The following is a 144,179-nucleotide window of genomic DNA, read 5'->3' as shown; positions in this document are numbered from 1 at the left end:
TTTGATGATATCCTGAACGAAGATCCAACTTGGTGAAGTAAATTGATCCATGCAATTCATCCAGTAATTCATCAATGACAGGAATGGGGAACTTATCTTTAATAGTGAGCTTGTTGAGCTCCCTATAATTCGGACACATGCGCCATGATCCATCCTTCTTGTGCACCAATACTACTCGAGCAGAGAAAGAACTTTGACTCGGTTGAATTATACCAGCCTCTAGCATTTCTGAAACCATACGTTCAATTTCACTCTTTTGGACATAGGGATATCTGTACGGCCTGATGTTTGGAGGAACACTTCCTGGAATCAAATGAATAGCATGATCATGATCACACATAGGTGGGAGACCTTTGGGAGTCTCAAATACCTTGGAATGATTGTCCAGGACTTTTTGGAGATCTGGAGAAATAGATGATTCCGATGTGGAAACATCTAGCGAACATAATTGTGCAATTACACCTCTTTGCTCCTTTTTTAGAAGCTTTGTCATACCATTAGAGCTGATTATCTTTCCTAGTTTCCCTGCAATACCCCTTAATTCAACTTCCTTTCCTTCCATAGAAAATTTGATGAAAATTTCTTGAAAATTAAAAGCTATTGTACCCAAAGATTGTAGCCATTGGACTCCTAGTACAACATCAACACCTCCCATTGGAATGGAAAGAATTGGGCTAGTCAATACATATTCTCCCATGGATAACCTTATATTATGGCACTTTCCAGAGCAATTTATTGTTCCTCCATTTGCAATCATCACTTGACACTCTGGTGCTGGATATAGGAAGAAATTCAATTCTTTTGCTACCTTACAATGAATAAAATTGTGGGTGCTTCCTGAATCAATCAACACTATTACCTTTTTCTTCTTGATTTGTCCTCCTATCTTAATGGTTTGAGGAGTGGTAATTCCCGCCAATGTATTACAAGACATGGTAGGATTTATTTGTTCTTCATCTAGGCTTTGTTCTTGGAGTATATCCTCTTCTTTTGACCTTTCTTGCTCCTTTTCTTCTTCCTCTTCACAATCTATGTAGAATAATTTCTTCTCAACACACTTATGACCTTTAGTGTATTTTCTATCACAACTGTAACAAAGCCCTTTTTCTCTTTTTTCTTCCAATTGTTGTGGTGTCAACCTTATAGGTTGTGGAAGACTAGGGGCAACAACACTTTCGTCTTTATAGTTGTGAGTGGTATGCTTCCTGGTTGCCATAATTTTTCTTTCCATTTTTCTTGCTAACCCGAATGCCTTCTCTAATGAATCAGGTTCCCAAAGGCGAACATCATGTTGGATATTATCCTTTAAAGACCCTATGAACACATCAATCCTATGCTCCTTTGGAATATCTTTTACCCTTATGTTCAATTTTTGGAACTCCTCAATGTGCTCCATTATTGAACCCTTTTGTTTGAGACTTATCAATTGGCTAAAAAAAGTGTTGCTTATTGTATCCTCATAATGTGCTATCAATTCTTCCGTAAAAATTGCCCAAGTGATAAATTGTTTACGAGAGCAAAGCCATTGATACCATACAAACTGATTTGGTTCCAAATATAAAGTTTCCATACGTACCTTTTGTGCGTTTTTCACATTATTGAGATCGAAGAATTGCTCCATCTGTAATATCCATGTGGTGGGATCCTTGCCATCAAACTTCCTCATATCGATTTTTGGAATATGGTGAGTCTTCGATCCAACATTAGAGTCTATGGAATCATGATTAACATTTCTTTTGTTCTCATCATGAGTTTACTTTAGTACCCTTTCACCATTAGTGACCATTTCTTGTAGCAACTTATTCATATTTATCTTCAATTCTTCCATCTTATCATCCATGCCATCAATTTTAGCATCCATGCCATTCACCTTAGCTTCCATGCCATCCATCTTAGCTTCTACGCCTTTCTTTAAACAATCTATCTTAGCTTCTACACCTTTCTTTAAACCATCCATCTTAGCTTCTACATCTTTCCTTAAACCATCCATCTTAGATTCTGTTGCTTTTTGTGCAAGTGACACTTGTTGCACTTGTTCTTGTAATTTTGATATATCATATAGCATTTCTTCTTCTTCTTCATGAGTCATGCTAGAGATTTCAGGTTCCTTACTAGGTGTTTTCATTTTCTTTCCTCGGGGCATCAGTTACCGATAATAATTCTCTACTAGCCCTTTGAATTCTTTCAAAATAAAATTTCAAACCACTCTTAAGCAAAAAATTTAAAAGAATCTACACACCTTTTTTTCACTTTGTAGGAGCTCGATATTGCCTCTGATGTATCTCTGTATTTTCAGATCATCTAGTTCTGAAATTTAAACCTGTGGTAGCCCTCTGTGTCCTCTTTCCAATGCCACCAGTTTGATCCAATTTGGATTCTCCAAGGAAGAGTTATGCAAAATCTCCCACAGTGACCTGATTATAGACTAGTTCAGTAGAGCGAACTTCTACGACGTGCCACGAGTCACTGTTTCGTCCTTTGGCTCTAAAAAATATATACAAGAAACTATAGTTCGTCCTCTTTCTACACCTTCTTACAAAAGTTCAATCCAATGCTCAGGGAAAAATTTATGATGATTTTTCCCAAGTCACCTGTTTGGAATGTAATTCAGGAGTCTGCAAAAAGACCAACTTCCTCAAATCATATCTCTGCAAATATAGTGCAAAAAGCTCTGAAATTCAGACCCAAGATTCTGTTGGATGTCGTCTCAAATGGGTGTTTTTTTTAGCTTCTGAAACGTCGCAGGAAAAACGTTATAGCGAAAATGCCACGATGGCCTGTTTGGAGCAGCGAAACCCTAGAATCCAAAGCTCTGATACCAAATGTTATGAAACCAGCTCAAGAAAAGATAGAAAAGATAGATCAACACCTTAGAATTCATCCTCTTCGAGGGGGCAACCTCATTTACATTACATAAATGAACAATTCTTGGATGATTCAAATGACAAAGCCTCCTTTCTATATATAGGAGTCTAAGGAGTCACAATATAACCCAGCCGACCTAACAATAATAATATAAAGCCACAAAAATAACAATAGAGGGATTTTATGGGGCACAGTAATAACAATATGGGGGCAATAGGGGCACAACAATATTGATAAGGGGTATAACTACAATAGTAATGGGGTAATCACTAGTATTATAGGGACCCAACAGCCACCCCCCTTGTGATCCCCCCACTGCCCAATCGGCACAATGAAGGGGTGCTCCGCCCCCCCTCTAACCCCCCAGTTCATTACATAGGTTAGTCGTGGAAAGAATATAACACAACCCAACAGGTTCGTGTGCACCTGAGAGCTCAACAACTCAATTATCAAAATGCCAAGTGTTTTTCACTAGGCAGCTACTCATAAAGTTCATCTTAATTGTCGGCTGCCCACTCCATTTGGCTACATTTCTACTATTAAATCATGAACAGTGACTTAGCGGTTACTTTCCGGCTGACCTGCGCGATTTCCCCTTGGGTAGTGCAGCTCCCTTCACGCTGAAGCGAACCCTATGACACTTCCTTGTTTCACACAATCCTCCAGTCACGCAGTTCCCCAACCTGGGCAGTGTAGTTTAAAGTCTCGTGCCTCCTTTCAGCTGCCTGGAGTGTTAAGACTATGCTTCCTGCATATAGTCACCTGGCCAGATCACCAGTGTATGGCTTCATTCGGTTTCCATTCACCTATCCTGGGAAGGGATCTCCATTCAATTTAACCAATTAGACTGCTCCACTGTTAGTAATATCCTTATTGACATAGGGCCATAACTAGTGCATTCTGAACTTCCCTGGAAATTTATCAAACTTACTATCATATAAAAAAACTGGATCATTTACCTTAAAGGTGCGCAACTTAATGTGTCGATCATGCCATGATTTTTCGCGTTGCTTTTCGACCTATTCGTGACATCCAGCAAGAAATCTCTCTTCCTCAAGCTCAGCCAGCTACATGAGCCTCTCTTCCAGGGCTCTGTGATCCGTCATACTCGTTAGTGCCGCTATGCACAGACTAGACACAATGTATTCCATGGGAATCACTAATTTAATGCCATATACAAGTATTGGATTGAGGGGGCCTGACCCAGCTTCAATGTTAATTAGCCAAACAAATCCCTACACTACTAGCCCTTTCAGCATCAGCCTGCGGAGCGTGGACCGAAGTCTCACCCGAAGCAGTGTGGGGGGATGCTGGAACCAATTTTATGCACCTTGAGATGGTTGTGATGTCATTTGATTCCATCTATCCCTGCCTTCGCACAAGTTTCTTCTTTCTAGGGCTTGCAAGACAAACCCTCTATTCCGACCTTCTATACCTCCACAAAAGTATATGATCGACCTTCACATAACACTAACCTGCCGCTCAGGCACTTTCGTAGCTTGCCATACAAGTTCCCCAATTAATCTAAGTGACATTCTTATCTTATCAAACAGTTATGGTTAACACCGCGTAACCAGATATTCGTAAATGCGTTCAATTATTCAATGTAATTGTGGTTATTTGTGCATCATATAAGCACAATAAAGGAAATTCATACATTAAATATCCAGATGCATCAACAGAACAAAGATAAAGAAATTGCAGAATATCTCTCTTTATTACTATCTTCCAAATGTTTACAGACTCTTACCACCTTGCGCACACAGCTGCAGGGGTCTGCGCACTCAGCTGCGGACTTCTACCCTAGGCCTCTATGACTCAGTTGCAGAGCCTCTACCTATGTTACAACCCAAGACTTGGACTTCTTACTTCAGAGCTACAACTCTCTTACATGGTCTGCCATTCCATGTCTCTAAAACTACTTAGAGCTTAGCTCTTTTTATACAATCCCATGGTCTGCGGACCATGGGTAGATCTCTTAAAACTGACTTTACTTTACAAAACTAAGGGTTGACTACCCTTTATGATGCATAACACCTTCACGCTCTATGACCACAAAATGCGGAGTCTTTCCATTTTTATTCCAAAATTTGACTCAAACATGGGCTTTGAGCCCCAAAACTACCCTTGGGGGACTTCGCTCCCAACAGGCCCCCAACACAAACATCATGACTCGCCCTCGAGTCACTTGGTGGGCACAGAGATCTTTACGTGAAGCCCATCCAGCTTAATCCATATGACCACTACCTCGGTCGTGCACTGAGCTACCACCTGCTTCACATCTTCCACTGTTTGCTCGATCACTGCTCCTGCGTTGTCAACCTGAAGCTTTTGTTGCATCACTTGCAGAATTGCAAGCTTTCCTTCAATATTTCCTGTGACTGTGTAAGCTTCCTCCAACTAGGGCTTTAGTTGCCCCTTCAACATTGCTTCCTTGTGCAGCACTGTGTCCACCTGTTCCTTCAGCTACTTGGCCTCCTACAGCTTGGCTAGCCGCTGTGTCAGCGCGACAGTTTGCGCTGTGCCCTTAACTTCATCATAGCGTTGTTGGAGTTTGCGCGCTTCTGTTTCTAGCCTCTATACATTTGGGTCCTCCTGCAAGATTTTCAGGACCTCAAATGATTGCTCGAACAACTGTGTGTAGTCTACTACTACACTTTCCACCGCCACGACTACCTCTGTGACAGTAGTCACCCTCTGTTCCTTTACTTTTGGCGGTGTGGAGAGTTGGACCCTCAACTGTAGCTTAGTAATTTGCTGGTTCAACTCTAGCTGAACCCGCGCCATCTCTGTAAGAGTGTCGCGCACCCTTGTGGCCAATTTGTAGATGCGGACCTCGATTGGTTCCTCCTCCGGAATGGCCAACTCTGGGACCATTCTGCATGCCTCATCAACGACCGTCATAATCTTCTTGCTCTGGTTGGTCACCTCGATCTCAGCAGTGATGGTAGCATTTCTCTATAGGGCCATCTATTCATTATGAATCCAATCCTCGCTGATCCCTTGGAGGGTGCGGTGCTCTCAGGTTCTCAATTCTGCAATTACTCCATCCTACAAGAGGTGTAGTGCTTCACGTGGAAGCGCTACCAGGTTCAGCCCAACTCCCTCCAAGGCGCTGACAATGGGCCTGTCAGCCTCATTTTCTATGGTCAATGCTCCATCCAGCAACACTATCGCACTGGAAGTCTTTGTGCGTAGCATATTGGCAACCTCTGAAGTGCCGATAGACAAGCTAGTAGACATCATACCAGCCTGCAATGCACAGGTCTGCAACTCCTGCAACCCAGTCTGGATGGAACCTAGGACTGCTCCAGTTGAAATTATTGCAGGGCCTCTGTAGTGACATCTCTGACTGTGTCACTGATATCATGTAAGTCACCCTCCGTCAATGTTATAGGGTCCAGCAAGGTCTTGGTCACCTTGGATTTCTTTCTGGGCACTCCCTTCTCCAGCTCTCTTGCGCGCTTAATGCGGGCGGATGTCTCTTGAGGGTCCACGCCATGTTGCTCTGTGTCTTCCTCTTTGGTCTCAGGTGAAGGTGACTTTGCACCTTTGTCAAAGCACTGCTCTATGCCACCTATCTATTTTCTTGCGTGCTTTTCTGCCTGTTCTACCTGGGCCTTCTCAACGACCTCCTTTTTCCTCATTTCGACCAGTTGTGCCATCTTTAGCTTGGCCTCCTCCCTCTTCTTCTATGCAATGAACTTACTTCCACCCAATGCCAAGTCCATGGTAGTGTTCCACTCCTTCGACCAGTGATCGAGCACCGCATCGATGGCATCATTTGTGGCCAGATACGGCAAGTCGTACCACTTCTGCGTAGGGTCCTTTCGCGCCCTGATGGAGACTCGATGGAAATTGGCTTTGAAATTGGCATATATCTACAACTAAGTGTACACCATAGGAAACAATCGTGACTTGTGATTGATAGCCATCCTGAAATTCATTTCCATCAAGATCCAGAAGATCTTGTTGTCCTGAACTTGCTGCGCATCCTTGGTCGCCCCCAGCGAAGTGTACTTCGCTGCTTCATGGAGGTTTGGCAACCAAAGGGAATTGGCTCTACTCTTGTAGCTCCCATGCTACCAGCACAATCGATAGCAAGAGGCATGCATAGTGGAATGGATTGCTTTGCTCTTGCACTTCGTGAGAGTTCGACAGGAACTCTTCGCAAAGGTAGTCGGACTAGTTAAATTGGACTCCTTCCGCGCACTGCTGTGCAAGCATGATGACATGCGCTAACACCTCATCGATGTGGCACTTCCACGTCACCTTCCCTGCAAGGATTTGCATTTCTACCTTCACAACGGGGTCACAGATGCTGGAGATAGCATACCCACGCAGCTTCTTCCCAGCTTGAATTTCTCCTTCATTGACTCTGCGAGTGCTTGCTCACCACTCTTGCTACCAAAGATCATTGCTAGATTCTCACTTGTATATGATAGGCATGTTATTCGGTGGATTAACATATTTGTGATGGGTATCGGCTCCTCCAGCCACAGACACCCATCATGCACCAAGAACAACAATTGCTTGATGACCAAAACTATCACTGGGGTGCAGTTATAGTGCGACACCCAGAGCAGGTTGAGCAACCATGCATTCTCTATTCCTTTAAGCCACCTCTATGGCTCCAATGCATTCATTCCCGTATTTGTGTCTATGATGCGGCACATCAGCTGCTCAGTCGCCAAGTGCAGCAGCTTCTCGTGGTCCGCCAAGTCCCAATCTTCAAGCTTCGATATCGGCACCCGTGCCAAACACGAACCATCAAAAGCAATTTCATCTGGTAGCAGAGGAGTTTGCAAGGGAGTCTTACTCTCATCAATGTCCTTTGGGACCTTAGAATTACGCTTGTGCGAAGGGATATACTCTGGCAACAGTGTAATAGGGTTCGCACCCTGGGCTTCAATCTCCTCTAATTCCACTCCCACATCCTCATCGTCCATCAGGATGTCTTTGATATCCTCCTCCTCTGCCTCTAAGTTTATGGCCTTGCCCTTCTCCTGTGTAGTGGGTTTTGCCTTGGCAAGGCATGCACCAGTATGGCAGGCTACTTTCCCTTCTTGTCCTTCACAATCCCCTTGGTTGGGGTTGGCTTCAATCTCGACGTTCTTGGTGACTTAAGGGCCTTTTCCAATACTTCAGAAACCTTTGGGGAAACTTCCTCAGCCTCCATATCAATTTCCTACACATTCTCCTCGGCTGCCACTTCTTCAGTGTCCATAGCTTATGCGCATGTCGTTATGATGATATTCACTAGTTCCTATGTCTCCTTTGAAAATTGTTCAAACGTTGGACTCATTATCAGAACTTGAAAGAATTCATGGTTCATGTGCACCTGAGAGCACGACAACTGAAGTCTCAAAATGCCACGTGTTTTTCGCTAGGTAGCCACTTGTAATTTATAGGGCATTTCGAATTCAAATCCGACTATTCCCCCCAAAATCGGTTCATTAACGCTGGATTGGAAAGAAATTTTCAAGGATCTAAGCCATAAATTTCATCTTAAATACTAGCTTCCTACTCCATTTGGCCTCACTTCTGCTATCTTTTCATGAAAAATGACTGTAACATCATTTTCTAGCCAGCCTGCGTGATTTCTCCCTGGGTAGTGCAGCTCCCTCCGCACTGCCGCAGACCCAGTGACACTTCCTTGCTTCGCACCATCTTCCCATAATGCAACTTCCCAACCCGAGCAATGTATTTTATAGTCTCGCACCTCCTTTCAGCTGCCTGGAGTGCTAAGACTATGCTACCTTCATTTAGTCATATGGCTGGACTGCTAGTGTATTGCTTCACGCGATTGCCATTCACCTTTCCTGGAAAGGATTCTCCATTTAATTTGACCAGCTATACGCTCTTCCGTCGGTAATCTCCTTAATAACTTAGGGCCCTAACCAGTGCATCCTAAACTTCCCTGGAAATTTATCAAACTTACTATCATATAACAAAACGAGGTCATTTACCTTAAATGTACGCAACTTGATGTGTTGATCATGCCATGCCTTTTCGTGTTGCTTTTGGACCTACTCGTGAAATCTTGCTAAAAATATTTCTTCCTCCAGTTCATCTAGTTGTGTGAGCCTCTCCTCTAGGGGTCCGCGATCCATCATACCTGTGAGAGCTACTATGTGTAGACTAGACACAATGTATTCCATAAGCATTACTGCTTCAACCCCATAGATAAGCCTAAAAGGGGTTTGTCCACTCAACTTCTTGCATTTCATTCGATAAGCCTATAGTACTGCAGGTATGCGTAGGTCCCAATCACTTTGCTGAGCATTACAAACCTTTGTCAGCACGTTTTTGAGTATTTTGTTGAACACTTCCACCATCCCATTAGCTTGAGGCTGTTAAGGCATGCACTTCTGGTGATATACCTGAAATTCCTCCGTTAGTGTGTTGATTGTCTCATTCAGGAAGTGTGTACTGTGATCACTCATCAAGATCTTTGGATAACCAAATCACGTTAATACATGATCAAAGAGGAATTTTGCAGTGGTCACACCTATGCAATCCTTCACATACTGTGCCTCCACCCAACGAGTCATATACTCCATCGCGGTGATAATGTACCTTGCTCCCGTCTTTCCTTGAGGTTGAATGGGTCCTACGAAGTCTATCGCCCATTTCTCAAAGGGTTGCAACGTCATCTATGGATTCAAAGGCATCTCATTCCTCCGCGATGGCCTACCAGTCCTTTGACACACATCACATGCCTTGCAATATGATTTCGAGTCTTGATGGAGGGTTGGCTACCACAAACCTGTGCATAGAATATTCTACGCAATTGCTCTTCCTGCTTAATGTCCTCTTGCAGTGCCCCCATGAGTGTCTGCGAGGATGCTGCTTCTTTCAAACTTAGGTACATACCATCACAATATCTCATCAATCCCCATCTTGTATAGATGCCCAGCAATGATAGGGAAATCTATCGTGCACACCATTAATTCCCTCTTTTGTTGGACAGTGTATCCTTCTGATGCAGTTCATGTTGTTAGGAAGTGTATTATATCTTCGAAATGACCATCCACAATGTGCACTACAAATAGCTGCATGTCAGGCAATCCCTCTTCCAAGTTAGTGGGTTCCTCCCCTGTTTCGATGCGGGACAGATGGTTTGGTCCTGCATTCAGTCATCCAGGATTCACAACAACTTCAAAATCATACTCCTAGAACAATAATAACCACGTGGAGATTCTCCCCCCAACACAGGCTTATTGACTGGGTACTTCCATTCAAGTTGGGGCTTTTCTCCATAAGCCTAGGCCCATTTGGCCAAATGCACATGTGGATCATCCTGCCCATCATTCTTGTTTGTCATTTGCATATTAGGATTTATAAATTGTTTTCTCATCATCCTTCTACATTCACGCCAATCATCAAATCTTCCTTTATGCGTACCCCACCATCTTGTGGGCATAGAGTGCAGTGCCTAGTCCAACGCTTGGAAGCGTTGATTTTCTGGTAACTCCCTTTCAAATGCATCCAAAAAGATATCTACCTCATTCAGACCATCATAAGTAGGCAGATCTCTTACCTATGACGACACACAGCGCAACGATCGGGTCATCATGTTGCAATTTAGCGTAGTTACTTCATGTAATTGATTCTGCTAGCATTTTATTTCTTCATCGGAGTCTGAAGTGTAGGAACTATCATGTTCCCATGTAATCCATCCATCCGCGGTGGGTTTCACCCAATCTTGGTCTTGTGCTGTTATCTTATAGATACAATCCAGATCGTCATCACTCCCATAATTGCGGACTGGTTCAATATAGTGCAATCCTTCAGCATGATGGAGGGGTACTATTATGCGCATCGATTTCTTCTCAAAGATCATCTTTCACTTCTTTATATTGGTTACCCCATTCATATCAGTAGCCCAGTCCATTCCTAGGAGCGCAAGATAGGGATTGTTGTCATCCACTATCTTTATTACTTCAAAGTTAGCTAGTGCGCTCGCTCCCTCAATATCCATAGTCACCCCCTGCAGCTGCCCCATGGGGATGATCTTCTGCTGATTTTCCATTCTTAGTTGAATCAGAGACCATTGCAGTGCAGGTCACCCCATCTATTCCCAAGTCTACTTCGGTAGGACATTTGAATCTGACCCCAGGTCCAAAATAACCTAATCCATCTCATACTCTCCTATCTACGCAATCAGTCTCATCTCTCATCCCGTCCTTGTTTTATGCTTACCAATCTTTCATACTACACACGACTCACCAAGCATAGTTCCAGTGCATCTATTAATGAGATCTTGCAATCCTTTCACAGCCTTACTATCGTGCAGTAACTTCATACAAGTTTCGAGGAAAGTTGTGAGCATGGAGGGCTCCATCTCCTGCTCAAGCTTATCCTTGCTTCCTGAGGTGGAGGCCTCAACGAATATCTTCTTAGCTTCCATGAAGGTTTCACACGCATGCTCCAAATCGAACTCAGCCTCCTTCACTGGAGCTTTGTGGACCCATGCACTATCTTCTGGCTGTTTCCCCTTGTCATCTCCCATCATGATTCCACTTCTGAGCACTATATTTACATTTGGATCCTCTTTGCGTGACTCAGACCACATCATCTGCAGGTTCTGAGTTGGTAGAGATGGTAGCGCCCTTTTGTCATGTATCCTAGCTATCAGTGTAGGACAGTCTTTCATTCCATGATGAAACAACATGCAATACTTGCATGACAGACGTGTTGGGTTAGTGCAATCACGAGCATAATGTCCTGGTCCTCCGCAATTGTATCAAATCAACTATCCTCGACATCTACCAGGTCCTCCCCCACCTCAGCCTCATTCACGCCCTTGAAATCCTGTTCGCTCCATCCCTGTGCTCTGGTCAAGGGGCCGCGTTTTAGCCTGAACCCTATAGGCAGCAGTTCTATCCATCATCAATTCATAGTTCTTGCAAGTACGCTCATCATGTCCTATCGACCTACAAAAGTTGAAGAACAGTTGTTATAGTGTCTGTACAAACTTTTGTATCAAGTGACATTTATCTATGGCATGTTTTCCAGCTACCTAATAGATAGTGCACCATAGTGTAGGCCCCATACTAGGTCATGCTTGAGCTTCTGGCCTTAAAGGCATCGGTCCTCCTTATGAAATATAGTTCGCAAAGACCAGGCAATGGTCTTTGTCATGACCCTGACTCTTGCATTTCAATCACCATACCTCCTTGCGCACCTCTGGTCGAACTGTCATGTCTTGCTTCAGACTTTGCATCTCAAGGCATAGATTATTCAATTGTGCATGGATCTGCTGAAGTCCTAGATTTGGATCTTGCATCAGAGTTTCATGTAGTCTCATGGAAATCTCCAAGGCCTCTGCTTGAGTTGTTATCTTCTGTTGTGATAATGCAACCCTTAAATGTGGCAATAGCGAAGCCACAAACCACTCGCGATGTTTTCTGTCTATCAAATTTATGTTGGCTTCGCATATTGTACACTTCAACCTCTTATCTAGTTCCCAAGGCATCTCGCTTGGTTGCATCACGATTTCTTTGAATCCCACAATCGACTGCACCTCAAATTTAGGCCTACTGAATTCTCTATTCAGTGTTGCCTAGATGTCTACCACTCCAACATTCGGGTTATCATTAGAGTACTTAATATACCAGGTTAGTGTGTGATCTTGCAGAGCACTAACCAATGTCTCCTTCTTTATATGATCATCTGTAACACCTGGAGCTTCCCATACAACCCTCACAAAGAACCAGAATTGGTCTAGGTATTCATTTCCCAAGCCTTTTAACAAAGGCAACTTGTTGAGGGAAATGTTCCCCTAGGGATTTTTGGGTTGAAACCCTAGTAGACTGAAAGTTTTATATACAGAGAAACACACATTCACACAGCCATTATGCTATTATAAGCAAATTCTAGGATAAGGGAACATACCTTAGGTCCTACGTTTGAGAAGGTCCTCAAGGGTCCAAACCCTTCTTCAAGTTCCTCTTGCTCCTTTGTCCTGTAAAAAAACCAATTCCAAAGAACACAGCAGTATATGGACAAAAACTTATAAAGAAACCATCTTCATGTTATAAAGAAAGGTAGTTAGTTATGAAATATAAACAACCATTCACATATGTATTCTAACATGAATATCATAAACATAAAGAAGATTCATATCAGGAACCAAGACATGTGTTTCTTTTATTATAGACAAATAAAGTACATAAAAGGAATAATTTCACCTGAGTCACCTTTAGCAGGCTCCAAGCAAAGCTTCCTTCCGGATCCGTTCCAGCCTCAAGCCTTTAACAAACTCCTTCCATGACTTACTCCATGATGTCATAAGTAGTGGATGAACATCAACACACAAGGAAACAAGGGTTTCCTGTACAAATGGGGGAAGTACAGAAGGCACAAGGGACTTCAGACTTGGTCAGGGGAAAAATCTTAGCATAATAACCTTTCTCTCTCTTCTCTCCTCCTTTAGGCCTTCCCATTGAGGTCTTTTTATACCTCTCCCAAAGTAGTTTTTTAGTTGGGAGTTGGTTGGGAACAGTTGGGCCACGGGCACTAACAGGTGATCAGCAGGTAAAACCCGCGATCTCCACCCGAAATTAAGGAGTTTTATATTTTTTTAAGTGTTTTAATACATACACGCGGGTTGGGTATATACCTACCCACGTATACACGTGTTTAACTTAGGGCAATGTCGCGTATAAGGGATAAAACACTGTTTTTTAAATTTTAGGACCAGGTCTAGAAGGAGGGGTTGCCCTAGGCCATGAGTGCAGCATCACAAACCATAAGAGTGAGATTTGGAGCTATAACAGATGCCCCCTAATATATGAGGTCAGAAGGGGTACATGATGGCCGAAATGTATTATGCAAGTACATGGAAAGGAAATCTGTCAAAAACTGAGGAGGACTTCACCCGAACTCAGCCTGCCAAGCCACAAAAGGAGATCAGAAAGAAACACTGTCTGAGGTGGGCATACCCATGCTCAGAAAAAGTAAAGCATGTCTGCATATCAAATACAAGCGGATCCACTAAGTATACAAGTATAAATGACTGGAAAATACATAATGGATCATCTGATCATGATGAAAAAGTACATGTCTGAATATCACATATAATACTGTCAATGATGTTGAAAGATGCAACGAATCACTGATATCAAAGACTGATCCCAAAGGGTACCAACTGAACATGATGGAATAGGATGGTACTACATTGAAAACTTAGGTGCCAGCATATAGAATGTCGCCATGATTGACTGCAACATATAAGGTGGAGTGGTATCAACTAGTAGCAACAAGAGCAACTGTCAAGTGAACCAATGAATGCTGATACAACCTGAGGTCTTCACCGACCGCCGTGGTACATTTCTACACCATGAGAATAAATGATCTAAAGTCGACCATGTGAGAAATCATTTGATTACCGGTCATTGATGTATACCGTTAACAAACGCAAGACCACTCACCGATAATGATAATGAGCGTCAAGGTACCCAGTACAATCTAACAAGTGTGAATAGATGAGCTGGAGTCGAACAACTGTAAGAATCTATCGATCAGGAGACAACGATGGTTTCCCACTGTCGATAGCGAAGGATCTGCCACTAATGACTGCAAACCCCAAGGTACTGCCAAATGGACTCTAGATCTTTGCCCCAGAGCAATGAGTCGAAGTCGATAGGGAAAGATCCGCTAGAAGGAAGGCATTAAGGCATCCTCCATCAATCTAGCACGAGTGTAACTCGTAGGCCAATAATGTGGAAGGAATCGGACGAAAGAGATGTAGTAACCCAACCGAAGTACATTTCCGGTGTACAAAAGATGTGGCTAGCGCACGACAAAAACCCTCTGAACCAACCAATAATGAAAGCTGACACAGAGGCGAGGTATCCACCAATAGGGTCAAATGGAAACCAAGGTATTGCATGAATCCCAATGTGTGATAATGTAAGCTAATGTCCAACACAAGGGAAACCACTCAGTCAAAGACCCATGATACTGATCGATGCTGAGCACAAGGTGACCTATCAATAATGAAAATAGGGCCAGGGTGCAGCTCTAGGCCTATCCTCAGAGCAAGGTGTCATCGTCGATAAGAACAAGACCCGCTAGCAAGAAGTCAATGGGGACCTTCTCAAACCGGCACAAGTAAAGGACCAATATAGCTGATGTGATGATAGACATGACACTAACAACCAGGGATGGCTGACTGAAAAATGAGTCAAGAGACACCGCAGAGAGGCTGACTCAGGCTAACTTCCCTTGAACAAAAGCACGACTCAATGTGACTATGTGGCAGCATATGATGACTTTGTATAAGTTCGTCATGCAGGAGGCACGAACGAACCCTCCATATGATTGGAAGAGATAACCAATCGGGGGAGAACTGACTCAATAACAAGGTTAAGGCGTACCTAAGTCAAACTAAATCCTGCCCAAATGGAGGAGACTTTGCTTTGAGTGCTTTGTTCAAGGGCGACACGACTGACTCTAGCTGCCAACAATAAATGGAAATATTGTCCCGTTCCCACTCTTTTTTGGAATATTTAATTTTTTTTGTATTTTTCTGTTAAGATGGAAAAAGAATAAAAGAATGCTATGGTACAATAGAAAGAATGAGTGTCGGTGAAACAAATGATCTAGTTCCTAGGAATGGAACGTTCCTATGCTCAATGCAGGGAGGTGAAAAGTGGTCAGTGACACTCAAAGGTGTGTTCCTTCCACGGGTCAAGGTGTGTCAAGCTGCAGAAGTCAAAGGTATGCAAGGTTGATTTTGCAGTCGTCATGTTCAAACGTTGGCTTAAACACAAGTCCAAGTGAAGTCGAATCTAGGCCAAAAGGTGCAAATGGTCAACATGCAATGCAGTAGTACAACTCAACACAAAGGAGCCTCTAGGGTATAAAGCCGAAACAAAGCGAAGAAGCTAAGAGGAATGAGTCTTCAATGCATAAGTCATGGCGGGACTATAGAGGGCTCCCGAGCCTACTCAAATCGGAGCAGCATGGGCAACGAATGTCAGTGAGGTGCTAACTATGATGCCCATGTAAAGGATGGCTCTACCATCGTGTCATGATTTAAAGAATCAGCAAGTGAAGATGGCTTGCGAATCATAACACGATGGGGTCGACCCTATGGCAGATGTATCGGCAAATGGAGTCTAGTATGCATAATGCAATGGAAAAATGGTGTCCCTAACCTATATGCCACTGAGAAAACGATACCTGCCATGACGGGTCAGCAGTCATGGAACCGTCTCGAAACTGTCGAAAAAACGTCCAAAATGTCCTGGAAAACAAACCATTCTCAACATTCCAAGCTCCCAAGTTAAAAGTCACATGAGGCCAAACAAAATAAAATTTTGAAAAAATGTTCATTTTCAAAACTTATAAAAGGGATTTTGGACTCACCATTTTCACCATTTGAGTTTGAGAGCAAAGGATTTGGAGCAAAAGGAGCAAACTTCCCATAGCCAGATTCAACCGTTCAAATTCTTCAAAAATCTCCAGGTAACTCTTATACTTAGCTTGCAATTGATTGTGACTGGTTTTAAGATTTTTAATTAATGTTTCACCGTTGAATTTTTGCCCAAAATTTCACCGCGGCATATACGCGGGTTGGTAATATGAAACCCATGTACACGTGGGCCCTATACGTGACTGTGTGCACAGGGACCCGCGTATACACCGCGAACAATTTTTAAACAAAAACTAACGGTTGCAAATCATTTTTTTCTCAGAATGCCAATCACCTGGCGAGAAAGAGAGCACGTAGTGGTGGATAATGAAGTCATGAATGATCCTGAAGCTTTGGATGCCCTACGGGGATGCGGTTTGCTTAAATTCTTCAAACTGCCGAATATGAAGGCAAACACACGTCTGCTTGAGATGCTCATTGATTATTGGGACGTCGAGGAGGAAGCCTTTATGATTGACCAGATGCCACTCAGGGTAGAAGTGGAGGATATCTATTTTATCACGGGCCTTTCCCGAAGGGGAGAGGTAGTACATTCCCGGGGCAGGACATGGAGTAGTCTCACGATAGAGGACTACGTACAAATATGTTGCCTGAGACATCCCAAGAAGGTTGGGAGCCAGATTTCCATCACACATGTGGCGTGTTTATCACTAAGGATAATCCTATTCACCATAGCTCGAGTGAACAGATCGTCCTCTCTGCATCAGGCATCACGGCTAACCATGAGCGTGGCAGTTGACTGTCTCACTACTATGTTCGACTGGTGTACTCCTCTCCTGGCCAACATGAAGAGCCAGCTCACTTCTATCAAGAGGGGACAGACCAAAAAATTTGGATATGGGGCTATCCTGTGTACTTTCTTTTTCGAGAAGGTTCTCGCGCTCCGCCCTAGGGTAGCAGTTTCCATCAGCACCCCACGAGATCCACGCATGGGCCGGTGGGCTGATCTGATGAAACGTCTAGGGGGTGGGGAGGTCCCAAGGATTGCCTTCGACGATGACTTCTTCACCTGGTGGGGTCAACAAATCATCACCGTAGATGACTACCCCTATGCTGGGCTGGATTTCCGAGGAGATCCTGATCTAGCATTACCACCAAACGCAGCATGGGGCGAGATTGGTAAGAATTTTTTGATTTTATGATTTTTTTGGATTTTTCAAATATAATGATGAATCTTGAAAAATATTTTTGATGAGATTCAAATGACTGATATGATGATCATGTTCCAAACATTGGGCCAGTACGACCAGATGGGTTCCCGCGGCATGGACGGCGCCACTGAGGAGCCGAAGAGGTGGCTGCTGATACAGAACGGACTCTACACAACGTCCAACAACACTTAGCGAGACTGAGCTGCCGAGTACCGATTGCTGCCATAGAGGACCTTCCTGAGGATATGCAGTGTCATGTGGTTGGCATGCCACGTGACTGGGTTTGCACTTTTCGGCGTGTGGCCAATGCGATAGTTACCTACTTAGCTGCTCATCCAGAGCCGGGGCATTAGATATGCCGGACATGATTATGGGCATTTGATTCCCAATTTTGTATATTTGTGGACAAACATATGTACACTCGAGACGCTTTATGATATATATATATATATATATATATATAGTTCGACTTTTTGATGCTTGATTTTATTGTGATGAATGATTGATGTGCTAGTCTAATGCTTGATTAGCGATAGAATCAGCTAACCAATTATGAGATCTTGGAATGTGCAAATAATTAATATAAGTAAATGATCTTTGCAACAACCTCACCCTTAAATACTGGTGATATAAACATGGATCCCTTACCCGATAAATGTTGATTAATTGTGACACTACCAATTGAGAATCAAGATACACTACCAACGAGTCGATCCCATGAGAGATTGCCTCGGATAATAAATTAATAACGGCAGTATACTCAGCCATATTGTTTGAAGCAGGACCGATGCATACACCTCTTGATACCATCAATTGACCATTTGGATAATAGAGTACCCAAGCTGCGGAAGCGAGATTCCGAGTGTGCCGACTATCACCATCGGCGAACCCAAAATAGACTAAGTCATCCATCAACACCTGCCACAGCAGACCAAAAAGAGTTGATATCAAAAAACTCTCGATGATATATGTACAAATATACATAAAGTACAAAGAAGCCATTGCCTAATTCCTACTTAAGCAAAGTGCTTCTTTAGGTAGAGCCCGTTAGGGGGCTTCGCCAACTCGCTCCTAGGGATTTTTATAGGTACAGTTATCGAACCAATCAATATACTTCCTTCGGCGAATGACTGTGTTGGAGCCAAAGGGACCGTACAAACATCGCTAGTCGGACTGGAGGACCTAGATTCGACTTCATGTGAAGGGGAATGAAAACATGACCAACGATGTAGATCTTCCAAAGGTTGATCTACAGCCGTCATTGCTTCGAATATCGCTTTGTCAGATGGAAAAACAATATCCGAGCAATCCAACGCAGAAGTGGAATCAAGGGTCCGAGCATGAGCCACATCACCATCTATCTCTTTCCCAAAGGAAGGAGTAGAATGGTTATCTGCAGAGTTATCGATAGATTCACATCTAGGTTCTACTACAGACATAAGAGATTCTATTCCACCCACCTTGCCATCATGTGATGTGGTCACAGATTAAGATAAGGTTCCAGGATTCGAAGAATAAGGAGTTTGAAAAAACTCTCTCCGTAAAGGGTCCCTGGAGGATGAAATTGTATCTATTCCAGCTGTAGGAGGGGGAAGATTAAACGTACCCATCAATGAAGAGTACATCCCGACTCCTAGATTCTCAGTAGGCAGACGGGGGTTACCCACTAAAGGAACAGTAGAGTCAGAGCTTGCTTGAGGATCAACTGGACAATAATCCAATTGATCAACCTTAACGATTTTCCCCTCATGAGGAAAGCAAATGACATGAAACAGAGTCGAAACAACGACGTCCATTTCGTATACCCAGTTCCTTCCTAAGAGGAGATTGTAGTCTAGGTTAGCATCTATGACTTCTACTTCAATATTAACGACCTTCCCTCCAACACATATAGGAAAGGCCGGGATAATCCCATATGGCCTATGAGAATGACCATCAAATGCTGTCAAGAGGGTAGGTGAAGGAACAACCAACGGTGATCCAGTGGCTTTCTAGCATGAAATAGACATGTCACACGTGGAAGCTCCCTCATCTATAACCATCCGAAAAATATTTGTTTTCTGGTAGGTAGACTTTATCTGGAAAGCCATGTGATGAGGAAGTCTCTTTTTGACATTATTTATATCAAAAGTGAGAGCTAAGTAATTACTTGGATCCACTGCCCCCATTGCCAATAGCAAGGCACTTCTTTGAGCAGGACATGACTAGAGAACCTCTAAAGTGGACATAGCACATGGACTCTGAGCCAGATCCGCAACAATGGAGTAATTCTGGGCTGCCCTAATATTAGGGTTGATAGTCGCGCATTTAGCGGGACCTTTCGGTACCCGTGGTATAGTCTCAACAGAAGGTCGCTCAATATGAAGTGGGTTGTTAGTTTCAGGAACTGATTTACCCTTGGAATTTTCTCCTTCACCATAATCGCATGACCGTGTGGAAACATTAGCGTGAGAACCCATCATGAAAACATTTGATGACTTGTCCCCTTCCTAGTTGCCCCCTATGGAGGTACCAGGGTTTGAACTTGCACCAGCAAGAAGTTGTTGCCCTTGGGGAAAAGGGTTGGTTAACACAGCTTGAGAACTAGAAGTCCCTTGCTGCCCTAACAAGCACTGAGCGTCTTGAATCTTGGGGCAGAGATGAGTTAAATGGTCTCCAGTGCATAACTTGCATGGAAACTTGACTTTCTTTCTAGACTCATTTCTACCACCACCAGCATTATTGCCAGATTTATTTGCGTCAGCCTTTCCATCCTGATTCTTTTTCTTACCTCATCCTTTCTTTTTCCCATTGGAATTTTGATTTCCTTTGGGGTTATCAGATTGGACGGCGTTAATCGAAGAGGTTTGGGAAGCCGGAGGGTTAGACGATGTGACTTGGTTGTTAGAAGCAGTTTGTAAAGACAACTGCTGCAATTGGTTCAACAAGTTCACCGCATTCGTGTCTACCGACCCAACGATACCATCCGCGTGGGGACCTGGCTTCGACTTAGCTATGTCAACCTTAGACCCAGGAGCATCTGGCAAGTATTTTTGTAGGATCCCAGACTGAGAGTAGATCAATTCTAATTGCTGGGGCCTAAAAATGGCTTGCTCCTCATAATAGACTCCAGACATGGAGACATCCTTGGAGAACTCGGGTCGTAAAGATTTCAAAACCATTCGAGATGGTACTCCAGAGGGATTTCGGCTTTAATGAGCCTCTTTCTCCGTCTCCATTCCTGAATATGGTCAGAAATGTGAGTTGCCTTATCCTGACGAAAAGTGGCCAGAAGTTCAGTTCCGGCATCGTAACGGACAGGCAACTAGAAATGATTTAAGAAAATATTGGCTAAGTCAGCGAAAGATGTAAAGCTGCCCCTTGGAAACTCTATATATCATTTGGCCGCATTACCAGTCAAGGTGCATTGAAAAAGTCTCAACCTAATCGAGTCATCGATCAGGGAGTTAGATGAGCACCACAAATGGAATGTGGTTACATGGTTGCCTGGGTCCTCACCGCTCTTCCCTTCGAATTTTGGAATGTCCGAAGGGAGTTTGGTTGGGATCAGAGGCCAGGCCGGATTGTACATGATTGGATCGTTTGTTAACTTAGTGAGATCTGGCAAGTTCAACGTTGCCAGAAACGGAAGCCTAGGAGGACCTTGGGGATTCCACCCAGATTGGGCGGAACTCCCAAAGTTCTGAAAAGATTGGCCTGGATTTTGGAAGGCACCAGGCTACCCGAAGTAACCAGTAGAACAGGCTAAACCAAAAGGCAAGCCTTGTGATCCAACAAAATTTGGAGTTTGACCAACTCCGGCCGTAAAGCCTCCATAACCAGCAAAGTTTCCTCCTAAAGGATTATAAGGAGTTGATAACCCCTGATACGGATTCCAAGCCGAAGCTAAGGGAGGAATACTTTGAAACGAACTAACTGTGGAGTACGGCCTATTCCCTTGTTGGCCAAAAGACGGATTCCCAGTTCCCGCGCCACTAACCCCAGGGTTAGTCCAACCTTGGAAAGGATTGCTGCTTTGTCCTATAGAAGAAAAAGGCATGGATCCTATCATCGGGTTGGAATGTGGTATATGACCACTTCCGAAAGGAAAACCTTGGAATGAAGCCGATCCGCCCATCATGGACGTAGCGGCACTAAATGGAACTGATGGAATACCCTGTGAGTGGGTGCCAAATGGGAAGAATCTAGAACCAAAAGCATTGGTTTGGGAATTTCCACTTGTGGACAGAATGGAGGTAGACCCAACTAAAGATGTGCTAGAAAAAGATCTAAACAAAGAAGCAGAGGAGATGGAAATCGTTCCTCCTCCTTGTACCAATGTTGGAGTCTGTGTAGTTGTAACACTTGTAATAGAAGCCATGCTTCCAGTAGTGGTCATCGATGGTAAGCGCGTAGCGTAACCTGGACTTGACGGTCTATGCGTCGGAGTCCCAACATATTGTAATACGTCTGGATGACTAGATGGTAGGGGAGAATTCAGAGCCGCTAACGACTCTGAGAGTTCTTCTACCTCTATGTTATTCTCCGCTTGAAAGAGAACTCGAGAAAGAACTGGAGTGTCCCTCTCTTGTTCTACGGAAGTGTCAGGCCTTGCTTGAACACTAATGCCCCCGAGAGGAGGATCAATCCCCGATGCGTCAACTGCCATGGGACAAAACCCACCAGTAGTATTACCTCTGCGCCTTCTAGGAGAAGGCTCTAAACTTGGTGGTGAAAGACCACGAAGTCTTCAAGACTGTCTAGGAGATCGGTCAGCCACTTTGAATTTTTGTTATGATCTAACTAAAGACTCAAAAAATTGAAAGCTAGGCCAACTAAGAGCACAGAGCACACACTATAAAGTCCCTAAAGATAACAGCCAGTCAAACAACTTCCAAGTATTTCCGCTCCGAGTGATTAGGACCGGACACCAAAATACAAGAAAGTGAATTAAGGGGCCTTCCGAAGATAGTCTGGGATGATGAGGGCCCAGTCTTATCAGCGAAGGTATCAGAGGAAGTTACGCTGACCTCCTAACAACAGCCTGCGCCGGTGCAAGCCCCCAAGCTTCGCAAGGGTGCCCTCCAGCAGTACTATCGAGAGTGATGCAACGCCGACCTCAGGTGCCACGGGATTCCCCTCTGCAGCCACCGATGTAGATCCCTAGGAGTAGCAACTATGGATACCAACTCATCGCAGAAGCTAGGCGGAACAGTCGTGAGGTAATTTCGGACAAGTAGGAGAGGAGGTATCTCTCTTCCCTGTCTTCACAGATCCTCGTGCTTAACTCCCAGATCCGGAGCTTTCCTGGTCTTCCTAACGCTATTGGATTTTCACTCGTTATTCAGACTCCTACGTTTGATGTTTAAATGGCCTTGGAGAGTTAACTCTCCACTCACCTAATCCAAGGCCCTAAAATCCTAAAACTTGTTGGTGTATCTGACTTAAAAAAAAGTTTTAGTGAATTTTAATTTGCGCTTGATTTTAAAATAGGCTGTTCTTTAAGTCACGGGATAACAAAAGTGAAACTAGTGGTGTTTTTGATGCAAAATAAATTAATAAAACCTAACTACATGCAAATGCACTTGTTTTCGTTTTTCGATGAAAAGCAATTTCTATAGGGTTCAGAGGAACTTCAAATAAAACAAATTTTCCTTTTCTTTTCGTTAATTCACGCTTCACACTCACAAAAGTTAACAAAGCTATGTATGCCTAAAAAGATATGAAAATCTATCCTAATGCAACAAATATATGCTGATGCAAGATTCAAAACTACTCTAAAGACAAGAAATGAAAGTTGCTTGCTTATCAATTTCTATTTTGCCACTTAAAATGTCTAGATGGAATATGAGATGTTACCATTCATTTCGTCTAAACACTAAAAACAAGTTTCAAGACAAACATAAAGCACTTTCATTCACTAAAAGGAAACCAAATGAAAACCAAGTTCAAGAAAGCAAAACGAAGTTTTTCAAAAAGTTTTCTTCAAAGCAACAACAAAAAAAAGTCTTTTCAAAAATGCTCTCAATAAAACTGAAACGTTGTGATTGAAGAATAGGCAACAAACACTTTTGCAAGTTGACACCACGCAATGGACGAAAACTCAACAAAAAGAAATGTGTTTAAGGATGCTCTTAACAATCAAAAGCAGCGATGAAATCTTTGGCAACAAAAACCAAAAAGATCAAAAAGACAAATTTGAAGAAAGTATGAATCGACAACTTTCATGAAACAGAGAAGTGGATGGTCACAAAAAGTGGTTTTGTCAAGCAAACAAAAAGTCACCAAAAGCAAGATTAACACAAAGATTGAGACCAATCTTTCTACCCTGATGAATCAGAGCAGCCAAGATTCCAACAAGAAATCTTGTGTGCTTAAACAAGAAAGGATGACGCTTGCAACAACAAAAACAAGACCAATACCCCTTACAATCAGAGAGAATTTGGAACAAGATGCTTGCTGTAAAACAAACAACTGATACTAGAAAGTGACTGTTTCAGACTGACTCAAACCATCAGACAGACCTTCAGCAGTAGAAAGATTTACAAATCTTGAAAATTGCAAGATATACGCGACTGTACTGGTGTACAGATTGCGTGTATACGCGACTGTAACTAAGGAAACCTGCGTATACGCGGGTTCACTTAAAGAAACATGCGTATATACGCCTCTGTAACTAAGAAAAACAGCGTATATAAAAGGTTTCAAGAAAAATAAAAAAAAAAACTGAAGAAACTGGCAAAACTTAAAGTTCAAAAACAGACCAGACAGCAACAGCAAGCAAACAGGCAGCTGAGCCCTGATTGGCTTGAAAACACCCAAACTAGGAACAACAAGAGTGTTGTCCCCAGTGGAGTCGCCAATTCTGTTGAGGGAAATGTTCCCCTAGGGCTTTTTGGGTTGAAACCCTAGCAGACTGAAAGTTGTCTATACAGAGAAACACACATTCACATAGCCATTATGCTATTATAAGCAAATTCTAGGATAAGGGAATGTACCTTAGGTCCTACGTTTGAGAAGGTCCTCAAGGGTACAAACCCTTCTTCAAATTATTCTTGCTCCTTTGTCCTGCAAAACAACCAATTCCGAAGAACACAACAGTATATGGACAAAAACTTATAAAGAAACCATCTTCATCTTATAAAGAAAGGTAGTTAGTTATGAAATATAAACAACCATTCACATATGTATTCTAACATGAATATCATAAACATAAAGAAGATTCATATCAGGAACCAAGACATGTGTTTCTTTTATTATAGAAAAATAAAGTACAGAAAAGGAATAATTTCACCTGAGTCACCTTTAGCAGGCTCCAAGCAAAGCTTCCTTCCGGATCCGTTCCAGCCTCAAGCCTTTAACAAACTCCTTCCATGACTTACTCCATGATGTCATAAGTAGTGGATGAACATCAACACACAAGGAAACAAGGGTTTCCTGTACAAACGGGGGAAGTGCAGAAGGTACAAGGGACTTCAGACCTGGTCAGGGGAAAAATCTCAGCATAATAACCTTTCTCTCTCTTCTCTCCTCCTTTAGGCCTTCCCATTGAGGTCTTTTTATACCTCTCCCAAAGTAGTTTTTTAGTTCGGAGTTGGTTGGGAACAGTTGGGCCACGGGCACTAAAAGGTGATCAGCAGGTAAAACCCACGATCTCCACCTGAAATTAAGGAGTTTTATATTTTTTTAAGTGTTTTAATACATACACGCGGGTTGGGTATATACCTACCCGTGTATACACGCGTTTAACTCCGGGCAATGTCGCGTATAAGGGATAAAACACTGTTTTTTAAATTTTAGGACCAGGTCTGGAAGGTGGGGTTGCCCTAGGCCATGAGTGCTACATCACAAACCATAAGAGTGAGATTTGGAGCTATAACACAACTTCACTGTATTTTCCATACTGAACTGTGGTAGAGGTGGAGGTGGTACGAGTGAAGTTGGAGGTGGTGTGAGCGGAGATGGTATTCGTGGGAATCCTTGTTTTATTAACTGAATAACACTTCACGGAGAAACCTTTGCTATCTCTTCCTCATCACCTCGTGGAGGTGAAATCAATGGACTATACTCCGAACCCTTTTTTCCTTTGTTCTTGTAAGCCTTTTTGCTTTGCGTAGTTCCAAACATCAAGGTAGTTGCATAATGCATTTTTCACACAATAGAATTTTAATCTAGGTATTCAAATATTTTATGTACTTACCTCGCGGTCCTTTGAAAAAGCGTCACTCTGCATCACTGTAGCTGACTGAGGTGTTGACCACGAATTTAGTCACAAATCCTCGTATGATGTGATCGAGCCAATGATCGACAGTGCGAGTGATCTTGTCCTCGGATGCTTCTAACTTCTATATTAGCTCCAGGGTCCACACAATAGGACCATCAAGTTTCCACCTTCCTTGGCTATCTTCTAGCTCCATGATCCACTCGTATAGCCCAATTGGGAAGGAGCAGAAAAAGATCTCGTGGATCTCTGTATACAGGTATCTGTCCAACCAATGTGCCTTTATCAGTCATGGGTTTCTGTTCTCCTGCGTCGTTAATGTGTGGATCTTCCTGTCCAACTAGTCTCTAATCTCTTTCTCAGTTGGATTCCAGTGGTATGACATCACACATCTCTTATGCAGATTCTAGTTCCGACATCTGAACCATTTGTTGGCTTGAGGGTGCTTGACCCAGGTTCAACATTAATTAGCCACACAAATCCCTACACTACTGGCCCTTTTGGCATCAGCCCGCAATGCGCGGACCGAAGTCTCACCCAAAGCAGTATGGGGAGATGCTAGAACTAAGTTTCCGCACCCTGAGATGGTTGTGATGTCATTTGATTCCCTCTATCCCTACCTTCGTGCAGGTTCTTCTTTCTAGGGCTTACAAGACAAACCCTCTATTCCGACCTTCAATACCTCCGTGAAAGTATATGATCGACCTTTGTGAAACCCTAACCTAGTGTTGAGGTACTTTCATGCTGCTAGAGAAGCGTTTTGTACAAGTTTTCCAATTAATCTAAGTGACTTGCTTATCTTATCAAACAGTTATAGTTAACACTATGTAGCCAGATATTCGTAAATGTGTTCAATTATTCAATGTAATTGCGGTTATTCATGCATCATATAAGCACAATAAAGGAAATTCATACATAAAATATCCAGATGCATCAATAGAACAAAGACAAAGAAAATTTAGAATATCTCTCTTTATTAATATCTTCCAAGTGTTTATAGACTCTGACCACCATCCACACATAGCTACAGGGGTCCACGCACTTAGCTGCAGACTTCTACCCTAGGCCTCTACGCACTCAGCTGCAGAGCCTCTACCTACACTACAACCCAAGACTTGGACTTCTTACTTCAGAGCTAAAACTCTCTTACATGGTATTCCATTCCATGTCTCTAAAACTACTTAGAGCTTAGCTCTTTTTATACAATCCCATGATCCGCGGACCATGGGTAGATCTCTTATAGCCAACTTTACTTTACAAAACTAAGGGCGGACTACCCTTAATGAAACATAACACCTTCGTGCTCCGTGACCACAAAATGTGAAGTATTTACATTTTTATTATAGAATTTGACTCAAACATGGGCTTTTAGCCCCAAAACTGCCCTTGGGGGGTCCCGCTCCCAACAACAAGCCTAAAGGGTGTCTGTCCAGTCAAATTTTTGCATGTCGTCTGATAGGCCCATAGTATTGCGGGTATGCGTAGGTCCCAATCACTTCGCTGAGCGTTGCAAACCTTGGTCAGTACATTCTCCATCACCTTATTAAATGCTTCCACCATCCCATTAACCTATGGGTGATAAGATGTGATTTTCTGGTGATATACTTGAAATTCCTCCGTTAGTGCACTGATTGTTTCATTTAGAAAGCACGTAATGTGATCACTCATCAAAATCTTTGGACACCCAAATCACATCAGTACATACTCAAAGAGAAACTTCGCAGCGGTCACGCCCATGCAGTGCTTCACAAGCTTTGTGTCCACCCATCGAGTCAAATACTCAGTTGCGGTGATAATGTACCACACTCCCGTCTTCTTTCCTTGGGGCTGAATAGGTCCCACAAAATCTATCACCCATTTCTCAAAGGGTTGTAACATCATCTGTGTATTCAGAGCCAGCTCATCCCTTCGTGAAGGCCTGCCAGTCCTTTGACACACATCACACACCTTGCAGTAAGCTTTTGAATCCTAATGGAGGGTTGGCCACCACAACATTACACGTAGAATCTTTTGCACGGTCACTCTTCCAGCATAGTGGCCTCCTGCGGTGCCCCCATGAGCATCCATGAGGATACTTCTCGTCTCAAACTCCAGTACATATTGTTGTAATACTTCATCAGACCCCATTTTGTACAGATGTCCAACAATGATAGAAGAGTCTGTTGTGCGTACCACTAACTCCTTCTTCTGGATAGTGTAGCCTTCTGGGGTAGTTCCTGTCATTAGGAAGTGTATGATGTCTTCAAAGTGACCATCTGTGACGCGCACTGCAAATAGCTATGCGTCAGGCAATCCCTCCTCCAAATTAGTGGGCTCTTCCCATATTTCGATGTGCGACAGATGGTCTAGTCCTGCGTTCAGTTGTCCAGGCTTCACAATAACCTCAAAATCATACTCTTGGAACAATAATAGCCACCTATATATTCTCCCCCCCAACACAGGCTTATTGACCAAGTATTTCAATGCAGAATGATCCGTTTACATCTTAAAATTTCCACCTAGCAAATAGTGTATAAACTTTTGGAGCACGTATACCATGGCTAACACTTCGTGCTTGGTGGTGGAATAGTTCTTCTTAGCCTTGGATAACCTTCTGCTTGTGAACGCTATAGGATGGTCCAATTGTCCTGCACCAGCCTATGTCAATACTACTCCTAGTGCTATACATGATGCATCTACATGTACATGAAACTCCTTCTTCCAATCCGGGAAGACTACAATCGACATGGTGACCATCTTTCCTTTCAATACATCCAAGCTCTTTTGACAATCCTCGTTCTAATAGAATGTGACATCCTTTTTCAACAACTTCTCCATAGGCGTGGTGATCTGGGCATAGCCCTTGATAAACTTCCTGTAATACCCTGTATGCCCTAAGGTTGCGCGCAACTGTTTCGCACTCCTCGGCACCTCCAAGTTAAGTATCACTACGATCTTCGCAAGATCTACCATCAGTCCCTGTCTACGAACCAAATGACCTAGCAGAGTCCCAAAAGGAACACAAAATAGGCATTTCTTCAAATTGAGCACAATTTGGTACCTTCAACTAGTATCTAGCATCAGGCACAAACTTGCTACATGGCACTTTACCAACCCAAACACAGTCTAGTCATAAGAGTATACCTCAAGAAAGTTATAAATAAATTCCTTGAATGCAGCAATGACTACGCGCGAAAAAATCACAGGCGCATTCTTCAATCTGAAGGGCATCACGGTGTACTAAAAACATCCCCACTCAGTCACAAAGGTTGTCTTGCTTCTATCCTCCAGTGCAATTTTGATCTGATGGTACCCAGAGAACCCATTAGTGAAGGAGTATGCTTCCTAGCCACCTACATTATCCAATACCTCATCAGTGAGTGGAGTCAGGAAGGGATCATGTACACAAACATCATTCAGCTTCCTGAGATATACGCATGTTCTTATTTCATCCTTCTGCTTCTTTTCCTGTACCACCATTGGGCTCACCCAATCAGATTCTTCTACGGGCTCAATGATGCCTGCCGTGAGCATCTTGTCTAGCTCTAAGCGGACCTTCTCCTTATACTTCAGATTGAGATGGTAAGGTCTTTGCTTAACCGGCTTCGCGTTGGGTTTGAACGTGATCATCATAACACCTAGGTCTCTTATTATCCCCTTTAGCTCTGTAAACCTAGTAGGGAACAAATCCTGGTATTCACGGAGCAATTCGGCGACCTTACCTACCGTCGCATCATCCTAGTAATCTCTAATCTTTGTGAATTTGGGCTTCGTCTCTATACCAATATTTACCTATTTTGTTTTCAGTGGCGCGGTTATATCAGGATTCTCAATCTGCGGTTCCTTGACCTCGCGATGACCCTCTATTTCAGGGATATTAATCTTTCGGGGATACTCATCTTCTTCTTCAACAGTCACGTTATAGCATTCTAGCACATGGCTCAACTGAGTAGTATAATCGGGTTGAATCAGATCTAAAGGATCTTACGATATCCTAAATATTGTTGGTTTAACTTCTTGTAGCGCTTCATCAATATAGTCAAACTCATCTTCGAAGTTGAACGTCATTATGAATCCTTCACGCAGAATATCCCATTCACCTGTACCATGGAGAAGTTCTGTCTCCAAGTACCAGCTCATCGGGATGACATCTAAGGAGTGATAGCACAAGTGCACCCATTCAGGTTGGGGCTCCGCTCCATAAGCCTTAATCCATTTGGCCAAGTGTGTGCGTGGATCATCTTTCCCATCATATTTTTCTGTCATTTGTACCTTCGGCTCCCCAAAGTGTGTTCTCATCATCCTCCTACACTCGCGCCAATCATCAAAGCTACCCTTGTGCGTACCCCACCAACCTGTGGGCATAGCACGTAGGGCCTAGTCCAAAGCCTAGAAGCGCTACTTCTCTGGTACTTCTCTCTCAAATGCATCCAAAAACACATCTACATCCCTCAGGCCATCGTAAGTGGGCATATTTCTTACCTCCGATGATACACAACGTAGCGACCGGGTCATCATGTTACATCTCAGTGTGGTTACTTCATGTAACTGATTCTTCTAGCACTCTAATTCTTGATCAGAGTCTGAGGTGAAGGAACTCTCATGATCCCATGTAATTCATCCATTCACTATCAAATTCAACCAATCTTGGTCTCGCATTGTTATCTTATATATATAGTCCAAATCGTCATCGCTCTTGCAATTGCAGACTGGTTCAGTATAACACGATCCTTCAGCGGGATCTAGGGGTACTATTACGTGGAGCAATTTCTTTTCAAATATCATCTTTCGATTCTTTAGGTTGATTACCCCATTCATGTCAGTAGCCCAATCAATGCCAAGGAGCGCAGGGTAGGGGTTGTTGTCATCCACAATTTCTATCACTTCAAAACCAACCAATGTGCTCGCGCCTTCAATATCTACAGTTACTCCTTGCAGCCATCCCATGGGGATGATCTTCTGCTGATTTGTCATTCTTAACTAAATCGGATACCACTACAGCATGAGTCTTCCCATCCACTCCCATGTCTCCTTTGGTAAAACATTCATGTCGGACCCCAGATCCAAAATAACCTAATCCATTTCATATTCCCCTATCTGCGCGGTTAGTCTCATTTCACACCCTGTCCTTGCTTTATTCTCACCAATATTTTGTACCATACGCGGTTCACCCGAAGTGTTTCCAACACATCTATTTATAAGTTCTTATAACCCTTTCACAACCTTGCTATCATGCAACAACTTCATGTAGGTCTCTATAAAGGTCGTAAGCATAGAAGGGTCCATCTCCTGATCAGTCTTATCCTTTCTCCCTAAGGTAGAGGCCTCAGCGAAGCTATTCTTTGCTTCCATGAACGTTTCACGTGCACGCTCCAAATAAAATTTAGCTTCCTTCACCAGAGCTTTGCGAACCCATGCACTCTCTTCAGCCTGTTTCCCCTTATCATTGCCCATTGCAATTCCACTTCGGAGCACTATATTCACATTTGGATCCTCTTCGTGAGGCTCAAACCTCATCATATGCACATTCTGAGTTGGCTACAGTGGCAACGCCCCTTTTTCGCGTATTCTTGCTATCAGTGTAGGACAGTCCTCTGTCTCATGATCAAACAAAGCACAATATTTGCATGATGGTCATGTTGGGTTACTACATTCGTGGGCATAGTGCCCTGGTCCTCTACAATTGTAGCAGATTAGTTGTCCCTGACCTCTGCCAGGTCCTCCTCCACCTTGGCCTCGTCCACGCCCCTGAAAGCCTGTTCGCGCCATCCTAGAGCTTTGGTCAGGAGGCCGCGTTTCTGCCTGGACTCTATAGGTGGGTGTTCTGTCCATCATCAATTCATAACTTCAAAAGTTGTGCTCATCATTCCCTACCAACCTATAGAAGTTGCAGAACAGTTGTTGTGGTGTTTGTACAAACTTCTATAGCAAATGACAGTTATCCGTCGTATGTTTCCCTGCTACCTGACATATAGCGCACCACAGCGCAGACCCCACATTCGGTCTTGCTTGGGATTCCGGCCTCAAAGGCATCGGTCCTCCTCTTACAATATAGTTGACAAAGACTGAGCAATGGTCTTCATCATGCCCCTAACCTTTACATTTCAGGCACCATACCACTTCACACACCTTTAGTCGAACTATTATGTCTTGCTTCAAACTTTTCATTTTAAGGCAAAGATTTTGTAGCTGCACATGGATTTGCTAAACCCCCAGATTTGGGTCTTGAATTGGCATTTCATGCAGTCTCGTGGCAATCTCCAAGGCCTCTGCCTCAATCATAATCTTCTGTTGTGACAGGGTAACCCTTAGGTGTGGCAGGAGCGAAGCCACAAACCACTCGATGTTGTCCACCTGTTAAGTTCATATTAGCTTCGCGGATTTTACACTTCAACCTCTAATCCAATTCCCAAGGTGTTTTGCCTAGTTTCATCGCGATTTCCTTGAAACCCACAATCGACTGTGCCTCGGATTTAGGCCTACTGAACTCTTTATTCAGCGTGGTCTGGATGTCTGCCACCCCAGCGTTTGGGTTATCATTAGAGTACTTGATGTACCAAGTTAGTGTGTGATCCTATAAAGCACTAACCAATGTTGCCTTCTTCATGTGTTCATCTGTGATGCCCTGAACTTCCCATACAGCTTTCACAATGAACCAAAACTGGTCCAGGTCCTCATTTCCCAAGTCTTTAAACAAAGGTAACTTCACTGAATTTGCCATGTTGAACTGTGGTGGAGGTAGTGGTGGTATGGGTGAAGTCACAGGTGATGGTGGTGAAGTTGGAGGTGGTGTGGGTGGAGGTGGCAGTCACAAGAATCCCTGTCTTATTAACTGAATTTCACTTCGCAGAGAAGCTTGCGCTACTCCTTATTTGTCACCCAATGGAGGTGAAATCAGTGGGCCATAATCAAGACCCTTTCTTCCTTCGTTTCTGTAAGTCTTTCCACTTCACGTAGCTCTAAACATCAAGGTAGCTGCATAACCCGTTTTTTGCACAATAACATCTTAATCCAGGTATTTAAGGATTTAAAGTACTTACCTCACGAACCTTTGAAAAAGCATCGCTCTGCCACACTGTAACTAACTGAGGTATCGACCACGAATTCAGTCACAAATCCTCCTATGATGCGATCGAGCCAATGATCGATAGCACGAGCGATCTTATCCTCAAAGGCTTCTAGTCTATGTACTAACTCTGAGGTCTAGAGAATAGGATCGTCAAGTCTCCACCTTCCTAGGCTATCCACTAGCTTCACGATCCACTCGTATAGCTCAACCAGAAAGGAGCGGAAAATGATCTCATAGATTTAGGTATACAGGTACCTGTCCAGCCACTATTCCTTTGTTAGTTGCGGATTTTTGTTCTCCTACACCATGAATTCATGGATCTTCCTGTCCAACCAGTCCTCGATCTCTTTCTTAGTTGGATTCCAGTGATACGACGTCACACATCTCTCATGCAGATTCCAGTCTCGGTAATAGAACCATTTGCTGGTTGTGTGGGGATTGACATATGTTTAGCATTGGTTAGCCAAACAAATCCCCGCACTACTGGCCCTTTCGGCATCAGCCCGCAGAGCGTGGACTGAAGTCTCACCCGAAGCAATATGGGGGGATGCTGGAACCAAGTTTCCACACCCTGAGATGGTCATGATGTCGATTTATACCCTTTGTTCCTACTTTCATGCAGGTCACTAAGATTTAGGTCTTTGTCAGTCTAGCCCTTTATTCTGCCCTTTAGTACCTCCACGAAGGTGTACGATTGACCTTCACGCAACCTTAACCCGCGGTCCAAGTACTTTCACGATGCTATGACAACATATTGTATAGGTTCCCAATTTATCTTAAGTGTTTTACTTATCTTACTAAACAATACCAGTTAGCACCGTGTAAACTGATATTCTTACTTGCGTTCAATTAACCAATATAATCACATATATTTTTCACATAAACATTATAAATTAAAGCCAAATCGCAATATAGCCAGATGCATAAACAGGAAATAAATACACAGAATTTGCAAAATACTTCTCTTTATTGATATCTTCAGATTATTACAGACTCTATCCATCCTGCGCACACAGCTGCAGGGGTCCACGCACTCAGCTATGGACTTCCACCCTATGCCTCTACGTACTCAGCTGCAGAGCCTCTACCTATGCTAAGACCCAAAAATCTTAGACTTCTTTACCAAGATTCTTCACTCATTCTTCCTTAAAGACTTAAGACTACTTATAGCTTACTTACTTATCTCCTTTTTATACAATCCCATGGTTCGTGGATCATGGGTGGATCTCTGCAGCCAACTTTGCACTTTACAAAATAAGGGCAGATAACCCTTCGTGACTCATGACACCTTTGCGCTCTGTGACCACAAAATGCGGACACTTTATAACTTTATTATAAAATTTGTCCCAAAACATGGGCTTTTAGCCCCAAAAATATCCTTGGGGGATCCCGTTCCCAACAGTTACATTATTCTCAAATTTTATATGTTAGCTTATCTAATGGATATTGTAGTAGCACCTATTCATTTTCCATGGATAAAATGGAATTAGTCTTTCGAAGATCAACCCATTCATTAGTTTTGTTCTATTCTCGATGAAATCCAATATAAAAATAGTTTTTATGATATTTTGTGAAAATATCATGCTATATTTCTGTTAAATTCCTTTTGGAAGTCCATACTAGAATTAACAAAGAAGTTCAATCAGGACTAGAGGGTATTGGAGGCTAGTTTGTGGAAGGTACACATTTTTATCGTAGAATTTATGAATGTGAAGCTAGTCCTCATGTCATTCTTAAAAATATTCCTATTAGGATTGTAGTAAGAGAAATAACTTATCAAACAACAATCCATGGTATCAAAAAGTTAATGTATAGAAATTCGAAGAAACTGTGACCAACTTTTCCCATTAAAATTGGCCACTAGACTCTCAATGACAAAGGGCAGCTAGTAATTGAAGAAAATGGAATTCCAGTAGTTTGGTTACATTCACTTCCTTTGTATAGATATGATCCATGTTATATTATTAACGTGAATATAAACTTAGTAATGTGCTCAAAAAATTATATTCATCAAGATCCACTATATGATTTCATTTTTAGAAAAGTTTATTCTTTTGATCAAGTTGTTTTCAATTTTTTTATTGTTTTTTTTTTCCAGATGAACTATAAGGAAAGAAAAAAGCTACAGATTTTCAAAGAGAATAAATACTTTTTTACTTGTATAAAAGGATTAAGTTCTCTTGTGTTCCTATATATGAGTTACAAATAAGAGAAGGCATCAATATTTATTTTACATAAAACAATAATGAGCCTAAAGAGATTGAGAAATTTCAAGGTCAACAATGAAGCGAGGAAATGGGAATTTATTAGCTTGGCCAAACAAAATCAATTCAACAAGAATATTTTTTAGTACATCAATAACAAAAGGAACAAGGAAAATAGGTGCAACATCAACATAAAGAACATAAAGCTAACGAGCAAAAATAAAAGTTAGAGAAAAAGGTTGAAACTTCATATCAACATAACAAAAAGAAAAACATATCACTTTCTAGGGGAGAAAATAGAAAAAGAAATTAAAGTATCACAGAGTCAAAGTCCTATTTATAAGATAGTGAAAATACCAGGAGAAATGGATTAGTCAAGCATTCAATAGATGGAGAAAGTTAAGGAAATAGCTCAAAGCCTAGTTCCCTCTTCACAAATAAATAAGGTAATATCTCTAGGAATTGTTATGTCTCCTTTCCAAAAAAATATTACAAATTTATCTTCTCTTTCCATAAATTTGGATGAAATAGATCTTGTGAAAGAGACAACAATGTCCCTTGGAGATTACTTTTTCAGTCCTCAATCAAAAGCAATTGTCAAAAGATCAAGGAAAATAAAATTGGATCCTTCCATAATAGAAACACCATCAACAATGGCTTGGAAAATAACAAGTGATCTTAAATGAATAGCCATAGAAAAAGATTCAACCCTTGGGCTTTTTCTTCATCTAATAAATGGTCAGTTCATGAACTATCAGGATAATTAGATAAGCACTAGAATAAAACCAATGAATTGGAATTGAATTGGTAAAAAAAAGGATTAATCAAGATAAGGAATGCCAATTCCATTCTACCATGTTACGAGAAGGTTTTTCCATAGCTATGGTAGATATTAAAGAGAAGCACCAAATTAAAAACAAAAATAAATAAAGGAGAAGTACAAGAAACAACTTTCTCAAACTAAGAATAGAAATGCTAAACAATTAGAATATCTGAGGCAAATTCATACCAGATAAATTGAAATACTAAAAGAAGAATTTGAGATTAATTCTTAAATAATTTCTACAAGATTTCAAGCTCATATTACTTCTCTGGAAGAATAAATAATACAATTCAAGAAATAAACTCTGGAAATAAAGGTTTTCAAGTATCAAGTTGTTACTACTAATGATCAACTCAAGCAAGTCATATTGAAATTCCTTAGTCAAATGAATAAAATTTATAATCTTTATCATGACTTGCTATCATTTTAAATATCAGGTTGATGTTCAAATGTAGGATGATAGTATGATATTAGACCAATTTGAAAAAATTATCATGTGGGAAAGTAAAGAAAAATATGAAGTTTTTGGCAAAATCTCTAAGGAAGAAAAAAAAATAATGATGCAAATATCATCAGATTAGAGGAAATCTAACTTTTTCACAATTAAATAATGTTGCAAAGGATCTTATGATTGGTGTGATTCAATTTGGGATAGTGCGTTAGATATTATTGAAGAATTCAATAGGCCTTATCCTAGAGAAATCAAAGAAGTGTTGCCTTTGACTATTTGTCCTCAGTGAGTTAATGATAATAAATAAGCTAGCAATAATGAAAATCAACAAATCATTTAATGGAGTAGCATGGAGATGCATAAATTCTTCTAGTTACCATACAAGTGTATGAAGTTAATTTCTAAATTTTCTTCTAAGCATAGGTGGAAAAAGAGTATATCTTAAAACATATGGGTCAATGCCAATTTGGTCTAAAAAAGGCCATTCCCATCTATTTACCTCAGATAACTGATAAGTACAACTTGTGGGCCAAATACATTAAGGAGAAGGAAAGGGAATCACATCCCTTAAAACCAACAGAAGTTACAATGTAGTTAGCACAAGAAATGGAAGAAGATTAGTGAAAGTCAAAGTGAAGATCGTCTCTTTTCAGAAACAAAAAGACAATCAATTTCTTATAATTTACAAGAAAATCCTCTCGAAAAAATCAAGGGATTTTCTATTTTTGTTTTTATTTTTTTATTTATATGAGCCTCTTCATGGGAGAGAGGGTCAAAAATTATTATACTACATGATAAAGTGGTATTTCTAATTAGAGATGATTGTTAAATTTCTGAAGAGCTAGAAGTTAGTTTGGTGAATTATTCTACATATGGAAGTATCATATGTTTAAATAATTATTTTTTTGTTTTGTTTGTCATGCTGTCTGTGATCCTCCAGGATTGACCTGTGGCTTGAGGAGAAACGACCCAGGGGCATCTAAGCCATCAAATTCACCTAGGGATTGCAACAGGCCTCAGCCACACCAACCCATAGCTGACTGGATTTTTTAGCATGTCTCATCTCCCTAGCACCTGGCACAACCACCCCCCATGAGGTTTGATCCTGGGTCTCCTTACTGACGAGGACCATCCTCAACCAGTTGTGCTAGTGCAAATTGACATGTTTAAATAATTCTTTTATTTACATCTCATATTTACATTTCTACATAATTGTATTCATTAAGTTGCTCTCTCATTTTGAATATTAAAATGTTTCTTTCTATTCTTTTGAATTGAAATACAAAAATGTGTTATTGAGTAATTCAAAGTATTTGATATTATTTTTGAGTCTTTGAATTTATAAATTACGATAATTTGATATTCACCTATTAGTCGTGAAACGTGTTCTCACTCTTGAGATAGTTTTAGTTTACTACAAAGTATATTAAACATTTCATTCACTAAACATTTGAAAAAACAAAAAATATAGTCTTTTTGAAAATATTTCACTAGGAGCAAACATTTCTTAGGTGGTTGACTAAGCCCACATATCAGCCTAAAAGGTTGCTATCCCAAACATCTGTAGAACTCTGAAAGGTCTGCATTTGGTTAGTCTTTCCCTATTGATTGAACAACACAAGCTCATCTAAAACACTAGCAAGTTGGATAAATCAGGTAATATTTACTCGTAAATATTTTATGTCATATATTTTCTCTAGCTTAAATTAGTTTTTATCAATTTAGATTAGATTAGTATAGGTCATCGGGCCTATATTCTAGTGAGTATCCCCACACCAAATGAATAGTGGTCTAATTGGGACAATGATCATGTGACATCTCCCCTACCCTAGGCGGAATTTTCCTTCCTATAAATAGGTAGGAAACACCCACTCTAATACCATGTAAGAGTATTCAATTACTCATAATGTTTGTATAAGTACATAGAAGACCTCCATTATATAGCAATGAAAGAGATACAGTGTCAATTGAAAATGAATATAAAAACTAAATAGATACAAGTCCCTATATAACTTACAACTCATTATAACTAGCTTTATTTGGATAAGAAGCATTAAGAAAATCTAATACAACTCATTATAACTAGCTTTATTTGGATAAGAAGCATTAAGAAAATCTAATTCTAACAAATATGTAATTGTTTTATCAAATAAGTTTAATATTAAAACATTCATTTTATCTCAAATGGGAAGAGGACTTAATTAGAAGTAGAAATTAAAATTATATAAGCTACTTCTCTCTATTCATTTTACTTATTTATTAATATAAATTTATATTATACTTTATCAATATAAATTTATATTATACTTGACATTATTAAGCATTATTAAGGTAAAAATATAGAAGATATTTCATCACATAAGTTTGATATTAAAACCTTCATTTTATCGTAAATGGGAAGAGAAATTTATTAAAAGTAGAGATTAAAATTATATAAGCTCCTTCTCAAAATTCATATTAATTATTTATTAATTCATATAACTTATCTATTAATATACAATTATATTATACTTGGCATTATTAAACATTATTAAGATAAAATAGAAAAGATAGAGCATATTTTTTAATTTATTTTATTTTTTGGGGTAAGGTAATTATTCTATTAACATGGTTAAGTATAGTTTGAATGAGCTTAACAATTAAGAACATGTTTTCTTTTATAAGAGGTCACAAGTTCTAATTCAAAGGGGTTAGAATATGTACACCTAAGGGGGTCCCTTATCCCACAAATAGGGGGGTCTCATAATAAACCAATTTGGTGTCTAGATGAATAAAGTTTGTCATTGTTAGGGCTTGCACATGCAAAGAAATCTGAAAGACAAAGTTTCCAAAATGGAAATGAAAAGCACCATAAGATATTAAGATTTCTATATTAAAGGACTCTAGTATGTAAAACGAAATGAGAAAGATAATGCTTATAAGTCCAAGCAAGAAAAGATTAAAACTAAGAACCTAGAGGAGCCAATTTGGATGAGTCAACAATTGAGATATAAATGGGATACTCTTGTATGGTCAAAATCCCTTCTATAGCTAGAACATCACTATGTTTCTTTGCAAGCCATGAATAGAGGGCGATGAAAATCCTACCCTATGTTTCCATCCTATCAAAATGAGCTTATATATCCATATTCTCATCTTTATGCCCGAAGAGTGCATGAGCCGCAAATGAATTGGTATTCCGGTATAATTCTAATGTTTTGAGAAAATTCATGCCACGAGTGCAACTAGTCCCAAAATCAAGATTAAATTCTACCATTTGAGTCTTAATTCCCTCTATGACATGGAGAGAAAACTCTCTCATCTATCACTTTTTCCTTCAACAACTTGAGTTTCTTTTGACATGCCAAAGAAATGAGTTGATTAAAGAATCTAGTCATCTCCATGGTTGTTGGTTATGCAACTAGTGTGATTAATTAGTAGGAGGCCTCTACAAATTAGGCATGGGGCCATTAAGAGGAAGGAAAATAAAAAAACTAAAGGCATAGAGATGGAGGAAGGGACAGATTAATAAGGGGAGTACTAGGTAGGACAAAAGAGTGGGCAAGGATTTAATAATGAAATCCATAATCACTAGAGAAGACCAAGTAAACTAAACAACCCACATGCTCAAGTCATCGATGTTGTTGGATCTAAACATCAGTGTCACTAGTATGAGTGACATGATTTGAAGGATTGTGCACCATTAGAGTCGGAGGGTCATCTTTCATTAATATTATGAGAAAGATTGCATGTGGAAGAAATGACAAGAGGTGGAATGTGTCCAACGGCTAATGTGTGCAATCTCGTACTCCCACACTTGAACTATCTGCACCATCATTCACCTAATCTTAGAGTTCAAATAATATATTTTTTATAATTAATTTATTATTTATTTATTTTTACATAATACTAATAAAGAAATAATTAATTTTTATTTCTCTTCTTATATTAAATGTGCAGAATTGAACTTTATTTTTTCCTTTTCAATTTTTTTAATATTAATAAAATTGATATAAATACTACATTAGTGTACCTGTCGCAGACATGGTATTAAGCATTTAATTTTTCCTTTGACTTCGTATTAGTTTGTATTTGACCAAAAATTTATGTCACTTATCTTTAGTTTAACATTGTGAATTTGATTTTTGTTATTTTTTATTATTATTTAAGTTTATTTATTTGTAAGGTGGTTTTGAGGTCTTATTATGCCTCTTTAGTAACTTCCATTTCTTTTAGTTACTATTTTTTGTTTTTGTTTTTTTGTTTTTTGTTTTATATATTTAATTTTTTAATTTTGACTTTTTTTCTTCTTTTTTCTATTATTTCCATTTTCATGAATTATAGTTTTCTCCCCATATTTTCATTTTAAGTTGACAAAATTGAAAGAGGAGAAAATAATTAAGAAAACATTCCAATTTTTTATTTTTTATTTTCAATTCTAATTAACATTGCCGATTTAGTTTTGTTATTATACCTGTTGCAGGCATGGTATAACACATTCAGTTTTGCCTTTGACTAGGTATTAGTTTGTCCTTGACCAAAAACTTATGACGCTTATTCATAGTCAGGGTATAACACATTCAATTTTTCTTTGACTGGGTATTAGTTTGTCTCGGACCAAAAATTTATGATGCTTATCCATAGTTTAATATTAGGAATTCAAATTTTATTATTTAAATTTATTTATTTGTAAGGTGATTGGTCGATGTCTTATTATGGGTTTTTTTAGTAACTTCCATTTCTATTAATTACTAATTTTTTGTTTTTAGTTTTATTTCCTTTTTATTTAACTTTTTGATTTTTCTTTTTCTTTTTATATTATTTATATTTTCATGAATTATAAATTTTTCACAATATTTTCAATTTAAGGTGACTTATTATTATATTAAAAACATATTTTAATAAATTTAATCATAAACAATTGTATGTAATAATAAAAATAAAACACAAACATATATAGATATATGTATGTTAACATACAAATATTAGTTAATCACATTTCTTAATTTTTTGTAATGGCATTCAATAATACAATATTTTATTAGTTTTTTATTTTTATGATGAAATCTTTGTCTTTGTTATTTTTTTTTTTAATTAAACTATACTTAAGCTAAGCAGCAGGTACTAGCTACTATCTAGCCCTTGTTTTTTATTATTATTAAATTTATTTACATGTAACTAGATTAGTTGAGGTTTTATTCTCTCATTTTAAGTTACTTCCTTTACTGGCCAAACCCAATTCCACCTGCCATGTGAGTGGAAGTCCTACTGCTACACAAGTGGAAGATTTGAAGTCCATATTTCTATATGTAATTCTCATTTTGACTTTCCTTTTCCATATCGGAACCAAAATTATTGTTGGCATGCTCTCTTTTTTTTTGCATTATTTCCTCCTATTCCATTTGCATTACATTAAAGTAGTTTTATTATTGGACTGTCGTTTTCATTTGTGAATCCTGGCGATTGACTCTCGCTTCAACTTTACTAACATTACTACTTGGTATGACAATACTTATGGTTCGAAGTATAAGCAGGTGGGGGGAATTCCCCCATTCGAGGAAAAAAATTATATTAAATCTCCTTGATATGATTTTCTATGGAGTGGAATGTCCTCCTCTATGATCATTGGTATAGTCCAAAATATTATGCCAAACAATCTCAAAAGTGTCCTGTCTCCAAGACATATAAAGAATTCAAGAATTTGATCTTATTACAAGAAGCTAAAATCAAGAATTCAATAAATTGATCATCTTAAATTGAAGAATTCAAGACGGTTTTTTTTTCTACTTTTGTGTGTCTATGATTAATGTCTACATGTGTCTGTTCTTGCAGGTCAAAGGATTTGAAGCTCCAGTCGAGGTGGACACTTGGCTGGCGGAAAATCCAATGCAATACACTATAAATATTCATTTCATTTTAGGGAATTCACATTCTATGATGTAGAGTTTACAATATGGGATCCAAACTAATTCTACCAGTGCGCAGCATGGAGATATTACTGGGTAAAAGCATGTTAATGTGTCTCATTATATGGCAAAAGCAAAAAAGTACTCAAATGAAAAAAGCTAAAAAAAAATAATATAAAAATATCAATTAAATGAGTTGAGTTTCATACTTGTTAATTATAGAAAATAAATGCTAAATTTGTAACAAAGCTAACTCACAATAAATTTTGGTAAAATCCATAGTGAACCTATTTAATGGGTTTAGAAAATATAAATAATGTTATAAAAAGTAAATACTAAATTTGCAAATAAGTCAACTGATAGTAAATATTGGTAAATATTATGGTTAATCACTCACAAAATATAAATAACTTTATGTAAAGTTAAATGAAATGCTAAAACTCTTTAAAAATATATATAAAAATAGAAGTAGAATTTCTAAACAAATAATTTTATATATTATATTTTGAATAATATAAAATACGTTATTATAATCATAATTAAAAATTTTATTATAAAAAACATAAAATATATTTTAAAAATTTTCAAAAAATAATTTTAACATTTTGTTATATGTTATTTTCAAATTTCTATTAAAAAAAATTGATTTTATAAACTTGAAAGGGTAGTTTCTTGGGTCGCGGTTTTATATATACGAAAATATGAACATTTTTACTAGTATTTTAATAATAATTAAAAAATATGCTTACTTTTTATTTTTAAGTTTGTTTAGCAATCTTTAGAATGTTTACAACACATCTTTTAAAGAAATTGGATTTAAAAAACATAAATCAATAGAGAAATGGGGGGTCGCGGTTTTGTCACTACTTAAAAATTTATGTAAAATATTAATGATATCTTTTAAAGAAAATGAATAAATTAGATAAAAATTATATATTAAATTTTAGAAAAAATATGACATGAAGTTGAATTTAAATTGACATGTTTTGTCTTCTTTTGCCACCACCTAATTTTTTATGATTTTGTAAATTTAAGAGTAAACATTCCAACTCCATTTATTTTTATAAAACTTCTTTGCCACAAAAAGGGAAAAAGTGATACACATTAACATGCTTTTACCCTACTAGGATCCCACTTTGAAGTTCTAGATTCCGCTTTAAGTTGCTCCAGAACAAGAGATTTTTCGACATTTATTGGGAGGTTGGTCTTCAATTTCTCATATATTTCAATTGGTTTGTTAAATTTGTTTTACCTTATTTCCTTAAACGAAACACATAAGATTAGTCTCAATTACCATGCAAAAAGTTAATGTGTGAATTTTGTTAAATTGTTATAATCTACTATATTTGGTTTTATTCAAAGTGAATGTGTCAAATTCAACCAATTTAATACTAAATCACAAATCATAGACAAACATATAATATTTGGAAAATATTTGAAAAAGGGTGATATATTTTATTTATTTTAATATTTAAATTTTTTTAATGATTTTTTTTTGACGATATAAAATGTTTTAGTATTTAAGTATTTTGATTAGAAACTAAGTGTTTTGATGTCTATCTATAGTTACTAGTGATTTAATTTATATAACTGTGCTAGTTATACTTTAGTTATTAAATAAATATTAAAATAATTGTTATTGCTTATTATTCATAAATATTAATTAACTTGTCTTTACAATTTGATTTAAAATTAATTTAATACTAAATCACTAATTAAAAATCATCCCAACTCCATTTTGATCTACAAAAGAAAGTAGTTTGTTTAAAAAAGGATGCCATTTGAGAGATAATAAATAAAGTTTTATTCTATATTCCCTTGCCTTCACAGCCACAAACACAATTGCATTCATCGCTATATCCATCATGTACAATGTCCATGAATTTTGTAGGAGACAAACGGTTGTGCAAAACAAGTTTCCTGGAATTGACATCGCATTCAGTTGAAACTAAGTTTTTTCATGTCAATTTGAACGAAACACTACCAAAGAAATAAAGTTGTAAGGCTTCATTACAGCCAATGAGGTAGGATGCTCACCAAAAAGCACCATTTTAATACAACATTTTCACTTTTATTTCTAAATCTTTTATAAAAGCTTTAATTGATTAACTCATAACCTTATCAACCTCTAATTAGATACATTTAAACTAAATAACAAATACTAACTACATAATTTAATTTTCCTAAAACTATATATGTTATTCAAATATCAAAATCTTACAATTTTTAAAGAATGTTGGGTATTTTGCATTTGAATAATCATTTTTGTAATTTATGATCAAAACTATAAATATCATATTCAACATGGTGTTGACACGCTCTATTCTTTTAACATTGGTATCATAAATAACAATGTTGATGGCCTGTATCGTTGGAAAAATGTGCGGGGTATCTTTTGTTTCGATGACGAACATGTATTAAATGGCCCTCTAACTCAAACAAACCCCAAACCACACTCCGAGATTAAAAAAATTTATTTGTTCTAAACTAGGTCATAGTTCGAATTCCTCGTGTTTGGTAGCATTAGTGGGATCTATGTTGATTACCAAGCCCCATGTTCCAAATTTGTTTAGAAATCTAAGTTGACGTTGCTTTACAAGGGATTTGGGTGCCTTGTTCTTCTTCTTTATCACTTTCATATGGGGTAATTTTAAGGTAAGGAAGAAAGAGTCAACACTAGGGACTATGGTAAAAGTTTGGTATTTTGTGAATTTTATTTGGGTAAAGGTGGAACTGTGTAGTGAAGTATAAAATGAAATGCACATATCACGGACGTAGAGGCCATTGCAGAGAGGGAGCATAAAATTGGTTGAGGAAAGTGTAAAATGGACAAAGAGTAGGTAAATGAATAGATGTTTTATGGGCATCAGATGGTTGTCTAAAGAAATCAATGGATAAGATACAAGAAAAGTCCTATTTGAACACATGCGCGTCTATAAGATAATAAAAGTGTTTGTGGATAATTCATATTATCATAATCATTGTCTAACAAGATCAATGAAAATTACTTGATCAGGGGTCACAATAGAACATTGATTGCTTCAAGGAAACACTTAATGATGTAATTAAATAATATATATTAGTTTAGTGCATTAGTGTAAATGAATATTTTGAGTTTCGTATAATAAGTATTGAGCTTGATCTTTTGAGTGTTTTGGTTGCATGTTTTATTAGATGTTCTTATTAGGTCAAGCACCATAATTAATAGCAACACACTTACAATAGTTATTATTTGTTATAGATATCATACCACAATATTTTACTTGGAATACATACACATGTCAAAAATGGTGATAGCCATATCCTAATTTATACACTATACATATTCAAATTGGTATATAGATATCTCGCTCTGCTTTCATTTCATTTTCCTTGTTTAACTTTCATTGAATATGTCTATAGGGCCCTTCTGCCCACATGATCTAGTGGATTAATCCATCCATATTTTACATTTTCCTTTTCCAAACCATAATACTGAAGCTACACAATTTTTTTTGGATTAGTACCCAATTACATATTGGCACCCATGCCATTGTTTCCCCATTAGGATCAAGAACAAGTAATTTCTACATCCTAGAGATAAACTCGTGCTTCTTTGTCACCATGATGATAGGCTTCATCTCTAGAGTCCCATATGGTGTTGTCATATTGGTGTATTATGTGGAGCTACATTATATGAGCTATGAGCTCACCCCCCCACCTGCTCCATATTATAAAGACCACTGTTATGAAACGAGCTCACAAAAAGATAGAAAAGATAGATTAGCGCCGTAGAATTCAGCCTCTTTGAGGGGGCAACCTCCATTACATACACAAATAAAAAATTCTTGGATGATACAAATGAAAAGACCTCCTTTCTATATATAGGAGTCCAAGGGGTCATAATATAATCAGAGCCGACATAACAATAATAATGTAAGGGCACAATAATAACAATAGTGGGCTTCTATGGGGCACAATAGTAACAATATGGGCACTACATGGGTACATCAATATAATAAGGGGGTTGTACTAATAACAATAATGGGTTACACTAGTAGTATAGGGGCCTAACATGCCCCTCTCCTTCAAAAAGTGTTGTCATCAACGCTTGAGTAGTTCTTGATGCTTTTGTATAAAATTATTGTCCTCCCATGTGGAATCTTTAGCAGGTAAGTTATTCCACTTGATGAGATACTCTGAAATTGATCGATTTCGTAGCTGTCGGGTTCTTCTTTCTGTGACTACTCCAGGTTCCAATATGATTTTTCCTTCCTCTTCAATTTTTGGTAATATTGTTTGAATTGGGATCTTTTGCAACTTTTGAATAAGTGGCCATACTTCTTCTTCCTTCTTCCATTCATCCCTTGCTTCGCTTATCCAATCTGGTTGGATCATAGAAATAGCATAAAACAATGCTTCCACATCCTCATCCTTTCTTGAGAGTGCATCTGCAACAAAAATTTTCTTTCATTTTCTATAGATGATGTCAAAGTCATAACCCAACATATTTGTGACACATTTTTTCTATTCTTCTAAAGATAATAGTTGTTCTAAAAAGTTTTTAAGACTATCATGATCCATTTTTACCTTGAAGTGTATTCCCATTCGGCAAGGTCGCCATTTCTTAAGTGCATGTAGTATTGCCAACATTTCCTTCTCATAAATAGCTTGCTTGAGATGTAGCAATAAAAATACCCAATCACCTACATCAAAACATTTTTCACTACGATGTTGATCTACCTGTTGTTTCATTCGATTTTGCACCAAAGTGGTGTTATTCTTTAAAAGTTGGACAACTTGTTGTTGATGCTCGATGTGATCTTTCACTCCTTGAACCTTTTTATTCTTGATATGTCCTTCTATCTTTAGAGTTTGAGGAGTGGTAATTTCTTCCAATCCTTTACAAGATATGGTCGGATTCATTTCTTGATGCTCAATGTGATCTTTCACTTCTTGAACATTTCTTTTCTTGATATGCCCTTCTATCTTGATAGTTTGAGGAGTGGTAATTCCGACCAATGAATTACAAGATATGGTTGGATTCATTTCTTCTTTCTCGATGTGATCTTTTACTTCTTGCACCTTTTTCGTCTTGATATGTCCTTCTATCTTGAGAGCTTGAGGAGTGGTAATTCTTGCCAATGCTTTACAAGATATGGTCTGATTCATTTCTTCTTTCTTTGGGGTTGAGTCCAGGCGTATATCCTCTTATTTTGATGTTTCTTGATCCTTTTCTTCCTCCTCTTCATATTCTATGTAAAATAATTTATTCTCAACACACTTATGACCATTAGTGCATTTGCTATCACAATTGTAACAAATCCCTTTTTCTCTTTTTCTTTCAATTGTTGTGGTGTAATCCTTGTAGGTTGTGGAAGGCGAGGAGAAACAACACTTCCATCTTTATAGTTGTGAGGGGTAGACTTCCTTGTTGCCATAATTTTACTTTCCACTATGTAACAAAGCCTTTTTACTCTTTTCAATTGTTGTGGTGTTGCTATAAAGAAGGTGTTGCTCTTTGTATCCTCATAATGTGCTATCATTTCCTCCGTGAAAATTGACCACGTAACAAGTTGTTTACGAGACCAAAGCCCTTTATACCATAAAAATTGATCCAGTTCTAAATATGAAGATGCAATACATACCTTTTGTAACAGTGGTACACCATGTAGATCAAAATATTGCTCCATCTGAAGTATCCAATTTACCGGATCCTTGCCATCAAACTTCCTCATATCGCCTTTTCTTGATTTTAGGAGCTCAATTTTGAAATAACTATAACTCTGTAATTTCAGTTCTTCCAGGTCTAAAATTGTGACCTGAAGTAGCCCTCTGCATCCTCTTTCCAATGCCACTAGTATAATCAAATTTAGATTCTCCAATAAAGAGTTATGCACAATCTCCCAAGATTACCTGATTATATACCTTTTCATAAGATCAAACTTGTATGAAGTGCCACGTGTCACTGTTTTGACCTTAGGATCTGAAAAATATATATAGGAAACTACAGTCCGTCCACTTTCTGTAACTTCTTACGAAATTGCAATCTGATGCTCAGATAGAGAGTTATGACGATTTTCCCAAGGTGACCTGTTTGGAATGTAATTCGGGGGTCTGCAAAAACCCTAACTTTCTCAGACTATATCTTCGAAAATATAGTGAGACGGGATCTAAAATTTGAAGTGAAGGTTCAGACCAATTTCTTCTCAAATGGGTTTTTTTCTTAGCTTCTGAAACATCGAAGCAAAAGAGTTATAGTGAAAATTCCACGATGACCTGTTTTAGCTTAAATTCTGGAGCTTGCAAAAACCCTAACTTCCTTAGATCATATTTCTGATAATATAGCAAGACAAGCTCTAAAATTTGGACCCAAGCTTCAGCACGATTTCTTCTCAAATGGGTTTTTTTTCTTATCATCTGAAATGGCGCAGGAAAAAAAATTATAGCGAAAATTCCACGATGACCTATTTGGAGCAGCGAAACCCTAGAATCCAAAGCTCTAATACCAAATGTTATGAAACGGCTCACAAAAAGATAGAAAAGATAGATCGACGCCTTAGAATTCAGCCTCTTCGAGGGGGAAACCTCCTTTACATACAAAAATGAACAATTCTTGGATGATACAAATGAAAAGACCTCCTTTCTATATATAGGAGTCTAAGGGGTCATAATATAATCAGAGCCGACATAACAATAATAATGTAAGGGCACAATAATAACAATAGTGGGCTTCTATGGGGCACAATAGTAACAATATGGGCACTACATGGGTACATCAATATAATAAGGGGGTTGTACTAATAAAAATAATGGGTTACACTAGTAGTATAGGGGCCTAACTGTCGTGGCGGAAAAAGTCGTTTGTGCGGACACAACTGACCTCCCTAGGAGTCTAAACTCTCTAGCGACAAACAAGACAAAATGGAGCGATCTTTCTCTAAATACACCTTTTAAAACATGAAAAATACAAGTGTTTAGGCTTACCTTATTCCAAAACGCTGTTGTTGTAGTCCGTCCTTGCTGATCCGGATGAGCTCCTCCTTCACATCAATTCCTGCAACCACAAACAATCAAACAATTACCAAGCACTTGCATCTCATATAATAAAACATATATTCAACATGCAGACCAAGGAACACATGAAATAACTCATTAACACAAGCTATTGAGAAAAATGAACCAGTTTGTATTAATAACGAAACAAAGAAACTCTTACAACCTGGCCTTGGTGTTGTGCAAGTTCCTCCCAGGGTCCATCAAGGGTTTTCCTCTACTTTGACAAAGCTCACCCACTTCCAAGTAGAATCAAGCAAAGACAATCTCTCCTCACAAGGTTCTAAATGGGAGTCCTAATTCCTGCAGCATTTACCCAAAGAAAATGTATAGCTTCCACCTCCTCTCCTTCTGGCTCAATGCCTTTATTTATAGTGCTGTAAAGAGGTTATTCAGGTCCACCATCAATGGGATAATCCCCCTCTTTGGGTGGGATAGCTCCTTTATTGATGGGATAAGTTCCTCTTTGATAGGAGTGCATGAACCATCTGGAGGCGCCCAATACACGTCGAACAACCTTCTAGAATGCTCTAGAAATGACCACAAGTAACTTTTTAAAGATGAAACTTGCGCATTCTAACCTTTACAGGGGGACGCACCTGTCCCTTTACATACAGAGCGTCTTTGGACGCAGCTTTTGTGAACATTGGGAGCGTCCCCGCAGGTAAGGTTTAGAGAACCTGCGTCCCCAGAGATAAATACATTTATACAAGACTTTCTCTCTTTTTTGGAGTTTGACATGGAGAGCAGAGGCATAAGACTTGCCTAAGAGGGTAGCATGACTGTTGATTGAGCCATACTAACTGTAAATAGTCATGGTGACATTTTTTAGTGTAACACTAACAACCACTCACATTTTTTGTTGTCATTCATCCACTTCAAAGATATTTCTCCTAGTATCTTGCCTTTATATTCTCCCATACATAATTATTCTTTCCTCTATAGAAAATTGATTCACTTGGTCACATTTTTAAGACCCTTATTTCCTTGCTTATGCCATATCCCAATTCATTAATTATGTTTTGATACTAATCAAAGTGATCATTTGATAGACTTACATTTCACAATCTCTTTATGACAACATTCCTAGTTTCCCTTGTTTAAAGTATCTTCATTGAGTCATACTTATGTGTTTTGGACTCTTTATATCTTAGTACCCCATTTTATTCCTATGATAGTTCATTTGTCTTTATGAGACATATCATCATGGCCATTAGTATGGCTTATCCTTTTAGTTGTGATGTTAATCCATTTGATTATATATTCATCCTATCACTTATTGTTTTACAATTGCCACCAAGTCAATATTGCCATGTGCTTCAACAAAAGGAATTCTTGAGTCCATCTCTCACTTCCTTCCTCATCCATTATTTTCTTAGTCATAGTCAATTCCATTCACTACAATATATACTACACATTATGTTTTCATTCTTATTGTATACCTCGAGATATGTATGATTCTTTGCAACATTTTTTTAGTCCCTAGGTTAGAGCACAAATTTAGGTAGTTCCCTACATTTTCCAACTAGTGTTGGTTATGGTGATCCAATTTCAATTGTAGTTCTTTAGATTTCATTGTCTCTACTTAGTATTTATTTCAAGACATGTGTTAGAAATGGAAAATTTTAGGGGCTAATATTCATAGGTGGGTTAATTTTCCATGTTTTTTCAAAAAAAAAAATCACCAATTTCCATTTTTTCTAAACATGATTTTCCCAAATTTTACAATATAAAATTATTTTACCTTAAATATCACCAACATTATATAGAGAATATATATAAAATCATTATAAATTGAATAATTTTACAAATATATCAATAAACAGTTTAAACTTTACATATTAGGGACTAGTGAGGTTCGCCCATGTTTTTAAACTTCAAGATAATTGTCAGTCCTTAAAATTTTCACTGGTGTTAGAGATTTCTGCTGGATAGGTCTTTTGTGATATTGGGTCCCTTCTTCTTTAGCAGGGATTTATATTTTGTGATTATTCACCCTTGAGGGTGTCATTGTTCCTTCACATGTGTTTAGACAATATGTAGTGTTTATCATGTTTATGTACTTTGATTAGGCTTTAGATACCGCATATCTCATGTTACACCATAATATGACATTATAAAGTACTTTGATTTGGCTCTATGGTGTCATAATCCCATATTGTATTTTGTTGAATTTTCCTTGTACCCCAGATTTGGTCTATGTCTAAACTAGAGCATAGACACACTGGAGGTACTCAACTAAAAACACTTTGCACAACACAAATGTAACAACTATGAAAAAATAAAGTACACATATTTATATGGCCCAAATCTCGACCTTTATTAGTCCATTAATAAAAGAATCATTAGGGCTCTCGTACCAGGGATCATGGCCCTTTAGAACTCTAATACAACTAGTATACATAGTATACAAAGCTTAGAGCTTGAGATCTATTCCATTAGGCCTACAATCTGCCCAAAAAATCAAATGCATACTTAAGTTATTTCCTTCAGCTCAAGGTCCTTGGATTGTTGCTATACTTGGCTACCAATCATTTTGCAACCACACTACAACTTCTCGATCTGCTAGATTTCTTCATATCAAAACTAGAAATTTCTCCAAAAGGTGCAAAGAGATGTTGATAGGTTTCTTAAATTGAAAAAGTTGTAAGAAGAATGCTTTTGTAGAATTGAGGCCGTATGTTTTTACATTTTGAGTTTTGGGATTATAGTGTATCATGTTAATGGCAAAGTTGATGTTGATTGATTGCAAATCAAACTATGATTTACATATAAATATAAACAACTTAAGAGCTTAAATACAAGTTTAACAACATAAAATGAGATATACATCATTTGTATCAATAAGTTGTTGATGTAATTACAAACATTCAAAACTTGAGTCATTAACTTGATGATAATAACTTGTGTGTAAAGAGATTTAGTTGAAAGTAACAACATTAACAAGTATTTATACATAGAAGTCAATTAATGGTTGTTGTCAATAGTAAGTATGTGTGTTGTCAATGGAAGATGAGACATATACAAGGTTGATCATCATTAACACAAAAGTAGCAACAATTGTATACATGCTATGCAATGGATTTGTTTGAAATTATACATAATGGCTTAGTAGTTCAATGGAATAGGACTTATATACATAGAGATGTATTAGATGGTGAATAACTAAACATATGTACAATAAAGTATGTGTTGTCATATAAATCTAATTGACAGTGAGTAACTAATCATATATACATGATGAGGCATGGCATCGACATCACCAATTGATGTTTATTGTGGTTCCAAGATGTGAAATTCGTTCTTGCCATTCAACACACATTTTCCATTGTGCATCTCTTTCATGGATGTGGATAGTTTTTTTCATTATTTTCTTTATCTTTCATAGCAAGATAATATTTGGATGCAAATGATAAAGAGGCAGTGATTGTGGGGGCAAGAACCTCATTTTTATATCTTGTAAGGTAAATTATTGTTGTTGAATTTCTCAGAAATATTCATAGAGCATGTTTAAGTAGTCTGTATCCATATCCATTCATCATGAAAAAAGAGAAATATTAATTATTAGTGAAAGTGTATTGTGAAAGCTATATATATATATATATATATATATATATATATATATATATATATATATGTATATATATATATATATATATATATATGTATATATATATATATATATATGTATATATATATATATATATATATATGTATATATATATATATATATATATTAAAGTCAAAGTAAACATGAACATTTTTTTCTAAATAAGAGTAAAAAAACATGAGTTTAAATTTAATAGCAAGCAATCACATGTGAAATTTGTATAAGTAGTGAGTGATGTTACCATTGGTAGATTTGGAAGAAACAATGTATGGTTGGCTAGAGTGTATTCTCCTACACATATTTTGATGCGAGCAATGATTCCTCTTAGTGTCTATGTTATAGTTATGCATTCTCCTTCATGTGTGAGATACATGAGAATCGAAATGTTGGATTGATTCGAAGGTCTGACAATGACCTTACTCTAGAAATGGCAGTGAACGTTAAACCTTGGCATTCTTTGGGGCCAATGTCTACTGCTTCTTTGTTTAATGCCATTCCTTGTGACTTGTGTATTGTTAAAGCCCATGCCATTCAGAGTGGTATCTATCAACGTGCACCCCTTGTGATAGGGGAAATGGGTACATATGTTGGGTGTGAAATGTCCCATGGTGTTCCTTTTTATTGGTTGAAGTCAACTACCATGAAGGATGGAAATTCTGGGGCCTTTGAGTCAGGTTCATAAAATATTGAAATGACTTTGCCAAGTGCGACATTAACAAAGCCTGCATGTACCCATAAGTTGTTGGTGAGTATAATTTTTTGTTCATTGCATAAGAGTACCTTTGTGTATAGATGTTCATCTTCTGTTGTAGCAAGAGTTTGCTTCCTTTATTGTTCTGCAGAGAAAACTGCTACTGACATGTTCAATTTGTTTAGTATTGTTTCATCATGCAAAGAAACTAAGATGTTTATTGCATATAGGTGCATGGAGTCTTGAAATGTTTGCTTCTCTTCATGTGTAAGAGAGGATTTTTTCCTTGATATTAGGAGTTTCCAATATTCAAGTGTAGGTGTTCCATTTCTTAGGATTTGGCAGAAAAAAACTTGGGAGGGGTTAGCACCTTGCTGGAGAAAAATAGTTGAAATTATTATGAATGTGTCGAAGATGTGATAAAGTGTAGTGCCACATGATGTGCCAACAGATAGAGGAATGTCCTTCACAGGTAGTAGTTGTCTTAAATATCTGACAAGGATAATGGAGCAATTGCCAAATGGTGCATTTATATGAAAGGGGAATTCCAGATCCAGGAGGATCTCATCGAATCAGTTACATACGTTCTGTGTCATCGTCAACGTTCGGTCCGATGTCATCATCTTCGACAGTGATGTTTATGGTTCAAGTTGCCCGATAATGTATATGGTTTTCATGGTGAGATGGTTTGGAACCTGGTTGTTCGCATGTGGTTGTCATTAGTTCATCTAGGAAATGGTTGTTGACAAGTGGTTGTCGTCTGCCTTTTCAGAGTTGGTTGTCGACAGATTTGTCGTCATGGGATGTCATCACAAATATACCTTTGTGTCGAAGTTATGTGTGTGGGTTTGAATGTCACTTTGTGACAATTGGTTGTAAATAGTTTTGATGTAAAGGCTAAGAACCTATGACTAAACCCTAGCCCTAAAAGCTATGGAGAAAAAGATCAATCCTAAAGTCTAAAACCATAACCTAATACATTAACCTAAGTGTTACACCTAAATCCATGCATTAAAACACCTAAACCTAAGTCCTAGACCATTAAAAATCATTACCCTAAGTCTACAACCCTCAGACCATAATACAACACATTACAATGTATTAAAAGAATACATAAACAACCCATAGGGATTTGGATTGATGGCGAATGGGTGCATTGTTAAGGCACTCCATGTGATAGGTCACTGGTTCAAATCCCCCATGGGTCTTACCTGCCAAAAAAAAAAAAAAACAATACATAAACTAAAGTTTAATAACCCTCGCCCTTTATAAACATTACAATACATTACAAATATATATCAGTCCCTAACCACGGAGGAGACTGCAGCGGGACCACAGGACATGTGAATAGGTGGAGTTAACATCACAGCTAACCGCTGGGCTTGGAAATCGCGTGGGGAGCGAGCATGTGAACAGGAGTATGGAGACCGCGATCGCGCCAGAACCGTCGGGGGTAAGGCATTCAGGTAAGCCACAACGGTCAGAGGTAACATGTTCACATGCAAAACTGCCAGAGCACTGTTAGCCAGAACCGTGGGAGGATGGTTGTGGAGGTGGCAGCCTACGGTTAGACCGCAATAGTCACATGAAGGGGTCTCCCTCCTCTACCCGATAAGTAAGCGCCAACTGTTTTGATTTATTATATGGTTTTATTTTGGGTTTTTGTTGGAGATTCGACCTATATTAATTCAACCACCATACATGTTAACCCTAAGGTGTTCAAACATGGTTAGACCGAGACTCATAAACCCACATTTTAGTTATTCATGCCTATCTTAGCCATGATAGTCTCAAATGAACCTTTTTCACTATAAAGTCACACTTTTGTTCATAGTGAAGGGGAGGAGTGATTTGAATTTTGTATGTAGATTCTTGAGGATATAGGCTGTTTTGTTTTCAGTGTAACAGGAGCATCGTGAGTCAGAATTAGGAACCGTGATAGGCGTTGGAAAGCTGGTTTAGAGAGATTTCTTATAACATAGACCAGAAGTTCTTGTGTGCACATTCAATTTGGTCAATATTCTGTGTAATTGACCTCCTCGATTTCAATCCTAATAAAGCGGTCGCCCATCTTGAAAGCGGACCTGGAGACGTAGTCCATTAGGGACGAACTCCATAATCAATCTTGTTGTCTGGTATCGCTATAAATTTGCTATTTTCACTTCTGTTTTGCATCTTACTTATGTTTTATCAACTACCGTAAAGTCTTTCTTCTAAAGCAGTTCTCATGGTTTCAACACTTTAAATTAACATTCAATTCACTATTGGCATCATCAATTCTACTTTAGTTTTAACATATGATCATTTCAACTCATATAATTCGGTATCGAAGTAGGTTGCGTTTGTAGAATTTGCCATTGAATGTTAACTAGGTCAAAGTCACAACGTGGAGAAGGAATCCTCGAGCAGATTGATCCAGAGATTGGAAAGCGAAGAGTCGTTCATAAGTCGACCATGACAGGATCTGATGCAGCTGAAAATCTAGAAACTAAGATGAACAGGGAACAATTTCAGCAAGCATTCTTGACTATGCAGTAGATGTTGGGATAACTCTGCAAAGACAAGAAGGCGAGAGATGTAGCCTCTTCTTCAAAGACATCGAAGAAAGACAAAGGTAAAGGCAAGGATAATAATCCTCCTTCACCTCCATCATCTCCATCATCATCTTCTTCTTCTTCTTCTTCTTCTTCTTCTTCCAGTGCAAAATCTGAAACAGATAAGAAACCTAAGAAAACATCTATTTTAAAACTTGGTGTAAAATTTGAGTTACCTATTTATGATGGTGAAATGAATCCTGAAAAGTTAGATAATTGGATTAAACAGTTAGAAGTATATTGTCATATTCAAAAAAAAATTGACGATAAAACGAAAATTCAGTTAGCTACACTTAGAATGGGGGGAACAACTTTAATCTGGTGGAAAAGTAAAACTTAGATAGATGTAAAGTGGAAAGGTAAAGTCATCTCTTCCTGGTCTAAGTTTTTAAAAGCTCATAGGAAACAATTTTATCCTTTAGGATACATGCAGCAAGTTTTTATTGATTGGAAGCATTTGAGGCAAGGTAAAGGGAAGAGTTTTTAGTAGTTTACTTGGGAGTTCAGAAAGAAAGCATTGGCACTTGGTATTTCATTGAATACATGTGAAACTTTATTAAAATGCATCGACAATTTACATTCATATTTGCAACATACATTATTGATGTTTAACCCTGATGATTTTGATGAAGTGTGTGTTCAAGCCATACATATTGAATCAAGTGGCAAAACATTCAAATTTTCACCGCAATCATCCAAAGAGTTGGAAATCAAAGATTCCAATGACAATAAGGGGAAGAACAATTCGAAGAGAAATAAATCAGCGATAGCTCAGAAGGAAAGACCTACTTGTTCTCATTGCCAAAGAATCAGTCATGATGAATCTAAGTGTTGGAAACTTCATCCAGAACTTAAGCTCAACAAGTTCCTTAAGGAGAAGGATGAAAAGAAAGAAATTGCAGTAGTCCAGGAAGATCCAGGTTTAGATTTAGGTGATGAAAGGAGGATAACTGCCATAGTTTCGATAGGTAAAACTTTTGACACTGGTTCCAAGTTCGAATACTTTTGCATCTTCATCAAACATAAATGCTTCAAGTGAGGATAAAACAGTTGAATTATTTAACATAAGGATAACTTCTAAGCGTACAAATATAGATACAATGTTTGATAGTGGATCACAGGAAAATTTAATATCTGAATATTTAGTTAAGAGTTTGGGTTTGGAGACACGGAATCATCCAAGACCTTACCCATCAAGATGGCTAAATAAATCAACTCAGATAAAAGTCACAAAACAATGACGATTAAGATTTTCCATTACAACTAATTACATTGATGAAGTGGAATTAGATGTGGTTCCAGTAGACATATGTGGAGTTATCTTAGGAATTCCTTATCTTTATGATCGTCATGCAGTATTTTACAGGAGAGAGCATAAATATCACCTTAAGAAAGATGGGGTTGAATTTATTGTCAGGGCACATCAAAGTAAAAATCACTTGAATTTAGTTGTTTCTAATTAGATGAAGTGATTAATAAGTTCAAATAAGAGATTTGTAATCATGTGTGTAAAGGAACAACATAAGAATCGACAAGATGTTTGTTCAAGTTATGAGTCTAAGATTAAAGATAGTTTGATCAAAGAGGTAGAAACTTTTCCAGTTCTATTTAAAGAAACCAAACATTTTACTCATAAGCAGGGAATACAACATGAATTACAGTTGATTCCTAAAGCTCCTCTTCCTAATGTCAGAATGAATTAATTCAGTCCAAGTTTGGAAGTTATAAGTTATAGGCATGCTGATCAGTATTGGGGAAAGTTAGTGTTCAATTTCTCTTGTATTGTGTCACCATTTCATGTTTCAAACAGTTTGGAAGCCTCTTTTCAAGTGGAGAGGAAGCCCATTTCTTTTCATATCAAAGCCTTTTCTAAAGAAGTGTCAAAACATCTAAGGGAAACTCATGCATCAGGGGAAAGTGCTAATCAATGGAAACATCAATTAATGAATGAAGACACAATGATTCAAATAAATCAACAACAATTCAATACTTTCAAAATCAAACTAATTTGCAATAGTTTCCATATTACAGTTTGATGGGTTTATTGCAGAAAGTTCACTTAGTAATCAGGAAGCAGGAAAGTATGTCAAGTCAAGTAGTTGGTTTGATGTCAAAAATGTCTTTGATTGTCTCTAGCATTCCGCAATATAGATTGTTAATACATGTCAATGGTATTGAACAATATCCTGTAGAGACTGTTTTCAAAAATAATTATGAATCACTAACTCATGGTATTTCGTGGAAAGGAATCAATTGCCATGTTCATAACGGGTTGTTTGACCATCTTCGCAAGTTGTTCATACTGCATATGGATGGAACATGTCACCAATTCAAAATGTTCCATGGTCAACATCATCAAGGTCATCACCTTCAGGTGGTTGATCAAATGTATTGGTACATCATCAGGGCAAGGTGGAGAGTGAGGGAGCTCTACCCTCATCTTCTATCGGTCTAATCAAACTTTTGTGGTCCAAAAGCTTCCAAGTGGAGAGGATTGATCCAGGAGGATCTCATCAAATTAGTTACACAGGTTCTGTGTCATCGTCAGCATTCAGTCCAGTGTCATCATCTTCGACAGTGATGTTTATGGTTCAGGTTGTCCGGTAATATAGATGGTTTGGAACCTGGTTGTCATCATGTGGTTGTCGTTAGTTCCGTAAGGAAATGGATTTCGACATGTCGTTGTTGTTCACCTTCACAGAGTTGGTTGTCGACCGATTTTTTGTCATGGGATGTTGTCGCAAATCTACCTTTGTGTCGAAGATATGTGTGTGGGTTTGAATGTCACTTGGTGACAATTGGTTGTAAATGGTTTCGATGTAAAGGCTAAGAACCTATGACTAAACCCTAGCCCTAAAAGCTATGGAGGAAAACATCAATCCTAAAGTCTAAACCATAACCTAATACATTAACCTAAGTCCTACACCTAAATCCATGCATTAAAACACCTAAACCTAAGTTCTAGACCATTAAAAACCATTTCCCTAAGTCTACAACCCTCGGACCATAATACAACACATTACAATGTATTAAAACAATACATAAACCAAAGTTTAATAACCCTCGGCCTTTATAAAAATTGCAATACATTACAAATAATATATATCAATCCCTAACCTAGGAGAAGACTGCAATGGGATCGCAGGACATGTGAATAGGCGGAGGTAGCATTGCGACTAACCACTGGGCTTGGAAACTATGTGGGGAGCGGGCATGTGAATAGGAGTATGGAGACTGCGATCACGTTGGAACCATTGGGGGTAAGACCATCAAGTAAGCTGCAACGATCAGAGGTAACGTGTTCACATACAAAATTTCCGGAGCACTGTTAGTCGGAACCACTAGAGGATGACTGCGGAGCTGGAAGCTTGCAGTTAGACCACAACAGTCACATGTAATGACCTCCCTCCTCTGTCCGGTCAGCAAGCCGCCAATGGTTTCGATTTATTATATGGTTTTATTTGGGTTTTTGTTGGAGATTCGACCTATATTAATTCAAACACCATACATGTTAACCCTAAGGTGTTCAAACATGGTTAGAGTGAGACTCATTAATCCAAATTTCAGCCTTTCATGCCTTTCTTAGCCATGATAGTCTCAAATTAACCGTTTTCACTATAAATTCACCCTTTTTTCATAGTGAAGGGGAGGAGTGATTTTGAGTTTTGTATGCAGATTCTAGAGGATATAGGCTGTTTTTTTTTCAGTGTAACAGGAGCATCGGGAGTCGGAATTGGGAACCAGGACAGGTGTTGGAAAGCTAGTTCAGAGAGATTTCTTATGAAAGTGACCAAAAGTGCCTACATGCACATTCAGTTTGGTCAATTTTCTGTATGATCTACCTCCTCAGTTTCAATCCTAATAAAGCAATCGCTCATCTTGAAAGCGGACCCGGAGACATAGTCCATCAAGGAAGAACTCCGTAATCAATCTTGTTGTTTTGTATCGATGTGAATTTGTTGTTTTCACTTCTGTTTTGCATCTTACTTGTGTTTTATTAGCTGTCATAATGTCTTTCTTATCAAGCAGTTATCACAGTTTCAGTACTTTAAATTAACATTCAATTCACTATTGGCATCATCAATTCTACTTCAGTTTTAACATATGATCATTTCAGATCAATGCCTCTCTTAGGAGATCATCAATGTGGGAAAGCATTTTTGGACCAATGAAGCTCATTGCATCCATGAGGATGCACTCTACATGGTGGAGCTGCTCTTGCAAGTGTAAGAGTGACTCGCCTTCAAGAGGATGCATTGATTGGATAGATATGAAAAGGGTAGAGTGGATGGTAAAAGTTGTTTGTTGGGTGGGGGAGAAGATGTGATCTTGGGGGAGGGTTGAAAGAGGATGATGGTAGTTTTGAGTATTTGAGTGGTTGAATTCAATGAAATTTATAACAGTTTATTGCAAGTGGAGAGGGATAGAAGTATGTGACCAATTATGGTTAGCATCAAAGTCAAGATGGCCAATCATTTAGAGGTCATCAATTTCAATGTTGTAGTCTGGGTGGAGGTGAGAGAGGATTTGCAATTCATTCATTTTCATGGGATTAGGACAGGGGTCATGGGGGGTAGCCACAAGAGTATATTTTTCTTTGGGTTGTGGAGTTTGTGGGTCTTGAATTTCTAGATGAAAATGCCATGGTGTATATGTCCCTTTCTTGTGTTCCTAGTGTGCAATTATTTCGTCATCGGTGGATCCAATGTCATTGGGGAGTGTGCATAAAGGGAAGTATAATAATAGTTCACTCCAACAAAAAGTGGCATAACAATGATCATTAGGGGAAGGGATGGAAATGTATTGTGGAAAGACATCTACAATCATTGGAGGGAATATGTGTTTCCATTGGTTTTGTTTTCGACGAGAAGAAAATGACCAAGAGCGGGCAACTTCAAGGAGGGGAAATGATTCCAATGATGCAGGTCTATTCATGTATGCAAGAATGAAGGTCAATGATGAAAGGGGACTTTAAGAATCATGAGAAACACGTATAAAAACAATTCTATTAACATTCAAAGAAATAATGTGTCACTGCAGAGTGAGAGGGGTAGTTTTTGTAACATATGGCATATGTCTTGTGTGCCAATGTCTCTATCTGCAATGGTTTCTATAAGGAGTTTCTGGATGATAGTAATAGTAGGTGCATCTAGAGCAACATTATGTGAGAGACATGATAACATTTGGTGGTAGCTCTCTGATCTTGTTTCTTCTTTTGTTGCATATTTTGAAATATTGCTTAACACAACAAGGCAAGATAGAACTGGTTAACAATCAACATTTGCTCTCCAGATAGAAAGTAGATCAATATTGTGGATATTCAAGCTATCATCATTGTGAGCAGGGATATAGGTTTTTTGACCTTTATCATCAATGAAAACTAAAGATGTGGAGTTTAACTGCCACCGTACTCCATATCGACAACCAAGAACATTATCTTTTTTGAGAAGACAAGAAAATTCATGACACTTTGTGTGACGCTGAATGTAGTTGACAAGCTATTCATAGTCTTCAGATTGGGTTGACCCAAAGAATGATTCCATGTCAAGAATACATGGGTTATGAATTTATGATTGGTAAAGTGTAAGATTACGATGCTGGGGGTGTTGCATATTCCAGGCAGTTACATAGTGATCAAAATATTTCTGAGCATTGACAACTTTAGTTTCATTGTTCCAATCAAGAGTGTCCATATTTGGTGCATTTTGTAACCAAAGGAAGGCATGCATGTGTGCAGATCCTCTGTATCTGAATATAATATGAAATTCAAAGTTGGTTCATACATATCTGCAATGTATAAATTAATGCAAAAAGAAATGGCTATTAAAAACTACCTGCACCAATAATCAAATGTGTGGATGTCATTTTGTAGGAATTCTTCAAGGAAAATTGTAAATCTGCAATCCATATATTGGGATGTTAGATGTGGGTTTTTAAGAATGTTTTGAATTATCCATTGGAAGTGGTTGTTCGAACTAGAGGGAACATTGGTAGGCATGATCATGTGCAAGTCATGCCATTTGGTATCAACTACACTGAGAGTGAAGAAGAATGTTAGGCTTCCAATTTGTGTGATCATGTCAGTTAGTTCACACTGTCGCTTATTCCAGAAAGACTGCATTACTTGTAGGCCTGAGCCAAATCACATGACTTGCTCTAGAAATTTTGAATCTGGGAAGTCACGAAGACATTGTCGTAGATCTGAAACAATTGTTGTTAAGTTGTTCTCAATTTATTTCTTCACAAAAACAATAGCAGTTGCTTGGATATAGTGCAGCATTAGAATTTGTTGTGGGGAAAACCCAACACCCCCCATTTTTTATTCATTTACTTTTTTTTCTTTGCATAAGATTGGTAGATCCCATTTTCTATTAATATTTCATAATAATAAGTTTGGTTTCAACAAAACTGCAGGTGGCCTCGACCTGCCTGCAGGAAACTAGGCCTGCTGGCCACCTATCTGCATCAAACGTTGTCCAAAATTTGAACAAAGTTATTCTAATCATCCATGCTACATTGGCTACCTTATCTTCTATATGCTTCATGCTAAAAAAGTAAATGCTAACCGTCATCAAAACAAAAATTAACTAGCAGGACTACTTCATTCATCTGAAGAATCGACTGGGGTCGGGGCTTTCACGCTCGATCCCGATACTTCTCTTCGCATCATATTCTGGAGATTTTGTTCGACCCTATTCAAGCAAAGATTGTTTTGATACAGTTGCATTTGGACAGATTGTATCTCCTTCTAAAGATCCTTTAGACTTGGTTCTTTTGGCCTGTCCTCTTCCAGATCTTCTCTTTCCTTATAGGTGGTCATTGCTCTAGCCAGGATGTTTTCCATAACCCAATATTGTTGGATGGTCTGTCGAAACAAAGTTTGGCGGCCTCTGGTATTGCCTGGATCTTTGACTATTGTATCCCATTCCTCTATTTGAATCTCTTCATTTTCGATGTTAGCATTTAGTTCTCTTTCCCATTTGGAGATGATAACTTTCACCTCGGCTCAGGTTCCTACATAGTATGCATTGATGAGGTTATGCATACTTTCCTTTCCTGTTTTCCTCGGTTCTTTGCTTGTAGTCGGTTCCAGGCCTTTAATCTTTTTCTCCATCTTTCTCGGTATTCTATTCCCTTTCCTTCCGTGTTGGTTTCCTTCCTTCACCATCCAATTCTTCTTGCTATCTTTTTCTTTCTTGTCCAAACGGTGCACCTAGACCAAGGCCTCATACTCACTGGCATGGTTCAAGTGCCATGCCGTCGGAGTCTTTTACACACTGGTATTTAAGATACCTATAATAGAAGGTAGAATTAAAACATTATGAACCGTGACTAAATTTTCCATAGTGGACATAGTAATTTATGCTCTATAATTTGGTCTTGGCTTTGACATAATTCCTTATATTCTTGCTTTGATACTTGGCCTGAGAATTGGCCTTGTTCCTTTCGGAATTCCTAGCATGCTTCCCCATTTCCAGATGAGACTTCACAGGTGCAGTGCCTTTCATCCGCTTTGTGCCCTCTTTACTATTTTTACCCCAGTCAACACCCAAGTTCCACTCGTTTCCCTCAAGGTTTTGAAAGATAGTGACAACTCCATCTTCTAGGTTGTTTCCCATGAGTATTTGAATTGTCCATCTGTCTGGCTCTCAGAAGACCACCCTGCGCCTACAACATCCTATGCTACCAACCCTGCCAACCAATCTCCCAGAAGTCTTTCTTTCCTCATTATTGCCATCCCAGAGGGCAAGACAAAGCTTCTCCTTTTCCCACCAGATGACAATTTTGTTTTATTCATTTACTTTAAATAATGGGGACCCTTTACATTATTTTTTGGCTAAACACCTTTTATGATTTTCATTTAAGTTAATTGTCTTACAATTTTGCTATTTTTTCATTTTCGTTGAATTTCTATTTTGACCGTTTCATTGAATTCACCGTTTAGAAAGCTTTCCATCGATACTTGTTTCACCTCATTTGGTTCTCTAGTTTGCAAATGACACTCCTTTGAAGTTTGATCATTTTGTTCCCTGAGTTAAAAAGCGTACAAAATGCATAATATTTTAACTTTTACAATTAAAATAATCATTCATTATAAATATTAACTCCTAGTTAATTTTTTTTATTTTTTTCATTTTTCACTAATGGTCCTACAAGTGACCTAGCGAAATTATAAAACAATTGAAAAACGTATTTCGGGATCTCGGTAATTTATTCCAATTTCTTATTTTAAAAGAAACTGGCAAACATAAAATCTCAAAATTGCAAAGTGGTTGCAGTTCATTTTGTAAAATCTTTAATTCCATGTGAGCCCCACCTCACTTCACTTCCTCCCTTTCAAAATTAAATCACAAATTGAAAATTTCCAAAATTAAAAAAAACGCAGAAATAAAATCGTCAATCTAAAAATTCGAATTTTTAAAAATCGCCGATATTTCGATATTGCATATCGATGTATCGACATTTTTGGTTGTGCACACATTGCTCTGATAAATCAAAACTCTGATCATCAATAATTTTAATACGTGTGTCTATTTCATTTTAATATAATTTTTGTTTTAAACACCTTATAACTCCCACTCCACCTTCCCTCTTATGTCACGCTCACCTCACTCCACCCTCCACCTCACTTCCTTATCACTGCACTTCACATTCCACTCTTCCTCCATTTAACTTTCATATTATGTAAAGTGTGGTTTTGTTATTAATATGGGATGATATGGTTTTATTAAAACATAATATATTTTATATTTTTATTATAATATAATTATAGTTTAATTAATTTTTAAGATGATTTATTTTATTATTTTAATTTTGTTAATAATTAATTTCTAATTAATTAAGTTAAGTTTTTAATTAAAATTAAATTAGTACTAATTAATAAATAATTGTAATTTAATTTAAGATTATAATTTAATTAAAAATTCTGATTTTTAGCCTAGACAACAAATTTTTCAGAATTCTGGCAGTTTTGATTCCCCAAATTTAGAAGCTCATAGGTTGAGTTTTACTTGGCCAAATGAGACCCAGGATGGCTCGTTGGATAGTTAAAGTCATGGAGAATATTTCTAAAGTGGTTTTGTAACCAGATTTAATCATTTAACAAATCTAAAATTCAGCAGAAGATCAAGCTCCGATTCTTTAAACAAGACCAATTTTCTACATTTTCATTTGCCCACAGCTTCTACTAAATGCAGATCTATTCGTCTATGTTCTACTTGAGAAATTAGATCTTCAAAGCCATCAATAGAAAGATCAAATTGTTGGGTTGTGTTATATTCTTTCCATGACTAGCTCCCCTAGTTAATCAGGGGGTTATAGGGGGGCAGAGCCCCTCCTTCGTTGTGCCGATTGCGCAGCGGGGATGTCACAAGGGGTTTGAGGGGGCGAGTAGCCCCCCTATATGGGTTCTGGGGTAGTGCCCCAGGGAAATTTTTTTTGGACCCTATATTAGGTGGGCCGACCTACCTATGGTTTTGTGCATGGTTTTCGGACATGGTTTTGTCGCAATGGTTTTCAGTCCATGGTATTGGATTCTTTGGCATGTATAAATATGTATTGTAACATTGAAAGGAACATAATGAAAAATCAAACTAGTAGTCCCAGTTTTGGGATCCAGGGGAAAATCTTTGTGTATATGTGTTTTATGTATTATGCTATTGTTCTTTTAATTTTCTGTGCTTTAGAATTCGTATGTAGGTAATTTCTATATGGGGTTAAAACCTACATTTGGTATCAGAGCTGTTTTGGCTTCAAGGGGACGCCTTTGTTGCTGAGGGGTTTTGCTCGGGCCTGTGGTAGACCTTGTTTAGTGGGAGATCTGCAGGATCGATTCTGGTGGTGAAAGAAGATGGCAAGCAATGGAAAGATATAGATCGAGAAATTTAATGGTCGGAGTTTTGAGTTGTGGAAACTCAATATGGAGTTTCCGTTGGTGGATAAAGATTAATGGATCACGGTAGATCTGAGTACTAAACTAACGGGAGTGTCCGATGAAGAATGGAAGAAGTTGGACCAGAAGGAAAAGATCACAATACGATTGTGTGTCTTAGATTCAGTATTGTTGAATGTATTAGGGGAAGCTATGACTAAGGCTTTGTGGGTCAAATTAGGGATTTTGTACCAATCTAAGTCTCTGGTGAATAAATTGTTCCTATAGAAAAAAGCTGTATAACCTGAGGATGAAAGATGGAGACTCGGTGACAGAGCATCTGAACGCATTTAATACTATGATAAGTCAGTTATTATCTAATGATATTAAAATTTCAGATGAAGATAAGTGCATTAGTTTTTTGTGTTCTCTACCAGATTCGTGGGATATTCTAGTTATTGAAATAGGTAGAAATGAAACTGCCTTGCAGTTTGATAAAATAGTCTCTTCCTTGCTGGCAGAGGAGATGGGATGGAAAAATATGGAGAGACAGAATGGTGATGCCTTCTCTGTACGAGGAAGGTCCTGGAACATAAACAAAAATAAGTCATCGACTGGGAGACCTAAATCTAGAGGGAGATCTAAATCTCTAGGAAAACCTATAAAGTTGGTGTGCTGGAAATGCAGAAAGGAAGGGCACTGTAAATCTAAAGCTCCTGACAAAGGAAAGGGATTTGATGATGCTCCTTCTGTAGAGGCGAAAACCACCTCAGATAAAGGCGGGGATGTGTACTTGGCTTCTTCAAGTACACATGTAGATCATGAGACATGGTTGATTGACTCAGGTGCATCCTTTCACTTCACACCCCATAGAGAGTGGTTCTCCGAGTATGAGAAATATGAGGATGGTGATGTCTTATTAGGGGATGACAAGAAGGCAAGAATAGTTGGTTGTAGAAAAGTCAAGTTGAAGTTGCAAGGTGGAAGGATTAGAATACTTCCGGGTGTTCTACATATTCCTGCATTATCCAGAAATCTGATTTCTGTAAGCAAGTTGGATGTTGCAGGTGTAAAATCAGTGTTCGAGAAAGATACCTGCAAGATGGTTCAGGGAGCACTGGTATTGATGCGGGGAGTTTAGGTTGGAACTATGTACAAGCTGCAAGATATTACTATTATTGATGGGTGCAACAGTTATGTGGTTCTTGAAAGTGGAGCGGAAAATCTAGTGGTCTATAGAGAAAATACCATGCTATGGCATCAAAGGCTTGGACATATTGGAGAGAAGGGCCTTCAAATACTTCATGGTAAAGGTATGGTAGAAGGTATGATTAATAGTTCTCTGGATTTTGATTTCTATGAAAATTGTGTATATGGGAAGCAGAATCGGGTGAGTTTCCCCTCTAGTGGTAAGAGGGTGAAACATATATTAGAGCTTGTGCAGAGTGATGTGTTTGGACCTGTGAAGGTTCGATCACTAGGTAAGTCTGTGTACTATGTATCATTTATAGATGAATTCTCAAGGAATACATGGATATATTTCCTCAAGAAGAAATCTGAAGTCTTTTACAAGTTTAAAGAATTTAAGGCTCTAGTCGAAAACCAGACAGAGAAGAAGATAAAGGTGCCAAGGATAGATAACAGTGGAGAGTTTTGCAGCAAGGAATTTGAAGAATTCTGTAAGAAGTGTGGTATAGCATGGCAAAAGACTACTCCATACACACCTGAGCAAAATGGAGTTGCAGAAAGAATGAATAAGACATTGATGGAAAGGGCAAGAAGCATGCTCAGTGGTGTCGGGTTAGGACAAGAATTTTGGGCAGAGGCGGTGGAGACAACATGTTACCTGGTCAACAGATCACCTTCATCAGCGTTGGAGGATAAGACTCCACAAGAAGTATGGACTGGTAAGAAACCCTCTTTTTCACATCTAAGGGTATTTGGATGTGATGCATATGTACATGTTCCAAAGGGGAAAAGAACAAAGTTGGATAGTAAATCTGAAAAGTGCATCTTTATTGGGTATAAGGACGGTTTAAACGGTTATAAGCTTTGGAACCCAGTAACAAGGAAGGTTGTGTACAACCGAGATGTGGTGTTTAGAGAAGTAAGATATTTTGTTAAACATGAAGTCCAACCAAAGGAACTTGAGAAGATAGAGTTTGAGTTTCAAGAGGAAAAATCAGACTCTACAGTAGAAGAGGAATCATAAGATGAAGAGCCACAAACTCTAGTTGTGAGAAGACTAGTTCGAGAAAGAAGGCAGCAAGAAAGGTATAGTCCATCTACTTTCTATTCAATTTTTTCTCTATTTATTATTGATGATGATCCCAGAACTATGAAGGAAGCAATAGATTCATAGCATGACAAACTCTGGAAAGAGGCCATGGTTGATGAAATGGCATCTTTGCACAAAAATGAGGCTTGGGATCTGGTGGAGTTGCTGGCTAGAAGCAAACCCATTGGCAGCAAATGGGTGTTCAAGAAGAACACAAACGCAGAAGGAAAGGTGGAGAAATACAAAGCTCGGTTGGTAGCAAAAGGTTATTCCCAAGTGCTGGGAATTGAATTTGGTGATATTTTTTCTCCTGTTGCCAAAATAGCTTCTATTAGATTACTTTTATCTATTGTTGCTACTTTTGATTTTGAGGTAGAACAGATGGATGTGAAGAAAGCATTTCTTCATGGGGATCTGGAAGAAGAGATCTACATGAAGCAGCATGAAGACTTTGCGGTGAAGGGTAAGAAAGAACTGGTATGCAAGTTAAAGAAGTCTCTGTATGGGTTAAAACAGTCACCAAGGATGTGGTATCAAAAATTTGATACATTTATACAGGGACTTGGCTTCACTAGAAGCAAAGCAGATCACTTTGTGTATTTTAAATTAATTGGTAACCGTGTTATTTACCTGGTCTTGTATGTGGATGATATGTTGCTGGTTGGAAATGACAAAGAAATTATCTAGGATTTGAAGGCATAATTGTCCTCTAAATTTGACATGAAATATCTTGGTGTTGCAAACTATATTTTGGGCATCGAAATTAAAAGAGATCGGGCAAAGAGGAAGCTCTGGTTAAACTAGAGGAAGTATGTTGAGACAATAATGCAGAGGTTTAATATGTAGGATAGTAAACTGGTGAAGGTTCCTATTCTTATAGGTGTGAAGTTATCTACTGAACAGTGTCCCAAGACATAAGAAGAGGAAGAGGACATGTCTCATGTTCTATATGCAAGTGTAGTCAATAGCCTGATGTATGCAATGGTATGTACTAGACCAGGCATTGCACATGCAGTGGGAGTATTGAGCAGGTTTATGTCGAAACTAGGGAAGGAGCACTGGACAACAGTGAAGCGGGTTTTCAAGTATTTGCATGGCACTAGTGATTATGGTTTTTGCTACCAAGGAAGACCAGGATTGGACAGAGTGTTGGATATTCGTGGCTTTGTTGATGCAGACTGGGCTGCAGATCTAGATCAGAGAATATCTACAAGTGGGTATGCGTTTAACCTATTTGGAGGTGCAGTTAGTTGGATGAGTAAGAAACAATATGTAGTGGCACTATAAACTATAGAAGTAGAATACATGGCAGCCACTCATGAAAGCAAGGAAGCAGTATGGTTGCAGAGATTGTGTTCAAATATGGGTTAGTACAGGGAGCTATAAAGATAGACTGTGACAACCAAAGTGCAATTTTCTTGGCAAAGAACCCTGTTTATCATTCAAAGACAAAGCAATTGATGTTCAGTATCACTTTGTGAGGGATATAATAGAAAACAAAAAGGTATTGCTAGTAAAGGTGGACACTTTGAAGAATACTGCAGATGCATTGACAAAATATGTGAGCTCTGAGAAGTTCTCTTGGTGTAGAGAAACAATGGGCATTGCAATGATGGATAAATGACTAAGCTCTCTTGTGGCCCCCTATGGAAAGAAAACAACAAGTGGGACAATGTTGGGTTATGTTATATTCTTTCCACGACTAGCCCCCCTAGTTAACCGGGGGGTTAGAGGGGAAGCGGAGCCCCCCCTTCGTTGCACCGATTATGTAGTGGGGGGGTCACAAGGGGTTTGAGGGGGCGGGTAGCACCCCTCTACAGGGTTTGGGGCAGCGTCCCGAGGAATTTTTTTTTGGACCCTATATTAGGTGGAAGGACCTACCTATGGTTTTGTGCATGGTTTTCACACACATTTTTGCACGCGATGGTTTTCAGTGCATGGTATTGGATGCTTTGGCATGTATATATATGTATTGTAACGTTGAAAGGAACATAATGAAAAATCAAGATGGTAGTCTCGGTTTTGGGATCTAAGGGAAAATCTCTGTGTATATGTGTTTTATGTGTTATGCTCTCACATTTTTTATTTTCTGTGTTTTAGAATTCATATGGAGGTAATTTTTGTACAGGGTTAAAACCTACACATATTTCTTTTTATTTAATTATGTAATTAAGTTTTGATTGGATATGTTTTACATTCCAGATTTGATATTTTGATTTTAATTTGAAATTTAATTAAATTTTGATTGGTTTTTGCAGGGAAACAGTTTGAAGAGATGAGGAGATGATGATTTCAATCAATGAAAATACTCCAGCAATAGAAGAATAGGATTTTGGGCCAATGAAAACTGATTGAGAAGAACTACTCTTCAACAAATTTCCTATTGAGAACTCTGTTGGGTCGTTAATATGCCATTATTATTGTCACTTGTGAACGTTTATTCCACCCATTTCTACCATTCTTCATCACGTCATTTATTATAATTTATTATATAAATCCATTTTATGATGATTTATGCTCTTACATTATTTATTCTCCTTTATTTCTAATAAATTGATGATTATGCATTATTTTACCAATGATAGTTCTAATAAGTTGGTTATAACATTATTCACCATTTTTAGCCTCCAAAGTAACTTCCAGATTGAAGATCTGATTTTTAAATCTGCCAACTCAGAAATTCGCTGGTTTAAGGAGTGACAGTTTTGCGGTTGAGATTCTGAGCAAATGAAGACGAATTTGGAAAATCCGGAACATGGGTTTTGTCCAGAACGGGCCCAATTAACTTTAGTAAACAACGGTTTGCCAAAATTCGGCTTGTACAGGGAGAAACGCAGGGTTCTTTGAGCACGATTTTCTCAGATTTGCAGTTGCGGCCGCCCTCTAAACTTTCGCTGCAAACCCAAATTCGTCTTGCTTTTGTTGAGAGATGAAAGAAAAGATATTTTCTTGTTGATCATCTGGTTAGAATCAACCCAAATTTGTAAAACAAATCATGTTGTAATTATCTATGCTCTCTGATCTTTCTCTATTTAAATGAGAACAAAGATCAGAGAGAGGAAGACGTGATGATGGATTTGGGGAATGAGAAATGATGGACAACGATGGTGGATTATTCATGCTGTAATTCTTAAGCTTTTGTTGTTGTAATGATTCCACAATTGGCTTATTAATAAATGATTTGGGAGTGCTGTTCATTTTTATCATTCTGAAGTAACCCCGCAGCATCCGCTGGCGGCTAAGGGCCCAGCCTCTGGTGGAGTACGCTGCTGCTATTGTGTATCATATATTTACACTTGCTGTTGTATATTATCTTCTTTGGTTTATGCGTGGTTTGCTCATCAGCGTGATTCGGTAATCTGATTTGTTTTATTATTTTACAACGCAGCTCTGTTACGTTTGATCTGCTAAGTGATATGGTTTTCTGAGACAAAAATATCATATTGACTTTGCAGCGCATTGCTGTTTCTTTAATTGCTGGTATAAAATGGTTTTTACCGGATACCATTGTGATTTAATTATGGAATGTCTGTGTTGTAACATTTGACCATTGGTATTATTGAATTCATCTTAGAATTATATTTCCTTGCGATTGTTGAATCTATGAACGTTGCTGCTCCGTGCTAAAGGACAGTCGTATTATTTATAACTAAGACTGATAATTGAATTACCAAGATCAGATTACTATTGAGGTGTGCCGTGTGTTAAGTTATTGTTTTTCTTTCCAGCATTGTTTCATATCCTATCATTAATCAATGCTGTTATATTTCTGTGTGCTGTCCAATTTATTCTTAGAGTAAAGATTGTTATTAATTTGGCTTTGCTGTTGTTCATTTCCTTTAATTCCAGTTGTTATTCTATTTACGGCCGTTCCATTTTAGACTTGCTGTTCCATTTACTTTCTGCTGTTCCTTTTACTTGCATTTATTGCTTTGGTGTGAGAGAAGGTCCAAGGCTGTCGTGAGCCTTAGCAAATGCTACCACGCTCCCTGATCCATGGTCCATGCTCTAATTCCTTTTGCATCAATTTCTAGAGGACTGAGTTATTGCTACTATATCCTCGATTGATGGTTGTTTGAATGAATGATTTAGTTTAGAACATTTCAGTTTCTTGCTGTTCCAATTAGATTCTTTTTCAAGCATTCATTTACTTTTGGGTTTTAAGCACTATACTGCAAAACATTACTCTTAAGTAAATAGCCGCCTCAGACAGAGTACACTCTTGAAATAAAAAGTCGTCCCTGGGTTGATAATTAATGTGAGGTAATTAGGAGTTCACAAGACACCTTTTTATCGCTCCACATTTTGGCGCCATTGCCGAGGAGAGTGTAGCCATTTCTAAAGAGTAGTGTGAATTTGATGAGAACCTGCTAGGGAAGAGTTGGATCTTAAAAACGGAAGGTAAGAACCTGCGTACGGAGCATGTAAAAGCCCTGCTCCCCCGTCCGCTTTCCAGCAGGACTGTTAAAGAACCTAGAGTAGAAATAGATGTTTGAATTTTTGTGTGAATTATTAGGAAAAATAGAAATTTTTAAAAAAAAATGAATCACATGATTTCACTTAAGTGGTGATGTAAGCACCACCCATTTCACTAACTAATTGACAGGAACAATTGAAGAAGGAGCCTCGAAGAAACACATGAAGAACATCTTCTATTATGGTAAGAAATGGCTCACGTTTCTACTTTTGAATTTCCTATCAAAGATCTAGGAGTGACACAAATGCACATAATTCCCCCATCTTTACCAAATTTTCATGGTTTAACAAATGAAGATCCACATACATTTATGTTTGAGTTTGAAATACTTTGTAGAGGATATGATTATTGTACTAATGATCAAAGATTGAAAGTGTTTCCTCTTATTCTAAAAGGAGCAGCTCTCCGATGGTTCATGAGCCTAGGTGGGAATTGCATCCAATCATGGGAGGACATGAAGAACATATTCTTGAAGAAGTACCAAGACTATTGCAAAGCCAATGAAGATATTTTCTATATGATACAAGGGGAAGATGAAAGTTTGGAGGACTATGTAGATCGATTTCATTATAACCTTCAAAAATCAAAGCATAAGCATTTGGAAAAAGAGATCTTAAAAACACTCCTTCTTAAAGGAATCAAAGATGATTTTTTAGAACTTTTAAATCTGATAGGAAAAGGTGATGTTTTTCAGTTATCATATGATGATGTTTGTGAGTTGTGCATAAGGTATTCAAGAGGAATCTCCAAGGCTGGTAAGAATCCTAGAGATGTTTTTTCTTTGTTTTCCAAATCTGCTACAAGAACAGGAGACATAAGAGCTGAAATCAATGTGTTATTTGAACATTTTAAAGTTGATTTTATTAACTCTCTAAATGAAAAATTGGATGTTTTGCAGGTTCATAAAAATCAAGAATTGGATGAAGTGTTTTACCCTCAGGACCGAAAGGAGCATCTCATAGATACTCACTCTTCCTTATCTAGGATGGAAGTAGCATATCAAAGAGGTGAGGAAGCTGCAACAAGGCCTATAGGTATGGTTCAAAACACTTTTTCTCCATTGTCATACTTGCATAATCCATTATGGAATGCTAATGTGTTAGGGCAGGCATGTCAATTTCAATATAACCACCTATCTTGTTTACAAGTTGGGCATGGTTCATCTTATGATGGCCTGACTACTCTCCCTCATCTTGTAGCACAAGCACATTCTCCATATTCTCCACCAGCTCTTTCACAACACCTTGCTTGCCCATCAAAACCATTCACACAACCCAATCAACCACAACATCAAAATGCTCCATTCCATACACATTTTCCTGTTCAACTAATTCCACATCCTCACCATAATAAACCAGTACAACATGCTTACAATGTTGAACTGGAAAATTTACCCACCCTTCCCACCCATTCTATCTCACATGTGTTATTAGAGAAAACCTACAATGAGATTCAGAATGTTTCAAATGCAAAAATTGTAGAAGCTATGGAAGAAAATGAAGTTTCTTTTACTATGCATCAACAAGCTATTTTAAAAGCTCAAGAACTTCATGATATGATGGATATGCGAAATCAAGAAAATAAAGGATACATTGAAGATTGGTTTCACTCCATCATTTGTTTGCAACATCACTCCATGCTTCAACAATTTTTGATATCATTTTTTCAAGGGAAGATGGCTTCTCATACCCTAATTTTCATTAATATGCATTTTTCAAATTTGGGTATGTGCATACGTGAAGCCGTATTTCGAAAATGGCTTCACTGGAAGTACTCATACACGTAGTCATATTCATCCTTCAATCAAAGTAGGTTAGTGAAAAAATAAAATAAAACAAAATAAGGACATAAATAAGTGCATTTTGTTCTTTTGTAAAACTAGTTGTTTTTGTTGCAACATGCTATCGAAATCAACATCGGTGATAATTTTTTTTAATAATTTGTGTATGTAGATGAATCATAATGGAAATAATAAGTTCTACAAACACTCATTTTCATTTTTATCACCAATTTGAAAAAATGCTTGAATTTCATTTTTTTTGACTTGCGGGCTTGATGAACTTTCTGGAAAAACAGTCGGGACAATCATGTTTTGAGGGACCAAAAGTGAATATTTTTAAAACCTGTTTCTACCCTAGGTAGCCCTTGATGTCTACTTTCTAACCCAATTTGAATCACTCAATTTGGATTTGAAACGAAAAAGTTAGAGCCAAAACATTGACCGGATGTCTAGCGGGCAGCTCAGGAATAGAGTTGGGACAGTCAGTTTTTGGAGCCCTAAATGAATGAATTTTTAAAACTTGTTTCTATGGTAGATTCCCCTATGAATCTAGTTTACAATGCAATTTGAATCACTCATTTTTGATATCGTATGGAGAAGTTATGATCAAAATACTGACTGTCTATCGTAAATCAGCACTCTTAAAACTATGTCTTTCCAGCTGTTCCTTAAAGTATTTGACCTATCAATTCTTCTTGTCTTCAAAACCTGTTTCTATTGGAGATCAATAAATGAATCTATTTTTATTTCCAATTTGAATCATTCGAATCCGACATCAAACGAAAAAGTTATGCTTGAAATATCAACTGTTGGTCTAAGCCGGGTAATCGAAAATGACTCTATTATGCAGGTTGTTCTAAACAAATTTGACATATCATATCATTGAGTTTTTAAAACCTGTTTCTATTGGAGATACACCTTTGAATTAGCTCTCATTTGGCTTTGGAATCACTCAATTTGGACGAAAAACAAAGAAGTTGTGATTAAAACACTGCTGGTTAGTATGGTCGACCACTGCTCTCCCGCAGGTAACAAATAAATTTTACTTTGTTATTTTCTCCTTGGATTTGTTCTATAGAGTAACTACTTGTTAGTTTTTTTTGCATAATTCTTGGATTAGGGGAGCCGTGCACCTCTCTTTTTCCATGATTTAATGTTTTATTGCAAGTAGACACTCGTTTTTTGCAGGTCCTAGAAGAAAAAGAACGTCAATTTATGGACAAGTGATTCTTGAAACAAATTTTAATAAAACAAAGGAATTTCATCCAACTCATTACCCAATGGATTCATAATAGAACAAATGAAGAATTGATTTCAATTTCAAGATTCATGTCATCTTTTTGCTGCCAAAACATTTTTTTTTTTTAAAAAGATCATTTTTTTACATAATATCATAGCTGTTGTAACTTAATTTACATATTGTTTTTTAAATAAAATGTTGTTTCTTTTCGAATTTCTTTTATATTTTGTGTTTCAGGTGTTGCTTCATTCAAAAGCATCAATGCAGTGAACAACTAATTCATTCTTTGCGTGTTTGCATTTTATGGTTGTGTATTTTGCTGTTCCTTTTCTAAAGGAACAACATTTGTGTGCATTTTTGTCGTTCCTGCTGTTCCTTTTTCAAAGGGACATCATTTTCATTTTGCTATTTATTTTCTAAAGGAATAGCACTTTTTGGTTCAGCCATTCATTTTGTTGTTCATTTTTCACAGTTCATTTTTCTGTTCCTTTTCGAAATGGAACAGCTGCTATTCCTTTTCGAAATGGAACAGAAAAATGAATTGTGAAAAAGGAACAACAAAATGAATGGCTGAACCAAAAAGTGCTATTCCTTTAGAAAATAAATAGAAAAACGAAAATGATATCCCTTTGAAAAAGGAACAGCAGGAACGACAAAAATGCACACAAATGCTGTTCCTTTAAAAAAGGAACAGCAAAATACACTTTATGGTTGTGTATTTTGTTGTTCCTTTTCTAAAGGAACAGCATTTGTGTGCATTTTTGTCGTTCCTGTTGTTCCTTTTTCAAAGGGACATCATTTTCGTTTTGCTATTTATTTTCTAAAGGAATAGCACTTTTTGGTTCAGCCATTCATTTTGTTGTTCCTTTTTCACAGTTCATTTTGCTGTTCCTTTTCGAAATGGAACAGCTGTTGTTCCTTTTCGAAATGGAACAACACTTTTGCACTTTCACGTTGGGTGTGTTTTTGCTGTTCCTTTTTCAAAAGGAACAGCATTTGGTGTGTTTTTGCTGTTCCTTTTTCAAAAGGAACAGCAGTGGGTGTTTTTGCTGTTCCTTTTTCAAAAGGAACGGCAGTTTGAGTTTTTGTTGTTCCTTTTTTTCAAAAGGAACAGCAGTTTGAGTTTTTGTTGTTCCTTTTTTTCAAAAGGAACAGTAGTGCGTGTTTTTACTGTTCCTTTTGAAAAAAGAACAACAGTTTGAGTTTTTGCTGTTCCTTTTTTTTCAAAAGGAACAGCAGTTCGTGTTTTTGCTGTTCCTTTTGAAAAAGGAACAGCAGTTTGAGTTTTTGTTGTTCCTTTTTTTCAAAAGGAACAGCAGTGCGTGTTTTTGCTGTTCCTTTTTCAAAAGTTTTTGTTGTTCCTTTTTTTCAAAAGGAACAGCAGTGCGTGTTTTTGCTGTTCCCTTTTCAAAAGGAACAGCAGTTTGAGTTTTTGCTGTTCCTTTTTTCAAAAGGAACAGCAGTGCGTGTTGAAAAAGGAACAGCAGTTTGAGTTTTTGTTGTTCCTTTTTTCAAAAGGAACAGCAGTGCGTGTTTTTGCTGTTCCTTTTTCAAAAAGAACAGCAGTTTGAGTTTTTGGTGTTCCTTCTTTCAAAAGGAACAGCAGTGCGTGTTTTTACTGTTCTTTTTTCAAAAGGAACAGCAGTTTGAGTTTTTGTTGTTCCTTTTTTCAAAAGGAACAGCAGTGCGTGTTTTTGCTGTTCCTTTTTCAAAAGGAACAACAAATTGAGTTTTTGCTGTTAAAAGGAACAGCAGTTTGAGTTTTTGCTGTTCCTTTTTTCAAAAGGAACAGTAGTTTGAGTTTTTTCTTTCAAAAGGAACAGCAGTGCGTGTTTTTGTTGTTCCTTTTTCAAAAGGAACAACAGTTTCGCATTTTTATGTGTATTTTTGTTTTTTTTGGTATGCATTTTCTTTGTTGTTCCCTGCACAGAACACCACTTTCTTTTTTAGTGTTTTTGCTGTTCCTTCAAAAAAGCAACACTTTGAGAGTATTTTTAAGGGCAACCCTTTCCTTTCTCTTGTGGGATTATTCATAGTTCAGCTCAACCACATTCTCCTGATTCTCTTTCATGGCATGAAGTACACTACTTTTATGAGGACAAGAATTATGGATTTTATTGAAGCAAGTTAATATCATTTACGTTATGATCTTTAACAGGACAGCTCCTTGATGTTAGATTCTTTTCAAAAAGGGACACAATTATTTATATATTACTTTACTGCATTGTTTTCTACTGTACATGATACTGATTGATCATCTTAATACCATGCTGGTTCCACCCTTCCTGGTTATAATCTTCTCTGTCTGTAATAAATGAGATTATGGGTATATTTTTTTATATATTGAAATGTTCAACTTCTTCTGCCATCCCTGCTCTTAAGGAGTACTGAGCCTCCCTCTTTTTATCATAAAAATGTGTAATAACAACAACATTTTGTTCGCAGATGGAGGATAGGGGGTCTCATTACGAGCCAGCCTACCATGTTCATAAGGCTGTAACAAAGTGACATTCCCATTATGGCCACCACACCAGGGTTATGATCCATTGGATAGCCAAATTATCCTTGGAACAGGAGGTTTCATCACGAGCCGGCCTGATCACTTTTGCTACATCCCAGTGAATGGCAGTGTGATTATCTGGTTACCACGCCAGCACACTGATCTCTTCTGTAGAACAGCACTGTAACTCTCCATTTATAAATTGAGGATCCTGGCTCATATGGGTTAAAAAGCAACCCTGCCGAGGCTATGGACGCCTGCTGGCAGCAGCGACTCTGCTTATGGTATTGAAGTTATACCTTTTCGTCAATTATTATTATAATACCCTTTTCTTATTTTCTTTTTATCAGAGAAGTTATTTCCTTAACTTTTTCCCTGTTTGAACCTTTATGCATGAGAAATTGTTTTATGATCAATCACATCATTTTCAGCTAGAATACCGTCAGCAAAGCATCTTTTTAGCATATTGTTGTCCTTTTTCGTTTTGCATAAACTATCATCACTCCAAAGCGTGCTATCTCTTATTCATAACTATCTTTACACACTTTGCTCTCAAAATAACCATAACTTTCACCGTCCTATCATTGACAAGTGTACTCTGCCTCCCTTACTGATATATTGTTCATTCCATTGCCTTGCCATCAGCACCACCCCTTCCATATGCTTTATGGTTATGGAACCCATTTTCCAATTGGAGGGGGGAATGTATGCATTATGGGATTGCATGCGATATGATTACTGCCCTTTGCCATACCTTGTTGATTTGACAACATATTAGTATTGCATGTATACATAAGTTTTTCTAATTAAACTTTTTGCATGCATTTTATCTGTTGCTATTCAAACCCAACACTATGGCTTCAAGAACATTGTATGCACAAGTATGATTTGTTTACAGGAGAACAACAAGTATGGGCAGAATTCTATTCGTAGCATGACCACACTATTGCACTTCACAGTAGAGGCTCGCGAACGTGAACAATTCTTCAGACATGATGTGCTTCCATGGATTCCACCTTTTGCATCACTTTTAGCACCAACTCTGCCTACATCAGCTTCAACAACTGCCAGTATTTATATGTCATTCCACATTTTTGGAGGTAAAACTTGAGGTAAAATTGCATAGTTTTCTAATTTATTATAAATTTAGGAGAATCTAATGAAAATCCATTTTGAACATTATTTGTCATCCGTCATTCCACATCTTTACCACTTCCCCTTTTTCAGTAGCATGTCATTTTCGAGTGTGGGGGAGTGTTCCTTTCATTCATTTCTTTTTTATGACCATGTCATTCATTCTCAACGCCTCCCTTATTCCATGTTGTTTTACACCAAGCATAGACTTCAACAGATAGTAGCAACCACCTCAATTTGTTTTCTAGCATCGCATGAGGGCATGCTAATTTTTCAAAGAGGGGGAGGAATTGCTATACATGATGGATATTTTCTACTTTCTTCCTTATTTAAGGCATACAATTTCATTTTTTTGATTTCCACATATTTTTAAAACTAAGAACCCAATTCTTGTAATTTTTGGAAAACACATACCTATCATTAATACAAATCCACACAATTTCAAGAAATAGTGGTTCATAAAATTTCGGAAATCATGCACTCTCACCTACAGCCATTTTGTTTATATCTCATGATCCGTGCATCAAAACAATCTGATTTTTGGATCATAGAAGCCTTCATATATTACAAATCTACTTGCAACATTTCAACAAAATCTGGTTTGTAGTTTTTGGGAAAATGGTTAATGAAATTTGTTGTTATCTATGTCATATTTTGCTGCAACTTCATACATATAGTTGAATGTCAATGTAAAAATTGTTATGCCTTCATCGAGACTGCTAAAATTGAATATTCATTAATTAAGGAAGCATTCATTTATTCTCAAATTTTTATTGCTTGGTTAACACATGGTTTTTGTCTTTGGGTTGCATGAGGACATGCAATATATTCAGTTTTCGTTGCATGAGGACATGCAACATATTGAGTGTGGGGGTGTGTTGGGTCGTTAATATGCCATTATTATTGTCACTTGTGAACGTTTATTCCACCCATTTCTACCATTCTTCATCACGTCATTTATTATAATTTATTATATAAATCCATTTTATGATGATTTATGCTCTTACATTATTTATTCTCCTTTATTTCTAATAAATTGATGATTATGCATTATTTTACCAATGATAGTTCTAATAAGTTGGTTATAACATTATTCACCATTTTTAGCCTCCAAAGTAACTTCCAGATTGAAGATTTGATTTTTAAATCTGCCAACTCAGAAATTCGTTGGTTTAAGGAGTGACAGTTTTGCGGTTGCGATTCTGAGCAAATGAAGACGAATTTGGAAAATCCGGAACATGGGTTTTGTCCAGAACGGGCCCAATTAACTTTACTAAAAAATGGTTTGCCAAAATTCAGCTTTTACAGGGAGAAACGCAGGGTTCTTTGAGCACGATTTTCTCAGATTTGCAGTTGCGGCCGCCCTCTAAACTTTAGCTGCAAACCCAAATTCGTCTTGATTTTGTTGAGAGATGAAAGGAAATATATTTTCTTGTTGATCATCTGGTTAGAATCAACCCAAATTTGTAAAACAAATCATGTTGTAATTATCTATGCTCTCTGATCTTTCTCTATTTAAATGAGAACAAAGATCAGAGAGAGGGAGACGTGATGATGGATTTGGGGAATGAGAAATGATGGACAACGATGGTGGATTATTCATGCTGTAATTCTTAAGCTTTTGTTGTTGTAATGATTCCACAATTGGCTTATTAATAAATGATTTGGGAGTGCTGTTCATTTTTATCATTTTGAAGTAACCCCGCAGCATCCGCTGGCGGCTAAGGGCCCAGCCTCTGGTGGAGTACGCTGCTGCTATTGTGTATCATATATTTACACTTGCTGTTTTATATTATCTTCTTTGGTTTATGCGTGGTTTGCTCATCAGCGTGATTCGGTAATCTGATTTGTTTTATTATTTTACAACGCAGCTCTGTTACGTTTGATCTGCTAAGTGATATCGTTTTCTGAGACAGAAATATCATATTGACTTTGCAGCGCATTGTTGTTCCTTTAATTGCTGGTATAAAATGGTTTTTACCGGATACCATTGTGATTTAATTATGGAATGTCTGTGTTGTAACATTTGACCATTGGTATTATTGAATTCATCTTAGAATTATATTTCCTTGCGATTGTTGAATCTATGAATGTTGCTGCTCCGTGCTAAAGGACAGTTGTATTATTTATAACTAAGACTGATAATTGAATTACCAAGATCAGATTACTATTGAGGTGTGCCGTGTGTTAAGTTATTGTTTTTCTTTCCAGCATTGTTTCATATCCTATCATTAATCAATGCTGTTATATTTCTATGTGTTGTCCAATTTATTCTTAGAGTAAAGATTGTTATTAATTTGGCTTTGCTGTTGTTCATTTCCTTTAATTCCAGTTTGCTATTCCATTTACGGCCGTTCCATTTTAGACTTGCTGTTCCATTTACTTTCTGCTGTTCCTTTTACTTGCATTTATTGCTTTGGTGTGAGAGAAGGTCCAAGGCTGTCGTGAGCCTTAGCAAATGCTACCACGGTCCCTGATCCATGGTCCATGCTCTAATTCCTTTTGCATCAATTTCTAGAGGACTGAGTTATTGCTACTATATCCTCGATTGATAGTTGTTTGAATGAATGATTTAGTTTAGAACATTTCAGTTTCTTGTTGTTCCAATTAGATTCTTTTTCAAGCATTCATTTACTTTTGGGTTTAAGCACTATACTGCAAAACATTACTCTTAAGTAAATAACCGCCTCAGACAGAGTACACTCTTGAAATAAAAAATCGTCCCTTGGTTGATAATTAATGTGAGGTAATTAAGAGTTCACAAGACACCTTTTTATTGCTCCACAAACTCTTTTTGTAAAATTATAAATAATAGATTGTAGAATGTATTACGGGCTTCTCTTCTCTGCAATTTTGGAATTCTTAAAAGAACTATTGTAATGAGGATTTAGATTTGTAGGTGAGAGGAGAGAAAATATCAGATCTGGGGATTATTGAGGATTTTTCTTTTGCATTCTGAATTATGTATGGAGAACAGAGCTTGCACTATTGCAACTCTAGTTTTAACAACAAAAGTTCAAGCATTGTAAAGGGTTGTTGGAGATCAGAGCCAAATAAATGGTTTCAATAAATTGGTATTTATAATACTATTGTTTTAAATACTAGTTTCATTTTATGATGGTAGAAATGTGTCATTTTATTCATATTTGTGCACTATTGTCAATGTGAGTAATTTGCCTCAATAATATGTTATTATTTATCTCTGCTCTTGTGGGTTGAATTTTGATTTTTGAGTAACTATTTGCTTAGAAATCTATCTTTTAATACTGATTTAACAAACAATAATATTCTGTGAACTATTTCCTTATATTATTGTTTAATCATTCGAATTACTGATTTAACAATCAATATCATTTTGTGAACTACTTCCTAAATGATGTTGATTAATTATTTTTGTTAATAAATCTCTGAACAAAATGTGTTTAGGTATTCATAATATCAATTAATTGAACTACTTCATTAAATTGATATTCATTATAAGCCAGACATATTTAAATCTCAATCATTTAAATATCTTGCTCTTGGTTGGGTTAGATCTATATCTGCCTAATTGAGATAGGATTAGGATACTTTTTATTTTTGTTTGCATTCTAGGATTAATTAGCATTTAGATTTAATTCTATATTTCTAGAAGTCCTCTTCCCAAAGAGGAAAAATTTAGTTGTGGCTTGGCTGAGCCCCAAATCAGCTTAAGGATCACTTTCTTGCCTAATCAACAAGAGGGTTGATTGATGTCTCTTCTTTATTGGTAGATGAAAGTCAGATTTTAAGCAATTGGAGATAGAGAGAATGTTGGAAATAATACTGAGAGGGGGGGGTGAATCAGTATTATCAAGTCAAATATTCCTTTTTCAAAATCAAATGATATACGCTACTTCAGTTAATTAAACCCACGTATATACGCAACTATGCATAAGGAAACCCGCATATACAAAGCAAACTCTTAATTTACTTTATCTTTCTGATGTTGATTGTTAATCTGTGTTTTAGAATCAAATAACCAGTAACCGAAAACAATAAAACAGAGCAGAAAGACAATCACACACAAGAACACAAGATATAAGGTGGAAACCCAATGTGGGTGAAAACCACCTGCTGAAATTCGTCTCTATCTTCCTTTAAATAAGAAACTTCTTTTACAATGTACTGGTGCAGTCCTTTACCAGTACGCAGGCTGCAACCTGCAGAGAGCTACAACCCTCTCTCGTTCTCCAGCTTCTCCTGGAAGGGAGCTACAACCCCTTTAGCTCTTGCACTAGTCAAGATACTAGTACGTAGGTGCTGGCCTACAGAAGGCTACAACCTTCTCTTTATTCCAGGGACCACGTTTCATAAATTTTTACACTGGATCCATGAACATCAAACAATCATAAACAATTTCTGCATCAAACAACCTCCTTTTCACCAATTAGAACTGAATCAAGTAGATACTTCTCTGACAGCTGTACCCAAAACACAGTAACAGCAACCACACACCAAATTCTGAACCCAAAACACTGTAGCAATAAACAGAGGCAGCTAGATCACAACTCAAAAGATATACGCTACTTCAATAACCTGAAACCTGCGTGCATATGCTTCTGCGTATGGAACAACCTGCGTATACGTTGTTTTCATTCACTGAACCAGTGTGTATACGCGCCTTCGCTTCACTGAACCTGCGTACATATCTATAAAGGATAATTCGCTCCTTCAGATATTCAAACACTAATTAACCCAGATTATCAGATTTATAGATCAAGCAAGCGCCACATATAACAGATCAAAATTATACAAAGATACTATCATTCAAGCTTAAAGATTATGATCCATCAATAGAACTTATCCTTCTCTTTTGCGCTAAGGTTCCTCCTTCATTCAGATCCAGATCTGCACCATAACCCAATTACTAGTATTCCAGATCTAGCACTTTATCAGATATTCAATTATAATTCAGATGATCCTTTGCCACATGATCTCCTTCCTCTTTTATAGTCTTAGGCCTTCCATAATACCATGGTCCAAAACCATAATAAACAATACCAAGGACCCAATACCTGGGGTCAACACTTCTGACGAGATACCATGGTCCAAAACCATAGGTTCAAATACCAAGGACTAACTACCACGGACCAAAAGTAAGTTCTCCAACATATACGCGCTTTTCCTTGCATGAAAGTGCGTGTATACGCATACGCACCTTTGTAACGTCTAACCCGCGTGTATACGTGTATTTGTCTAGGTGAACCTGCGTATATATCTTTTTCTTCATTCTGAAAGTCTAAACTGAGATCTGTTACCAAAGAGAGTTGCCATCAAGGACAACACCTGTGCCATAGCTCCAAACCTATGCCATAATGCCAACAATCTCCCCCTTTGGACTTGATGGAAACCCCACAATCCTCAAAGTCATTCTCCCCCTTTGTCATCAAGGGCAAAGGGTTGTTCTCCCTCTGAGTACATGCTGAAATTTCTGCCCTGCTGTGCTGACCATGCTCCCCCTGACTGTAGGCAAGATCTGCAAAAAGATGTTCTTCAAGAAGAATCATGACTTATACATCATAAAAGACTTTCCTATCACCAAAAGACTCAATACATACATCCATCACCCAACCAAGTGGGGATCATCCACCCAACCAAGTGGGGATACATCAGAAATTTACATATGACAACCATAGTGGGGAAACCAAAATAGGCCGTTACATGACCTTGACTCCATAAAAGAGATACCACAAAAGAGATACATGACATAGAGATGAAATATCAAGAACAAGACTTATGAAAGTCACCAATAACTGATGGCAGCAGCATCTGTCAATCACCATTTATATCAGCAACCAAGATTTCCTTCTGTTCTCCCTCTACCTTTGTTCCACCTGAACTCAACAACAGCTTAGAACCAAAAGCTTCTAAGATAATGCCAACAATGCATCATTAGAAGTTTATCTGCTCCCCCTAAACCTGTGCCAGATGGTCTCCGTCAGACCCATATCAGAATATCTTCAACCAGAGCCTGTCCCTATTGATATCCATCAAACCTCTATATACGCGACTATCTCTGCACAAACCGGCGTATGTATGCGGATCCTCCTCAGGCAATTCGCGTACACCCATTTTTCTTTGAACCAGACAAGATTTAACAGCAAGATGATGCATCAACTACCCCCAGCTTCTGTCTGAGGTATTCAAATGTATCCCTGGGCAGTGGTTTGGTCAGAATATCAGCAACTTGTTCCTTAGAAGGAACATACTCCAACTTGACCTTTTGTTCCAACACTTTTTCCCTGAGAAAGTGATACTTGATTGGTATGTGCTTGGTTTTTGAATGCATGACTGGGTTCTTAGAAATGTTGATTGCACTTGTATTATCAAATAAGATGGAGATAGGTGGTGTACAAGTGATTTGAAAGTCCTGCAAGGTTTTCATCATCCAAAGAAGTTGAGTGCAACAAGATGCAGCAGCCACATATTCCGCTTCAGCTGTAGATAAAGCAATCGAACTCTGTTTCTTGCTGAACCAAGATACTAATCTGGAACCCATAAAGAATTCTCCACCACTTGTGCTCTTTCTGTCATCCACGCTTCCAGCCCAATCTGCATCTGTATAAGCATGTAGAGTGAGATCTGTATCTCTAGGATACCATAAGCCATAGTTCTAAGTTCCTTGAAGATACTTGAAAATTCTCTTTACTGCCTGAATATGGGTTTCTTTAGGATTTGCCTGAAATCTTCCAACTATTCCCACTGCATGCATGATGCCTGGTCGAGTACCTGTCAAATAAAGAAGACTTCCAATCATGGATCTATAGGTTGGTTGATGCACTGCTGCAGATTCATCATTTGCACTGAGGCTGCATCCTGTAACCATAGGGGTACATATTGGTTTTGCATCTTCCATGCCATATTTATTCAAGATCTGCTTGAGATACTTGGTTTGAGACAAAAAAATACTGCCTTCATTTTGTTGGATTTGTAATCCAAGAAAATATGTCAGTTCTCCAAGCAAAGACATTTCGAATTCTTTCTGCATTACCAAGGCAAAGCTTTGACTCATAGCTTCTTCATTGCTCCCAAAGATAATATCATCTACATACACAAAAAGTATTAGTAATTTGTCATTTTCAATTTTTATATAAAGATTGCTATCTGCTGATCCTTTTGAAAAACCTTGTTGATGAAGATATTTGTCCAAACGGTAGTACCAAGCCCTTGGAGCCTATTTAAGACCATAGAGAGCCTTTTTTAGTCTGCATACAAGATTTGGATCATTCCCAAGGATGAAGCCATCTGGTTTCTCAATGTACACTTCTTCTTCTAAATCTCCATTCAGAAAGGCTGATTTCACGTCCATTTGAAATACTTTGAACTTCTGAAAGCTTGAGAGAGCAAGGAACATTTGGATGGCCTCAAGTCTAGCAACGGGAGCAAAAGTTTCTTCAAAGTCTATACCTTCTTGTTGAGCATACCCTTTACAAACAAGTCTGGCCTTGTTTCTAATCACTTCCCCATTTTCATTCAACTTGTTTTCAAAGATCCATTTTGTCCCTATGACATTCTTATCTTTTGGTCTAGGAACCAACTCCCAAGTGTTATTCTTTTCGATCTGCTCAAGTTCTTCATCCATTTCCTTGACCCAGCATTCATCTTTGCATGCCTCTTTTACATTTTGAGGTTCAGTGGAGGAGAGTAATGCCAAATAGCTTGAGGCTTCTGCAATTGTTCTTCTTGTTTGTACACCTGCCTCTTTCTGTCCCAAAATCTGAGATTCTAGATGATTCTTTTGAACGTACCTGGATGGAGTCTTCGCTTCCATCCTTATCTGTTCCTCTGGTGCCTCTTGAGGTTCTTCTTCATCATCAGTCTGATTTGGAGAGTAGTCTTCATCCTCTTCGATATTTTCATAATTTACTTGCCTAGGAATGTATCATTTTTCATCAACCACTACATCAATGCTGCCAACAATTCTTCCAAGTCTTTTATTGTAACACTTATATGCTTTGCTGTGGGGAGAATAACCAAGGAGAATGCCTTCATCTGCTCTAGGTTCAAGTTTGCCAAGCTGTTCATCATTATTCTTAATATAGCATTTGCTTCCAAAATTTTTGAAATGCTTTACCGAAGGAGTCTCACCATACCAGAGCTCATGAGGAGTTTGAGTGTTGTTCACTCGGACATTTGTTTTGTTGAGAATAACAACCGCAACAAATGCAGCTTCACCCCAGAAGGTTGTGGGAGTTCCAGACTCGTCAAGCATAGCACGAGCCATTTGTTGAACCGTTCTGTTCATCCTTTCCACCACTCCATTTTGCTGAGGAGTCCTAGTTGTAGAGAATTCCCTTCTTATTCCATGTTCTTCACAGAAATCGAAAAATTCATTTGAGGTAAACTCCCCACCTCTGTCAGATCTGAGGCACTTAATTTTGTGATCTGATTCATTTTCAGCCAAGGCTTTGAAAGATTTGAATTTTTCGAATGCTTCGTCCTTGTGTTTCATAAGTCCTAACCAAACCATCCTGGAGAAGTCGTCAATGAATAATATAAAGTATTCTTCACCTCGATGTGACCTTGTCCTAAATGGACCACATACATCTGTATGGACTAGTTCAAGAGGCCTGCTCACTGATCCTTCCTTCTCAGGAAAGTTGGTTCTGTTTTGCTTACCAAACTGACATGATTTGCATATGGTGTTGTCTGGAATTTTGATATGTGGAAGACCACGAATTTCCTGGTATTTGCATGCTTTCCTTATTTGTGAAAAGCTTAGATGCCCCAACCTCCAGTGCCATAACCAGTGTTCATCATCCTTGCTCAAATAGCATTGTTGTTGTCCTTCTTCAAATATGCATAAGTTATTTGGAGTTCTTCTGCCTTTGATCATTGTTTTTCCTGTATCAAGATCACGAACACTACATCCATTTGATCAAAATATTACCTTGGTTTCTTGATCACACATCTGACTAACACTCAGTAGATTATGCTTCAAGCCATCAACATACAAAACATTTCCAGCTTTGACCTTTTCTTTCAACTGAGAAGTGCCTTTTCCTTTTATGACTGCAAGGGTATCATTTCCAAAAGAAACTTTTTTTCCCTTTTCTAAAACACTATATGATTCAAGTTTTTCTTTATCACCTGTCATATGCTTCGAACATCCGCTGTCGATGTACCATTGATTTTCTTTTCCTTATGCATATAAAGCTATCCCACATATTTCTCGTTGTGGTTCCTTCATTCTCCATGTTTTGGCACTTGAGTTTTGTTCCTTCTGAGTTGTCTTCCAAAACCTACTCCTACATTCAGACTCTTCATGACCGAAGTTATTACAAATAAAACATTCAATTTCATTTTCAAGGGCTGAAAAGTTTTTATAGGTCCTTTTTATGATTCCAGTCATACTTCTTTGTTTTTGAGCTTCTCTAGTCATGATTGTCTTATAGGCAACACATTGAGCAGCTTTGTGGCCAAAGTTATGGCAAGAGAAACATTGGCCATTGAAGAAACTCCTGTGATTTTCAAATCTACCAGCCAAATGATTGTAGTTTCTATTGGCATCCATTCTTGAGGCAAATTGAGAAGGTTTTACCTGTGGCTGGTTGTAGCTTCTGTTTGTCCTTAAAGTAGATTGTCCCCGATTTTCCTGATAGTCTTTGTTCATTCTTGAGGAAAATTGTCCCTGATTTACCTGATGATGTCTATTAGGCCTTTGCTCGCTCCTCCTTGCTGCATCAAGATAACTTTTGGAAGTGGATGCTTGTGATGCTTCTCCATTATATCCCAGACCTGTCTTGATTAGTGGAGAACGCTGCACATTGATAATCTCATCCAGAGTTTCAGATCCTTTAACAAATTTAAGATTAAGAGCTTTTGTTTTCTCAATCTCTTTTCTAAGACCAACAATTTCACATTCCAATTTTTCATGATGTTTTTCCCTTTCATCCAGTTGACATTGCAGAGAATCAATAATCATATTTTTCTCTTCTAAACAGACTTTGAGTTTAGAAATTTCTTCATAAAAACCTTCTTCATCTATAGCATCCATGTAATCATCATCTTCAAAAGCCATTAAAAGTTTATAATTATTACCTTGTTCATCTTCATCACTATTTGAAAGTCCATCACTATCTTCATGAGTGTAATAGATTTTCTTATTTGCATTTTGTTTCTTGTTCCATCTAACAGGTTCTTTCCCTTTGTCAATCTTATCCTTATGAGGACATTTGGCAGCATAGTGACCGACTCTTCCACAAGCAAAGCATTTGAAAGGTAACTTACCTCGGAATCTTCCAGCACCCCGTTGAAGGTTTTTGACAAAATTTGATTCTTCTTCTTCTTCTGACACGTGTCCTGACTCATAGTAGTCTCCTTTGCCTGAAGCCTTGAAGGCAGCTTCTCTCCTGTCTGATGGTCCTCCTTTCCTCATTTCATAAGCAGTTAGAATTCCATGAAACTGTGACATGGTAAGGTTTCGTAGATTCTCTTTTTCTTCTATTGCAGAAACTTTAGATTCAAACCTAGGGGACAAAGATCTTAGAACTTTTTCAACCACAACAGCCTCTTTTATTTCTTCACCCAAGTTTTTCATACAATTAACAATCTCATCTACATGAAGGAAATAGTTAGCCACACTTTCATCATTGTACATTCTGAGATTTTCATACTGAATTCTGAGGGTTTGAAATTTTGCTCGTTTTACCTGATCATCTCCTTCATAGCTCAGAACAATCTTGTCCCATATTTATTTTGCAGATTTATACTGCATAACCTTGACAAATTCTGATTGAGATAGACATCCTAATAGAGTATTGACCGCCTTTGCATTTGTTTCATATTTCTTCTTCTCAGCCGGATCTGTAGGAGTTGCTGATGGAAAAGTATACCCTATATCTATGATATCCCAGACTTCTGTACCAAGAGATTGAAGATAGGTAGTAACTCTTACCTTCCAATATACGAAGTTTGTCCCATCAAAAATCGGTGGCTTGATTGATGCTTCCCTCTCGTAGTTGCTCATGATGAAAGATCTTCCTTCAAGCGATCAAGCTTCTTCTGAAGGACCTGCTCTGATACCAATTGTTGGACATAATACTGAGAGGGGGGGGTGAATTAGTATTATCAAGTCAAATATTCCTTTTTCAAAATCAAATGATATATGCTACTTCAGTTAATTAAACCCGCGTATATATGCAACTATGCATAAGGAAACCCGCATATACAAAGCAAACTCTTAATTTACTTTATCTTTCTGATGTTGATTGTTAATCTGTGTTTCAGAATCAAATAACCAGTAACCGGAAACAGTAAAACAAAGCAGAAAGACAATCACACACAAGAACACAAGATATAAGGTGGAAACCCAATGTGGGTGAAAACCACCTGCTACAATTCGTCTCTATCTTCCTTTAAATTAGAAACTTCTTTTACAATTTACTGGTGTAGTCCTTTACCAGTACGCAGGCTGCAACCTGCAGAGAGCTACAACCCTCTCTCGTTCTCCAGCTTCTCTTGGAAGGGAGCTACAACCCCCTTAGCTCTTGTACTAGCCAAGATACTAGTACGTAGGTGCTGGCCTACAGAAGGCTACGACCTTCTCTTTCTTCCAGGGACCACGTTTCATAAATTTTCACACTGGATCCATGAACATCAAACAATCATAAACAATTTCTGCATCAAACAACCTCCTTTTCACCAATTAGAACTGAATCAAGTAGATACTTCTCTGACAGCTGTACCCAAAACACAGTAACAACAACCACACACCAAATTCTGAACCCAAAACACTGCAGCAATAAACAGAGGCAGCTAGATCACAAGTCAAAATATATACGCTGCTTTAATAACCTGAAACCTGCATGCATACGCTTCTGCATATGGAACAACCTGCGTATACATTGTTTTCATTCACTGAACCAACGTGTATACGCGTCTTCGCTTCACTGAACCTGCGTACAGATCTATAAAGGATAATTCGCTCCTTCAGATATTCAAACACTAATTAACCCAGATTATCAGATTTATAGATCAAGCAAGTGCCACATATAACAGATCAAAATTATACAAAGATACTACCATTCAAGCTTAAAGATTATGATCCATCAATAGAACTTATCCTTCTCTTTTGCGCTAAGGTTCCTCCTTCATTCAGATCCAGATCTGCACCATAACCCAATTACCAGTATTCCAGATCTAGCACTTTATCAGATATTCAATTATAATTCAGATGATCCTTTGCCACATGATCTCCTTCCTCTTTTATAGTCTTAGGCCTTCCACAATACCACGGTCCAAAACCATAATAAACAATACCAAGGACCCAATACCTGGGGTCAACACTTCTGACGAGATACCATGGTCCAAAACCATAGGTTCAAATACCAAGGACTAACTACCACGGACCAAAAGTAAGTTCTCCAACATATACGCGCTTTTCCTTGCATGAAAGTGCGTGTATACGCATACGCGCCTTTGTTTTGTCTAACCCGCGTGTATATGCGCCTTTGTCTAGGTGAACCTGTGTATATTTCTTTTTCTTCATTCTAAAAGCCTGAACTGAGATCTGTTACCAAAGAGAGTTGCCATCAAGGACAACACCTGTGCCATAGCTCCAAACATGTGCCATAATGCCAACAGAGAATGTAACTAGACCTAGTTAAACCAGTTGGAACCACCATCCCAACGGAAAATGAAATGCTTTAAGGTCCAGACTAGTGGCCTCCCTTATATTGTTGTATGCAGATAATTTTGAGCCTTCAACATTTTTGGCGCTAGAAGGAGGGCCTAAACCTCTATTGTTTACTAGGGTTTTTGTATTTAAAGTTTAATTTAATCACAATGGCTCCTCTTAAACTTCCAATTTGGAGTTGTATTTTTCAATGTGCATCTGCCAATACTCCACCAGAAATAGTAAGACACTTGTCAAAAGTAAAATTTAACGGTAAGAAGAATGCTTCTGCATTTGATCATGCCTTGTAGTTCTTTAATTTTTTTTCAAATTCTACTTTTAATGATATTGATGGAAGTATTCTATGCAGTTTTTACTCTTACATTTTTAGCAAAAGCCAAAAGTTGGCGTCAATCTCTTCCAATTGTCTCTATTCACAATTGGGATGAGTTTATTACAATGTTCCTTTGTAAATTTGACGACTATGACTACGAACAAGTATGTGACAAAATCCAGGATATACAAAGGTTTGAAAATGAGTCCTTGATTGATTTCACTATTTGATTTCATTTATATTGTTTGAGATTTAAAATTAAAGATAAACCTTCGAAAGATGATTATTACATTGGTTTGAACATATTTACTCTCTTCCTCCAATTCACAATCCATGCGAAATTATTTTAGGCTTCGCTCAGTCTCCCCCAATTTTATTAGCGTAACTGAGAATTCCAATATGGAGGTGCGAACCAATAATAATGAAGTGGCCTCTATTATGTACAATCAATTCCTTCATTTAACACACTTCCTACAATGTTAATAATGATCAAGTTGCACCTTCACATGTTAGTGAATCTCAATCACAAAGCTTGGAAAATTTTACTATTCAAATACAAGAAGATACTAGAAACAATATTGGAGAAAAAACTACCTTGAAATCTGAAAATCAATGTGCATTAAATTCTAAAAAATCAGATTATAAATCAGTGAGTACAAGCAAAAATTCAAGTTTCCAATATTATGCAATCTATTGTACAAATTTCTGAATTTGAGCATGTTGCTCAAAAGGCAAATTCAGAGCAGCAAAACAACATTCTTTAAGAAAGCATTAATAGAGAAGTGAATGATCATAAATCTGAAATTTGAAATCAAGAAAATGCACTTGAAATTACAAACAAAGATTATTTCAGATTCATTTTTTCAAATTCAAATTTTTCCCTTTATCCTGATATTTTTGCTAATAACAATTTATCCCCTCTTGACATTAATGTTATTTCAGAAAACAAGGAGAATAATATAAATGAATTGCCAATTAGTTTTTATCAAGATAGAGAATCAATCATTGATCATTCTTCTAGCATTAATGAATATGTGCTACATATTTCTTCTTGTTTTGATACATCGGATGAGATTCAAGGGAATCTTAGAGAGTGTTATGAAGTAATTTATGATAAGTACTCTGTCATTGAGAATGTTGATTTGTCTTTCTCTCAAATGAATCCTTATGAGAAAATTCAAATCACATGTGGGAATGAAGAACACTCTAACTCACAAATTGTTCCAACTAATTCTCATTCTCAAGAAAAAAATTATCTTCATGATTTTAGCATTCAAGAATCAATCCCAATTTATGATTCTTATAATGGTCAAGCTCTCGTTCCTATTCATACTCATGATCTTCTCTCTAATTCACAAGTTGGTGCTAGAAATAACTCTAGTTACATTATTCTCGTCAATCCTTGTGAAAAGGAAATCATTTCAAAATAGTCTCAATTGTGTTGTAACACTAGTTGTACCAATAATGTAAATTATGATTTAATTTTATTATTGTTCTTTCAATTATTTTGTTTATTTTCATATTTGTTTTCTGCTTTTATTTTTCGATTTTTAGATACTTTATGCTGGCATATTGAGTAGTTCAGTATTGAAAACTCAATTGATGCATTGCCTGCATGGGAAAATCAAGTTTCAAATCACAATATTGAACATCAAGAGCTATTTTTCTTCCAATTTCAATTGATGTTTATCTCTTATCAATTGCTTCTTTCTTCTCAAAAGTAGTGCCAATGAGAGAGTGTATTTTCACAATATGACCAGCAATCTAATTCAATTAATGATCTTCCATTGAGTCTATCGAATTTCCATCCATTTTTCATTGACCCATTTGAAAGATATTTGGAATTTTTCCTTCACAAAAGATTATTAATAGGTTAACACATGTACAAAAGACTTACAATTCTATGCAAGCCATTGTATCTAAAAATATATTTCCACGTCTGGCCTGTTATCTTCTCTTTTAAACCACTTCCAATCATTGATGGAGATCCATCCATATTTCTTTGATCCTATTGAAATTCAGCTAGAAGGAATATTTCAAGGGAAGATAATTGTAAATAAGATATTTTATGTAATTAGATTAGCAATTAATGTACACACTAGATTCAAATTTATTTTAATTCATTTAACCATATTTTGTTACTAATGTTTGACCTATACATACATACAAGAAACAAAATGCTTACATGGTTACATTGGGAATATGACTATACCTAGTCATGTTTTCGTTTTAGTTAGCAATAGGAATAGATTAATTTAGATTAGATTCTTTTCTGTTTTAATTTATTTTATGATTCAGATTTTTAATAAGCAAACAATAAATCTGAGTTTTCTTGGCACCCCTTTCATTTGCTGGAAAAGTGGCTTAGAACATATTAGTAACTCTTATGTAGTCAGATTATAAACACTTGTGAAACACATGATTGTCTTGTTTTTACAAATATTCATCACATTAATCATGTATGAAGAAATTCCAAAGAATTGCTATGGCTTGGTAATCTTTGATTCATGAGTACTTCTGAAAATTTCATTTTCACTACTTTTGTTCTCTGATTTAAATTCGAGGTGGATGCAATTTTAAAATACATTACTTAAAATTTTTAGACTAAATAAGTAGATGATGTTGAACATATGCAAATTTTGAGAAATACATGAGAGCACTTGAAGATTCATAAGGTAAATTTTCAGTCAAAATTCTTCCAGGTATACATTAACAAGTTCATCTTCATCTGTTGTTTGCTTTTATTTTTCATAATTTATTTTCTATTTATATTCTGTTTATTTTTGCAGGTCTTCATTGGTTTGAATTTGGAGACTTGAAGTAAGCCAGAAACCATTTCTAAATATGCAATATGTTAAGGGAAGTATGTGTTGTTTTGTCATAATTTGATGATTCTTTTATTTCACTTATATTCATTAAAGTCTTGATACACCTTTAATACATTATCAAAAAATTCATATCGGATTATAACAATATTGCAACTCTCCTCATTAGAAAGTTCCGATAACATCTTTCTCCGATTGAATACTCTCGATGGTTAATTAAATTATTCAAAGGGGGTTTTTAATTAAAAGGTGAAGTTAAAGTTGACCACTTTACTTTGAATTAAATAATTCAAGAGTTGCTGGCCCCATAGGATTTTCATGTAGCCTTATCAGAGCTTCCGAATATCAGAACATTTCATATAAGCATCAATCAAAACATTGTGATGTCCATACAACCCTCAAACCCGATATGACATTTAAATCTAGTTTTGAAAAGATATTGCGTCCATTCATAAATCAAAATTTTGGTTGGAGCATATGTTTAAAAGTTCTGATTTCTCAGATCTCATATGAAATTAAATCCACATAATAAAATTATCAGGTTAGTTCCTCATCGCACATCGGCATATCAACAATGTTACATCCCATACTCATTTCAAATATTCCGATCTGCTGATATTCGATATCTCAATCCACTCATTCTCCGATAAATCACTTTGTCGATATTGCGATCTCCATACATATCTGATACTCCGATCCCCGATAAACTTCCCGCTACTCATATCAGAACTTATATATAACGACTTCCAATTTGATGTTACCCTTTCACATCCATGACATCAAATCTTTGATAAAGGACCCGTGATATCCCTTCCTGCTTGTATTTTTTAACTGTTACATTTAAAATCCTATTAGAAGGTGAGAAAATCGCATGTTTCAAAGGTACAGCCATAATATTTCACTGATATTTTTCTCTGATAATACTCATGTGTACAGACCTACGGGAATTAATGTTTTTACATAGAAATATGAGTAAATAATCATATTCTGCATCTTATCAGTGCATTTTGAATGAAATGTTAATGACTCATTATTACTCTAGTTTGCTACAAAATTGAGGAAATTTTCGTGTAAAACACATGCAACAAATGATCATATTTGTGATTTTAACTATGCCTATTCTGAATCTCACAATTTCTTATTTAAGTTGAAGCACGACATCACACTCATTCATAATATTTTCCCTTTGGTCACATTTGTTTTTACGAAGGGACTCAAAGCCTATTTGAGAGCTTGGATGAATTTTAATAATAATTTCAACAAATCCAAGTATTCATTCATCGGGGTGACTTTGTGACTATAGGGGTATACATTCTTCATAGTGTATGTAAATGGTCCTTTTTACTCTTCTTGACAATCCGCTTCGCTAATAAATAATATGGAACATGTAAAGGTAATAGATCATGGTTAGTTCATGTTTAAATACTCTTTTATTTGAATTTTTGATATATCACTCCATACATATCATATAAATATTCAAGTACTATTAATATACATAAGCGCTACATTATTTGGATTTTGAATCGATTTCAATATTTTGGAGCTGAAATAAATCTAGAAAGGAAAAAACAAAAAGAGAACAATCATCACTGTGATTCATAAAGAAGCATAGCTTCATTCTCATTTCTGATTTATTTGGTTTATTTATGATTCCTTGATCATGAAACATTGTTATCGTTAAGTTGACTACCTGGTTTAGTTTTGATTGAATAAATTATGATTGTGGGCTAATGAGAACTACCTTGAAACCAACTTTTTTATGTTTGTAATTCTAATTAAAAGAAGAAGTTATCTTTTATTGGAGAATATGATATCTCTTAGGTAAGATCAAATGAAATCCTCCAATGGTAAGTTTCATATGCCCACTCTCATTCATTTTCATTTCTTTACTTTGATTTTCAGCTTTGTTTTTAGTTTTTTGCTGATATGAAACTCTATTTTTGCAGGTCTTCATGAACTTTTCACAAATCTACCAGATCATATGTAGAGTTTATTCACCTTTGTTTGGTTTACATTGAAGTTCTTGGGAGAAGAAGTGATGATCCTCGTCGAATCAATGAAACTAGGGAGTTTCTGAATCTTTGGTTTGTTTCTTGAGCATTACATTTGTCAGAAAATGGTTAAGATGGTTTTATGTAGATTTTGCTTTGAAACAAGAAAATTGGCATAAGACAACGACTTCTCATTTAGCATATTATATATCATCACTACTATTCACCCTTTACATTTTGAGAGCTTCATTTCTTATAACTCTACAAGATAACAAGTTTAAATTCTCTACATAAGAAGAAACATTCACATGATTATCTTCTTTTACTTATTTTGTTGAGACTTTCATATAACTAGTCTTGTTGGAGTTTATCTTTTAAATTTGGATTTTTTCTTTTAGCTTTCACTTTTTTCATTTATACATTTTTTAGAGTTTTCTGATTTTTTTTCCTACTTCAATTTGGAGCTATTGTCCTTTTGCTTTCAGTTGTGATTTGACTTTGGTGACTCCACCATGATTTATGTGAAATGTCTTTTTTCTCACCCAACAATGGTTGACATACATGAGAAATATTTAACTCTATCTATTTCAGTGAATTTAATTTATCATTAAAGGCATATCTTTATGGAACCATAAAACCATATTGTTTTAAATATTTATCATGGAGGAACACACATCCTTACTAAAGGATATAGTTTACTTTTTCAAGGAAAGAAATGATTTGAGTTTAACACAATGGATCGCTCCCACCCTTTCACTTTATAAAAACTTCTGATTGATAGTCGCAGGGAAAGATATTTGGAGTCAACATTGTGAAAGTATTATATCCATTAAACATAAGTCTCTATTACCATTCCACCTCTTTCATTCAAATACATCATAAAATAAAATCTTGAAAATATGCTTATCAAAAGGGTGATTAAAATAGGAAGCATGGGAAAATACAGGTAAACCCGTCGGGGCTATGGACGCTCGCTGGCAGTGGGGCTAGGCTTATATGGCATAAAAGACAAATTTGTCGGGGTATTGTTCAGGCTTGAGAGAAGGGAAACAATGTCAGATACCATTCATAAAAATAGATATATGCTTTATCAAAAAACTCTTATCTATACCTTCTTCTATTTTTTATATGAGATAACTTTAAAATAATTTTTTCCCAAATTTGGATTCATGACTTTTACTCAAACATTCTTTAAGTACTTATCTTTACAAACTCATATTGCTTAAATTATTTATGTGGAACTCATATAATGTTTTATTGTTAGATGATTTCATGAACTCCATTACTTTGGGTAAATTAAAGTCAATTATCTTTAACCAGAGATAATTGGTTCTTTCTAGTGTGTCACCTTTGTTGTAGGGAAAACCCAACACCCCCCAATTTTCATTCATTTACTTTAAATAATGGGGATCATTTACATTAATTTTTGGCTAAACACCTTCTATGATTTTCCTTTAAGTTAATTGTCTTACATTTTTGATATTTTTTCATTTTCGTTGAATTTCTATTTTGATTGTTTCATTGAAATCGACTTTTAGCAAGCTTTCCATCGATACTTGTTTCACCTCATTTGGTTATCCGGTTTGCAAATGACACTCCTTTGAAGTTTGATCATTTTGTTGCCTGAGTTAAAAAAAGTATAAAATGTGTAATATTTTAATTTTTGCAATTAAAATAATCATTCATTGTAAATATCCTTGTTAATTTTTTTTTTTTGCATATTTTACTAACAGTCCTACAAAATGACCCAGCCAAATTGTAGAACAGTTGAAAAACGCGTTTCAGTATCTCGGTAATTTATTCGAATTTCTTATTTTAAAACAAATTGCCAAAACCAAAATCTGAAAATTGCAAAGTGGTTGCAGTTCATTTTGTAGAATATTTAATTCCACATAGGCCCATCTCACTTCACTTCCTCTCTTTCAAAATGAAATCACCAATTGAAAAGTTCTAAAATTAAAAAAATGTTGAAACAAAATTGTTGATCTAAAAATTTTGGTTTTTAAAAATCGCCGATATACCAATATCATAGCGTATCAGCATTTTTGGTTGTGTGCACATTGTTCTTATAAATCAAAACTTCGATTGCCGATAATTTTAATACACATGCCTATTTCATTTTAATATAAATTTTGTTTTAAACGCCTTATAACCCCCGCTCCTTCCTCCCTCTTGTATCACACTCACCACACTCCACCCTCCACCCCACCTCCTTATTGCTCCACCTCACCTTCCACTCTTCTTCCATTTAACTTTCATATCAGGTGAAGTGTGGTTTTGTTATTAACATATGATGATATGGTTTTATTAAAATATAATATATATTATATTTTTATTATAATATAACTATATTATAATTACAATTATAATATTAATATAATATAATATAATATAATGTATTTTAATTAATTTTTAAAATGATTTATTTTATTATTTTAATTATGTTAATAATTAATTTATATTTAATTAATTTAAGTTTTTAATTAAAATTAAATTAGTATTAATTAATAAATAATTGTAATTTAATTTAGGATTAGAATTTAATTAAAATTTTGATTTTTAGCACACGAAATAGATTTTTTAGAATTTTGATAGTTTTGACTCCCCAATATTAGGAGCTCATAGGTTGAGTTTTACTTGGCCAAATGAGGCCCAGGATGACTCGTTGGATAGATAAAATTATGGAGAATATTTTTGAGGTGGTTTAATAACCATGTTTGATCATTTAATTCTTCTAAAATTTAGCAGAAGATCAAGCTCTGAATTTTTAAACAAAACTAGTTTTTTGATTTTATTTTTTTGCATTTTCATTTGCCCACATCTTCTACTAAACGCAAATCAATACGTCTATGTTCTTCTTGACCAATTAGATCTTCACAAGCATCAATAGAAAGCTCATATTTATTTTTATTTAATTATGCAATTAAGTTTTGATTGGATATGCTTTATATTCCATATTTGATATTTTGATTTTAATTTGCAATTTAATGAAATTTTGATTGGTTTTTGTAGGGAAACAATTTGAAGAGATGAGGAGGTGAGGATTCGAATCAATAAAAAAGCTCCAACAATAAAAATAAGAGGATTTTGGGCCAATGAAAATGGATTGAGAAAACCTACTCTTCAACAACTTTCCTATTGGGAATTCCTTTTGTAAAATTATAAATAGTAGATTGTAGAATGTATTAGGGGCTTCTCTTCTCTGCAATTTTGGAATTATTAAAAGAACTATTGTAATGATGATTTAGAGTTGTAGGTGAGAGGAGAGAAAATATCAGATCTGAGGATTATTGAGTATCTTTGTTTGCATTCTGAATTATGTATGGAGAATAATGCTTGCACTATTGGAGTTCTAGTTTTAACAACAAAAGTTCAAGAATTGTAAAGGGTTGTTGGAGATCAAAGCCAGAGAAATAGTTTCAATAAATTGGTATTTATAATACTAATGTTTTAAATACTAGTTTCATTTTATGACGACATAAATGTGTCATTTTATTCATATTTGTGCACTACTTTCAATGTGCCTAATTTACCTCAATAATATGTTATTATTTATCTCTGCTCTTGTGGGTTGAATTCTGATTTCTGAGTAACTATTTCCTCAGAAATATATCTTTAATACTGATTTAATAAACAATAATATTCTATGAACTATTTCCTTATATTATTGTTTAATCGTTTGAATTACCGATTTAACAATCAATATCATTTTATGAGCTACTTCTTAAATGATGTTGATTAATTATTTCTGTTAATAAATCTCTGAACAAAGTGTGTTTAGGTATTCATAATATTAGTTAATTGAACTATTTCATTAACTTAATATTCAATATAAGCCAGAGATATTTAAATCTCAATCATTTAAATATCATTCTCTTGGTTGGGTTAGATCTATATCTGCCTAATTGAGATAGGATTATGATACTTTTTATTTTTGTTTGCACTTTAAGATTAATTAGCATTTAGATTTAATTCTATATTTCTAGAAGTCCTCTTCCCAGAGAGGCAAAATTTAGTTGTGGCTTGGCTGAGCCCCAAATCATCTTAAGGATCACTTTCTTGCTTGATCAACAAGAGGGCTGATATGATGTCTCTTCTCTATTGTTAGATGAAAGTCATATTTTAAGCCATTGGAAATAGAGAGAAGGTAACTGGACCTATTTAAACTAGTTGGAACCACCATCTCAACGGAAAAGTAACTGCTTTAAGGTCCAGACTAGGTGGTCTCCCTTATATTGTTGTAGGCAGAGAATTTCGAGCCTTCAACATAATGTTATAGAGGTATTAGCAGAACCTTGGATGTTGGCCAAATCGGTTATCATGGTAGGGCATCAAGTGCAGAGCATATTCATGCATCTCAACTTTTGTAATTCTTGGTTGCGTGATCATGGAAATTCCTGTAGGAAAGAGTGTGGGGAATGCCATAACAAAGAGGCCCTCAATGTTGTATTCATTCATAGGTGATAGAGATATTGCAGGCCAGTCAACCAAGCTTGTTGAATTTGGATGGGTCGAGTGAAAATAAGCACAAATGTGTTCAAGTTCAGTACATGAATTTGGGAGTATTTTAATGAAAGAAGAAGGTTGGATATATAATGGAGTTAGCATGACATCAAGATCATAAGTAGAATCAACAATGGTTTGATGGGGTTCAAAAGAGGAGGTGGTTACATTATGAAGAAGTGAAGAAATATCTGTAAGTTGATCTGGCAGAACATAAATTGTAGATGGGCTGAGTTGGACATCCTTGTAGTAGGGATCATTAGTTAGTTTGTATTCAAATGTTGCAAGTACACGTGACTTTGAAACGAAGAATTCATAAGCCTTTTAAGAATGATTGTGCCTTTTTGCAATGAGGATGCCTAATTTAGAAACCATTCAAGGTAAGTATTTGGAAATAGCAGTGATGTCTTGAGGGAAGATGATTGTATGGCCACTATATTTCTGTTAACCAACACGGGCATTAGTGACTTGTCGAATGGGGTTCACATGTGCAATGAGAATTTCCTCAACTTGTGTTAAATTTTTAAGGACATATGGTTGTTCGCCAAGGTCCATGTTGTTTAGATGAGAAAAACGATTAGTAGATTTAGATGATGCACAACAAAAGCAAGAAAGGCTACCATGTAAAAGCCTTGTTTTCATACCTGAGTACGATTCTTTGCATATTGTGAAAACATGCATGGTAGAAAGTTTATCTATCCTTTGTCATAAGTGATGGTGTTCATCATTGAGGGGAGGGGCGGGGGGGTATATTGGTTTTGATGAAGGTGAGGTGAGTTGGTTTGCATAGTTGGGACAACACTTGAGGTGGAAAGGGATGTAGTGGAAGTAGTAGGTTTTTTGTGTTTTTATAAAAAATTCGTCGATGTGAATTTATTGTATCTTTGTGTTGTGCATAAAGAAGACGCCTTCATTCGTTTTTATCTACATTTTGACTGTTTCTTGGCATATCTAAGAAAGTAGAAATAATTTATCATTAGTTTGGAGACATAAGCAACTTAGAGTGAATCATAAATGAGTTTTTTATGCATAGAAAATGTATTACAAGTTTTAGGATTCCATCTTTTTATTTGAACATAATTGAATGATAGCAAGAATAGGTAAATGGGCAAACATGAAATTTATAGACACATATATGGTGGAGTAAGAATGAATTGACATTGTTGCAGATGCTGATATATAAGTTATGTAAATTTTGAAGGGTTAAGCATACATATGTTGGAATTATTAAACAAGAGTATTTCCAAAATATACGTTATTGTAGCATCAAACATTAATAGGAGAAAAGAAAGATAAGTAAATTTTCATTTTTTTTTTAAATTTGAGCATCAGTGAACAATAGCATGAATAGATAAACAAGCAACAAATCAATGTATAGACATATAAACAATGGAGGAAAAATAATGAATTGAAGTTTCTACAAATGTTGATATGTATATTATGTAAATTGTGAAGGGGTAAACATACATATTTTGGAATTATTGAAAAAGAGTATTATCAAAGAAAGTGTGTAGCACAACAATGAGCTATGCAGAAATGATACTTAATGTAAAAAACAATAGTGTTCCTTGCAACCATGAAGAAAATTCAAAGGCGACAAATAACAAGTCGTTGTGCAATGTACATTGCTTAAATGTCCTTGAGGACCTCCTTGCATGCATAGTCATATTGAATTTCTTATGAATTAACCAGTATTGGTTGCAAGTGCTCGCCACCATTGAAGGAGTCTATTTAGATGGAAAGTGTTAGCAGGAAGTGACAACCTGAAATCTGGCCACAAATTTCTTGGAGATCAACTGGTTCGATAGAAAGAAGGAACAAGTATTTTTTTTGTGATGCCCATGAGCTCATTTCCTGTGTCATTGAAAGATGTAATGTTTTCTATGTGCCCGGTGTGGTCTTGTAACTCAATTTTAAGTTTTTAACGATAATCACATTCTGGGAGGTTGCCATTACACTTTGTACAATTCCAAATATTGTTAAAATGGTGCATCACTTTTTTCATGCATTGCTTTCCCTTGAAATATAATGGACATGTAAGAAAATAGAAGTCATCCATGTGAAGAGCAATCATAGTTGCATGAAATGAAACCCATATTGATTTTTCGGAGGCTTGCATTCAAGTAATTTAATGAATCGTCTTTTCTGCTAGGGATCATTTGGAAGGAGCACCGTAGTTTCTACTCAAGGATGGAGAGGAAGAGATATATCATGTTTCATGGAACCATGTATGGAGTTGTCGAGTTTCTTCAATTTTTTGATTTATGATGACAATGCTAGTTGGGACTGTCCCTATGGTGATTCCATTAAATTTAGATACATGACCTCTTTTGATTGCAAGGATTGGTGGGTTGTCTGAAGAGCACAATTCAACAAGGTTTTTTCCTATAGAGTCACAATGATCTCCCCATAGTGTTACATCAATGCTAAAACCTAACTTTTCCTCTAAAGTGAGTGTTTTCCTTAGTGTTTTAGTTCCATCTCTTCATTGAATGTCAAGGTAGGCGAGGTGGAGCTAACAACACCAATCACATCTACATTGGTATTTGGGCTTGCAAATTTGATTTCAGCAATATTTTTGAAATGAAAGCTCTGATAAGGAAAGATTGGATCATCTACTAAACATGGATTGACAGTGGATTCAACAAATAAGTAAATCTCCCATTTTTTCTTTAGGTGGTTGTAGTTTGTGTTTTCTTCTTTAATTGTTCCATTCGAAACAATGTACAACTGTCCAACTTGGATTAGATTATAAAGAGATTCAACCAATTCAACAAACATGGAAAGGTGGATATCATCTCTATCACGATCAATAAGGTCAAATCCAAAGACTTTTCTTGAGCCACACACGTTGTTGTAAGTCTTCAATGTTGTCTTTGTAGATTCTCTACCTTGGATTGACCAATACTTTTGGTAGGGATTGAGCGCCTTGAATGAGATAGTTGTAGTTGTGGACGTAATCGTTGGAGTCACTATAGAGGGCAAGCTCTCTTGTGCTGATGAAGAGCTAGATTGGGATGTGTTTGCCTTTGCATGTAGTAGTGTTGATGAGTCCTTAGTCAACACTAATTTACGCCTCAAAACCTCAAGTTCAACAACTCAGATGGACCTTATGTAAACGAATGAAAAAGGAATTAATGTAGAATCCATTTTTATTTTTTATTTTTGTAATGCAGGAAGAGTGTAAAAGACAAAAACTAGAAGAGGGTAATTTCAAATGTTGGGACATACGAAGAGTTTTGAAGCACTGTGCAAGCTACTTTTTAAAGCAGAATGATTGAGCCAACTTGGATTTCTTTAGATGCAACTTGTGTACTATATGCATATGGTAGAAAAATATTATGTTAATGTGTTCCATAAGAGAGAATAATTTGGAAGTGTGAGGATGTAGTTTTTCATGAAGTAGCAGATTCGTTGTCGATTATTTTGAGTAGTGGTTGAATCTCAATGGAACCATTCAACAATAGAGGAATTGCATTCTTAGTCAAGGCCGAATCCATGATATTAGCACAATACATTCTTTTTTTCATGATGATAATACTTGTAATTCATTTTAATGCATTGGAAGAGATATTAAAACATAAAATGATAATGTATGTAAGGGAAGCATGAATTAGAATTGCAAATTTAATTTTATAGAATGACTTGCTCAAAATGCTATGAAAGCAACACCCCAACTTTGTAAACAAGTGGACCAACAATGTAGTTTCTATCACCCTTCATCATGCATATGGATTTTCAAACATGGACACATCAGTATTGACTTTCATATACACTTGAAGTTGGGTTAAAAACGGTAGGTCATGTTTTGCACTTAAAAAGAGTTTTGCATCTTGATAGATTTGATCCCTCTCACTTGCTAGAGTTAGAGTTAGATGGATCTATGTTGGTTTAAAGGGACGTTGTTATCAGGATTATGCTACACTCACTTGAGTGTGAATACCCCTTGAGATAATGTAAGCTCCAAGATATATATATATATATATATATATATATATATATATATATATATATATGTATATATAGATATATATATATATATATATATATATATATATATATATATATATATATATATATATATATATATATATATATATATATATATATATATATAGATATATGTATATATAGATATATATATATATATATATATATATATAGATATATATATATATATATATATATATATATATATATATATATATAAGTTGTGTTGGGGTTATGGTCAATTTTAATATTATAGGAAGAATGTTTTATTTAATAATGGGATGTTGCTATTAGGATTATGTTAGACTCACTTAAGTGTGAATACCCTTTGAGATAATGTAACCTCCACAATTGACTGTCACCCTCAATCCCTTTCCTTAAAATTTAGATTTTAAACTTAATAAAAACTAAACCCCACACAAATCCATTAATCTACACCTCATAAGACATAAAATTACTTAATTACGCATACAAATTTCTTTTTTACCCATACAAGTAAAATTTCTTATGTGGGTGGGTAGAAATAAATAAAAATATTAAAGAGCTATGCAGAAAAGGAAAATCATTTTTATCTAAGGACAATATTGTGAATTTGTTTCATACAATTGAGAGGTAGGGTTTGAGGGTATAAAATGAAAATAAATATTAAAAAAACACAAGAAGAACTATGTAGAAATGGAAAATCGTTTTAATCTAAGGACAATTATTGACAAAGGCTTTGATTCCAAGTTAGGATGGACTCAAGGAGGATTTTAAAAAGAGTACATGTTATTACAAAGGTGCATTGCTAAGAAAGTGGAAATGTTGGATGTTATAAATTAAAGTATTTTCCATTTGTATTCTCTTTACAATCTACATATTAGGTTTCATTCACTGATGAGAAATGCATCGTACTTGTAGTTTGAAAGAGTCACTCCCAAAATAGGTTTTGGTTAATATTTGTTTTATACTTGATATAATATGTTTACAAAGAATACCTCTCATAATACTTTGACCATAGTCTTAAACAACCAACAAATATAGTGGCTCTTGTATTTGAGAAAACACAATTATCTATCAATGCTCCAACTTGACTGTAATATCCATTTTTCACTTGCATCGTAGCTAGGGTTTAATGTGCTGCCATTTGATAGAAATGCCAAATACACCACTAGAAATTTCTACATTTGATTGTGTTGTGTAACTAATTTGTGTCTTCTGTTGTGGACTTTTGAGGTGGGGAGTATTGAACATCCAATGGCATCAACAATTTGGCTAATAATTCACCATTAAATATTTTGTTCTCCTGTGGTCAAAATTTAGATTTTAGTAGATAGAAGAGGAGAACGTGCTCATTAATCAATTTTGACAGTAGAGTTGTTGACTACCTCAGACCCTTAGTAATTTGAATTTCATTAGAAAAACGACTCACTTGATTTTCATCTTATGGTAGTTAGAAGTCAATAGGAAAATAGATAGAATGGTTTTGACACCGTCAGTACTGCGAAGCTCTAAGGGTCTATTTGGCATTTAAAAAAATTAAGTTTATCTTAGAAATTTGAATCATCCCAAAAAGGGAAATGATATCGTCTAGGCTCTCTATCTGCATTAACTTATGTAAGGAGATTGGACTTCCAAAAGCTTGGCATCATACACTTTCAGGTGCACAAATTTAAAAATTTACCTTCAACAGTCTCATACTTCTGCATAGTTAAACTAAAAACCAAGGATGGAGTAAAATTAAAAATTATGTGCATGTACAATGACTTAAATTTATGGATTGGCTTACAATTTCTAGTGATTTATACACAATATTTAACCTTAAGTTAGGTCGTTGAGATTAGTTTTTGAAATAACCTCAATAGTCTTCTCCTCTTGGGAAGCATGTGTTTCATAATAAATTACTAGGATTCAAAATGACATTTTACAAAAATAAGTCAAGAATTTCAAGACAAGTAAAAGGAAGAAAACCTTTGAATATTGAAGAAGTGGAGGTGGCTCCCCCACAGGAAATGGAAGTCAGAATCAAAATTTATTATACTTGTGTCATACACTGACAGAGGGGTTATGATAAATGATGGAAAACAAGTTTCTCAAAAGATGGGATTACATGATACCTCAGATTGATTTGGAATAAATTTCTAATGACAAGACAAAAGTGGATTTTCCTTGAATCTATAATCCTGTATGCATGATTTGAATCCACACTTAGTAGGTTATCTATCTAGTGCATCATGCATGTCTCTTGCGAGTCCACCCACCCCTTTTCCAAAGGAGAATGTTACTCTGACTCCTATGTCTTTAAAATTTTGTGGCAAGACATTACATAACTGTAACAACACAGCGATCAAAAGATTATGCCAGGGAATTCTGCAATAGCTATAACTAAACTTTGGAGCAATGGTACAAAACTTAAAAAGTTGAAAACACATTATTGCCAACTTTCTCCCAGTCTCTATTGGGATCAGAGACAACCCTGTCAAATCCTTTTGTTCTTGTTTTTCAAATGGTGTATATTGATCATTTTGGGAGATGCGAGCCAACCATCTAAATTGATGCTCTCTGATAAAAAAATTATGTAGCTCCACAAAATTCCATACAAGAGGAAGTCAAGAACTTGACACTCCATAAAATTCCATATGAGAAGAAGTCAAGAACAAGACATGACTTCAGGAGTGTGCTCGATTTCAGCAAGCATATGTTAAGGAAAAGAAGCATATGCATTCATTGGCATCTAAGAAGTTTTTCCAGCATTGGTGTCAAAAGAATAATTAAGGCCATGAAAATACTTTGAAGCTTTCAATAACCACTACCTAAATGGTAGTCAATACCCTACAAGATTTGTGTACACAATTGATTCAAAATCTCAGATCTTCATTGCACAGATCCATGGGAAAAATCAAAGAAAATCATTCGAGACAAGCATCACAAGCTACCATTGCCTGCATACTCTTATTATAAGCAAGAAGATAAATTTGGAATGCTAAGAAACACATATTATTCTCTTACTAATATGCCAATGCTACACCTTCATTGAGAACTTGATGTACCATTGCTTCACCTTCTTCGAGAATCTTATTACACCAATGAGATCTCCATTTAGAGGTATATATATAGCTATACTGAAATATTCATCTTCGTTAGAATCATGAATGTTATAATTGCCACAGTAATGTCGAGGACATACTGTGTCTAGGATATAAATACTATACCAAGATCCTCCCTCTATCAGGAATGTCGAGATTATGATTGTATCTTATATGCACTGTGATCTTCACCGAGATTGTATCCATGTTCTCCTTGCACTAAGGTCAACTCCAACTATACCAAAACTGTGTTATAGTGGCCCTGTAACTGGGCCGAGACTAAATTGAATAATACGAGGAGATCATTGTACTTATCACCGAGATTCTATACCTTCCTGTAACCATCCGAGATTGCAGATTTGTCTGAGATTCTACCTTTCTGTGGTGACCATACACCCTTATTTATAGTTTTTATGTATCCTTAAATAAGCCAGCATGTCACAGTGAAAGGATATGTCTATTATTTGAGCCATATTGACATCAATATATGTTTTGAGGCCAACATAGCTGTAATTCTTCATCGTTTAGCTTGCAGACGTATTCTTGTGCTTGTCTTAGAGGATTGTGCTTGTCTTGGAGGGTTGTTTAGACTTTGTACACATTACACATGACATTGACTCTTTGACATCCTAAGGTTCTCAATGGGAGCCACTAAATAAATAAACCTCTTGCTCATGAAACCCATGCAACAAGGAATAATAAATTCATTTTACAAAAATCATAATTACAATGTGATGAAGACCGAACTTGTTTACATTTTCTTCAACATTATTGACGTTTTATAAGGATATCACAAGCTTCGGGGTCAATTTTACAAGCTTTCTTGTGTTAGTCTCTTCTTGAAATCTGATATATTTTGATATTTGTACTTTTTTTCCAGTTGTTGTTGCATGGGCAGCAGGGGAGACATATAATCACACTCCAAATTCTTCAATAATTTTGTCAACCACATGAAAAGACAGAATACAATTTGGGAGATAATAAACCAGGAGGGTGCGAAGGTCAATAAATTTTCAAAAATAGCTGGGGTTGGGAAGTCATACTTTCAATATCTTTTCAAGGAACTGTTGAGGCCTCGAAAATCGCTGCCACAACAAAGGGGATACCACCCGGTCTGGACCTTAATGCAGCTCCTTTTCCGTTTGGAATAGTGGTTCCGACTGGGGATAATGGGACCAGTTTCCCAAGAAGTATAAGTGAATGGGATGGATGAATGACTTATGAGATAAGATGGTAATGAGCGGACAGCTAAACTATAAACAAAATGTAATAACTATAATCGGATCCCGGGACTTATTACTAGGCAAAGCGTAGCGTTTGATGATCTGTGCTTTAAGGCAGGCATATAAATGACTCTAACACTTTAAGCATAGACGTTTGAACCATTTAAACATTGCTCTGCATAATTAGTTATGAAGAGCGATTAGAGCGAATTACTACGCTTAATCATTCATATCATTGATACATGCATGAGTGAAAGAGATAACAAATCAACACAAACATTCAATAGTGAAGCGAAATGACGATTCGTTGTTATATCGCATACATGCATTCAACAATAGCAAAGATAATAACACAGCAATTCATATAATCAGAAAGAACACAGATACAGATAATAAACCATGTAAGCTGATCGATCAATCCAGTACATCAATCACTATGTCGCAGTCCTTCCTTCCAATCGGAAAGCATTCCAAACAACAGACAGTCGTGCGCAATTGTATAAAACAGCCTTCTAATCAAAATTCAGAACCATTGGTCGAGTTTCACAAAAAGAATATAGACTGAAGCACAATAGTGCAAACTTCAGCCTTTAAGTCTTATTACAAAATTTTACGACCCTTTCCAAAACAATGAAAGGGTCTATAAATACTATACTAATCTAAAGATCTAAACAACTGAAAAGCTATTAAATTGGCATCAATAAATGTTTTTTCCATTTTCCTGGCGATCTGGCAGTTGGCGGCAATGCTTCATTCGGTGGGTTCTTTTCCTTTACTCCTTAGCTCACATATCGCCAGCATTGGCTCTACTTCTGGTGGAGTGTTGAGACGCGAAGTCAGCTGAGCATCATAAGTAGCATCTTGAATGTCGGGGATGAGGCATCTGAGGGCATCCGTTAAACACTTGAGAGCGGATCTTTGAGTATGTGGCTTGACTAGAAAGAGCCAATATGCGTCAGAGGTTAAAGTATTTACTCCAGTAATTAACTTCCTCTGTTCCTCTAAGCCAGGATAACTTGCTTGTTCGAGCATATCTGCTGGTGTTATACTTCCAGGAGTGCACTTAGAGATCATATTTGCCAGATAAAGTGTATCATTGACTAGGTCGGTCATGTTGCTGGTAATTATTTTACACCTGGAAGCCGCCCTTTCTGCCTTCATTACCTGAGTATTCCATTCAGTGAAGAGTATGTCCTTATACGTTTCATGGATTCGGGACAAATTCGCCGCTTTCCCTTCTGGAGTGTCTTGCCACTCAACATATTCGGATATGGCATCTTCGGCCTGATCTAGCTCATTTCTGGCCCTGTCTATTTGCTTACACACTGTTGTCGATATTTCGCATAATGACTCCGCCTTAGCAAGTTGTTGACATAGAAGTCTGATCTGAGACAGTAATGCGCTATTTATTTGAGTTGCCTCTGCTCTGAAATTTTTTACATTCTGTGTGCTCTTGATGCCTTCGAGCTGTGCTGATAGTTGAGCTATTCGCTCATCTTTCGATTGCATCATCAGCTCATTTGATGCTTTCAACTGTGACAATGCTTCTGACAATTCTTTTGCCTTCTGCGCTTCACTTTGGTTTATCCTCTGTCTTTCAATTTGCAGTTGCTGGGTTAAAAAATTGTTTTCCTGCTGTTGAGCCAGCAACTGCTCTTCCACCTGTGCTACTTTATTTTTCGCTTCAATCACCTCTGCCTGCAATGCATATATTTCATGATCTTTAGTCTTCAACAGAAGACTTACCTCCGATGCTTTGTCGATGGTTGCTGCAGAATAAGCTCCTGCGAATTGAGATAGTTTAGTTAGATCATCGGAGGGATCTAAATCCTCCTTCCAGACCATATTTCCCGTGACTGTTTGCTCAGGCAAGATAGAAGGTTGATCAAGCCTTCGTCTTTTCTTAGAGCGCTTAATAACGGCTCTATGCTTTGGGCTGTAGAAAATATCCAGGGGAGGAATTTCTTCCACCTGGAGAACAATTTGATCGGAAGGGTCCTTATTGATGATCTCAACATCATGTGAAATGGGTGGGCCGCTGGTTCCTCCTAGAACCTGAGAAGAAGTGATATCGGGCGCATCGCTTGTTTTAGAGGAGCCTTTGTCTTTGGAGCCTTCCTTACCACTGATAATGGAATCGAATTGATTCCATTGTTTAATCAATTCAGGATCAATGGAAGATTGCTTATGGGCTTTGCTCCGTTCTTTCTCTTGTTCTAACTTCTGCTGTTCTTCAAGTGATTTTCGCTGCTGCTCCTCTTGCGTTTTCCGTTGCTGCTCCTCCAATTCCTTTTTTTGCCTATCTGCTAGTTCTTTCTTTAATATCTCTTCTTCCTTCTTCTTCCTCTGCTCTTCTTCCCTCTGTGCCTTTTGCTGCCTTTATATCTGCTCCTTTTTCTGCCTCTCTGCTTGCTCTTTTTTCTGCTTCTCAGCCTGCAGCTTTTTCTGTCTTTCCTCCTGTTGTTTATCCTGTTCTTTAGTTGTAACAGGAGGTGAATGTATCTGTTGCCGACCAGGCTCGCTTGAGGAAGACGCTGGGGTTGTGGATAATAACTCTAGGGGCAGAGTTTGCAACCTCTGCTCCCTAAGTTTATTAAACTCAGTCAACACCTCATCGTTGTATTTCATTATGGCAAGCTGTTTGACTTGGCTTATTTTCTCGGCACCTACGAACAAGTCATCAAATATATCCTCTTGATGATCAACTTTTGTTAATTTTGCTTGTTCTAGGGCAATGTAGGCAGTTTTCTTTGGATCATAGAGTCTGCTTGGGAGAGTGGCCAGGGATAAAGCTTGGATTTTTGCCGCTTCTTTTTCTGTGTGCTTGTAATTAAGCAGAGTAAAAACCCCAATTCTTAAAGGAAAAGAGGGCCAACCTTTCTTCTTCTCTTCTTTGAGAGTTTGTGTGACACTGTCGGCCATAATCTGGTAGCAGATTTCCCGGGCTAACAGCTTGTCTGGGATATACAAAGGGAGGACATGTGGCTTAGCCTTACTCCCAAAAACTCTGATATAGGAGAAATACTCTTCCCCAAACCAACTCGCTACGGCAGGTAAGTCAAAGGAGGCTTCATAAGAAATTCTAGAAATGGGTCTGTCAAAAATAGAATAGTAAATGGGCGCCATGAAACCATTACAAATTTGGTACAAGTGGTCCTTGTAAGAGGACTTCCACAATTTCTGATGGTATAAATGAATGGGTGTTGGATCCTGGGTGGTCCATCTCCAACCGAGGACAGGAAACTTAGAATTAAGACACAGGGTATCCATAATGTAAGCAGAATAATAGAATGGAGGGATTTTCCTTTCGGAGACTATAGTTTTGTTTCTGAATTCACGAACAGCTACGACCAATTTATCAGAAAGAATAGTGGCCCAGTCCATGATTATAGAATTGATAGCCGCTTCCATTAGGGGAACCATGTCAATATTGATATTAACAGAGTCCTGTAATCCCCACAATCTACACATCATAATCCCCGCATAGAAATAGGGAGAAGCCAAAGAAACATTGGAGTACTTACCCGAACTTTCATGCTTGTGCTTGGCTGGGTTCTGCCTCCAATCTCGGAGGGGTTCGGATGGTGATTCATTTTCTTTTGCGAATTTCTCCACGAAGGTTCTGTTGTAGACTAGCTCCGGTTCAGGCAGATGATACATTCGCCTCAGGTCATCAGGCTTGAATGACCCGAAAATCCTTCCGTCCCTTGTATGGAAAGTTCTATCAGTGATGGGGATTTCTTCGATTACCCAGCGCACCACGTCTATGTAAGGGAGAACCTGCTCTCTGGCCGCTATTCTGTGTAAAAAGGAGTCGGCCAAGTCTTTGAGCGTTGCATCAGACTTCCTTAATACATCTACACTAGCCGTTCTCACTGTCACTTTTGGTTGCTCGGCCTCCAACAGATTATATGTGCCTTTCCATGTGGTTCTATGAAGACCAGTGCATGTAGTGTCCGAGATTAAGCCTTTCTTTGAAATTGGAGCAGCTTGACCTGCAACAGATGTTGTAGTAGAACCAGAACTCCTCTTATTTTTCTTCCCCATCATGTTCAGGCTTTCTTCAACAAACGAACTCTACACAAGTGCGAGAGAACTCGTAACACGAGGAATAATGAAGACAAAGCATAATTGGAAAGGTATATATCACTTGAAGCGTGGCGCTATTAATCTTCAAAAAGTGGCTGCGGATCCAATCAATGGTAAGAGATTTCATATGCATTAATGGTGATTTTAAGGCTTGCTACCCATTAAATGACCTTTACGTTGTTATTCAGTTGAATGACCACCCAACGCGTGCAACAGATATGATATGCCTTAGACGCAAGTATTCGTTAATCGAAGGGGCAAGGTTATTAAATACGCATGCATTACCTTATCCCTGCATTTAACGGCATTTTGAAATCTGCGCCTTATCAACCGGATTTAAATATAACTTTAAAGCTTAAAACAATCACTTTTTGAAAATGCCGATTACCGATGAACAATGTCGCATCGCATGGGGGGAGAGTGTTACATTATCGTTTGAAAGTAGCCCTGGCGAACGCTGATTGCGATATCGCATTGGACTAGCATATGAACCCATTACCAGATGCAATTTAAGTGATTTGCCGAACTCCGATAGCGAATTCGCATCGCATCGGGGAAAGAGCTGGGCGCCTTATAAAAATGCATGGGATACCGCCGACGGTCGATAGCGATATCGCATCAGGTCGGGGTTTATAACTTAACGCGTTTTCTCATAAGAGGCAGTGCCGATAGCCGATCGCCGATATAGCGTCGCATCGGGGTGTGAGATATGTGCTCTTTTTGTGTATGCCATGAATACCGCCGATTGCCGATAACGATATCGCATCGGCAAAGGCCAAAGTGCCGTTTAAGTGCGTCTCTCTTGTCATTGCGATATGCGATCTTGCGATCGCTTTATCGCAATAACAAAAGATTGTTTTATTTTGGTAACATTGTTATTCGAAAAAGGCTTCATTTTACATACTTATTTGATTATCATGGCTTTTTCGAACAAATTCATTAATACCAATTAATTTCTAAAAGGGACCCATTTCATACGTTGATTATTTGTAAATACAGATGATATGAAATGGGGGGTTGTTGTAGGACACAACAATTGGCGATTCATTGGTAGAACCAGTTATCTCTGAAATTAACATAAACATTCAAGTCTTTTATAAATAGAAACTCAATCAGAAGGAGAAATTTCTAATATAACTAGATATTCATGTGTTCTGACAAAAGTGAATTCTATTTTGTTAACTTCGTCCCATTTAGTTTAAAGAAACCAAATACATAAAAAGTTTCTAAAATAAGTCTTTATTGGTTCATAATGATAAAAATAGAAAACTTTCCCATATCAGCTTTTATAATTAACTCCTTTGTCATAGGTAGAGCCTCTGTTGCCAGCAGACATTTATAGTCTCGACAGGGATACCTTTTAACCATAATATTGTCTACTTTTCCATTCACATAAGAGTGTGATTAACAGAACGAATCCATAAAATGTTTTCATATTTCACTTCTTCATCTGTTTTTCTTTGTAATAAATAAGATAAAAAGCCATTGTCCTGGTTTGGTAGCCAGCTTATGACAATGCCATTCACTGGTAATAAGTTAACTGATCAAGCCAGCTCGTGATGAGACCCCTTGTCTTGAAATTTCAAGCCATTACCCTGTTTTGGTAGGCAGTATTGGTAATGTCAGTTAAGCTATTTCCCTATGAACATGGTAAGCAGGCTTATGATAAGACCTCTGATCTTTAATCTTTTATATTTTAGGATTACACTCTGAATAATCACATCCATTAGTGAATGGGGTGAACAATTTTCTCCTTAAGAGCCGATGGATGACAAGTGAAGAGTTGAAGATACTGAAAAATGGTTTAGCCTCTATTTCTTTTAACAGATAACCTTTGGAGACTATTTTGGAAACAGAAAATGATTCAGAACTTTTACCTCCTAAGAGGAGTCTTCAAAATTTAGATTAAAATTTCAGAACACAAGGATATCTAATTTCCTAGAAACTATTTCTTTTGAGTGAGGATTCTATTATCTAGAAACAAGTATTTATATTATTTCTGTGAGACAGCTTTCTCAAACACAACAAAAGGTCAATGTAGGTACTCTACAGTTTTATTTCCTACTAATCCTACAAACTACGCAAATCTAAAAAAGGAGAAGGGGTTACCTTCTCAGTTAAAGAATTTCTTCAGGATCAGGCCATTGACGGGGAGAGAATCTCTCAACCCTGATAAGCTTTGCAATATAAAAGTTGAATGGCCTATCTTTTCACAGATCTGAAATGGTCCAAGCCACATTTTCTGAAATTTGGTATGCTTGCCTTTATCCTCATGGGCCTTGTCCCATTTGAGAACTAAGTCACCAACTTGAAGTTGTTTGGAAGAGGATGATGCTGAGTCAAAAGATGCTTTGATGATTTGTTGATGCTTGGCATGAGTGATTCTAGCCTTTTCCCTTTCTTCTTCTAATTTGAGAATTTGGTCATGTCTGAGTTGGATAGAAGAAGACGGAGTCTCTTGAATAAACTGCACTAGGGCTAAAGATGGAAGAACAAGATTTGTAGGCAACACGGCTTCTTTTCCATATACCAGATTGAAAGGAGAGGTCCCTATTGAAGCCTTTTGTGTTATTCTATCAGCCCATAATGCAAAGACCAAAGATTTATGCCAGTTTCTATGATTCTGTTCAACAGTTCGCTTAATGATTTTGATGAGGTTTTTATTAGTAGATTCGGCTAAACCGTTTCCCTGGGGATAGTAATTGGAAGAATATTTCAGTTTAAACCCCCTTTTAATAGCAAAATCATATATAGCGTTTCCTGAGAAATAAGAAGCATTATCGAAAACAAGAGCGTTTGGAACACCGAACCTGGTAATGATGAATTGGTCGATGAACTCGATGATTGCCTCTGCATTTGCTGCCTTCAAAGGAATAGCCTCTACCCATTTAGTAAAATAATCAGTAGCGGTAAGGATATACCTATGTTGTTTGGAAGATGGTGGAGTAATTTTCCCAATGATATCTAATCCCCATTGTTCGAATGGCTGTTCAATGTTGACAGGTTGCAGAGGGAAAGCGGGTTTTCGTTGTCTTCCACCAGATGTTTGGCAATTAAGGCATTTTCTTACGTGCTCATGGCAATCTCTAAATAGAGTAGGCCAATAATATCCAGCATGAATAATCTTATGAGTTGTTGTGTCGGCTCCAAAATGTCCTCCAGCTGGTCCATCATGAAGCTCCTGCAGAACCTTTAGTGCTTCAGGTTTCTCAAGACATCTTAGCAGGATAGAATCATAATTTTTTTTAAACAACACATCATCAATGAGAGTGAAATTCTTAGCTTTCAACCTAATGGCCCTTTTATTTTTGTAAGATAAATTTGGAGGAGTGTAACCGTTCTTCAAATAAAATATCAAATCAGCATATTGAGATTCAGAATCAGTGACACTTATCTGATTGATGGATTTAATCTGATCTTCATCGCTTGATTCGTGAATGTTTGATGCTCCTGCCAATATCCTGCAAAAACCTTGGCCCCTAACAATCTTTGCTGGCTTTATTTCTAAGTCATACTCTTGAAGTGCTGTAACCCAATTGGCTCTTTTTTCACCCAATTCTTTCTGAATTAATAGTTGTCTTACCGCTGGGAAAGGAACTATAACTTTCGTATGGGTTTTCAAAAGGAAGGGTCTATAATGTTTGACTGCTTTGAACACAGCAAAGGCTTGTTTCTCCACATCTGAATAATTTAATTCGGCACCTTGAAGATTTGAACTAAAAAATGATATGGGTGCTTCTAGGTTGTTATCATTCAGTTGTGTAAGTACTGCAGCATATGAAGTGTTGGATGCAATAGTATATAGTGTAAAATGATTAGAAAAATTCGGGGTATTCAAAGCTGGGGCATTGATTATTGACTGTTTGATAACATCAAAAGCTTGCTTTTCTTCTGATCCCCATTTGAAGACTGAATTCTTCTTGATCATTGTCTGAAGAGGTAATACAATCTGTGAAAAATCTGGAACAAATCGTTTGACAAAATTAATCTGACCTAAAAATGACTGCATTGATTTCTTGTTATGTGAGAAAGGGATTTCAGAAATTTCATTAATCCGATCAGGATCAATATAAATACCATTTTTGGATACTATAAAACCTAAGAGTTTTCCTTGGTCTAGAGCAAAGAAGGACTTTTTTGGGTTTAGAGAAATACCATATCTTTTGCATCTCTGAAAGATCTGATTTAAGTCGTGCAAATGATTATCTCTTTTCTTAGAATACACAGTAATATCGTCTAGGTAGACGACTATTGATCGATTAATTAACCCTCTGAAGGCCATGTCCATAGCTCTCTGAAATGTCGCTCCGGCATTTATAAGACCAAAAGGCATTTTCTGATATGCATAGGTTCCCCATTTTGTCCTGAATGTAGTTTTGAGCTGGTCATCGGGGTGTACCAGAACTTGATTGTACCCTGAAAAACCATCTAGAAAAGACATCAATTCAGAACCTGCCACTGATTGGAGAATTTGCTCCATAGTGGGCAATGGGAAGTTGTCTTTTAAGCTCGCTTTGTTTAAATTCCTGAAATCAATACAAATTCGAATGTCGCCATTTTTCTTCCTGACTGGCACCATGTTAGAGACCCAGTTTGAATGTCGGACTGGAAAAATAATTTTGGCTTTTAAAAGCTTATTAAGCTCCGACTTAATCTGGCTCTCCAAATTTGGGTGTATTTTTCTTAATTTTTGCTGAATTGGTTTTTTATCAGGAAGCATAGGAATGGTATGCTGGATAATAGATGTATCGTATGTCTTTAAGTCATCATATTTCCAAGCAAAAACCTGTTTGTTCTTTCTCAACAATTTAATAAATGCTCCCTTTTCATTCTGAGATAGTCTTGTTCCTAAATTGATGTTTTGAGGAGATTCGTTGGTTCCTAGATTTATCAATTCAAACCTAAGGGTAGAACTTTGAAGCTTTGTGTTGATTACAGGTTTAAACCTGTCTTTGATATCGTAAAGATCTTCTAATTTTACCACTGGTTTGGGGATCGAATTTTCTTTGGGCACTCCTTTCATCTGGGAATCATGATCATCTTCCTCAATAACTTGCTTATCATAAGAATTCTCAGAAGTTAAAAACTGCAAAATATCATCGTCATGATTAAATACTCTCCAATTAGTGACATTGTCGGGAATTGAAGGTCTGAAAAGTAATTCTACGGAAAATCTATCAAGGCTGTAGTCTTCAGAAGGTAGAAGCTTTGAAGCTACATTGGCTAGCAAATCTGCGGCTGCATTTTGAGATCGAGGTATAGAAGAAATGTTGAATGCAAGAAAGTGTGAGGTAAGCTCCTGAACGAGCGATTGGTAATGTTTAAGGTGAGTCGAAAGGCAATGAATTGCATTTCTAACCTATTTGACAATGATCTCCGAATCGCCGAATACCTTTAGATATTGTACCTTCAAGCCGATTGCTTTATATAATCCTTGGATTAAAGCCTCATATTCGGTTGTATTATTAGTGCACTCAAACTCTAACCTACAAGACAACATTGTCTTTTCTCCTTGCGGACTAACCAATATACATCCAGCTCCTGAACCTTCAGGGGACTTAGAGCCATCAAAATACAGAGACCAAAATAAAGGAATATTAACAAAAGTATCTACATTTTCCTCAGCATCATTAAAACATCTGGACCTATCAGTTTGTGAAAAAATTTCTATTTGAGATGTAAAATGATTGACTGAAAAAGGAGATGGTTGGGCAACAAAGTTGCCAAAGAATGATTCTGCCAAATAATTCCCCAAAATGTTATTATTGAATGCGACAGGCTGGTTTTCTTGCTCGAATTCAGTAACTGTGTGGGTCATATGTTTCTCACGATCGATCCTTATCTGATTTGGCTTTCCCTTGTAGGGAAGCCACATGTGTGACCAATCTGTAGAGATATACCCATGCAATTTTTCGGACCAATCTCTGCTCAATATTAAACCATAAAATTCGGGTATGTCAGCGATTAAGATGTCAATTCTCTGGACAATTCTGGGGTCGGCTGACAACCTGATGGTTACAGAATTAATTTCTCCCACCACCTACACTTTAGTTCTATCCAACTGTACAATATGAATTGCAGATTTCTGGGGTTCAATGTTCAGCTTAGAGCAAACTGAAGCTGGCATTATATTAGATGAGGCCCCTGAATCTATTAAACAGTTGTGTAGGTTTCTATTATAAATCTCATAAGTAAGCAGGAAGGGTGGAGTGTGAGAATTTGATTTATCTCCGATCAAGACTGAATCGGTAATTTCAACCATGCCTGCAGGAGGCTGGCCTGAATCGTTGGCAGCTCTTGCACTGGGAAGGGGAATAGAGGGAACAACATTTAACTCTTTAAGAAGTAGCTTTTGCTGATGCTTCAGTTTACTGAGTTCAAACATGGTTATATTTGCCTTGGTTTTCTTCATATCATCAACAATGTTATATTCCATGGAATCAGATACTACTAGAGTCTTGGATGCTGAAGGAGAACTAGAAGTTGAAGGCTGATTTGAAGGAACTACCACAGGTGACTTCTTTAGGGGAACTTTTTCTTTTGCTGTAGTAGCGCCTGCGCTCCTCTTCTTTGAAGTTGCCTGGGGGAGTTCAGAAGCAATTTTACTTCTAGTAGTAACCGGGAAGGCTTCTTCTTCATTCTCAGTATCAGAGTTTGGGAGTATAAAATCCCACATTCCGTGACATTCAGCCACTTCTTCATCATCATCGGTCTGTGGAGGTGTTTCCTCTTCCTCTTCTTCTTGGTCTGAATCAGCGTTAGATATAACATTAGGTGGCTTTGATTCGGATTTCTTAAAAGTCCTAAATGGTCTTTTGCTTGAAGTTTCGGCCACTTTCTTTTTAATCTCAACCATTTCATTAGACAATGTTTTAAGGACCTTCTGTAAACCTTCCATGTCATATGGGTCCTTGGGGGTTTTCTTCTTGGGATCTTCTTTAAACGAGACTTTTTTAGCTTTTCTATCTTCTAGAGCAGCTTTCTTTTCAAGAGCATTGATGCGCTTTTCAACTGCAAGTGCTTCTTTCATATTTTCAGCTAAGGTAGGTTTGCCAGGCCTGTCCACAAAGATAGCTATGTTGGCGGGTAGGGCAGTGATGTACCATTCGCTTCAGATTTGCTCACTTGGTTTAGAAGCGGTAGGGATTTTATTCAGTAGTTTATTAAATCTGGCATTAAATTCTTTTATTGGTTCCCTGTGCTCTATTCTCAAATTGGAGAGGTCATTTATTAAAGTTGCTAGGGACCGGTCGTCTCCATACTTGGTGAGAAACTGCTCTTGGCATGTAACCCAACTGGTAATCGAACCAGAGGGTAAGGAAAAATACCAGGATCCTGCTGATCCTTGTAAAGTATAAGGGAACAGTCTTACTACGACATCTTGCTCTGTCACTCCTTTTAGATTAACTGCTAACATGAAGTTGTTGATGTGTTCTTCGGCTTGGGTTCCATTATCTGGATTAAATTTAGGCAACCATTTTTCGGGAGCATCTGGTAGATCATGTAATGGTCCAGGCATGTTGACAGCACCCGGTCTAGTCCATGGATCTGCCATTATGCTAGCGACAGTGGTTGTCACTACTGTCGGGGTTCCAGATGTTTGGTGAGGTATTGAAGAGTGAATAGGTTGGGATATTGAGGCTCCTGTTCCCTGATGAACAACAACTTGTAATGGAGGGGTGGGTGGTTGACTTTGCAGATGAGGAGATGAAATGGATGATATGGAAGAAAAATCCCCACTGTCAGATCCTTCAGTGTTTTTCTTTGGCTTTTTCCTTTTGGGTAAAGGAAACTCAGTAGGTTCAATACCAAGTTTTTCGCTCTGAAGTCTGGTAAGAGGATGAGTGAGGTTGAACTGCGAAGTCGCACTGCTTTCTGATATCTCAGATTTCTGTGGTGAGATCGAGAAGCTCTGAAGTTTATGGATTAGAGACTGAACTTCAGGAGATTCAAGACTTAGTTATTCTGGGATATGATGGGATTGAGCAGTGGTGATAGATTCCTCTTCTTCTTGGTTATAGGCTGGCAAACCAGTATGTAATTAAGAAGAACGAGGAGATTTGGAGGGAGAATTACTCTTAGAATGACTTACCGATTTGGGTCGGCTTGCCATTCACAGTTGGCCCTCCTTTTAGCGCCAATTTTGTTGAGGCCTCGAAAATCGCTACCACAACAAAGGGGATACCACCCGGTCCGGACCTTAATGCAGCTCCTTTTCCGTTTGGAATAGTGGTTCCGACTGGGGATAATGGGACCAGTTTCCCAAGAAGTATAAGTGAATGGGATGGATGAATGACTTATGAGATAAGATGGTAATGAGCGGACAGCTAAACTATAAACAAAATGTAATAACTATAATCGGATCCCGGGACTTATTACTAGGCAAAGCGTAGCGTTTGATGATCTGTGCTTTAAGGCAGGCATATAAATGACTCTAACACTTTAAGCATAGACGTTTGAACCATTTAAACATTGCTCTGCATAATTAGTTATGCAGAGCGATTAGAGCGAATTACTACGCTTAATCATTCATATCATTGATACATGCATGAGTGAAAGAGATAACAAATCAACACAAACATTCAATAGTGAAGCGAAATGACGATTCGCTGTTATATCGCATACATGCATTCAACAATAGCAAAGATAATAACACAGCAATTCATATAATCAGAAAGAACACAGATACAGATAATAGTACCATGTAAGCTGATCGATCAATCCAGTACATCAATCACTATGTCGCAGTCCTTCCTTCCAATCGGAAAGCATTCCAAACAACAGACAGTCGTGCGCAATTGTATAAAACAGCCTTCTAATCAAAATTCAGAACCATTAGTCGAGTTTCACAAAAAGAATATAGACTGAAGCACAATAGTGCAAACTTCAGCCTTTAAGTCTTATTACAAAATTTTACGACCCTTTCCAAAACAATGAAAGGGTCTATAAATACTATACTAATCTAAAGATCTAAACAACTGAAAAGCTATTAAATTGGCATCAATAAATGTTTTTTCCATTTTCCTGGCGATCTGGCAGTTGGCGGAAATGCTTCATTCGGTGGGTTCTTTTCCTTTACTCCTTAGCTCACATATCGCCAGCATTGGCTCTACTTCTGGTGGAGTGTTGAGACGCGAAGTCAGCTGAGCATCATAAGTAGCATCTTGAATGTCGGGGATGAGGCATCTGAGGGCATCCGTTAAACACTTGAGAGCGGATCTTTGAGTATGTGGCTTGACTAGAAAGAGCCAATATGCGTCAGAGGTTAAAGTATTTACTCCAGTAATTAACTTCCTCTGTTCCTCTAAGCCAGGATAACTTGCTTGTTCGAGCATATCTGCTGGTGTTATACTTCCAGGAGTGCACTTAGAGATCATATTTGCCAGATAAAGTGTATCATTGACTAGGTCAGTCATGTTGCTGGTAATTATTTTACACCTGGAAGCCGCCCTTTCTGCCTTCATTACCTGAGTATTCCATTCAGTGAAGAGTATGTCCTTATACGTTTCATGGATTCGGGACAAATTCGCCGCTTTCCCTTCTGGAGTGTCTTGCCACTCAACATATTCGGATATGGCATCTTCGGCCTGATCTAGCTCATTTCTGGCCCTGTCTATTTGCTTACACACTGTTGTCGATATTTCGCATAATGACTTCGCCTTAGCAAGTTGTTGACATAGAAGTCTGATCTGAGACAGTAATGCGCTATTTATTTGAGTTGCCTCTGCTCTGAAATTTTTTACGTTCTGTGTGCTCTTGATGCCTTCGAGCTGTGCTGATAGTTGAGCTATTCGCTCATCTTTCGATTGCATCATCAGCTCATTTGATGCTTTCAACTGTGACAATGCTTCTGACAATTCTTTTGCCTTCTGCGCTTCACTTTGGTTTATCCTCTGTCTTTCAATTTGCAGTTGCTGGGTTAACAAATTGTTTTCCTGCTGTTGAGCCAGCAACTGCTCTTCCACCTGTGCTGCTTTATTTTTCGCTTCAATCACCTCTGCCTGCAATGCATATATTTCATGATCTTTAGTCTTCAACAGAAGACTTACCTCCGATGCTTTGTCGATGGTTGCTGCAGAATAAGCTCCTGCGAATTGAGATAGTTTAGTTAGATCATCGGAGGGATCTAAATCCTCCTTCCAGACCATATTGCCCGTGACTGTTTGCTCAGGCAAGATAGAAGGTTGATCAAGCCTTCATCTTTTCTTAGAGCGCTTAATAACGGCTCTATGCTTTGGGCTGTAGAAAATATCCAGGGGAGGAATTTCTTCCACCTGGAGAACAATTTGATCGGAAGGGTCCTTATTGATGATCTCAACATCCTGTGAAATGGGTGGGCCGCTGGTTCCTCCTAGAACCTGAGAAGAAGTGATATCGGGCGCATCGCTTGTTTTAGAGGAGCCTGTGTCTTTGGAGCCTTCCTTACCACTGATAATGGAATCGAATTGATTCCATTGTTTAATCAATTCAGGATCAATGGAAGATTTCTTATGGGCTTTGCTCCGTTCTTTCTCTTGTTCTAACTTCTGCTGTTCTTCAAGTGATTTTCGCTGCTGCTCCTCTTGCGTTTTCTGCTGCTGCTCCTCCAATTCCTTTTTCTGCCTATCTGCTAGTTCTTTCTTTAATCTCTCTTCTTCCTTCTTCTTCCTCTGCTCTTCTTCCCTCTGTGCCTTTTGCTGCCTTTCTATCTGCTCCTTTTTCTGCCTCTCTGCTTGCTCTTTTTTCTGCTTCTCAGCCTGCAGCTTTTTCTGTCTTTCCTCCTGTTGTTTATCATGTTCTTTAGTTGTAACAGGAGGTGAATGTATCTGTTGCCGACCAGGCTCACTTGAGGAAGACGCTGGGGTTGTGGATAATAACTCTAGGGGCAGAGTTTGCAACCTCTGCTCCCTAAGTTTATTAAACTCAGTCAACGCCTCATCGTTGTATTTCATTATGGCAAGTTGTTTGACTTGGCTTATTGTCTCGGCACCTACGAACAAGTCATCAAATATATCCTCTTGATGATCAACTTTTGTTAATTTTGCTTGTTCTAGGGCAATGTAGGCAGTCTTCTTTGGATCATAGAGTCTGCTTGGGAGAGTGGCCAGGGATAAAGCTTGGATTTTTGCCGCTTCTTTTTCTGCGTGCTTGTAATTAAGCAGAGTAAAAACCCCAATTCTTAAAGGAAAAGAGGGCCAACCTTTCTTCTTCTCTTCTTTGAGAGTTTGTGTGACACTGTCGGCCATAATCTGGTAGCAGATTTCCCGGGCTAACAGCTTGTCTGGGATATACAAAGGGAGGACATGTGGCCTAGCCTTACTCCCAAAAACTCTGATATAGGAGAAATACTCTTCCCCAAACCAACTCGCTACGGCAGGTAAGTCAAAGGAGGCTTCATAAGAAATTCTGGAAATGGGTCTGTCAAAAATAGAATAGTAAATGGGCGCCATGAAACCATTACAAATTTGGTACAAGTTGTCCTTGTAAGAGGACTTCCACAATTTCTGATGGTATAAATGAATGGGTGTTGGATCCTGGGTGGTCCATCTCCAACCGAGGACAGGAAACTCAGAATTAAGACACAGGGTATCCATAATGTAAGCAGAATAATAGAATGGAGGGATTTTCCTTTCGGAGACTATAGTTTTGTTTCTGAATTCACGAACATCTACGACCAATTTATCAGAAAGAATAGTGGCCCAGTCCATGATTATAGAATTGATAGCCGCTTCCATTAGGGGAACCATGTCAATATTGATATTAACAGAGTCCTGTAATCCCCACAATCTACACATCATAATCCCCGCATAGCAATAGGGAGAAGCCAAAGAAACATTGGAGTACTTACCCGAACTTTCATGCTTGTGCTTGGCTGGGTTCTGCCTCCAATCTCGGAGGGGTTCGGATGGTGATTCATTTTCTTTTGCGAATTTCTCCACGAAGGTTCTGTTGTAGACTAGCTCCGGTTCAGGCAGATGATACATTCGCCTCAGGTCATTAGGCTTGAATGACCCGAAAATCCTTCCGTCCCTTGTATGGAAAGTTCTATCAGTGATGGGGATTTCTTCGATTGCCCAGCGCACCACGTCTGTGTAAGGGAGAACCTGCTCTCTGGCCGCTATTCTGTGTAAAAAGGAGTCGGCCAAGTCTTTGAGCGTTGCATCAGACTTCCTTAATACATCTACACTAGCCGTTCTCACTGTCACTTTTGGTTGCTCGGCCTCCAACAGATTATATGTGCCTTGCCATGTGGTTCTATGAAGACCAGCGCACGTAGCGTCCGAGATTAAGCCTTTCTTTGAAATTGGAGCAGCTTGACCTGCAACAGATGTTGTAGTAGAACCAGAACTCCTCTTATTTTTCTTCCCCATCATGTTCAGGCTTTCTTCAACAAACGAACTCTACACAAGTGTGAGAGAAATCGTAACACGAGGAATAATGAAGAGAAAGCATAATTGGAAAGGTATATATCACTTGAAGCGTGGCGCTATTAATCTTCAAAAAGTGGCTGCGGATCCAATCACTGGTAAGAGATTGCATATGCATTAATGGTGATTTTAAGGCTTGCTACCCATTAAATGACCTTTACGCTGGTATTCAGTTGAATGACCACCCAACGCGTGCAACAGATATGATATGCCTTAGACGCAAGTATTCGTTAATCGAAGGGGCAAGGTTATTAAATACGCATGCATTACCTTATCCCTGCATTTAACAGCATTTTGAAATCTGCGCCTTATCAACCGGATTTAAATATAACTTTAAAGCTTAAAACAATCACTTTTTGAAAATGCCGATTACCGATGAACAATGTCGCATCGCATGGGGGGAGAGTGTTACATTATTGTTTGAAAGTAGCCCTGGCGAACGCTGATTGCGATATCGCATTGGACTAGCATATGAACCCATTACCAGATGCAATTTAAGTAATTTGCCGAACTCCGATAGCGAATTCGCATCGCATCGGGGAAAGAGCTGGGCGCCTTATAAAAATGCATGGGATACCGCCGACGGCCGATAGCGATATCACATCGGGTCGGGGTTTATAACTTAACGCGTTTTCTCATAAGAGGCAGTGCCGATAGCCGATCGCCGATATAGCGTCGCATCGGGGTGTGAGATATGTGCTCTTTTTGTGTATGCCATGAATACCGCCGATTGCCGATAACGATATCGCATCGGCAAAGGCCAAAGTGCCGTTTAAGTGCGTCTCTCTTGTCATTGCGATATGCGATCTTGCGATCGCTTTATCGCAATAACAAAAGATTGTTTTATTTTGGTAACATTGTTATTCGAAAAAGGCTTCATTTTACATACTTATTTGATTATCATGGCTTTTTCGAACAAATTCATTAATACCAATTAATTTCTAAAAGGGACCCATTTCATACGTTGATTATTTGTAAATACAGATGATATGAAATGGGGGGTTGTTGTAGGACACAACAGGAACCTAGAAGTTATGAAATTTTCTGTTTTCTTACCAAGTTTTGACTCAGAAGAGGATAATCAGATGTTAATGGAAGAAGTATTGAAGGAGGAACTTCAGTAAGTTCTAGCAGCTTTTCAAAAAGATAAAATCCTTGGGCCTGATGGATGGATGGTAGAGTTATTTATGGGCTTCTATGAGTTGGTTGAAGAAGATATTAACATTAAAATTTAAAGGGATTGAATTAGTATATTTGGTACTTTTGAAATTCTTATGATCATCAATCTTAGGTTTGGTTTGTATTTTTTTTTGGTTTTGGTTGTTATTTTGATTCTTTACAGTCACTGCAAAAACCAAGTGCAACATTTAATTTGTCTTTGATCACGTTTAATATGATACAAAATTAAAGAGTATGGATATGTGGCATTCAACCAATTTCTTTCAGTTTATATCATTTATCTAATTCTTCCACAAATGATATGTGGAAGAGGTTGGGTTATTTATGCCATTTTGTATTCAGAATTATGAAACAAGGGTGTTTTGTTCCAATTCTTATTCTCTTTGTACATATTGTAATACTTGCAACATTAAGTTAGTCTTTCATCATGTTCAATAAGATCACAAATTCAATAGTATGGATATGTGGCCTTCAAACATTTTCTTTCAATTTATATCATTTATCTAATTCTTCCACATCATTTATGTGGAAGAGGTTGGGTTATTTATGTCATTTTGTATTCAGAATTGTGAAATGAGGATGTTATGTTCCAATTTTTATTCTCTATATACATATAGTAATTGCTCACTATGTTCTAGTTCCTTGGTACCTTAAACCTAAATCATTATTCAAAGTAAATCTTCAAAGCTTTGAACACACTTGTGAAATAACTGGGTGTTTATTTTATGTCCTACAGTTAAGACTTAAATATAATGAGCCCTATTTTCTAATATCGTTTCTCATTTCAAGGAACATAATCTGCAACAAAATAGAAAATTTAGAGAAGGATCATTTTCCTAGCATTTCTCATTATCTTCCAGTTGTTTTTTTTAAGGGTTTAGGGGTTCGGGGAGAATGATAAGAATGGAAGAGAACAAATTTGTGCAGTGTGGGAATAGAAAATAGAGAAAATACAAAAGCTGAACTTATTGCAACTTCTTGTACAAAATTGTTTCAAATATTATAGCCTTCATAATTAAAAAAGAATTATCACAGATGCCATTTCTCGAGAGCAGTTTGGCTTTCTTGGAGATAAGAAACTTTATGAAGAAATTGGTGTTGCCCAAGAAGGGCTTAGACAAGAAAATCTAAAAAATGCAAGGTAGTAGTTTTAAAACTTGACCTCTTCAAGGACAATGATCAAGTTCTATCACACAGGGACATGTATCCTACTTTTCCATGAGGTCAACATGTAAATTAGTTGAAACACAACATGTATTCTACATGCCTATGAGAAATTTCTATATAGCCTCAACTTTTCAAGTTATTGAAATAATTTTTCTAAGCAGATTCAAACTGTAGAATCCTCTGTTTTTTTTTTTATAAACAGAAGATATTATTTTAATAAATTTTGACTGTCTTTCATAAAATCAAAATGAATCCTCTACTTTTTCTAAAAATAAAATGATATTTTTTAAACAACTGCTTTTGACTTTACTTTTTATGAAACCAGAATGATAGGCCTATGCTGGTGTAATCTTTCATATTTCAAATGATAAAAGACTAAATCAGTTATAAGTTCTTCATACATTTCTGAGCCAACCCTGCTACGTTTTGAAATCTAGCATATCATTATTTTCTCTTTCAATCAATCATTCAACATCTTCCTTTTTTAGTCATTTTTTGTCTCTACTCTTTCTCTTGGTAGCTGAGGGATTAAGTAGATCTATAAGAGAATCCAAGAGATCAAATGGTTTAAACAGAATTAAAATAGGGACCTCTTTTACCATGAATCATATTTTATTTGTGAACAATGTCATGTTGTTTATAAATGGATTTGTTTGGAAAGCAAGTAAACTGAGAGAGATTTTGGACAGTTGTTGTTTGGGTTCAGAGATGGAAATAAACTTCCAAATCAACCATTTGTTTTAATGGTTTGAATGAAGAAGAAGAACATAGGGGCCTTCTCTATTTCCATATATGTTATTTATTTTCAATGTGGGGTCAAATACATGGGTTTAAAACTTGAAGCCCAATGACTACAAGAAAAAATATTGGGGATGGTTATTGGCAAAGTTGGAAGCTCAAATTTCACATTGGAGTAACAAATAACAATCACTTGGAGAACAATTGACATTGGTCAAATCAGTATTAAATTCATCCCAATATTTTGTCAAGCTCCCTAAATTCAACCTACATTGTGACCTAATTCCAAAGAAAGATGGGACATAATCCTTTGCAAAATTCATACTCATTTCTTTGTGCAACTGCTTGTACAAAATTGTTTCAAATATGCTAGCCTCAAGAATTAAAAAGGATTATCACAAATGCCATTTCTTGAGAGAAGTTTGGCTTTCTTGGAGATAGGAAACTTTATGAAGCAATTGATGCTGCCCAAGAAGGGCTTGACACAAGAAAATCTAAAAAGCGCAAGGGGGCAGTTTTAAGACTTGACCTCTTTAAGGACCATGCTCAAGTTCTATCACATAGGGCCACATATCATACTTTTCCATGAGGTCAACATGTAAATTAGTTGAAACACGACATGTCTTCTACATGCCTATCAGAAATTTCCGTATAGCCTCAACTTTTCAAGTTATTGAAATAATTTTCTAAGTAGATTCAAAACTGTAGAATCCTCTATTTTTTTTTAAAACATAACATACTATTTCAATAAATTTTGACTGTATTTCATAAAATCAAAATGAATCCTTTGCTTTTTCTAAAAGCAAAATGATATTTTTTGAGCAACCTCTTTTGACTCCATTTTTTTTTAAACCAAAATGATAGGCCTATGATGGTGTAGTCATTCATATTTCAAATCATGAAGTACTAAATCAGTTATAAGTCCTTCATACATTTCTAAGCCAAAGCTCCTACGTTTTGAAATCCAGTGTATCATTTTTTCCTCTTTCGATCAATCATTCAAAATCTTCCTTTTTTAGTCATTGTCTCTACTCTTTCTCTTGGTAGATAAGGGCTCTCCTACATTTAATTTAAGAAATTCAAGAAAGTTTTCAAGCACTGCACTACCAAATGCGATAAGCAAAGTAATACAGGGTTGTCTTTAGATGAAGGAAATAGTTTCAGTGAGGTCAATGATATTAACTTAGAGGGAGATGACGTCGATAGTGCATGCCACACCTACCATCCTAGTAAGTTTTGGAAGACTTCGTTCTTCCTTTCTATAAAACAACAGTTGAATAAATATGGATTTTATTGCTATCTCATAATTACTATCTCAAATCAATCTCTGCAAGATTTTTTGACAACATGAAATATTTGTTTGTGTTAGATTTAAGTGAATATTGAACATTTATTAAGAAACTACCTAAATCATTGAGTGGTCTGAGGTACCTCCAATTTCTGGGTTTTGATGGCACCCGTGTAGAAAGACTACATTCAAGGATTGATAAACATAAATGTATGCTATATTTGAGTTTAAGCTCAAATAGAATTAATTTTCATTCGGGGATATTGATGCTCATCGACCTACAGACTGAAAGGTGTGAGTTTCACTGTTGGAAATGTGGCCAGTGTCAATGTCCTACAATTGAGGGATCTCAAAGGATTGACCCTTATCCAACACCTATAAATAGAATTTCAAACATATGGTAGTGGCGACCATCGAGTGGAGGACGAGGGCACTTTTAGGGGCATGAAAAAGATGTGGACCCTGTATTTTCATTATTCTAATGGATATAGTCCTTGTGGTGGGATTTATCTTCCAACCAACATGGAAGCCATGGAACACCTTGAAATAATTCATCTTTGTAACTATGTGGTTCCTAAATGGATTTTTCAGCTTCAGAATCTCGTGGCGCTAAAATTAGGAGTGCTGAGAAATAGTTACAATGCAAATTTAAGAGGGTTAGAAAAGATTCTTAATCTGAAAATGTTACACTTGAAGTGGAATTATAACATGGAGTTCATTGCATTTCCAAATGAGTTTGGGGAAGCAGGGGCATTTCCCAAATTAGAAGAGCTGCTCATAGAATTTTTTTGGAGTTTGAAAAGAATTCCCTCATTCCACGAGGATGCAATGCCGAAATTGAAGTGCTTGATAATTAGGAATCATCGGTTGTTGGAAAATATGTCAGAAGGCTTAATGAAGATGAATAATATTAAGGTGAAACAAAGATGATTACAGTGAAGGAGGAGCCTTGAAGCACATGGAAGCCACATGCAGTGCTATGGACAATACTTACAGAAAAATAGAGAAGCTCACTGAAGAGCTTTCCTTACATGTCCATGACTGTCTTCGCATGTGCTACATCTTCTTTTGTACTTGGAAAAGATTTATCTTGCATGGTGCATGATTTTCCTTACATGAAACTTGATTTTTCCTTGCACTACGATGAATTTTCTCACATGTTTAGTGACTGTCCTTACATGGGTTGGAAACTTCACTCTCTTTTGAACCTGAAGGTTTAGACTTCCACTGGGAGATTGGCTTTCCTTTGCAGTATTATTTTGAAGCTAGACTCCCTCTGAGCCTACACAACCTCCATCGCTCACTCTTCTTTCCCGTCCCAGAAAGTTATGCTATTGATCTTGTTTCCATTTAAAGTATCTCTAAAGCCATGTTGAATTTTCCTTGTACCATAGATCTAGTTTATGTCTAGACTAGAGCATAGACACACTGAAGGTACTCAACTAAAAGCACTTGGCACAACAAAAATGTAACATAAATGAAACAATAAAGTGCACATATTTATATGTCCCAAATCTTGACCTTTATTTGTCCATTAATAAAATAACCATTAGGGCTCCTGTACCAGGTATCACAACCCTTTAGATCTCTAATACAACTAGTATTAGAGATATATTCCATCATATCTACAATCTACCCAAAAGATCAAATGCATACCTGAGTTATTGCCTTAAGTTCAAGGTCATTAGATTGTTTCTTTCCTTGGAAACCAATCCTTTTGCAACCATGATACAACTTCTCAATCTGCTAGATCTGTTTCTTCATATCATAAATCTGACTTTCTTCTTACATATCTGATCCTCCAACATTTGGATCTTACTTTCTTCTTACAAATCCGACCTTCCAACGATCAAATCCAACTTTCTTCTTATAGATCTTACCTTCCAACACTAAGATATAACTTTATTCTTGTAGATATGACCTTTGAACACTTAGATCTAACTTTAATCTTACATATCTGACCTTCCAACATTGTATATAGATCTTCCTAATCGACCTCCTTCTCCCTTTTGGTAGTGGCTCCTTTGTCTAACCAAATCATGGAGAAACATAGCCTCCTTACTATTATGGCTTCTCTAAGGTAGATATATGACTAGGTCCTTTAGCCTCCCTCTCTCCACAAGTGAAAGTCCTTCTCCACTTGTGTGTCTAGGCATTTCCTTTGGCCTCCTATTTATAGTTTTCCTTTAGGTTATTTGGGGAACCCTTGGTCCTTTAGGGTTTTTACCACTCAACCCTTTAACCATAAATTAGAATAAACAATTAATTGACTTGGGTCCAAACCCACAACTTTGGGTCAAAACCCCAACCACTTAGGTAACTTTCCCAACCAACTCACTTTTGGTGGGGTTCCTTCTCTCAAAAATACCTTCCAAGCTACCTAAATTCCAACATACTTAAACATATTTACAAGTATGGGTATGATAGTCTTATTGATATTGGGATTATGCATACACCTTACTTCATTGGCTTGTTATTATAGGTGGTTCTCCTAATAAATACATGGAAAGGCCTCCCTCTTTAACTACTTAGACACTTACTTGATTCCCTTTGGGGAAATAAACTCATGATGTATTTCCACATGCATTCTCATACAAATTTGTAGTTATTAATTCATTAATATGCTTAATATTCACCCAACCACTTGTCTCTTCCATGTAGAATTTGTAATTATTCATTCACTAATATGCCTATTATTCACCTACCCACATGTCTCTTTCATGCAAAATTATAATTTTTAATTAACTTGAACGTATATTTCATTAATATGCTTACTATTCACCCAACCACTTGTCTCTTCCATGTAGAATTAGTAATTATTCATTCACTAATACGCCTATTATTCACCTACCCACATGTCTCTTTCTTGCAGCATTATAATTTTTAATTAACTTAAATGAATATTATTCACCCAACTTCCAACTACTTTTCCTACTTTTACTCATTTATGTTCCCTCTTCTTTTTATCCTTTTGGTGTGTGCACATGTCAATTCACTTTTAAATACTTTAAATCTCTAAAATAGGAAATAACTAATTTTTATTATGCATGTATTTTAATATTTATTTTATTATTTCAAAATCAGTGTACTTTCCCTATAATATCCCTTCTAATTAATTGGGTATGAATGACTTATAAGAATAGTATTTTTCATGATTTATTTTGAATATCAATTTAAATGTTACACACATAAGGATACTTTTCTTAGAATAGTGAATATAAATCATCATTGGTATCAATACTGATATAATCAATAATAAAGGCAAGGCCATAATCTCTCCACCCATCTAGGTATACAAATACATTTTTATGGTGGGGGTAAGATCACTATAACAAGACAAGACCACTATTGACTCTATTTCATTTATGTATGATGAGAAAATCATGGTCACTGGTGAATAAGGAATTCATATCCTTATTTTGTGCCCCTCGGTCATACCTTGTGATCAACTACCTATGACCTATCCTCACAATAAAGTGTAACTTCTTGTGTGAAGTCCCATCTTAAATCCATTACACAAAGAGAGTTTTTAGTAAGAAGGAAGTAGGGATAGAAAAATAGTTATTTCCTAACAACAAATCCTTTGATATTTACTAAATACTAATTTTTTTAATTTCCATGAAATCATGATTTAATGAACATGTTCCACACTGAGGTCATTTTCCAAACATCAAATAATGTAAATGATATTAAGTTTATGTATAAAAGTAAAATTTACATTGATAAATAATAATAATACACATACACATCAAACAATATAAGTAATATGATATTCATCAACAAACTTAATAATATAGCAATAAAATATAATTTTAATAAAAAATATTATTACTTAGAAAATAAAATCTCAACCCCCTTCTAATACTATATAAAATAATTAAAATTGGTTAATCGCATTAATATTCCTAAGTAAAACTTTAATTAGACATTAAACATCATTTTAATAAACGAAAACTAATATTTCCTCAACACATTTAAATGTTATATTTCTACCTTACTTAAGTGGGTTTACAATTCTATAGAATATTATAGTTCTTTATTTTCATCCCTATACCTTGTCAGGGCTTTCCATATGGTATTAGTTTACATCATCTCATGTCAAAAGATCACATTAAAAAATCATAACACAATTTCTATATACTAAAACAATTTGTAGGACCTTCATGTACTTTGTGTCAGGAACAATGCTAAATCATTAAACAATTCAGTGAGATAAAGTCTCAGAGTTTGATTAGGAATCATTGAAATTCAGTAAAAACACAAATGCCAACTAACATTTCATTATTTTTCCCAATTATATTTTAATAATTCAATATTTTTTAAAATTACTATTAAAATCACAATTATGATTAAAGAGAACATTTAAAGGATCTACAATATACAATTATCATGTCAAATTCTAACACAACCATGATTAAAGGGAACATTGAAAGGATCTAAAATATAAAAATAGAAATGATATGAGAACATGAAAACACAATTTAGAATATATTTGTGAAAACATGTAGTATGGTGTTATGATTATTTGTCATCATGGTCCTTAATCAGCGTATACATAATAACTACAACACTGTGGATGACATGACTACATGTGTTGATAACTCATGTGTTGATAACTAGTGAAGGGGACAACTGGTATCCCTAATCATAACCCATTGACTATACAAACCCTTCATGCGACTCATCAACCCTTTATAATTTGGAGCTCCAATGATAACATTTTCTAATTATAAATGAGACAATACGGATATTAGAAAATTATAAGATTTGTGTCTTTTCGAAAGGGAATTTTAAGGTTTATTTTTTCAATTAAGGAATTCATTCATATAAAATATAAAATATATTGTTAGGTTAAACCGAGTATTTAAATGTTTTGATTTTATATAATGGGTATTGAATTTGATTTTTATGTCTTAATGAAATTTGGGTGGTTTGAGAGAGGTATAGGTTTAGTTCATTTAGGAAATATAAATAAAAGGGGAGTTGTACCATGTTGATATCAACATGAAAAGGATAAGGGAGTAGTTGTACCATTCAAATATGGTAGATGATAATATTTAAATACTCATAGATGGGGTTAATATTTTCAAAATTGTATTTTCAAATTGTTGACCATTTCTAGAAGGTCATGGTTGCTTTAGAAAGGAAGATTGGAATTTTTTTTTTAAGAGTAACTGAAGTCCCCTGAAAAACAAAAAAACAAAAGATGACGAGGATATGAGAGAAGAGAAGTAATATTTGAATCTTGAAAAATGAAACTCTAGTAACCAATATTTTCAACATATGTTTAAAGTGTAAGTTAATTTTGATATCAAACTTTATGAGCATAGATGGATTTAGTTGAATAAAACTATTGTTGGCAATAGTTATAAGTCGATTTGAATGTGTATGATAGATCATAGTACAAAATAGATTTAACTTAATTTAGAGGCTCTGGCATAGATTTAGTGGGAAAGTCACATCAAGGCTTAAGTGAGACCCAATAGCATGCAAGTGGTAGTTATTGAAAAATATCATCAAGTCCTAGTTTTATCCTATTGGTTATGAAGAGGATCAATCAATTTGACAGCAATACTATTAGTAGAGGTGATGCTAGAATGCACAAGAACATACTATAGAGTTAGTAATTGTTGGATCATTGAGATGTTCTCAGTTTCTTAGGAACTATGCCAAGGCATCTTATATCTTATTTAGGACTCAAGATGGCTCTTCGGCTAGAGGGATAACCCTCAATCATCAATTACAGCTAACTTTCCATTTTTACTAGGAATCAAATCAAACATTAAGTTCAAAATGCTAGGTTTAGAGAGAGAATAAATAGATAAAAGGGTTGAGGATAGGATGCCAACAGACTAAAAATAAGGGTTTTGAACCTCTTAGACCAAAGGCCTTTCCATTGGGCATAAATTCTCAAATAGAGGAGCACAATAGATAATAGGTGGTAGGTGTAGAGGAACTAAATAAGAACAATGAATCATGGATCTAACAATAAGTAAGGAAATCTTTGTGAGTGAAAATGAGGAAAAGTGATTTTTCTTGGCATAAATAAATGAATCCAAGAAATAAAAAGATGTAATAGGTTAGCATGACAATGAATCAATTTTCTAAACACTTCTAAAAAATAATATTTAGGTATATATGATCCATTCATCAAATTAATGAAGACATAGTCACAATAGGAAAGGTAGTACCAAATTGTTGCCGCATATATATATCGACTACAAATTACAATAATGATTGAGAAAGAATAGGTGTGAAGTAAAAGAGAATCTTAATATTGTAAAATGAGATGGAAAGAACACTATACATGGGTGAGATGTGAATCTAGGAAGTTCTTTGACTTAGAAATCTAAAAAATGGCTCCTTATTCTCATTACATAGCACACAGTCCTAAAGCTACCAAAACATTATCCCATTTCTTCCCCCAAGTTCTTGTTTTCCTTTTATCCTCTTTTAAATACATGATTACTACCTTTATTTCTATAATTAATTTACAAAGAATAGTATGATGATGGACTTTCTTTGGGATCTATGACACCTAAGAATTTTAGTATTTATATTTTTCATCTACAAATGATTAATTGATTTAATATTAATAATAAATTCCCTTTTCTAGCCCCTTTGGGGGCAACTAAATTAACAAGGGTCATGAAAATGAAGTGTTATGTGCAAGGAGCCCACGGGGCTTTGGATTGACGGTAAATGGGTGCACTGTTAAGGCACTCCTTGTGATAGGTCACTGGTTCAAATCCCTCATGGGTGCTTACCTACCAAAAAAAAAAAGTGTTATGTGCAAGGAGGTTTGAGGTTCAAATTCCCCCAATTCATCTATGCCCGTGGAAGGGACATACTTAGACACCTAGAAGTTATAGTGGTAGTGGTTGGAATCAACCCTGTGTCATGTGAGTATGACACCAACCCTTTTTTTTATTCCTCTAGATACAAAAAAAAAAAAAAAAATCCCTTTGTTGCTACATCATTGACAGTCATTCCTAAAATTGTAGTAATTTTTCATCTTTCCAACATTTTATCTTTTGTTGAATGTTGAGTTGATGCCTTGAATTCTAGAACAACTTGTTAAAAATATATTATGATAAAGTTTCTAGAAAAATTTCAACACATCAAAGCTATTTGTGGTCACATAGTTTGACATCTATGTATTTTCCTTCTACAACTATCCTTTCCATGGTGGAAAACATAAATATATTTCTATCATTGATTCCTTGTTGTCACTTGTTATGCCACCTATTTCTATCCACATTCTTACAAGATGATTTCTTTCATAAGCCACATATTTGGAATAGTGCTATACTTTATATCCTATAGACTTGGATGAATTGACTTCAAATTTTCTCTCCAATAAATTGGATATCACATAGTTTGCTAGTTGTCTCATTTATTAGAAGCCTTGACTTACAAGCATGGCATATAGTCTAGGCACAAACATATTTAACAACATGCTCATACATTTACAACAAATACTTGCAACATAATAATTGAGACTAATATAAAGTTTATCATGAAACAAATAGGATTATCAATGTATAAAATTTTAAACTATCTTTCAACACTGCCATATCCACATTTTATTTAGTTAAATTGTGTCAATACCAATTAAATGTTCTCCATATTGATTTTTTTTTGTTTCTTAATCTTTATCAACTTCCTTTGCATCTATTTTTACATTCAAAGAGGCATAACCACATTTATGTTTATGAAAGGTTGTGCACATCTATAAAAGCTTGTCTTTTTGAAACTTTATGACACACTCTTTACAAATATGAATTGGTTATTTGACATAGCTGGTAGTTGAAAATTGATGAGGTTATGACATAAACATAAAAATTTCCTCAAAATTATTGCATCATATCACCAATGTGGAGAAAAGGAGGGATCTCTTTCCAAAGCTAACTGATGTAATTTATTTACGTAGGATGAAGCCTCCCTTAACCATGATTATAGAACTTCCACATTAACTTCCAAAATAGGGTATGAGTAGTGCTTCGTCACTATTGTTCACAAGTATCATTAGTGCGCCTTTTTGTTGCTGAGTTTATTGTCATTATTATTGTGACATATGCACCGTGCTAAATGAAAGACTCATCAACTAAGTGTGTCACTTGTGATAACATTCCACATGCATCCTCTCAATCAGGGAGTATAGATGTCCTAAGCTTTTTCCTAATTCTTACCATCCCCAATTTGGCCTCCAAGGCCTTGAAATTTCTATTGCCGCCTCCCTAATGATTTGAGATTCAATTCTTGTAATGGTTAGTATTTCGTGAAAACCTACTCAAGATACATACATTATCATCTGGTTATCAATAATTTCACCACTAGAATACTCAATTTCAACATGTAGCACCTATCCTTCATCCATGCTCATGGGAAGGAATCTCATGTTACAAATATGAGGTGGAGGATTCCTAATATCCACTTGTAAGAAAGTTACTCACCAATGTGACTTCAAGTTATACCCTTAGGAAACAACCCATGATTTAAAATTTGACATAAGGAAGTAGCTTCTAAACTTCTAAATCAAAGAAAATTATTGGAAACAATCAACTCTAGCAAAGAGTTTCTTCTTCAATTATAACTATAAAAAATAACATTTTTCTTTGAATCTATATGAGAAACACCATTAAAATTGATTCAGTTCCAAAAAATCCTAGATGGCAATGATGATTCATTATTTAAACTATTATTATGATTTTTGTTGAAAGAGAGGTTTTGCTTGAGAAATATGTTAATGATGATCTATCTAGATTCATGAGTACCTCATTGTTGATTTTATTCTCTTCTTAATTTTCAAAAGGAAGATTGCTTGGCTTACATTCATTATTATTTTTCACATACTTCTTGGCTAGTTTCTTTAGGAATAGATATACCTTTAATTAGGATGCCTCATCCTTGTCATATTTGTCTCTTTCAATAATTGGGGCGCTTGCATGACACATGGTCGATTCAATCCATTACCATTGTAACCACGAGATGCACCATGCCTACCTCTAATGTGGACATGTGTTAATTGAAGTATTGAACCAAGGACTTCATAATATTTTATGTAACATGTTTACATGGTTTGCTAAGTGAGTTACCCATGGGGGCTATATTTGTCTCTTTAATTGCTAAGAATATAATTCGGCTTTAGAGAAAATGGATAACTTTAATTCAACCATGTAAAATATATTTCAAAATATTTTATCAACATCCAATACTAATCTGCATCTCTAGATCATTGAAGCAAGGTGAAGTGCTTTATGCTAGCTCCCCTTTCCCAAGGTTTCAAGATACATAAAAAAAAATTTACTTCCATAAGAAAGGACATGTTATTATTTCCCACTTTTATAAATATTTTTCTCTATGGAAACTATTACAATGTGACACTCTACAAGTTTAATTACTTCCTTAGTTTTATACGGAAAATTTTCCTCTACAGATAAAGGAAAACACCCTAGACCTAGTGCCTAACCTAGAAACAACAAGGGGGAGAGCACACTTGTATTCCTTTAGAGAAATTAACATGAATAAGAAGGAGGAATTACCTGGATTTCGATGTCTCTTTCTCCTCACTTGAACTCTTTTCCTCCTGCTCCAAGTGCTTCGATCTACACCTACACATAAGAAAAACAAGTAAACACTACACAAACAAGTATATTTATGTTAATTCCTCCACTCAATGACTCATAAACAATGAAATACAATTGTAATCATATATGGTACAAATGTATAAGGAAACAAGATAACTTTACATTAAATGGATTAGGAGAAGTTACAACCTAGTGATCAATTACTTGTATATGTCTCCCCAAGATAATGTACTCCATCCTTTGTCTTAAGGAAATATCCAATCCTCCACCCAAAGAGAATAAATGATGTCTTTAATATCAATCTGGTAGCATAAGGATGCACGTAAGGTCCTCCAAAGCCAACCCTAAGTTCTTAGAAGAGGGTAAATTTATAGGATGAAATGTTGGTTTTGGGTTTTACAAATCTAGGCTTGAGATCCATGAAAGGTGGGAAATCAACTTATGAGATGAAGGCAATCCCATTATCATAGTATTTCAAGGTTATTTTTGATATTAAATGGTTGAAATTTCTTCAAAAGATTTCATAATATGAACCTTCGAGATAAAATATCAATTTTCCTAAAAATCTAGAACCAATGCACTTGTAGTAACTCGGAGATTGCGCTAGCAACGATTTTTCTTAGTTCTACAAATTCTCTAGGGTGTAGGGGCACATTGATGGTACCTATGTTGGCCCTACAACTAAGGATTTTAACCTAAGTTTCCAGTTTGTCTTGTACCGCCAGAGAGAGAATGATTAGAGCATTGTGGGGGATGATTGCAAGCTGATAAAAGATGTTGCTTAACCTATTTTATAGGCCATTAGGTCCAACATAATAGTATTACTAAAATATGCCAAGTAACCCAAGTACAATGAAGTAATCAAGTATGAGACTTGAGTGCAGCACTTGCGATAAGTGCAATAAAATGGTCCATATCAAATTTCCCCCCAAAGTATAGAGTCAAAAATCAATATTGAGAACTGAAGTGTTTTACCATGAGATAAGTCTAGAGCACAAGTAGCAAGTTCGAGATCGTCATTTGTTATAATGCATATTACATCATGATATCATTTCTGAGAGAGGCATGCCCATACTCAACATATAAGCCAATATTACATGTACAATGATCAAGAAGTCTTGTTGACTGATGACAGAGTGTGGACCCATGCTTGGATGAGAGTCTGAATGATCATAACCATCATAATTTGTGATCTTGTATGAATCCTAAAATGCAACCTCGATGGATGAAACTAGATCTGGGGTCTTCTACCTCATTCACTCGATCACTTGATGTATGAGTCTAACCATGTGAATAAATGAGCTGAAGTTGAACATGCTAGACACCATCTGATTACCAACCAATGATGTAAGTCGTTAATAAATGCAAGAGAAACCATCGATGATGTTAATGGCTCTCAAGGTACTATAATACAATTTATGTGGTGTGAATGAATGATTTGAAGTCAAAGACCACACAAAATATTCCAATCGAAGGCCAGTGATGAGGATATGTTGCCGAGGGCAAGGAAAATTACCATTGATGCATGCAATCCCCAAGGTACCAAAGGGAGTTTATAAGTAAACTTCTTGGATAATGAGCTGATGTCGACAGGAAGCGACTCATCGTAGGAGGGCCTTGATACATCCCCCATCAACGACATGAAATGGGTGTCAATATTTGAGACAAAATAATGTTGATGAAGAATTGGTTCAAGAACGACAAACATGAATGAAGGCTTAGGAGTATTGTAGCAGATATCAACTGAAGGACTTCTCTTGGACATATCAGCAACACTTTTATGGAGTTGGTAGCATTGACCCAAAACCAAATGTAGAGGATTTTGATATGGTGTGATGAACCAAAGAGAAAAGCTGAATTTCCAACCCAATAGTCACAAAAATTAAGTGAAAGAGTGTCATGTTCAAGAGTGACTCACTGCCATTAATAGGTCAAGTATCCCATTTTCCCAATTTCCCCAACCATTTCTAGTTAGTACCTCGTTATTTTTTATAAGATTGAGGATGATAACATTTGCTTGATCTATACGTTCGCCCTTCAAATGAATTTTTCTGAGTATTTTTAACGAACCCTGAGAAGGAGTGCTTCGGTCCCATCATGTTCAATGAGTCCAATGTTGTTTGATGATTTTTCGAGTCCATCGAAGGTGTAAATTGAGTCCTTTTTCATTTTTATATAGTTTTAAAAAGAGGCGAAAAAGAAAACTCCAAAGGTTCATTTTCATAAAGTTAGTCTCTTGAGTCTGAAAAGGCAGAAAACAATACTCAAGAGAACCTTTTAGTCATGTTCAACTAAAGTATTCATTTTTTGTAAATAGTTTATCCCAGTACAAAAAAGGGTTAAAATTATACTAGGTAGACATATTTTCATATACTTTAATGAGTTTGAAAAGATAAGTGCTCGACAATGTTCATGTTTAGGGAGTATGAAAACAACTAAAAATGGACTCCTTCTGGAGGAACAAGTGGTATAAAGGGTAGGAACTAGTTTCGATCATGATGGAGTTGCTCAAAACATGTAGAGGTTAATATGCTAGCTAAGAAGACCACTCATCACAATGGTTCCCTAGGAAAGGGTAAAAAATTAAGGGAAAACATATGATAGCCAATAAAATGGTGATGATGGAATGAGAAAACCAACGTTCATCTGGAAGAATCAGGATGATAAAAAGTAGCGAAAAAAGAATATGAACTTTTAATTTTGGAATGGTTCTACACAGGTGAGAGTTAAAATATCTTTAATTAATATTTCTTAAGGCTTTGCTTCCTTCAAACCTTTTATTTATTAGGTGTTGTTACTACGCACTTATTATGCCATACACATACTCTAAAAATTGATGGTTGTATCCATGAGCTCTTCATATTTTCCACATGTCTTTAGCTATCAAAACCATCATTCCATTTGTCAATCATACATGCACTTTATGAGGGTTCAAAACTGGTTTTGTAATACCATGGAGTGGTATTGAATGAATAATATTTTTCCACATCAAAACCAATAAGAATTATTGTTTCAAATTTTTTCCCCCAACCTAATTTTATTCATTGCGCATATTTTTTAGTCAAAACAAATTGAGGATATTGATATAATAGTCAAATAGGTTTTTAAAATATCTCAAACTGAACTATATCTTCAATCATTGGTACTTTACTCTCTCATGTACCATATTGCATTGATGTGATAAAGAGGAGTTTATTGGTAGCGACATAAAAAATCAACATGGATTCCAATGCAAGCTTAACAAAATAACTTTACTTGGAAACCTACTTGATTATAATAGATTTTTCATACTTACATGCTCTCATCAAAAAAATAAATTCTACTTTGCATAAAGCACCCAATATGTCCTATATCTGATGGTATTCATTCCAACTATTTGAAAATATATGGAAACCATGTCATCTATTTAAATCCATAAGTGTAACCATATTTGATTATTTTAATCTATTGTGGGTTGTAATCCACTAATGGAGATATGGAAATAAAAAATCTATTTATAATCTAAATGCTTAGACATAATCTCGACATCATATCATATTGACATATGTTGTCAATCATATTTTATTCAATAGAAACAAATTCTATCCATTTTTCAATGGGTTATCCATAAAATAAGAAATTAATAAACTCCACTAATGTTATTTTCATTTATTTAATTACCTATACATCCTAAGTTTCTAATCCCATCCTTGTTAATAATAAGAAAGGCACAATTCCGGTTTATACTAATTTCCATTATATCAATAGGGCCTTTCTCAAAGACAATTTCCCTATGCATTTCATAGTTCAAATTATCAATGCCTATGCTGGTCATAAGGTCATATCCTTAATGTATGGATGCTTTGGCTATAATTAGATTTTGATTCATC

General features: G+C 36.8%; 1 pseudogene; it reads left to right on the top strand.

The window, feature by feature from the left end:
* Positions 1-53,146: 53,146 nt before the first annotated feature.
* LOC149235565 (uncharacterized) lies at positions 53,147-131,650 on the top strand (annotated as a pseudogene).
* The last annotated feature ends 12,529 nt before the right edge of the window (positions 131,651-144,179 follow it).

The sequence above is a fragment of the Pinus tabuliformis genome, chromosome 8 (genome assembly GCF_031772625.1).
Source record: "Pinus tabuliformis cultivar Carrire ecotype Pingquan chromosome 8, CPIR1, whole genome shotgun sequence".
NCBI lineage: Eukaryota > Viridiplantae > Streptophyta > Pinopsida > Pinales > Pinaceae > Pinus > Pinus tabuliformis.
Note: the sequence above shows the minus strand (reverse complement) of the source record. Positions and strands in the feature narration are given on the sequence as shown.